The sequence below is a fragment of the Agelaius phoeniceus genome, chromosome 31 (genome assembly GCF_051311805.1).
Source record: "Agelaius phoeniceus isolate bAgePho1 chromosome 31, bAgePho1.hap1, whole genome shotgun sequence".
NCBI lineage: Eukaryota > Metazoa > Chordata > Aves > Passeriformes > Icteridae > Agelaius > Agelaius phoeniceus.
The window spans coordinates 2130484-2252548 of record NC_135295.1 but is presented as its reverse complement, the minus strand read 5'-3'; the positions used below and the strand labels follow the sequence as shown (position 1 = coordinate 2252548).

The window sequence follows — 122065 nt, the reverse complement described above, 5'->3', positions numbered from 1 at the left end:
CTCCCCGCCGTGCTCCAAACCCACCCCAATGGGGACGGGCAGTTCTGTTGGCCAGGAAAGGCGGCTTGCGTTGGCTCCCAAAGCCAGAGCCAGACCCGCAGTGGGGTTTTCCCGATGCCGGGCCCCAGCCAGTCCCTGTGCCTCCACATCTGGGCTTTGCCCGAGTTACGGTGCAGTTCCTGGGGGCTGGGAGCAGCCTCTGCCCGCAGGGAAAGAGCCGCAGCTCTGCCCGGCCGTGGGATGCAGCGAGTTTTGCAAGGACTCAGCTGCGGGGTGCGGTGACTTTCCCAAGGGCTCAGGTACCTGCCCTGAAGCCCACTCATCATTTCTGCTCCGGGACATTGCCTGGCAGCCGCAGCGCTGCAGAACGCCCCCTTGGCGGTGTCGGGGTGGGCAGGAGGACGCGCTGCCCCCCCTGAGCACAGCCCCGCTTCCTCGCCGTGTCCACGCTGCGACACCGGGGGCTATTTTTGTCCCTTCCCTTCTATTTCTTGTGCCGGAGCCGTGTGCGGTTGGAGAAGGCTGTGGTGTTTGCTTTGTGATTGCTTCCTTCCCGCCCATAACCTTTTGCCTTAAAACGGGATTCGCCCTGATCCTGGACCCAAGGCCAGAAAGCCTGGGCAGCGTGCCATGGGCGCTGGCACTGTAAGGCTCTTGGGGGACAGAGATTCCTGGCTCTGACCCTGGGTTTTGATGCAAAGCTGAGAGCAAACACGCTCTGCCCTTCAGCTCCCCGCGGAGCAGCCCTGAATCTCCTCCCCTCGAGCATCCCCAGCCTCCAGCAGCTCCCGGCAGTGCCACGGGCTGTGGAATGCTCAGCTCAGACAGATGGGTGAGTGGGAGCCATCGTGGTGAGCCCTCAAACAGGAGCCACCGCGAGAGAGAGGGGGAAAATTAAAATAACTCGTGTTGCAGAAAGGCACCCTGAGTGAGGGCCACCCCTTGCAGGCAACAGGCAGAGCATCCCCAGGCCAGCAGCACCCTCACTGGGGACCATCCTCATCCTCCCTGGCACACACTCAGGGCACCAAGCCAAGGGGACACTTAGCAGTCCTGAGCTGGGCTGCCTTGGCTGCTGGGTGTGGATAACACCTGATAAATTCAAGGAGGTGGGGCAGGACCCCACTGCCTTGGCCTGGCCACTGGTCAGGATTGTTTATCAACAACCCCAACACACTCATCCACTGCTAATGGTGATCCTTCACCCTGCTGCAGGGTGTGGGATCTGCTCACCAGGGCTGGCACTGTGGGGTAACCACCAGGGCCAAACCCTGCTGGGAAACATCCTAAAGAGAAGGACATGGGGCTGCTGGGGAATGAGAAGCTCGATGTGACCTGGAAATAAAAACTGGCAGCCAACACAAGCAATGCTGTCCCACCTGTGTGGGGCTCATCCCACAGCGTGGGTAGAATCACCCAAAGGGGGGGATTCTGCTCCTCTGCTGGGCTCTAGTGAGACCCCACCTGCAGAGCTGCCTCCAGCTCTGGGGGCCCCAGCACAGGAAGGACATGGAGCTGCTGGAGCGAGTCCAGAGGATGAGATATTAGAAGGAAATTCTTCTCTGTGGAGGTTGATGAGGCACAGGTTACCCAGAGAAGCTGTGGCTGCCCAGCATGGAGGGGCTTGGAGCAACCTGGGACAGTGGGAGGTGTCCCTGCCCATGGCAGAGGGGTCGAACGAGATGAGCTTTAAGGACCCTTCCAGAGCTGTAATTCTGTGATTCTGCAGGCAGCAAACCCAGCTGGGGTTTAGCTCAGCCCAAGCTGGCAGCAGCTTTGCTGGGCTGTGTTGGACCTTCCCAGCTGGGACAGCAGCAGCTCCTGGGGCAGAGCAGGCACAGCAGAACCCCCATCTCTGCTGCTGAGGGTTTATCAGCTAGGTCAGTGTCTTTTAGCACCCCGGAGGCTTAAGCCCAGCACAATGCTTATCAGCTAATGGAGACTTTGAAGCACCTTGCGATTTTAAATTCACTCAATGTCTCCTTTTTCTTCCCAGCATAAAAGCTGCAGCCCCATTCTGGTGCAGGCAGCCAGCGGGTAGAGCTCCAGAAGCTCCCCAAGCAAGTGTATCTCCTCTGTGTGTAGGAGTAGCTGCTGACTGGGAGCAGCACAATTTCCAAGAACTCCCAAAAGTTACAAGCCTTCACATCTTGCTGAATCAGTGCGAGATCCAGAGCAGCTCCACGCTCAGCAGCTCAGAGAAAGCAAAGCTCCGGGTCTCTGCAGCCACAGCCTCGGTGCTGTGCACGAGTATCTCATCCCCTCCTCCTCCAGATGCTCTCTGTGATTCCTGCACGCACACCTGGCCCTAATGAAAGGGCCCGGTGCCTCCCCATTGCCCAGCCAGTTCAACCTGCACAAACTGAGCCCATCGCACACAAAAAGCCTCTCCTGGGTGAGTTCTTATCTCCAGTGAGTCAGGGCAGCCTCTGTGGCTGCTGCGGGTCCGACCCCTCCTTGGCACGGGTGGGACCTGCCTGGGGCTGTGCACAGGGAAGGGAAAGGAGCTTGGATCCCTCCTGGCTGGATCCCTCCTGGCCCCAGGGCTGTGCACAGGGAAGGGAAAGGAGCCTGGATCCCTCCTGGCTGGATCCTCCTGGCTGGATCCCTCCTGGCTGGATCCTCCTGGCTGGATCCTCCTGGCCCCAGGGCTGTGCACAGGGAAGGGAAAGGAGCCTGGATCCCTCCTGGCTGGATCCCTCCTGGCCCTGGGGCTCTGCACAGCACAGGGAAGGGAGGCTGGATCCTCCTGGCTGGATCCTCCTGGCTGGATCCCTCCTGGCCCTGGGGCTCTGCACAGCACAGGGAAGGAAGGTTGGATCCCCCCTGGCTGGATCCCTCCTGGTTGGATCCTCCTGGCCCTGGAGCTCTGCACAGCACAGGGAAGGGAGCCTGGATCCCTCCTGGCTGGATCCCTCCTGGCCCTGGGGCTCTGCACAGCAAAGGGAAGGGAGGTTGGATCCCTCCTGGCTGGATCCTCCTGTCCCCAGGGCTGTGCACATGGAAGGGAAGGGAGCCTGGATCCCTCCTGGTTGGATCCTCCTGGCCCCAGGGCTGTGCACATGGAAGGGAAGGGAGCCTGGATCCCTCCTGGCTGGATCCCCCCTGGCTGGATCCCTCCTGGCTGGATCCCCCCTGTCTGGGTCCCTCCTGTCCCCGGGGCCCTGCAGAGCCCAGGGAAGGGATCCTGGATCCCTCCTGGGCACCGTGACCCTCGCTGAGGCTGCGGCCAGGCTGCCCTCGCTGCTGCTCACTTGATCCCGTCTCCTCCCCGCCTAATCCCGCTCCCCTCCCGGTATCCTCTGCTCCACTTTAATGCCAGAGTTGGCCGGCAGCCACTCGGCTCCGAGGACGAGGACGCCTTTTTTCCTGGTTATGCAACGCACGGCTGAGCTGTTTGCCTTTCTCCGGGAGGAGTTTTGGGAGGCTGGGCTGGCTCCCCTGTCCGGGCAATGGGCAGGTCCTGGGATGCCCGCATGGGGATGGAGGAGCTGCACGCTGGTTCCCCTCCTCTCTCTGCCCCCGGGGCTGTTGTCCCGTTCCTAATGCATTCCCCTTTTCCCAGGTATCCCCCAGGGTTCAGCCCTGCTCCCTTTCCACATGGGCTCTCCATGCTGCAAGAAGAGCTTTCCTCAAGCTCACGGTGTGCCTGGCACAGCATCCCAGTGAGCCCTGGCACAGCATCCCAGTGAATCCTGCATCCCAGTGAGCCCTGCCACAGCATCCCAGTGAATCCTGCATCCCAGTGAGCCCTGCCACAGCATCCCAGTGAATCCTGCATCCCAGTGAATCCTGCATCCCAGTGAATCCTGCATCCCAGTGAGCCCTGCCACAGCATCCCAGTGAGCCCTGGCACAGCATCCCAGTGAATCCTGCATCCCAGTGAGCCCTGCCACAGCATCCCAGTGAACCCTGCAGCAGCATCCTAGTAAACCCTGCCATGGCATCCTGGCTACCCCTGGCACACCATCCTGGCTAATTCTGCCATCCCAGTTGGCCCCTGCCAGTTCCCAGCTGGGATCCTCACCCACCCTCAGTGTGGCAGTGCCATTTCACAGTGTGGCAGTGCCATTTCACAGAGTGACAGTGCCATTTCAGTGTGGCAGTGCCATTCCACAGTGTGGCAGTGCCATTCCAGTGTGGCAGTGCCATTTCAGTGTGGCAGTGCCATTTCACAGAGTGGCAGTGCCATTTCACAGTGTGGCAGTGCCATTCCACAGTGTGGCAGTGCCATGTCACACTGCAGTGCCATTTCACAGAGTGGCAGTGCCATGTCACAGTGTGGCAGTGCCATTTCACAGTGTTGCAGTGCCATGTCACAGTGTGGCAGTGCCATTTCACAGTGTGGCAGTGCCATGTCACAGTGTGGCAGTGCCATTTCAGTGTGGCAGTGCCATTTCACAGAGTGGCAGTGCCATTTCACGGTGTGGCAGTGCCATTTCACAGTGTGGCCATGTCATTTCAGAGTGGCAGTGCCATTCCACAGTGTGGCAGTGCCATTTCACAGAGTGGCAGTGCCATTCCACAGTGTGGCAGTGCCATTTCACAGTGTGGCAGTGCCATTTCAGTGTGGCAGTGCCATTTCAGAGTGTGGCAGTGCCATTTCACAGTGTGGCAGTGCCATTTCAATGTGGCAGTGCCATTCCACAGAGTGGCAGTGCCATTTCACAGAGTGGCAGTGCCATTTCAGAGTGGCAGTGCCATTTCAATGTGGCAGTGCCATTCCACAGTGTGGCAGTGCCATTTCTCAGTGGGGCAGTGCCATTTCAATGTGGCAGTGCCATTTCAGTGTGGCAGTGCCATGTAACACTACAGTGCCATTTCACAGTGTGGCAGTGCCATTTCAGTGTGGCAGTGCCATTCCACAGTATGGCAGTGCCATTTCACAGAGTGGCAGTGCCATTTCACAGTGTGGCAGTGCCATTTCTCAGTGTGGCAGTGCCATTTCACGGTGTGGCAGTGCCATTTCAGTGTGGCAGTGCCATTCCACAGTGTGGCAGTGCCATTTCAGTGTGGCAGTGCCATTTCACAGTGGGGCAGTGCCATGTCACACTGCAGTGACATTCCACAGAGTGGCAGTGCCATTTCAGTGTGGCAGTGCCATTCCACAGAGTGGCAGTGCCATTTCAGAGTGTGGCAGTGCCATTTCACAGTGTGGCAGTGCCATTTCACTCTGCAGTGCCATGGTGCTGCTGGCACTGAGTCTCCTCCTGATTCTCCACGGGATTCAGAGCACTGTGACCCCTCCCAGGACCACGAGGCACAGCCCCAAATTCAGCACCCCCAGGGCAGGGCCTCCCCTCACTGCCCTTCCCTGGAGCCAAGGCTCCAGCAGCCCCCTCCAAGCCAAGGCTTTATCTGCTCCACCACAGCCCCACTCCAGTGCTGGGAGCTTTGGAGATAAGCAAGAGCTCAGGAGAGTGCAGATTTAAGGCTCCAGCTGTCACTTCCAGGGATGCTGTTCCTGGGCTGCCACTCACAATGGCATTTGCACCATGTGCTGGGTGGGAGCAGCCCAATTTCCAAGAACCAGCTGTGCCAGCAGCTTAATTTGGGGTAGATTTAAGGTGCCCAGGATGGGCAAAATGCTTCCAGCCATGGGTGTAAGTGCCAGGCCTTCCTTGCTGCAGCTGCTGTGCCCTTCCAAAACCCAGCATGGCATAAAAAACTGCCAAAAAACTTCTTCCAGGGAATGAACCATCCCCAAATCTGGCTGCTTTGGAAGGAATCATCCCAGCCACCATCCAGCAGCCTCCCTGCAGCCCTCAGAACCCACTGAGCCTGGGCTGGGGGGAAGTTTGGGACACTGAGGACACTTTCTTCCCTGCTCTCCCCTTCAATTATTCTGCCACATATAATAGATATTGGGGCTATTTTTAGGCCTTACTTGTTTAATTATTGAGAAAGGTTTTGAAGGATCTCTTGAAGGCAAGGAAACAAGGCCCTGGAGCACTCACTGGATTTCCCTTCCTGAAGCTTGGGGCAGAGAGCAGGGATGGAGCAGCTGCAGCTCCCCTTGGGCACAGGAGCCTGAGAGCAGCTCCAGCCTGGAGGGATGGAGGCAGGGATGGATGGAAAAATGGATGCAGGGATGGATGGAAAAATGGATACAGGGATGGATGGATGGATGGATGTAGGGATGGATGCAGGGATGGATGGATGGATGCAGGGATGGATGCAGGGATGGATGCAGGGATGGATGCAGGGATGGATGGAGGCAGGGATGGAGGCAGGGATGGATGCAGGGATCGAGGCAGGGATGGATGCAGGGGTGGAGGCAGGGATGGAGGCACGGATGGAGGCAGGGATGGATGCAGGGGTGGATGCAGGGATGGATGCAGGGGTGGATGCAGGGATGGATGCAGGGATGGATGGATGGATGCAGGGATGGATGCAGGGATGGATGCAGGGGTGGATGCAGGGATGGAGGCAGGGATGGATGGATGGATGCAGGGATGGATGCAGGGATGGATGCAGGGGTGGATGCAGGGATGGAGGCAGGGATGGATGGATGGATGCAGGGATGGATGCAGGGATGGATGCAGGGGTGGATGCAGGGATGGATGCAGGGATGGAGGCAGGGATGGATGGATGGATGCAGGGATGGATGCAGGGATGGATGCAGGGGTGGATGCAGGGGTGGAGTCAGGGATGGAGGCAGGGATGGAGGCAGGGATAGGGGCAGGGATGGAGGCAGGGATGGAGGCAGGGATGGATGCAGGGATGGATGGATGGATGTAGGGATGGATGCAGGGATGGATGGATGGATGCAGGGATGGATGCAGGGATGGATGCAGGGATAGAGGCAGGGATGGAGGCAGGGATGGAGGCAGGGATGGATGCAGGGATGGAGGCAGGGATGGAGGCAGGGATGGAGGCAGGGATAGGGGCAGGGATGGATGCAGGGATGGAGGCAGGGATGGAGGCAGGGATGGATGCAGGGATGGAGGCAGGGATGGATGCAGGGATGGATGCAGGGATGGATGCAGGGATGGAGGCAGGGATAGGGGCAGGGATGGAGGCAGGGATGGATGCAGGGATGGATGCAGGGATAGGGGCAGGGATGGAGGCAGGGATGGAGGCAGGGATGGAGGCAGGGATGGAGGCAGGGATGGAGGCAGGGATGGATGCAGGGATGGAGGCAGGGATGAAGGCAGGGATGGATGCAGGGATGGATGCAGGGGTGGATGCAGGGATGGAGGCAGGGATGGAGGCAGGGATAGAGGCAGGGATGGAGGCAGGGATGGAGGCAGGGATGGATGCAGGGATGGATGCAGGGATAGAGGCAGGGATGGAGGCAGGGATGGATGCAGGGATGGATGCAGGGATGGATGCAGGGATGGATGCAGGGATAGAGGCAGCAGGTCTGGGCTTTGGAACCCCTGGGTGATCATGAGGAGAGAGGCTCCAGAGCCGAAACAAGGGGCAAACCCTGCTCCCAAAGCAACACCTGTCTGGCACAAGGGGCTGTGTCAGAGCTGGGTCCCAGCTCCCAAAATCCAGTGAAATGCCAGCACCAGCTTCCATTAGGAATGAATGTGGCCCAGAACTCACCATTTTTATTTTTAACTGAACGGACACTTTTGTTGCTGAAAAATGACCTTATTCTCAGCTTGCCAAGCAGAATTTGCAATGGCAGGATTTTTTATTTTTTTTTTCAACCAGTTCCTTTCGTGTTTCCACTTACAAAAAGCCAGAGAATGGCCTTTATTTGAGATTAAAGGGGTTTGGTCAACTTGAAATCCGCTGAGATTTCAGCAAAATGGTATATAATGAAGCAAGAGCCAAATCCTCAACTGGTGTCCTTTGCCCTGGCTTCAGCAGCTTCAGCTTTCCAATACCTCTTTGTACCTGTCAGCAACCTGGCCCAGGACTTCAAGGGAAACATTGATTTACCTCAGCTGCCAGGCTTAGCCAGCTGGGATTAACTTCCCCCAGCTGGGGATATCCAGGGTATCTGTGATGTGTCCAGGCTTCCTAAGGAATAAATGTGTGTATAGAAAGTGTTTGATCTGTTCATCCTCCCCCCCTCTCAATCCTATCAGGTACAAAGGTAAAGATATTAATTTTAATGGTGCAGATACAGAGGTGCTACATGTTGCACAAAAATTATTCTCCTCCAGGACAGACCCTGGGGTAAATCTGCATCCCAGACATCAGGATGGAGTGGCAGGACATCAGGAATTGCCCAAGAAAAGTGGTTCAAACCCCCCAAAGCCACCTCTGCTACATCCCTCACCTGCATCTGTCCCCTGGGGTGGTCACCAAGCGATGCCACCGCTCCAAGGACTGCCCTGAAGGAATTGCTGCGCTCAGAGGGGATGGGATGGAGGCAGCTCTGGGCTGGGGACCTCGTGGCAGAGCCGGGCTGCTCTGGCAGCACAGGCAAGGGGGGCAAGTTGTCAGCCCCTGCTCCTTAACACCCTGACAAGCTTATAACTATTTCATTTGTTACACTGCGAACCTTTTGAAATTAATGAGCAGAAGGTTGTCACGGTTGCCGTGGCGACGGCACGTTGCTGGGGCAACGGCAGCGATGCAGAGCCCGAGGAGTGGAATCAGGGGTCAGGCTGACGATGGAGCCAGGATGTGTGGGGGCTGTGGGAAGAGGCAGCCAGCCCCAGCCCCCAGAGCAGCCCTGAGAGGTGGCAGAGGCACCACGGCTTCCCTGGCACTGCCCGCAGCCCTGGGAGAGAGCTCCGTGCCAGCCTGGCTCTCACTCAGGGCACAGCTCACAGAGCCCAGCCCGTGGCTCCAGCACTGCCCTCTGCAGCCTTCCCACCCCTCTGGCTCTCTCTGGGTCCTTCTCTCCACCACTGAACACAGAGCCCAGTCCATGGGATGGGTTCATCACTCCCCTCTGCAGCCTTCCCACCCCTCTGGCTCTCTCTGGGTCTCTGGTCCTTCCCTCTGAACACAGAGCCCAGCCCGTGGGCTCAACACTCCCCTCTCCAACTTTCCCATCTCCTCTGGCTCTCTCTGGGTCTCTGGGTCCCTCTCTCTGCCAGTGAACACAGAGCCCAGCCCATGGGTTCATCACTCCCCTCTGCAGCCTTCCCACCCCTCTGGCTCTCTCTGGGTCCCTCTCTCCACCAGTGAACACAGAGCCCAGTCCATGGGTTCATCACTTCCCTCTCCAACTTTCCTACCCCTTCTGGCTCTCTCTGGGTCTCTCCCTCCACCACTGAACATAGGACCCAGTCCGTGGATTCATCACTCCCTTCTCCAACTTTTCCATCCTTCTGGCTCTCTCTGGGTCTCTGGTCTCTCCCTCCATCAGTGAACACAGAACCCAGCCCATGGGTTTAGAAGCCTGAAGGAGGCTCCATGATTCTATGAGTTTATGGCCTCCAGTCCCTGTCACTCCCTTCTCCAACTTTCCCACCCCTTCTGGCTCTCTCTGGTTCTCCCCTCCACCACTGAACACAGAACCCAGCCCATGGGTCCAGCACTCCCTTCTACAACTTTCCCACCCCTTCTGGCTCTCTCTGGGTCTCTGGGTCCCCCTCTCCACCAGTGAACACAGAACCCAGCCCATGGGCTCAACACTCCCCTCTCCAACTTTCCCATCCCCTCTGGCTCTCTCTGGGTCTCTGGTCCCTCCACCACTGAACACAGAACCCAGCCCATGGGTCCAGCACTCCCTTCTACAACTTTCCCACCCCCTCTGGCTCTCTCTGGGTCTCTCCCTCCATCAGTGAACACAGAGCCCAGCCCATGGGTCCAGCAACTATCCCTTCCCCCGTTCAGTTAAAAATAAAAACGGTGAGTTCTGGGCCACATTCACTCCTAATGGAAGCTGGTGCTGGGATTGCACTGGATTTTGGGAGCTGGGACCCAGCTGGCTCTCTCTGGGTCTCTGGTCCTTCCCTCTGAACACAGAACCCAGGCCATGGGTTCATCACTCCCCTCTCCAACTTTCCCATCCCCTCTGTCCCTCTCTGAGTCTCTGGTCCTTCCCCTCACCACCCAAACCAAGGGTGGCTCAGGCAGAACGGACAAAAAGCGTGGGATAAAAACGGCACCTCCCGCATCACCTCTCCCAAAGGCACATCAGGACATGTCCCAGAGGGACACGAGGACACCAAGGTGGTTTTCAGGTGGTTTGAAATCAAGTGCTTTGGAGGCAGCTCACGGCACTGCTGCTGCCCCACTCCAGCATTTCTCCAGCTGTGTGAAATCCAGAGGTTTACAGCCACAAAACTCTTTAAGGTCATTTATTTCCCCTCACAAATGACTTTGCAAGATCTCTGGGCACTGGGGCCTTGAGCTTCCCCAAGCAGAAGGATGGATGGGACAAGGGGGAGCATTTTTAAACTAAAAGAGGTTGATTTAGGATTGATTTAAGGGAGAGGTGTTTGACAGTGAGGGTGGTGCAGCTGCCCTGTCCCTGGAGGTGCCCAAGGCCAGGTTGGACAGGGCTGGGAGCAGCCTGGGACAGTGAATGAGAGGAGCTTTAAGGGCCTTCCAAGGCAAAACCATTCCATGATTCTGTGAGTTTGTGGCCTCCAGTCCCTGTGGGAGAGCTTTTACAGCAACTTCTGAGAGCAGTTCGAGAAGATTTACCCCTGAAAGAATTTTCTACCAAGGTTGTTGACATAGAAACCAAGAAAGGAAGAAGGATAAATAAGAGAAACCTGCAACTGTGAGCACTTTGTTTGTCTTTCCTGACCAATGAGCGAATGTAAACTTCAGAGTTTTGCAAGAATTTATAAAAAGAATTTCTAAAATTTGTTCCCATTTTATTTAAGAGAATAAAACCGGGTTTGAAGCCTTCTGAAAATGGAGAGTGTTGCTCTGTGACCATCTCAACAAGGACAACACATCCAGGGAGCTCCTGCAGTGGGGATCCAGCAGGGAGAGGGGGCTCAGGGACCAGCCTGGGCAGGCACAGCCCTGATGGGAGTGGGTGGGAGGAGGCTCTGAACCCCCTGGAATTGGGCAGAGAATGGGGGAAGCCTGAAGGAGGCTCTGAACCCCTAGAATGGGGCAGAGAATGAGGAGAAGCCTGAAGGAGGCTCTGAACCCTCTGGAATGGGGCAGAGAACAGGGAGAAGCCTAAAGGAGGCTCTGAACCCTCTTAGAATGGAGCAGAGAATGAGGGGAAAGCCTGAAGGAGGCTCTGAACCCCCTGGAATTGAGCAGAGAATGGGGGAAGCCTGAAGGAGGCTCTGAACCTCCTTGGAATGGGGCAGAGCAATGGGGGAAGCCTGAAGGAGGCTCTGAACCCCTCTAGAATGGGGAACCCCCTGCATAACATATTTGTAATATATTTGTATATATTTGTATATATTTGTAATATATATTTGTAACACAAAATACATATTTGTAATCCATTTACTGCTACTTATTTAATGCAAAACTCCTACTGTGGTGAGGTTTGATATGCTATACAGTATATTTTAATGTGGTACATATGTTTTTGTGTACACAAGATTTATGTGTATATGTAGATATCTATCTGTAGATATATAGATATATATAGATAAATATAGATAAATATAGATATATATTAGATAAATATAGATAAATATAGATATATAGAGAGATATATAGGTATATATAGATATATATAGATATATAGAGAGATATATAGATATATATAGATATATATACCTATATATACCTATATATATATATCTACCTATATAGAGAGATATATAGATATACACACATTAAAAACCTCCCCAAAACCAGATATATAGATATATATAGATAAATATAGATAAATATAGATATATATTAGATAAATATAGATAAATATAGGTAAATATAGATAAATATATATATCTACCTATATAGAGAGATATATAGATATATATAGATATATATAGATAAATATAGATATATACAGAGATATATAGGTATATATAGATATATATAGATATATAGAGAGATATATAGAGATATATAGATATATAGAGAGATATATAGATATACACACATTAAAAACCTCCCCAAAACCAGCTCAAACCCCTCTTCTTATGCAGATTTTGAAGGCAGCTTGGTGCTGGGCTGCTGGCAAAGAGGGGTGGGCACTGACCCTTCACCCTGTGGGTCTCCTGCTGTATTCCCCAGGCTGATTCTTTGTGCTGAGCTTTCCACCAGCACACGTGAGCAGTGCTGTGCCACAGCTCTTCCAGCTCTGCTGCCTGTCAGGGAAATGTCTAAATATTTCTATTTTCCCCAAATACATTTTTTTTTTGCATCAGAATTGGAAAGGGGGGAAAAAAAAAATTTTAAAAGCCATGAAAACACTGAAATCCACAATAGGGCTTGAACAAAAGCAGTGTCTGAGCATTGGGAGGAGGATACACCTATGGACCCCAGGGATGGATCCATCTGCCTCTGGGGCTTTGCTGGGCTCTGGTGCCCTGTAAATCCCCTTTTCCATGCTGTGATGGAGCAGGAGAAGCACATGGGGTCCCAGGGGACAGCTGGCTGTGCTATCTCCCGGGGACATCCACAGCAGCCAAGGAGCAGGGACCAAAGTGGAGCCTGGCTCTGCCTGTGTCCCAGATAACGCTGTCAGGCCACAGAAAGCAGGCTCAGCAGAGGCCAGGGGGTGAAGGAGATACGGCAGAGCCACCCTCCTGCTGGGAAAAGCAGGGCTGGGATGCCCAGGAGGGATGAGTGTCCGTGGGAGCTGCCCTGGGTGGCCCCGGCGCTGCTCTCTGTCACTCACCAGCAGCTGTGGAGAAAAGCACTCAGCTAAACATGGAAAGAAATCGTTCAAAGGAGAATTTTAAAATGTGGAAACCCTCCATGGCCTCCACAGGTGCTCGGTTTAAGCTGGGGTTGTTTCCCATTGCCCTTGGCTGCTGCTGAGGTCCCTCAGTGCCTCTCCAGCCACCCCTCAGCAGCGCTGCCACATTTCCTGGGGGGCTGCTGAGCAAGACAGACCCTGCTCCCCTTTCCAAGAGGGTCATTTCCAGAGGCCAAACTGTGCCCTGGCAGCCAAACCACACCTTCCCCTTCCCCCAGGACCAGAGTCAGCATCATGTGCCTCAGTGATGCCGCTCTGCAGGGAGGGAAGGAAGGAGAATGGCAAAGAAGGGAAAAGGAGCCTGACCTCACTGAACCCTGCCACTTCAAGCCAGGGCCAGCCTCAGAGAGGAAAGGAGCAGCAGAATCTGCTCCAGCAGCCGTCAAGGCCAATTAGAGAGCAAATGAAGCCATTCCCAAAGGATCCAGCACTCCCCAGCTGCAGCTGCTGCTGACCCAGGGTGCAACCTTGGGCTGCAGCTGGCCATGGTCGCCCCTCTCAGCCCAAAACCCGGGTAAATGCCCCTGCTGTGGCCACCCCAGGCTCAGGCAGGGGCTCCCGGGTGCCCCAGGGCACGTCCCAGGCGCTGCCAGCCCACGCTCATCCCTGGTCACGCTCCCACCCTGCAGCTTCCTCTGCCCTGAACTCAAAGTCACTCGTGCAGAAAGGCTCTGCTGGCTCTCAACTTTGCTGGGCACGAGGGACTAATCCTGTTTTACAGATTAAGGAAGGATCCTGCCACGTGCTGGGCCTGGAAACAGCGCCCAGCTCCCTTCCCTGCTCTGCTTTGCTCTGGTTCACCCTGGTTTATTCTGTTTGTTAGCTCTGATCCCCAGATTTTGGCCCTCCTGGGGCAGGGCTCAGTTTCTCCTCACTGCCCCTTCCCCAGCCCCAGGCATGTGCTGCACACCCACCTCTGCTCCTTAATCCTCCTCATCCTCACTCCTGCCTCTGCCTCGGGAAGGGGGCCTTATCTAAGGGCCCTTATCTAAGTCAGGGGCAGAGAAAACTCAGCATCTCCCACCCCAATCTCTTTCACAGTCTATTTTCTTCCTGCCCAGAGTTGATTTCCCTCACCTAATTGCCCAGAAAGCTCTTTTCCCTTCCTCTAATCAGTCTGGAGCAGACTTTCTCTAGATAATTGTGCTGAGACCTGATCACCCTTCTCATCTCCATCTCTCCAATACTCCCATTTCTTCACTAAACTCATCTGCTGGAGCTGCATTCCTTGGTCTAATTATTTCTGGGCTCCGTTGAGTTACTTAATTGCTCATTCGTCTGGCACCCGGATCTGGAAACTCCCAGAGCATCTGAGACAGGGCACAGGGCTGAGTTTTCCTGCTCTCACTGCCTTCCCAGTGGATAAAATCGCTCCAGGTGTGTGACAGTGTGAGCACAGAGCAAAACCTGGAAAAAAAAAAAAAAATTTATTTAAAAAAAAATATTTAAAAAAAATAATATTTTTTCCAAATAAAAATAAAAAAACCTGCTGGGAAAAAAAATAAAATTTAAAAAAAATTTTTTTTTTAAATTTTTTTAATTTTTTTTTTAATTGACTTGCTCAGGTTGCCCAGAGCAGCTGTGGCTGCCCCATCCCGGGAGGGTTCCAGGCCAGGTTGGGATAATGGGATCCACTGGGATAGTGGAAGGTGTCCCTGCCCATAGCAGGGCCATTGGGAGTAAATGAGCTCGAAGGTCCCTTCCAAGCCAAAGCACCCCATGATTCTGAGATTCTGTGAAATGCAGAACTCTCTGCTTCCCTCAGCTGCCTGGTGATGCTGCAGTGCAGCCCACGAGCCACCACCAACAACAAACCCATCTTTAGGCCGGGTGTAATTCACTGAGGCCAAACTAAAATACACCAATCTCATCCCGTGGCCCTTGGAGGCTCCAGCTGGGACCATTTCCCCTCTTTCCACCCTTTCCCTGCACCACACTCTGAGCTGTTGGGGTTGTTTGGACTGGCCCCACTTCCCCATTCCCATTATCACTCCTTTTTCCCAGGCTAATTGATGCACTGTTTTGTTTTCTTATCAAATTGCTTCGGCCTCTGATGCTCCTTTAATCAATGCCCAGCCCTATCAGTTCCAGGGACTGCTGGGAGCCCTCCTCTCGCAGCCACCTCTGTGTCTAATCGCCTGGGGACTTTACCTAATTGGTGGAAAACCTGATTTCTTTCTCTAATCGCTCCGAGGCCCTGATTCACTTATCTAATTGCTCCAAAGCCCAGGCCTTGCACACCTCTCCCATCCCGGCTGGTTCCCTCCCCTGCAGCTCTCTTGACTCCCTAATCCCTCCGTTTTTAATCTCTTTAAATAATCCAGCCAAGATTGGGCACCCTGGCTCTGCTCCCCTGACCCAGTGCCTCCAGTCCCGTCTCTCCCTGCCCAGAGCTGATTTTCCCCACCAAAATTGCCCAGAAAGCTCTGAGACCTCCCAGCCCTTTTCCCCACCTTCCACCCACCCCACCAAGCTCGGAGCCACCATGGAGGGGCTTCTTTGGCAAGGGTGGTGTCCCCAGCAGTCAGGGTGTGGTGGCACTCTGGTGACAAAGGCCCCCAGGTCATCCCTGCCGCCACCCCTGCCCTGCAGGAATGTCCCCTTTCTGCTGGGACAGGGTGCACCAGCCCAACCAGTTCCCCCTCTGCTGCACCCACTGGGCTGGGCACAGGGAGGGACAGCCCGGGACAAGGGGAATGTCAGCCCTGAGCCCGGTGCTGGCAGGGAGGGGGCTCAGGATGCTGCTCCCCCGGTGGCTCCTGCAGGGACAGAGCTGTCCCCGAGCCCTCTCCTCCCTCTCCTCCCTCCCTCCCTGTGAGTCACGTCCGCTGATTCAGGAGAGAGAAACTGAGAGGGGAAAACATCCAGCAGTGCCAGCCTGGAAGGAAACCAAGGCTGAGGGCAGGGTGGCAAAGAGCAGAGGGGAGATTTATCTGATTTCATCTGATTTTCCCTGAACTTGCATGGAGAGTGAGTCCCATCCCCGGGTGCTCGCAGACATCGCTCGCCAAACCCTGGAATTTTGGGAGTGCCCAAACCCTGGTTCTTCCTGCAGGGAAGGGGCAGACCCCAGACCGTGGCTCTGGCCCTTTTTGGGCAGCACTTTCAGCCCCAGAGCTCATTCTTTCCCCTGGAGCATCCGGCCTGAGCAAAAGCTTCCCCTTCCCGTGGCTCAGCCCACGCTGGCTCAGCAGCACAAGGTCGCTCCTGCCTTGGCAGCAGCTGCTCGGGGTGACTCACCCTGGCTCCAGCTTCTGTGGAGAGGTTTTTGGGGTGGAAAACGCTGCCCTCCCCTCACCTCCCCACGCTGGGATGTGCATTCAAGCCCCAGCCCTGAGCTCTTCTTTCTTCAGTTTTCCCTTTGCTCCCAAGATCGGGGCTGAAGCTGCACCCAGAGGATGCTGCAAGCGAAGAAATGGGAATTGGGAGGAGAGAGCTGGGCCCTGATTCTTGCCCTTGCCTTTTCAAAGAGGAAACAGCAAATCTCTGCACTTTGGCATTTTCCAGCCCCCATCAGGGTTAAAGTTGGGTTTAACTTTAAACCCCCAGCCCAGACAGCCCCAGGTGCCAGCAGAGCCTGCCCCGAGGGTGGGAGGATGCAGTGGGAGGATGCAGTGGGAGGATGCAGTGGGAGGAAGGCAGCACCAGCCCCTTCCTGGGTCCCTGGCCTGCATGCAGGGCCAGGAGCACGTTCCCAGAAGCCAGCAGTGGGAATCTGTGTTTATTTGCAATATAACAATGACCCCAGGACTTGGAGGAGAATGAGTCAGCTTCCAGTTCAGGGCAGGATTCCTCATCAGGCCTCTCTGTTTAAAAAATCACCACTTGGAGATGCAGCAATCGAACAATTCAATTAAACTGGCACTTCTCACCAGTGAAACCTTTCCATGCCAGGTGGGATGGGAAGCAGCAGAGCCCCCAAACCACTGAAATGTCTCCCCAAACCCCAGGATCTGCAGGCTCTGTGTGGATGGCAATGCCCACAGAGGGGCTTTGGGAGCACCCCCGTCCTCCCCAGAGCTGCCCTGGTGTCCCCAGAGCTGCCCTGGTGTCCCCTCCCCTGCCCTCAGCTGATCCCGGCGTTCCAGGGCCTCAGGAATCCCAAATCTTGGGATTCAGGGTCATGGATGCTTCCCACGAGACACTGAGAGGTCCCAAACTCCCCATTTTCCATGCAAAGCCCAAAATCTTGGGATTTAAGTTCTAGGCTCCTTCCCATGGAATGCAGAGGGATCCCAAACTTCCCATCATGTTTCATCCACAGCGCCAAACCGTGGGATTTGGGATCAGGGATGCTTCCCATGGGACACTGAGAGATCCCAAACTCCTCACGTTGCATCCCAAGCCCCAGGTTTTGGGATTTTAGGCCAAATCCCACTCTGGGATTTCAGCATTCCTATATTCCAATGTTCCTGTATTCCAATATTCCAACAGCCCTGGATTCCCATGTTCAATATTCCAATATTCCTACATCATAACAGTCCTGTATTCCTATACTTCAATATTCCTATATTTCAATAATCCTATGTTTCAATATTCCTGGATTTCAATATGAAACCAGAACCCACCCCAGGGCCTGGGATGGGAACCAGAACCCACCCCAGGGAATGGGATATGAACCAGAACCCACCCCAGGGAATGGGATATGAACCAGAACCCAGATATGAACCAGAACCCACCCCAGGCCCTGGGATATGAACCAGAGCCCACCCCAGGGAGAGGAATGGGAACCAGAACCCACTCCAGGCTCAGGGATGAGAACCAGAACCCACCCCAGGCCCTGGGATGGGAACCAGAACCCACCCCAGGCCCTGGGATATGAACCAGAACCCACCCCAGGGAATGGGATGGGAACCAGAACCCACCCCAGGGAATGGGATATGAACCAGAACCCACCCCAGGGACTGGGATATGAACCAGAACCCACCACAGGCCCTGGGATGGGAACCAGAGCCCACCCCAGACTCTGGGATATGAACCAGAACCCACCCCAGGCTCACCAGGAGGGAACCAGAACCCACCCCAGACCCTGGGATATGAACCAGAACCCACTCCAGGGCCTGGGATGGGAACCAGAACCCACCCCAGGGAACGGGATATGAACCAGAACCCACCCCAGGCTCAGGGATATGAACCAGAACCCACCCCAGGCTCTGGGATATGAACCAGAACCCACCCCAGGCTCTGGGATGGGAACCAGAACCCACCCCAGGGAATGGGATGGGAACCAGAACCCACCCCAGACCCTGGGATATGAACCAGAACCCACCCCAGGCTCACCAGGAGGGAACCAGAACCCACCCCAGACCCTGGGATATGAACCAGAACCCACCCCAGGCCCTGGGATATGAACCAGAACCCACCCCAGGGAATGGGATATGAACCAGAACCCACCCCAGGCTCAGGGATATGAACCAGAACCCACCCCAGGCTCAGGGATATGAACCAGAGCCCACCCCAGGCTCACCAGGAGGGCAGGAGCTGAGCTGGGCCCCAAATGTGACCCCATAAATGCCGTGCCCAGCCTCACCCAGCACTCCATGCCCAGCTCCTCACCATGCTGTGCTGGTACCCACCATGCTGCAGCCTGGCATCCCTTCCCAGCGTTGCCACAGCAACCACAGAAACACAACAAACAGCAACAACACACAGCAGACAGTCGGCAAACATTCCCCTCTTATTTTCTCCCTGCTTTGCTTTGTGCTTTTTCCCCCTCTCCCACAAGGAAGCTGCTGCAATCAGAAGGGAACAGCAGGGTGTGATTCCTGTGCCATCCCAGCAGGAGCTGGGGGGCAGAGCCCCTGGACACCCTGGGGTTTGCAGGGACACCCTGGGGTTTGCAGGGACACCCTGGGGTTTGTAGGGACACTCTGGGGTTTGTAGGACACCCTGAGGCTTGTAGGGACACCCTGAGGTTTGCAGGACACTCTGAGGTTTGCAGGGACACTCTGGGGTTTGTAGGGACACCCTGGGGTTTGCAGGGACACTCTGGGGTTTGCAGGGACACCCTGAGGTTTGTAGGGACACTCTGAGGTTTGTAGGACACCCTGGGGTTTGCAGGGACACCCTGGGGTTTGCAGGGACACCCTGAGGCTTGCAGGGACACTCTGAGGCTTGTAGGGACACCCTGAGGTTTGCAGGGACACTCTGAGGTTTGCAGGGACACTTTGGGGTTTGCAGGACACTCTGAGGTTTGCAGGGACACCCTGAGGCTTGTAGGGACACTCTGGGGTTTGTAGGGACACCCTGGGGTTTGCAGGACACTCTGGGGTTTGCAGGGACACTCTGAGGTTTGTAGGGACACTGGGATTTGGAGGGGCACTGGGGTTTGCAGGGACACTCTGAGGCTTGTAGGGACACTCTGAGGCTTGTAGGGACACCCTGAGGTTTGTAGGGACACTCTGGGGTTTGCAGGACACGCTGGGGTTTGCAGGACACTCTGAGGTTTGCAGGGACACTCTGGGGTTTGCAGGACACTCTGAGGCTTGTAGGGACACTCTGGGGTTTGTAGGGACACTCTGGGGTTTGTAGGGACACTCTGAAGTTTGTAGGGACACCCTGAGGCTTGTAGGGACACTCTGAGGTTTGTAGGGACACTCTGAGGCTTGTAGGGACACCCTGAGGTTTGCAGGGCACTCTGAGGTTTGTAGGGACACCCTGGGGTTTGCAGGGACACTCTGGGGTTTGTAGGGACACTCTGGAGTTTGCAGGGACACTCTGGGGCTGCAGGACTCCAACCAAACCAGCCTGGTGAGATGTGAAGAGCTGAATGCCTCTGCTGTACCCCGGTGCAGGAAATTTCCTCTCCCTCTCGCACATCTCCTCACATGCACCCACTCACACACAGGGGTTTCTTAGCCCTCCCTCTGCCACAGGCATCTTTTATGGAAAATCCTTTCCTTGGGATTTTTCCTCCTGAGAAGCTGAGAGGCCTCAGGAACAAAATGCAAACAATGGTTATCTGCTGCTGTGGAATGCAACAGGTGCATCTGGGATTGGGCTCATGTGGTTGTTTCTAATTAATGGCCAATCACAGTCAGCTGGCTCGGACTCTCTGTCCGAGCCACAAACCTTTGTTATTCATTTTGCCTTTTCTATTCTTAGCCAGCCTTCTGATGAAATCCTTTCTACTATTCTTTTGGTATAGTTTTATTATAATATATATCATAAAATAATAAATCAAGCCTTCTGAAACATGGAGTCAGATCCTCATCTCTCCCCTCATCCTCAGACCCCTGTGAACACGGTCACACTCCCTCATTCCTTTTGTTTTTTTAACTTTATTTTTTTTCCCCAAAGTCCACCCATCTGGCAGCTCCTTTGTGCTCCTGGAGGCAATTCTGGCAGTGAGTGAGGAGGGAGCAGGAGCAAGGCTTGAGTTGCTGAGGGATCTGGGGAGGTGGCACCTTCAGCACAGCCCTGGGGATGCTGTACCACAGCTGGGTGTGCAGGGGGATTGGGGCAAGCACAGGGATGCCCTTTGGGGGGATTGGTGCAAGCACAGGGATGCCCTTTGGGGGCATTAATGCAAGCACAGGGATGCCCTTTGGGGGGATTAATTCAAGCACAGCGATGCCCTTTGCCCTGCAGGGAGTGCTGGTCATGCCTGGGTGCTGGATAGGATGTGCTGGGGCTGGGCAAGGTGAAGCAAAACCTCCCTGTGCCCACAGAGTGACAGAACACGGGGAATGGCTTCCCACTGCCAGAGGGCAGGGGTGGATGGGATATTGGGAGGAAATTCTTCCCTGTGAGGGTGGGGAGGCCCTGGCACAGCTGTGGCATCCTTGGCAGTGCCCAAGGCCAGGTTGGATGGGGTTTGGAGCAGCCTGGGATGGTGGGAGGTGTCCCTGCCCTTGGCAGGGGTGGGACTGGATGGGCTTCAAGGTCCCTTTGAACCAAACCATTGTGGGATTCTCTGGGATGAAATACAAACCCCAGAGGGAGCCAAATTCTCTCCTTTTCTCCCCTTCCCTAATAACAGCCCTCAGATGGTGCCAGCTTGGGGCAGGAGCTGCTTTTCCTCGAGGTCCCTTTGTGCGCAGCAGCCCAGGGCTCAGCAGAGGCTGTGCTGGAGCTCCTGCACCTCCAACCCTCAGCCCTGGGACGTGCTGGGATTGCCCTGGGGGATCCATCCTTGGAGCTGGAGCCACCCCGAGCCTCTGCAGCCACCGAGGAGCCCTGGGCAGGGCTGTGCTTCTCCGCAGCTTGCAATGACACCTAGTGGAGCTCAGCCAGCCAGGCTTCCTCCAGCACTCCCAGGGATTCATTTCCCCCTCCCAGCTCCTCTCCAAAGCGTGTGGGCAGCAGGCAAGAGGTGGCACCCTGATTCTGAGTCACGGCTGGCCACAGCACGACTTCCCAGGAGGCAAAAACAAAGCATAAATCACGTTTTCCACAGCAACCCCGAGTCCCCTGCAGCCCCTGCTGCAACTGTGCTTAGTGAATAGCTGGGACTGGCGTTATTAGGTGGAGTTCTTTACCTCAGGCTTCTCCTCCATCCCCAAAGCACCCCAAAAAAAGGGGTTTCAGCTTGCCAAATGCTGCTGGTGCAGAGCCAGTGGCTGCTTGGCTGCAGCAAAGCACAGCCAGAGACATGCTGGATCCTCCTCTAAAGGCAAGCAGGGAAAAAAATAAACAAATATGGTGAGCAGAAGATAAAAACCCACGTGCTAATGGGTATTGTGCAGCAGCAACTTCCCCAGGATCCTGTCCCTGCAGATGGTGCAGCATCCAACAGGTTAATGGCAGCCTGGTCCTATTTTAAACACAGAAAAGTGCTGCAACTTGATCCCACTTCATTCCTGTAGAGATATAATCATAGTCTTTAGGAGATGTAATCATAGTATTTATTTAAGAATTAAGTGTGTCTGAAAGTGGCCTAAATTCCCCGTGCAGGAGCTGAGCTGGTGCCTCAGCACCTGACTCTGCGCTGCTGAGAGGAGCTGCTCCCTGGCCAGCAGCCTCAAACAGCCTGGGAAACAAAGGGGGAGGCAGGTGAGGAGCACAGGGAAATGATCATCCAGAAAAAATTCTGCATTTTCTGAAACGTCTTTATTTTTATTTCTGATCCGTCTTTATTTTTATTTCTGATCCGTCTTTATTTACATCTTTACAAGCAGAGGCAGCACAGCACAATCCAGCATGGATGGGGGTAGAATAAGCACAGTTTGAGGCATTTCTATGAGAGGAGGGAATGAAAAGCACATAAAAACCTCACAAACAAACATCACTTTCCAAAGACAAGACAGAGCTTGGATGCCAATAGATCAGGGACCCTGAGCTGCCTCAAGGTCCCATGGAAGTTACTGAGTAGGGAGGGAGACCCACAGCATTTTATAAACCAACACTTCACATCTGTAAACCTCTGCATAAAATTAAAATTTTTCTATTGCACCTCAATGTACTCACAGGTGTCTTCACAAGCAGTTATTGCCTCTCTGCTCTGGCCTCTCACTACCCCTCCATCTAAAGACTGATTCTGACATTTCCCAAGCCTTAGTGTGAGGAAGAAATATATTTATATAAGAAATATATATCTATATTTATATATATATATCCATATCTATATACATATAGATATGGATAGATATATATAAATACATATATTCATATTTCAATATATCAATATATATTTATATATATTGAAATATATATATATCAATATATAGATATATATAGATATATTTTATATATATTGATATATATCAATATATATTTTTATATATTGATATTTATATCTATATATAGATATTTATATCAATATATATCTATATATTGATATATATTGATATATTTCAATATATCAATATATATATCTATATATCTATATAGAGAGATATAAAGAGAGATAGATAGATAGATAGATAGATAGATAGATAAATTAGATATATAGATAAATAAGATACCTTTATTATATCAGTAAAAGCTGTGTAGTGTCCAGAAATACAGAGTGGGCAGCTGGCTGTTGGCAACACAGGAATTCAACAGCCAAAACACCCAGATAAAATAGATTTTAAAAGCAACACATGCTGCAAAAGCTTTGGCAGCTGCATCCTCCTGCAGGAAGGTTGGGCACTGGTTTAGTACCAAGCTCAGGGTGCCCAGGGCTGGGCCTGTGTTCCCCAGTCAGGAAAGCTCCGTGGCCAGCAGCAGCTCCCCTGCCCTGGCACCACCAGCCCTGATGGCTCTGGCAGGTTCTTATTGCTCCCCTTCCCTCTGGCCCCACCCCTGACCCTGTCACTTCTTGAAGAACTTCTTGTTGAGGAGGAAGATGAGCAGGTTGACGTTGACCTTGGCCTTGTGGAACATCTTCATGACTGCTACGCCCTCGTACTGCAGCTGCAGCAGGTCCTGTGGGAGAGGGGACTCTCACTGCCACTGTGCCCAGCCAGGGAGCTGGGTTTGGGTCAGAACCCAGGACATTGCTCTGGCTGCCCTGGAGGGCTCCAGCCCCTGCCAGGGGGCTCAGAGACCCTGGCACCGAGTCACAAACACCTGTGCCTTTGATTTGAACCCATGGAGAAAATGACCAACTTTATGTGAAGGCACGAGAGTTTAAGTAGAGTGATAGTTAGTTTGTTATGGGGTGAAAAAGTAAAACTTTGGGGTTTTTAGAATGGGGGTTCAGAAGCCAAGATGGAGGGATTTGGGCGTGCCTTGTCCTTCTTCTTTCTTCGTCTTGGCCTCCATCTTTTGGGTGATGGTGGCACTTTTGGATTGGTTTAGAGTAGAAACACATAGGGTCTAACACAGGTGATAGGTATTGGGAAATGATTGGGAATTACTTGGAAATTATTGTGAGCCAACCACAGCTTCATAGCAATTGTAGTAGAATCCACCCCACTCGCCAACTTTGAAAGCTGATCCTCTCTAATATCATCCTAATCATTAAGGAGCCCTAATCATTAATCATCCATCCTAATCATTAAGGACCCCTAATCATTCAGGAGCTATGAACCAGCATTAGCCCTTTAAGCTAAAGAAGGAAGGCTCCCTCCTCCTTAAGGGTATGCCCCAACTAAACCCTAGCCCCTGATTTTTTATCACGTACACGTAGTTTTAAGTATAAAAAGATAACATCACCTCTGGGGCAGTCAGTGTGCCATGGACTGACTTGCTGGACAGACCTCAGCAGGTCAGAAAAAGAAGGTTACATATAACAGAGAATAAACAACCTGGAAAAGCACAGCCAAAGAATCCCGACTCCTTCTTCAACCTCAGGGCTGGGAAAAAGAGATTTTCTGACACCTTGGGGTCATCTCAAGCACAAACACTCTGAGAGCTGCAGGACAGGCTCCCCACCTGGTAGTGCAGCTGGAAGTCCTCCATGTCGATGCCCATGAATTTGGCTTTCACCTGGAACCTCCCTGATTCCTCACAGGGGATGATGTCAAAAACCACGTTCTTGAGCCTGAGGGAGACAGAGCCACTCACTCCCAAAAGTTTTAACACAGCCAGGGAGCAGCTGACCCACCCAGGGCACCCCCTCAGCACAGCAGCCAGACCCACAGCCCAAACCCCACTGCAAATCCCAACTTTCCTGCATTCTCCTACACAAAACAACTTGCCCCACATGGCAAGACAACAGTGGGTTGTCCACATGCCTCCTCCTCTTCTGTTATTTTCCTCTACCTGCCCAAGTTTTCATAGAATCATGGAATACCCTGGATCAGAGGGACCCACAAGGATCTCTGAGGGCATCGAGTCCAGCTCCTGGCCTTGCACTGGATAACCCCAAGCAGGAGCTCCTCCCCTGGAGCAGGGTCACTCACTGGCTGGGGGGCAGGTCCTGGATCTCCAGCAGCACCCCCTTCTCCCACAGCTGGGCTGCTGTGTAGTGCAGACATGGCAGCTTCTTGCTCTTCCCACCGCCCCTGGAAGAGAAGGGACCACATGCTGAGAGCTCATCTCTGGCCACCTGTGACCTCTTGGATTCCCAACACCTCCAGGACTCACAACAACCAGAGAGCAATGAGAACAAGGAACAGGTTTTTTTTAAAAAAATTACTGATTTTTGGTAAGGAACCGCACTTGTTGCTGGCTGCCAAGTTGTCAAGGCAGGTTTTGATGTACTGATTGTAATAATCAATTTGCTCCTCATAAAACTGAGTCTTGGCATCGAGGCCCTCCAGGGTCTGCCTCAGCTTCAGGAGCTCCCTGCGGCGCTGCTGCCGGTGCCGCCGCTGGTTCCGGATGTCCTGGAGGAAACAGCAGCGCCAGAAAACCAACGTTTGTCATCAGGAGCTTTGCCAGAGCAGGACCTCTGGGGGTTTAGGGGTGATTCCCAACTCAACACCCCCCAACTCACTTTGGCCAGCTCATCAACGAGCTCCTGGTAGTGGTTGGCAGAGCGCACCAGCCCCAGGCTCTCCAAGCGCCGCAGGTTGCGGGTGACCTTGCGCTTCTTCTCCTCCATGGAGAGCTGGCTGTTGGCAGCCAGGGAGGGGTGGCGCTTCAGCTGCTGGGCAGAGGGCTGGGCATCCCACAGAGCTCGCTGGCACACGAGGTGCTCATGGGCAGCTTCCTAGGGATGAGAAGGAGTCAGCCTGGAGCACAGCTGGAATGGGATACAGAGACGGAACAACCGAACTCTGTGGGATTCACATTCTGTGCACCTGAGAGAAGCAGAGAAAAGAATGATCAAAACAATGCTGATCTCATTTGCTGCACCTGTGCTGTGCCAAAGTGGAATGCAATATGGAGATTGTTTACCCAAAGTGATGGTGTTTTGTTTCCTTGACCAACCTCTGCAAACTGTGTCCTGACGGTCGGTCAGCAGACAGACACAACATTTTGTGCAGTTGAGTGCTTGTGCAGTTTCAGCTCAGATGTATTGCAATACAGGATAGAACAATACAGTATAATAAAGTGATTAATTAGCCTTCTGATATCATGGAGTCAGATTAATCATTTCTCCCTGCCACAGGGGTCGCCTTGAATTTACTACAGAACTCCTTCACCCACACTTTGATGTGGCCCAGGACAGGTAATTTTTCTGAAAACCAGAGTCCGGGCACTGCTGGATCACAAGATCAGTGGCCAAACCTCTGAGAGGAGCAGGGCAGCTTTTTGCTGAGAACTTTTTCACCCTTTGCCCACCAAGTTTTTCAGGTCATCCCTAGCAGCAGCCTCACACATCCCACCTCATGCTCTGAGGCTGGTGTCCGCAGGATGTCTGGGAGGGAATCTCCTGCTTGGCACTGGATCAAATCCACCAGCATCTGCTTGGTGCTAGAGACCAGAGGGAGATGTCAGGCATCCGCTCCACACTATCACACTCCACACAATATTCAGTTGCCTCCCAAGGGTTTCTTGCCCTCCTTGAGCATCCCAGCCCCCTCCTGATGCCCACAGAGCCCAGACTCACCTCAGCAGCAGGCTCCTCGTGTCACTCTCCTCGCTGCTGGCCACTGGCACCAGCTTGTTGGTGAGGGTGAGGGAGATCTCTGTTCTGCTGAGCTGGGAGAGCTGCTCAGCACTGCTGTCTCCCAGGCTGGCAACACTCTCCCCTGTGAGGGCACAGAGAGCCCTGCTAGCTCTATTGGGCTCCAGAGAGCTGCCTTTCCATGACCAAAGCAATCCAGCTCAAGCTTTGTGCAAGGAAAGTGTATCCACGTCCACCCTCTTCCCTTCTGGTCCCAGAATCCAACCTACCAAGCAGGGACTGGACTGTAGGAAGCTCATCAAGATCCTCCAGGAGCTCGTGCAGGGGGTCACTGGGGTGTGATGTGATGGAGTCCCGGTGCTCAAGCAGGAGCTGGACAGTGCAAGGGATGAATCAGTGGCAAGGGGGATGCAAATGGAGAGTGAGGGAGGGTCACCCTTCACACCCAAGAGGGAATGGAGAAGATCTGAGGTTTGCAGAAGGACAAACCTGCAGAATTTAGGTTATTTCCTTGCTTAGAAGAGAAAATAAGGGGTCAGGAAGAGGGAAGCTGTGCCAGGGGTGGAATACAGAAGAAACTCAGCAGAAAGCCCAGGGGGTGGGAGCAGAGGAAACAGAGCTTGCCATGAGCTTTATGCCCTGACCTTGTGCGTGTTGATGAGCTCCCCCACGGTGATGTAGATGACTGGTTTGGCCACTGCCACCATCTCTGAGTATTCATCCATGTCAAACCTCTCCTCAGGCTCAGGGACACAGCAGGCAGCAGAGATGAACCTCCTGCAGGGTGTGACCCCTTTGCTCAGCCCCAAACCCCTGCCACGGGCTCCAAGCCACCCTCCCAGCCCACCCCCATCACCTGAACTTGCTGTGGGTGTGCTCCAGGTAGCGGTTGAGGCCGCAGAGGTGGGCACTGTCCCCCTGGAAGGCCTTGTGGGCGGCGGCGTGCTGCAGCACCTTGGCGATGGAGCCCAGGCTGCGGCGCTGCTCGGGCCGCAGGGCCACCCCGGCCGACATGGCCACGATGTCAAAGCCATCGGGGGCCACCACTGCTGGGTTCATGAAGCGGTAGTAGAGCAGGTTCCCCACGATCTAGGGCGTGAGACAGGCTGGGGAGCATTTGGGTTAGGGCCCGAGGAGGTGACACCTCAGCAGGGAAGGATGGTTCATCCTTGCTCTGCATGGTAGGACCCTCCTGGAAGAGATGCAGTGCAGGGGAAAAGCCCACCCTTGGCATTTCCTTAGGGGCTCAAGGAAAATGTTGACTTGGAGGTGTTTTTAATTTAAGAGGACCTTTTGTGGCCCTTCACGTGCAGACACAGCTGAACCCCACCAAACCATGCAGGTGCCCCAGCCCCACAGTACCTTATCAACCTCCTCTGCTGGGGCCTTGGGGAATTTCTCAACCAAGGACATCCTCAGGATTTTGGCCATGTAGCGCATCCCATAGCTGAGGAGAGGTGGGGAGAGGACCATCAGCATGTGAGTCCACCCTGATGACCCAGTCCTACAACCCATCATCCAAGGAGCAGCAAACCCTCAGCCCTGGGGCGATGGAGAAACCCACAGGCAGGATTGGCAGCTACAGCATCCCTCAGCTCCTTCCCCCCTCCCTGCTGCCAACCCAGGCATCTCTGGAGGAGGCCTTCATCCTCTGAGATGACCACAAAGCTGGCATGCATCTCAATGTCAGCAGTAAACTGCCCAGAAACAGAGCAGAAAAACCAGCCAACCCATGAGGTGCTGCTGATATTTGGGGTTCCCCTTGCTGACAGTGCAGTAACTCAGTCCTGCAGCAGCAAAGGGGCCAGGAAGCCCCCCCATAATCCAACCTCCTTTCTAAGGCCTTGCTGGAGACACCTGAGAGCCCAGAGCATTCCTGGGGTGTGCACAGAAACCATGGGGACACTCACGGGATCTTGTCCACAGAAGAGGTGATGGCAGAGACAAACTTGTCTGTTACTGCCAGGAGGTTGCGGATGGAAATGTCCAGCCTCCTTTGGACCTCGGGGTGGCTGAGAGCCTGCTCAGGGCTCACCTCATAGGGCAGCTTGCTGTGAAGGGAGCACAGGACCCCATCACCATCTCAATGCCCAGCACCCTGTGGCCGAGCCAAGCCTCCTTCCCCAGGCTCTGACCTTCTGTGCCCACTCTGTGACTCAGTCTGGTTGATCCAGGCCTTGTAGATGTCCACGGGGTCTGTGTTGATGCTGAGGGTCCTGTCCTGCAGCACCTCCTGCACGGGGCCAGCCAGGATGTGCCTCAGGGCGCTCTGGCCAGGCATGTTGCGGTAGAAGCCGACCAGGAGCCGGATCACCGTGGCATTGCCCGTCAGGATGTCATGAACGTGGTCCACCTTGGACCTGGGGACAGAGATGGGGCAGATGGGATCAGGGCATGGAGCAGTGTTTGTGTGTGCTCCAAGCAGGAGGCAGCAGAGAGGACAGCGTCCAAGCTGATGCAGTTCAGCCTTTCCCTGGGCAGGACACACACCTGATCTCCTCCTGCCTTTCCCTGGGCAGGACACACACCTGATCTCCTCCTGCCTTTCCCTGGGCAGGACACACACCTGATCTCCTCCTGCCTTTCCCTGGGCAGGACACACACCTGATCTCCTCCTGCCTTTCCCTGTTCCCACAGCAGGACACCCACCTGATCTCCTCCTGCCTTTCCCTGCTCCCACAGCAGGACACACACCTGATCTCCTCCTGCCTTTCCCTGCTCCTTGGACATGACACGCACCTGATCTCCTCCTGCCTTTCCCTGGCCAGGACACACACACCTGATCTCCTCCTGCCTTTCCCTGTTCCTTGGACAGGACACCCACCTGATCTCTTCCTACCTTTCCCTGTTCCTTGGGCAGGACACACACCTGATCTCCTCCTGCCTTTCCCTGGACAGGACACCCACCTGATCTCCTCCTGCCTTTCCCTGGACAGGACACACACCTGATCTCCTCCTGCCTTTCCCTGGGCAGGACACCCACCTGATCTCCTCCTGCCTTTCCCTGTTCCTTGGACAGGACACCCACCTGATCTCCTCCTGCCTTTCCCTGGGCAGGACACCCACCTGATCTTCTCCTGCCTTTCCCTGTTCCCACAGCAGGACACACACCTGATCTCCTCCTGCCTTTCCCTGGACAGGACACACACACCTGATCTCCTCCTGCCTTTCCCTGTTCCTTGGACATGACACCCACCTGATCTCCTCCTGCAGTGCCACTTTGAAGAGCTGCAGCAGCAGATAAGCCTCCCGTGGGCTGGAAGCGTAGTTGTAAAGAGTAAAGATCACCGACTCCATGAATTTGGTGGATTTGTTCTGGGGCATCTGGAAGATCAGCCTGGCCAAGTACACTGGCTGTGTCTGCAGGGAGGAGGGACACCAAGGTAGCCCAGGTGGGGTAGCCAGGGGCCAGGTCCCTGCACTGCCCCTCCAGCTGTGGGGGACACAGCAGAGCCCCCCAGTGTAGCCAGGGTATTTTATGGAAAATCCTTTCCTTAGGATTTTTTTCCTGAGAAGCTGAGAGGCCTCAGGAACAACATGGAACCAATGGTTATTTGCTGCTGTGGAATGCAACAGGTGGATCTGTGACTGGTCTCATGTGGTTGTTTCTAATTAATGGCCAATCACAGTCAGCTGGCTCAGAGAGTCCGAGCCACAAACCTTTGTTATCATTCTTTCATTATTTTTTTTTCTATTCTTAGCCAGCCTTCTGATGAAATCCTTTTCTTCTATTCTCTTAGTATAGTTTTAGTATAATATATATCATAAAATAATAAATCAAGCCTTCTGAAACATGGAGTCAGATCCTCCTCCCTCATCCTAAGACCCCTGTGAACACCACCACACCCCATCCCCACCTGCAGCAGGTAGAAGAGGTGCTGATAGGCCTCCAGCTTCTGCCTCTTCTCCTTGCTGAGTGTCTTGAGCCCCTTCTGCTTGTCCATGGACATCATCTCTGAGAGCTGCTCCTTGTTCTTCTTGGTCAGCTTCTTGCAGTGGGACACCACCTCCTGTGGTGGGAGAGAAGCACTGGGGTCTGCCTAAGGCTCTGCAATTCTGACCAATTTCTGGGAGAGCCAGAGGCACCCTAGTGTGGAGGGATAGAATGTAAAAGAATAGTGCAGAAGGCAATCTCACCCCTGAGTGAGAACACAGGAGATTCCTCTGGCTGCCCTGGATGGCTCAAACCCCTGCCAGGGGGCTCAGAGACCTTGGCACAGAGCCCAAGACCCCTGTGCCTTTGATCTTGACCCATGGAAAAAATTACCAACCTTATGTGAAGGATTACAAGTCAAGAGAGTTTAAATAGAATAATAGTTAGTTTATCACAGGGTGAAAAATAGATTTTTGGGGTTTTTAGAATGGGGGCTCAGGGAGCAAGATGGAGGAATCTGGGCATGTCCAGTCTTTTTTCTTCTTGGCCTCCATCTTCTGCTGTGATGTTGGCACTTTTAGATTGGTTTGATGTAGAAACTCACTGTCTAACATGGGTGATAGGTATTGGGAAGTTATTGTAAATAATGTACATGTAGGTTTTAGTATAAAAAGATAACACCAGTGTGCCTCTGTGTGACCTGCTGAACAGACCTCGGCAGGCCAGAGAAAGAATTTTATAGACAAGAACCAATAAACAACTTTGAGAACAAGAACAAAAGAATCCTGACTCCTTCTTCAACAGCTGGGCTGGGAAAAGAGACTTGTACACATCTCAGAGTTACTGTGGCCAGCAGAGATTCTGAGACCTGAGGAGTTGCAGCTGTACTAATCACCAAAGATTAGGAACAGGTCTGCCCTTAATAGGCCACAACTGTGTCCAATAAGAAGAAAAGTGCTACAAAAGAGTGGAGTAGCTGGTTGAGAAGGGAGTTGGTGTTTGTTGGTTGTGATGTGAGGAAGAAGGAGTCAGTGCTGCAAGGAGATGCCCATGAGAAATCACCAGGAAGATGTGGAACTTTAGCAATAAGATGACAACACCCTAGTGCTCCCCAACCCCTCCAACTGCTTAAAAAATTAAGCAGAGACAAGTCCAAGCTGTGATAGCATGGAGAGCAGGATGGCATGAGGCAGCCAAGTCCTCCCCCTCTCTCTCTACCTGCAGAGTGATCCTGTTCTTGACCAGCAGCCCAATCTTGATGTCCATGAGGTCCAGGTCGCTCTCCAGCTGCCGGCTGGCACGGATCCTCTTCACCACCTCCTCCTGCAGCCTCAGCACCTCTGACTCCTCCCAGAAGTCGTGCTGGCTCTGCTCCAGCAGGTGGATGAAGCGCCGGACGATGCCCAGGGGCGGACTCTTGGTGTGGACTGCAGCAATGCACAGTAAGGCCATGAATCATTTCCCCCACTGCAGACCCTCAGGCACCCCTTCCTCCTCTCCAAAAAGCATCTTCTTGATCTTCTTGCAGCACCAGGGCATGGGACAGCACACAGCCACACTGTGCAAAAACCTCCAGGAAGCTTTTGGGGGCACAGGGGCAGCACCAAGGCTGATGACCAAGGACCACCAAGGCTCTGTCACTCCTGTCCTTGCCAAGGGGCCACCAGCAGCCTGCTCATCACTGCTCCCCACTGTGCAGGGCCAGCAAGGGGAGAGGCAGAGTCCCCTTGCTAATTAGCCATCTCACTTCAGAGCAGCAGTGAGCAGGCACTTACTTACCCAGCATCCTGTAATCCCCACGGGCCTTGTTGGCTCGCACAAAAGCCTGGATTTTAATTACAGCTTTAACCTGCCAAGACAAACAAGGGGGTGGGAGATGCTTTTCCATGGTGTCCCTAACACACGTGGGGAGTGAAGGAGTGCTGGACAAGCACATCACTGCCTGGTCCCACTGCCAGGAATGTATTAAGGCCTGGGATGAGGATCTCTACAAAACAGGAGAGATTTTGGGATTCTGCCCTTCTCAGTGGTCATTCCCCTCCACTCACTGTATATCAGAAGCTGCAGCAACTCCGGGGGTGCAACTTCACTTCCCACAGCTGACACCCTCCCCTTTTCTCCCCCAAAAATCCCTTCCCTTTTAATGGACATCTTGAAGTCATTGTTGTTTTTTGATGGAACAGGAGTGGTTTTGCTCTCCTCACACTTCACAAAACCTGAGAGTTTGGCTTCCAGACCCACCAGGTACCTATTCCTTCCCATCTGTCCCCATGCCAGGATGAATCAATTCTTCCAGCTGCACTGTGAGCACTCAGGGACAGGGATCCAACTGCTCCAGATCACCCCCTCTACATCCCCACCAACACATTCCCAGGAGCTGTTTGACTCCCATCCCATCCCATCCCTTACATTCTGCCTGAAGTAGCGCAGCCTCTCCTGGTACTTCCTCTGTGCCTGCCACATCCTCACAGCTGCCTGGATCTGGGAGAGATGTTCAAACATTTGGATTCTGGAAGGACTTGCTTGGCCAAAAGGAATGGGTGGAGGGGAAAAATCATGAGGGCTTCCAGGGGAGGTTTAGGTTGGATATTAAGGAAAATTTCTGCGCGGAAAGGGTCGTCAGGCATTGGCACAGGCTGCCCAGCAATGTGGTGGGGTCACCATCCTGGGAGGGATTTAACACCCATAGGGATGTGGCACTTGGGGACATGGTTAGTGGTGGCCTTGGCAGTGCTGAGATGGACTCGGTGATCTTCAAGGGCTTTTCCAGCCTCATTGAGCCCATGGTAACAATTCTATTCTATGATTTTTTTCTCCCCTGTCCACTCACACACTGCCCTGGCCCAGCTGCCACAATCCCCCCGGCTCCTCTGCACTGGGCAGGAGTAGATGCCACCCTCACAAGCTGAACAAGCAGGTGACAGTGCCCAACATGAGAACAAAGGCTGAAGAAAGAATCCTCCAAACCTTGATTGCAGCCTCTGTGTTGGATTTCAGGTAGTGCAGCCTGTCCAGGTAAGCTCTGCGCTGCCTGTACCCCCTCCAGCAAGCCTGGGCACAAGAAGACACCAGGTAGAGAGACCTGAGTGAGGCCACTGTGACTCCATTGGTTTTTCAGGGTGCACATGAAGAAAGAGAATAACAGAGCATGGGGAAAGGGGAAACCAGCACCCAAAGCAGCCACTGTGAGAGGAACAAGCCCCTCACTGCTCTCTGCAGCATCTCAGGGATCCTGGCAGTAAAAACAGAGAGCAGCAAGCGCTGGCCCCTCTCTACACCACGTAGAGAGACCTGAGTGAGGTCACTGTGACTCCATTGGTTTTTCAGGGTGCACATGAAGAAAGAGAATAACAGAGCATGGGGAAAGAGGAAACCAGCACCCAAAGCAGTCACTGTGAGAGGAACAAGCCCCTCACTGCTCTCTGCAGCATCTCAGGGGTCCTGGCAGTAAAACCAGAGAGCAGCAAGGAAGGAGCTGCCCATGGTTTGTGTGGCTTTGCTCAGAGCAGGGACAGGCCCTGGCTGTGTCACCTGGATCCTGATGGCAGCTGGCCTCTGCTCCTGCAGGACGTGGCGCCGTGCCGCGAGCTGCCGGCGGACGAGGAACCCGCGGAGCCGCGCCTGCAGCTTCACCACCAGGGCCACCCTGGATGCCCACAGGCGCTCCCGCTCGTGGGCCAGCGTCACTCGGGTGATGACAGACTGCAAGGACACCAGGCAGCACCAGCTCAGTGCCAGCCGTGCCCACCTGTAGCCAGGATATTTTCTGAAAAGTCCTTTCCTGAGGATTTTTCGTCCTGAGAAGCTGAGAGGCCTCAGGAACAACATGTAAGCAATGGTTATCTGCTGCTGTGGAATGCAACAGGTGCATCTGGGATTGGGCTCATGTGGTTGTTCCTAATTAATGGCCAATCACAGCCCAGCTGTCTGGACTGTCTCAGTCAGTCACAAGCCTTTGTTATCATTCTTTTTCTATTCTTAGCCAGCCTTCTGATGAAACCCTTTCTTCTATTCTTTTAGTATAATATATATCATAAAATAATAAATCAAGCCTTCTGAAACATAGAGTCAACATTCTCGTCTCTTCCCTCATCCTAAGACCCCTGCAAACACCATCACACCCACCCAGCCCACCCAGCCCATACCTGCATCTCCTCCTGGCTCAGGTGTGTGCTGTTGAAGCTGGCGTGGCGTGGGCACTGCCAGCTGCCCTCCAAGGTCTGCAGGTTCAGGTAGAACTCGGCCCCATCCAGCAGCCTGTGCCTGACCCAGCATGGCTTTGTGCTCCCTGCATGCCAGGATGGATGGGAGCTGCTGCAGGGTGCTGCTCCCCATGAACACCCTGGCCAGGGGGGCACCACAGGCTCCCAGGGCAGGGGAGGTTTTGCAGCCCCCAAGGTTTTACCTGCTGGTCTCTTGGTGGCCATCAGAGCCGCCAGCTGCTCCTGGTAGGTGTCAGCACAGGCATTCACCACCCCATGCAGGGCCACATCAGGGTTGCATAGCACCCTCAGTGTCTGTGATGCCTTCCCTTCCTTGATAGCCTGGTTGATGGCAGCTATGCCCAGAGCCACTGCGGGAGCAGAGGGGCTCACATCAGCCCCTTCTTGTCCCCCAGCCTCCAGCAGCACCCACATGGGGACAGCACTCACTCCTCCTGGCTGCCACTGTGTCCTGGTTGGCCTGGCAGACCCCTTCCTGGATTTCTTCCCAGCAGAGAACAGCTCCATTGTCCTGTGTGGCCTGGGAGATGGGGGAGATGGGCTCTAGTGAGCTGGGCACCTCCTGCTTTGCTAATAATAATAATAACAACGACAATAATAATAAAAATAATAATATAACAATAATAATAAAATAAAATATAATAATGTAATATGATAACTATAATAACTAGTATATAAATATAATAAAATATTATATAAATATATTATGATATAGAAATATAATAATGAAGATATATTAATGAAAGTAAATATAATAATAATAAAATAAAAATAATAATGCAATATAATAATATAACTATAATAACTAATATATAAATATATTCATTAATAATATATAAATATATTATGATATAGAAATCGAATAATATATAATAATGAAAGTAAATATAACAATAATATAACTATAATAATAAAATAAAATATAATAATAAAATAAAATTATGTAATATAATAATATAACTATAATAATAACTAATATATACATATAATAAGAAATAATATACAATATATTGTAATATATAAATATAATAATAAATATATAATAATGAAAGTAAATATATATTTTTTATATATATATAACAATAATATAACAATAATAACAACAACAATAACCCCAGGGAGGGTTATTTCACAGTCTTGTGAGCAAGGCAGGGTACCAGGGGGGATGCCACGCTGCCAGGGAGGGTCTCCACAGCTGATGCCCCCCACCCCACCTGGGCTTTCCGCCTCCGTGCCCGGGCCAGGACGCTGTGGTAGCGCGGGGCCGTGGGAAGGGCGATGTCGGGCAGGGCAGGTGCCAGCAGCAGCAGCGCCGACAGCGTCACCTCAGGGTCCTCCTGCAGCAGCGCCTCGTTCAGCAGCCGGAGCGCACGGGCTCCTGCGGGGAGGGAAGGGAGAACGCGCCCTGCAACCCCTCCGACCTCCGCTTTCAACCCTTCTGATCTCCGCTTTCAACCCCTCCGACCTCCGCTTTCAACCCCTCCGACCTCCGCTCTTCAACCCCTCCGACCTCCGCTCTTCAACCCCTCCGACCTCCGCTTTCAACCCCTCCGACCTCCGCTTTCAACCCCTCCGACCTCCGCTTTCAACCCCTCCGACCTCCGCTTTCAACCCCTCCGACCTCCGCCCTCCAGCCCCTCCGATCTCCGCCCTTCAGCCCCTCCGATCTCCGCCCTTCAGCCCCTCCGATCTCCGCCCTTCAGCCCCTCCGATCTCCGCCCTTCAACCCCTCCGACCTCCGCTCTTCAACCCCTCCGACCTCCGCTCTTCAACCCCTCCGATCTCCACCCCTCCGATCTCCACCCCTCCGATCTCCAGGCACCAAGGGAGTCACAGCCCAGGGCGGTGTGAGATTCTCCCGGTGTCTCATCGGGGCTGGAATCCCTCCCTCCCAGGGTATCTGCGACCCCCCTGCATGCCCAGACTCGTGTGGGCAGGACTCACGGTCGTTTTCATCCTGCACGGATGAGTTGGTGTTGTTGATGCTGTCCTGAATGTCATTCCAGCTCAGGAACTCAGCTCCTGCTTTCCTCGATTGGACTTTCAGCTGCAGCAAGTCATCAAAGTACCTGCAGGAGAGAAACAAGGCAATGACCTGAAGCATTCCAAGCAGAGCTCAGTGCATTCCAAGGAGGGCTTGGTGCATTCTGAGCAGATCCTTCAGAGGGGAGAGGCAAGGCACAGGACAGGGAGGCTGCTGGAACAAGCCCACAAAAAGCCCAGGCCCTGTGACCAGCCCTTTCCACAAGATTTCTTCACCCCAACCCCTAACACAGAGCCCAACTCACCGCTGTGCATTTGCATCTTCAGCTCCTGAGAGGCCCAGGGCAGGGCTGACCAGGCTGCTCCAGAGCCTGCTGGGGTTCCTGGCATCCAGGGCTTGGTTAACCAGTGCCACAGCCGAGAGCATCTCCACAGCCACAAACAACTCCTCCTGTGCCAACTCGCCCTGCACGGAGCAGGCAGAGACACAGAACCCCCATAACCTCCTCCTCCTCCTCCAGGCCCAGCTTCCCCAGGGGAGCAGCAGCAAAGGAAGCACCCCAGACCCAGCAAGGGACCACCCCACCCACTGTCCAGGGCACCCATGGCCCATCCCTGGGGGTCACAGACATCTTTTATGGAAAATCCTTTCCTTAGGATTTTTTCCTCCTGAGAAACTGAGAGGCCTCAGGAACAAAATGTAACCAATGGTTATCTGCTGCTGTGGAATGCAACAGGTGCATCTGGGATTGGGCTCATGTGGTTGTTTCTAATTAATGGCCAATCACAGTGAGCTAGTTCAGACAGAGAGTCTGAGCCACAAGCCTTTGTTATCATTCTTTCTTTTTCTATTCTTAGCCAGCCTCCTTTCTCCTATTCTTTTAGTATAGTTTTAATATAATATATATCATAAAATAATAAATCAAGCCTTCTGAAACATGGAGTCAGATCCTCATCTCTTCCCTCAACCTGAGACCCCTGTGACACCTGGGGTGTCTCACCCGTGGGTGCTGGCTCTGCAGCAGGGCCAGCTGCTGCTGGTACAGGGGGGCAGCAGGGGCATGCACATCAGGCAGTTGGGCTGCAGGGTCCATCAGAGCTTCCAAGGTTTTGGCTGGCACCCCTTGGCGGACAGCGGCGTTGATCCGGCCGACAGCCTGCAGCACTGAGGGACAGACAGGGGCTGGCACAGGGGGGCTGTGCCCTGGCTCAGGGCCAGGCTGCCAGCATGCCCAGCAGCTCCTGGGCAGCAGAAGCTGCAATAAGAGTTCACCCAGGCACTCACTGGCTTGCTCCTTCTCGTCCCTCTGGTTTGCTGTGAGGATCCCTGCCTGCACCTCCTCCTGCTCCAGCAGCTCCAGGTAGCCCAGTTCCTGCCACAGGCACAGAGGGCTGTCAGGTCTCACAGCTCACCATGCTTGTGCTGACAGAGCAGCTGTGCTCAGACAGAGCCCTGGCAGAAAACTGGGGACTCCCCAGCCTGTGGAACCCCCTTTTCCTGGGGACCATGGGCTGCCTGGCAGAAAGCTGGGGACTCCCCAGCCTATGGAACCCCCTCTTCCTGGGGACCATGGGCTGCACCCCAGGCTCCTGCCAGCCCCTACCAGCGCCTTCTCCTCCCGGTCCGTGCTGAGCTGCTCCAAGTAGAGCTCGAGGTTGTCACGCTGGACACAGCGCAGGGCCAGGCTGGGGTCCTGCAGTGCACAGTGCAGTGCCAGCACATCCTGTCTCTCCAGGGCATTGTCCACCTCTTCCAGGGCTCCACGCACTACAAGAGGCCAGTTCACCCCAGAGGTGAGCAGGTAAATCAAAGGTAGCTATGGCTAAAGCCTGCACACCCATCACTTTAATTTCTCCTTGGAAATGCACACCCAGCCCTTCTTCCCACTAGGTCTGAGGCTGGCCTGAGCAGACTTCTTTCTGCTATGCCCACCACTCTCCCCATGTCCAGGGCTACCATGGTCTCACCATAAGCCCTGGAGAACCCCCAGCTTTGCTCACCATTCACTTTGTTGATGTTCCCTTGGATTTCAGCCTGGGTCAGACACCAGTCGTAGACGTCCTCTCCTTCAGGGATCACCTGTGGGCACTGGACAGGGACTCCCCAGCTTGAGCTTTCTGCCCAAGCACACCCCACTATGGACAGCAGGGTCCCCTGCAGATGCCTGGGCTCATTTCCCAGCTCCAACCCCTGGGTGAGCCCCCAAAGAGGAATCATCTCCTGCTGAGATGATTCTGCTCAGCACAAGGGCTCCCATATGGTCTCTGGCCAAGGGACCCCTCCACCTCCCCATCAGCAAAGGAGCTGCTCCTCTCCCATCCACCCCAGAGCACCCCGTGCCCTCCTCACCCTGTTTCTAGCACTGCTGCCCTTCTCCAGCTTGGCCTGGTGCAGCACCTCCTGGTAGGCACCTGCCAGCTCGTGGCGCAGTCCCAGCAGCATGGCGTGGGGGTTCTGCAGGGTCTCCATGGTCTGGGCCACCACTCCTCGCTCCACCGCCTCGTTGATGGCCAGCACGGCGGCGTGGACTGCAGGGGAGGCAGGGAGGGACACAGAGGGGGTGAGGTGGGACACAGAGGGGCAGGATGGACCATCTGCTTTATCCCTGCATGCAGTGGGACGAGACATTCCACGGGCAATGGTGGGAACCTGCCCTGTTCAGGCCTTGCTGCAGTTCCCAGCACCTGGGAAGTCTCACAGCAAGCCAGGGAATCCAGAACCCCAGCTGCTGCTGCTGCTGCTGCTGCCTAGCAATGGCTGTGCCAGCCCCTGCAGCCTTGTGCTGGGATCAAAGAGAACAACCAGGTGCCTCCCACTGCATCCCAGACCACCATCACCTCCCAGGGCACCCCCTCCCAGTTTGCTGGCCCCAAATTTGGCATTCGGCTGTCACTGTTATATTTTCTGGAAAAATCCCCTTGCCCAGGATTCTTCTCCTGGGAAGCTGAGAAGCCTCAGAGAAAAAGGAAAATATTATCTAATTTGCTTCTCCTGTGTTTTGCTGCTTTGGAATGGGATTGGAGATTGTTTATCCAACAAGTGGTTGTTTTATTGGTTTCATGTGAATTGTTTTGAATTAATGACCAATTACTGTCAAGCTGTGTTGAGGCTCTGGAAGGAGTCACGAGTTTTCATTATTATCTTTTTAGCCTTCTGTAAGCATCCTTTCTGTATTCTTTAGTATAGTTTAGTATAGTATTCTTTAATACAATATAGTACCATAAAATACTAAATTAGCCTTCTAAGAACACAGAGCCAGACTCATCATTCCTTCCATCATCTGGGAACCCCCCAAATACAAGACTTGGTAGCTGAGCCAAAATCCTGCTACAGGCTGACACCCAGCCCTGCTCCCCACCAGGCACCCATCACCTGCTGCTTCATCCACTGAGAGCTCGTTGGCCAAAATGCCTCCAATCTTGCTGAAGGCAGGCAGCTGCAGCCCATACTTCTCCAGCTCCCGCTTCATGTTGTTGATCTCCTCCTCTGGAGCAGAGCAGAGGCAGCACTGCTCAGCACCAGCCTCATAGCCCAGTACTGGAGCAGGGGCAGCCAGCAGAGCCCCCACTCCCCTGCCAGACCAAGAGGGGTGCAGAAAACCCCCACACTGGGGGTTTTGCCAAAACCGAGGCCATTTTGGCAAAACACATCCAAAACTTTCACTCCACACATCCCCTCTTGCCACAGGACCCCAGAGCACTGGTGGCAAACCCCCCTTGGCAGGTCCCAGCCCAGGTCTCCCTGCACATACCTGTGAAGTTCACTTTCCCATACAAGTCCTGGATCGGAGGAGCCAGCCCCAGCTTGAAGAGGTAGAAGCTGAAATACAAACCCACATGGGTGACACCCCTCCTGACACTTCTGTGTCACCTGAGGCTGACAGGTGACACCACCAAAGGGCTGATGAGGGTGAACACATCCCATGACAGCCAGGCCAGGGCACCCACCTGAGGGCATGGATGCAGTAGACCACCCGGGGCATGTTCTTCTTGTCATAGATGTCAGTGGTCTCTGGGTGGAAGATCTGCCACCAAGACACAAACACATCAGGGGCAAAGACAAAGCCCCCCTGCCATACCAGCACTCCCCAGCAGTGCCACAAGGCAAAGGGCAGTGTGCCAGTGGCTGGGGAGGGAAGAGGGGAGGTGTTACCGAGGGAAGCCCCACGTGGCTCATGGCATCACGCCAGTAGTTGATGTTATCCGTGTGCCGAAAGTGAAGCCCAGCTGTCTGGAAGAGAGGAGCTGAGGTCAGGCTGAACACCAACTTCTCCAGGCCTGGGGTCCCCCTTTCCCACAGGGCAACCCAGCCAAAGCAGGAGGCCAAAGACAGAGGCAATGCCTGTGATCTCCAGCTCAGGGAACCCATTGCAGCCCCCCTTACAGAGCAGTCCCTCAGTGACTGCTGTCTGTCACAGACATCTTTTATGAAAAATCCTTTCCTTAGGATTTTTTCCTCCTGAGAAACTGAGAGGCCTCAGGAACAACATGTAAACATTGATTATCTGCTGCTGTGGAATGCAACAGGTGCATCTGGGATTGGCCTCATGTGGTTGTTTCTAATTAATGGCCAATCACAGCCCAGCTGGCTCAGACAGAGAGCCCGAGCCACAAACCTTTGTTATCATTCCTTTCTTCTATTCTTTTAGTATAGTTTTAATGTAATATATATTATAAAATAATAAATCAAGCCTTCTGAAACATGGAGTCAGATCCTCATCTCTTCCCTCATCCTGAGACCCCTGTGAACTCTGTCACAGCTGTCAATGAGTCCTTCCTCACTCTGCACTCACCAGCAAAGGAAAGGGCTGGGGCTACACCCTAAGGGGTACTACACCTTCCTCTGGTGCCACAGCCTTACCTTGTACCGTGTCTGTTCAGGGTCGTAGATCTTCTTCAGTGGGACAACAGCAGGGGCAAAGCAGTGGCCCAGCTTGGCCAGGAGGACCCCGTTGCGCAGGGTCTCCTCCAGCTCCGTGGGTGGGGGCAGCCCCTCACCCAGACAGGCTTCCATCCAGCTGGCAGGGCAGGGACAGGGCACATCACAAACCCCAAAGGACGTCCCCCCTCCAGCCACATTCCAATAAATCCTCCCTGGCAGGGGAGCTCAGCCTTCAGGCCCTTGCTGCTGGGTGGTTTTTAGTTTGGGTGGAGGGTTGAGTATCCCCCCACCAAAACACACAACCCTCCCAGCCAGCTTTGAGGAGCCATAAAGTCACAGGATCCAAGCAGCATTCTGCAGGATAAGCCCCAGGACAGGATTCCCGGATTCATTTCCCTGAAAATCCCATCACACCTCACTGAGGTTCATCACCCAAAACCCACTGGGCTCGCTCAGGATCTCAGAACAGCCCTAAAATTCAACATAACCCTAAATCCTGCCTTGAAAAGGAACAACTTCCCTCAGCTGCTCCCTAAAAACTCCCCTAAGAAATCTCTGCTTTTCAAAAGCTAAGCCACTCCCCACCCCTTCCCTCTGTCCTTCCCCTTACCACCCCCTTTCCCCCCAAGATGTGAGCTCGAGGATCTCCCCAAGTGCAGCCCCACCGCTTGGCTTCCTCCAGGTGACACAGGTACTGGTAGGCAACGTTCTGCCTCCTCTGTTCGTCCATCTCATCGGCAGTCAGGCGCTCACCTGGGCACAAAGGAGGTCTCCCATCAGAGCCCCCTGCTCAGGGAGGCTTTTTGAAGCCCCCAAGGCCACTGAAACTAAGATTTGAGAAAGGCAGCCAGGTTTCGGGTGCAGTAGCCTCCCACAGCCGTCGTGGGAGTGGCACCAACGTCACAGTTCGCAGCCCTTGTGGCAGTGGAAGGAAAGTTTCCAATTTCCCTTTTTCCCAAATAACGGCCATCAGAGCTGGCACTGGAGTGGGGGAGGGCACAGAGCAAGCATTCAGGGGAACACAGCTACAGGTTTGGGGTCCTTTTACACTGCTGCTGGTGCTGGAGGCACCCATGACTTCTAGGGGACACCCAGCTGCCTCCCAACAAACCATCCCTCAAAATATGTCCCCCCCAGTTTGTCCCCAAGGGCCTGGCACCTTGCCACTACCATCCCTCTACCCACATGCAGACCTGCCTGTTCCCCCTGCACCCCTAAATCCGACTGCTGCCCCCATCCCTCTGCACAGCTGGAGTCCCTGTCCCCATGTGCACCCCACACCTGTCCCCACACTCCCCTGGGCCCCAGCCTTACCTGTCCCCCCACATTCCCCTGCACCCCAAACCTGTCTGTTCACCCATCCCCTGGCCCCCAGCCTTACCTGTCCCCTCACATTCCCCTGCACCCCAAACCCGTCTGTTCCCCCATCCTCTGCCTCCCCAGCCTTACCTGTCCCCACATTCCCTTGCCCCCCCCAGCCTTACCTGTCCTCCCCCAGCTCGCTGCACCCCAGACTTGTCCCCCTCCCGTCCCCTGCACCCCGGACATTCCTGCTCCCTTCATCCTTGTGCCCCCCGGTGCCGGTGCTGGTCACTCACAGCGCCCCGGCCCCGCTCCCTCCATGGCCGCGGCGGCTCCGGTGGCTCCGCCCGAGGTTTGAATCTCCCGCCGCCCACGTGATTCCGCGCGGGGGCTGCCGGGCGGGACAGCGGAACAAGGGGACAGCGGAACACCGGGACAGGGGGACAGCGGAACAGGGGGACAGCGGAGCACCGGGACACCGGGACAGCGGAACACCGGAACAGAGGGACAGCGGGACAGGGGGACAGCGGGACAGAGGAACACCGGAACAGGGGGACAGCGGAACACCGGTACAGCGGAACACCGGAACAGAGGGACAGGGGGACAGAGGGACAGCGGAACACCGGGACAGAGGGACAGGGGGACAGCGGGACAGCGGGACAGCGGGACAGCGGGACACAGCGGGGAGCGGGACACCGGGTGTTGCCGCCACTTGGGGCGTGGCGTCCCGGGTCGAGGACGGTTCTGTGGCGGCGCCTCTGCCACACGGGCCAAGCACATGCATACACCAATGTGGGGGACAGTAACTGGCCCTTATTAATGGTTGGTCAGGGTCTTTTACAACCGGGGGGTGACGGTCAGTAACAGTAAAAAGGGAGGGGTTCTGCGTGATCTCGCGATATTTCCCCACATTTCCCCCCCTTTTATGACCAGTTAAAAACATAAAGCAAAACTGACAAGTAGGAAACGTGTAACTGGCAAGATGCAACTAACTTGAACAATATAACACAACTGCAATAAACTTGTAACAAACGGAAAGCTAACTATCTCTAACTGGTTTGTTTGGTTTGTTTTTTGGTGTTTTTTTTTGTTTGTTTGTTTGTTTTGTTTTTTGTTGTTTTTTTTTAAATACCGACACAAACTTGTTTAAAATGTAAGGTGACAAGTCATGGTGCTGGGTGCTGACTGAACCCTATCTTTGAATACTTTGAATATCTTTGTAGGACCTCCTCAGTTTGTTTTGTTGGTTTTTTTTTTGTTTGTTTGTTTTAGTTGACCTCCTAGGACCGAATTATTTTTCCCAGAGTCTGCGACCTGTTTGATCTTAAATTAGAGAGGATTTGGAGAGTCCATGTCCGGACTTATGTTCCCTCCAAATCGCCCCTTGATCCTTTGACACAGGGAAGAACTCTGGGTTACCTGGCATTCCATCTAAGTAGAGCTAGAACCTGGCCAGAGCTTGAACTCTACTTGCTGGATACCTCTTTACATTTTTGCTGAGCTGTTTTTTCCCCCCCTGTCCTTCTCTGTGCCAGCTGCTCCTTTAGTTTGGTCATTGAGTTCTTTCACAACCCTGGTATGGTCTGCCATCGGGCTGCTTGATGATTCGTTGCAGCCTTTAGGAAGCGGGGCATACAGGTCGCGGGGGTGTCTGAGGATTCAGTCCTGCAAAACAAACTTCATAAATTTCATTAGTTTTTACCCTGAAGGTCTGGTTTTATCGACTTAAGTGGGCACCATTTGATCTTATTATTTTTCTTAACGGCTGCGTACCCTCGCCCTGTGAGTACCAGTCTCCAACCCTGTTCCCATTCCCCTAGTTCATTTTTAATTATGACCTGTGAGCCTTCCTCAAGTGCTCGGGTGGCCCAGTGTCACGATGTTAAGGTGTCCTTCTGGCCAGAAAGATCTGTTCACTGTATAGTTTGCTAAACAGTAGGCTGCTGCAGCAATTTATGAAGGAAAGTACTCCAGAAGAGGATCAACTTGAAGGAGACTCAGCTCTGCAAGATACCTTGCAAAGTTCTCTGTCCTCATACAGATTCCGCGTCTCTGAATATACTGAAGGAGGAACTGGCTGACGGTTGGGGCTGTTAGGTCAAAACCCAGCACTTTGAGAAGCAAGTGTTCCGTTCTTAGCAGCTGCTTCTTTGTGTAGGTATCATCTGTTATATAGACAAATTCATCCACATCTGGTGGGTAGATTTCTTCATACTTTGCAGCCAGAAGAATTGCTGCTGTTGCCACAAGCTGTAACTTCCCTCTGAGAGCAGACATGCAGGAAAGAAACCTCTCCAGGAAGTTCACTGCCAAGTACAAAGTCTCTGTCCGAAGTTTATCCAGTTCACAGTGGCTTAATTCCAGCTCTTCAGACACTTGGCAGCTGTAGTTTTCTTTATCTTCTGAATCATCTATGTAGACAGCAAAACCTTGCTTGGATGCAGCACTGATGATGCAGTTGGGCACTTCATCTTTTCTACATGAAGTGATGGTGTTTTCAAAGCCAGAGAAGCGCTTGATAACAGCAGCACCCTGGCTGCCGGGCCACTGCTGCTGCTGCCCGTTCTCTCTCAGCACCCCCAGCATGGCCCAGCCGCCGCTGCTGCAGAGGGCGGCGGGGCAGGACTCCTGCCGCCCCGCACGGCTCTTCTCTCCGGTGCGATGCATTGCCCCGATGTCGGTACCGCACTGCCCGGCTCCGCTCGCCACCAGCCCACGGAAGGGTCCGGCCGCCCCGCACCGCCCAGGCTGCCCGCCAGCCCTGTGTAAGCGCGGCCGCTGGAGGCGGCGGCTCTTGGCCGCGGCCAGTTGGGAGCCCGGCAGCTCAACCCCCGGCGTGCCGCCCCGCCAGCCCCACCGGCCACGGGCTGCCATGGTGACCCCCTCCCTCTGGGGCTCATCACCCTGTGGCACATGAGGCGAAGGCCCCGTCCAGGCTCCCTTGGAGTCTGAATCAATGGCAGCACCCCCCGACTCCCAGCTAACGGTGGGGCCCTGCGGCCCCGAGATAACGGCGGGGCTCCGCGCCTCTGAACCAACGGCCATGCTCTGCGCCTCTGAACCAACGGCCGCGCTCTGCGCCTCTGAACCAACGGCCGCACCCTGCGCCTCTGAACCAACGGCCAAGCTCTGCACCTCTGAACCAACGGCCGCGCTCTGCGTCTCTGAACCAACGGCCGCGCTCTGCGCCTCTGAACCAACGGCCGCGTTCCGTGCTTCCTTTAGCAGCCCGTCCCAAAATGACAGCTTTTTCCCCATAGATGGGGTGCCTGGGCTCGGGAGCTGCGAAGAGCGCTCCCACGGCTGCGAATCCCCACACTCAGCGGACCCACGATCATCCGCACCCTGCCGGGGCCCCTCCCACAAGCAGTCCTGGGTGGCCTTCCACTTTCCCTGCTCCCGCTGGACTGGCCGAGCTTTTTTCAGTGCCTGCATGACCCTGCCCCATGATTTTAGACTCTGCCCTGAGCCTGAGGACATAGCCTCCTCCGCTAGGGCCCCAGTACAATTATCCCATACTTCCGGGCGGAAGATATCCTCCGGATGCCTGATTGCCCCAGCGTGCAGGAGCCTCGACACTGCGAGGACAAAATCACCTGGCTCACAATCTATGCCCCAGTCTCTGTGAATTTTAAAAGTGGCCTTAACAAGGGGCTCCATCCTCTCCACTGCTGGCTACCGACACGAGACTTCCTCCTTCACCAGGTCCTGGCACGAGACTTCCTCCTTCGCCGAATCGCGACGCGAGACCTCCTCTTCCGCCAGCTGCGACGCGAGCCCTCCTTCTTTGCCAATTTTCTGGTGCGAGACTTCCTCCTTCGTCGGTCCTGGTGCGAGCCCTCCTCCTTCGCCGAATGCCAGCCGGAGACCCTTCCCTCTTGACGGTCCTCTGGGAGCGTCTTCCCCGCTGGAGACAGTCCTGCTGTTCCGGCCGCCGTCCACTCGCCCAGGCGATTCCCGCTTCCTGGATTGTTCCCGGGTTTTGGCACCACTTGTTGCTGCCACTTGGGGCGTGGCGTCCCGGGTCGAGGACGGTTCTGTGGCGGCGCCTCTGCCACACGGGCCAAGCACATGCATACACCAATGTGGTGGACAGTAACTGGCCCTTATTAATGGTTGGTCAGGGTCTTTTACAACAGGGGGTAACGGTCAGTAACAGTAAAAGGGGAGGGGTTCTGCGTGATCTCACGATAGCTTAAGACCTCGCGATATTTCCCCACAGATGAGTGTTGTTTTCTGTGTGCTTTTGTTGTTTTGGGTTTCCTGTAACAATAAACCAACATGTAATGAAAATAGAACAAGGTTATCGCCTTGTGTTAATGTGTGTGTTGTGTTGTATTGCTCTGTATTGCAGGGTGAGCACAGGCTGAGCAATACAGAGCAATACAGAGCAATACAACACCACACACCCATTAAAGGTGAACTCTCTCCTCCTTGCTGTGACACCTGGGCTGGCAGGGATGACACAGTGACCTCGGCCAGCCCATGCTGCCTGTGCCATCACCTGGCACTGACGTGTTTGATGAAAATCCTTTGGCTGGGATTTTTCTCCTGAGAAGCCTCAGAACAGAAATGGAACCAATAAGGATCTGCTGGCTGTGGAGTGTGGGCTGGAGGTGGTTAAGGCAACAGGGGCATCTTGGATTGGTCTCCTGTGCATTGTTTCTACTTGATGACCAATCATGGTCCAGTGGTGTCGGGGCTGTGAGCAGTCCCAGGTTTTTATTATTCATTCCTTTCCAGCTTTCTGATGTCTCCTTGCTCTTTTAGTATAGTTTCTACTGTCGTTATAGGACACAAAAGAACACACGCTCACACCGTTCTCAAGGTGAAAGAGAAAAAAAAGGCTGTTTATTTTCTGACTCCAACATTTATAGTTTTCCAAAAGTGCCAGTGAATTGGAGGGTGACAGTGGCACCTCTCCAATGCCACTGGTTAAACCAACAATCCATCAACTCTCTCCTCCTCCATAAAGGAATGCAAAACAATGAGTTATTTACAGAAAGTGTGTGAGAAAATTCACTACAAGAATGTCAACATCAGAAGGCTTAGAAAATCTTAAAAACCCAGGGTGACAGTTCTACTATCTAATTTTCTTTCAATATAATAGAGATCATAAAATAATATTTCAGCCTTCTGAAAGGTGGAGTCAAGATTCCCGTCTCTTCCCTCGTCCTGGGGACCCTCAAACACCACCAGAATCACTGGCTTGAGCGGGTCTGGGCAGCACCAAATGCAATAAAATTAAAAGCTTTAAAAATAGAAAAATTAAATAAAAAATTAAATAAAAAATAAAATTTAAGAAATAAAATAAATGCTTTAAAAATAGAAAAATGAAACACAAAAATTAAAAAAAATTAGGAAATAAAATAAATGCTTTAAAAATAGAAAAATGAAAAACAAAAATTAAAAAAAATTTAAGAAATAAAATAAATGCTTTTAAAATAGAAAAATGAAAAACAAAAATTAAATTTAAAAAATGAAAAAATAAAATTAAAAGCTTTAAAAATAGAAAAATAAAAACCAAAATTAATTAAAAAATAAAATTAAAAAAACCCAAAAGCTTTAAGAATAGAAAAATTCAAAAATAAAATTTAAAAATAAAATAAAAAGCTTTAAAAATAGAAAAATTAAAAATAAAAATTAAATAAAATATAAAATAACAAAATTTATTTAAAATAAATGAAAGACAAAATAAAAACTGTAAAGTGCCGTAAAAGTTCCATAAAAGGTAGTGCTGTAATGCAAGACCCTCAAACACCACCACAATCACCAGCTTGAGTTGGTCTGGGCAGCACCAAATGAAAGAAAATAAAAAGCTTTAAAAATAGAAAAATTAAAAATAAAAATAAAAATTAAAAAATTTAAAAAATAAAATAAATGTTTTAAAAAAAGAAAAATAAAAAATAAAAATTAACTGGAAAAAATATTAAAAAAAAGCTTTAAAAATAGAAAAATTAAAAATAAAAATTAAAAAATTTAAAAAATAAAATAAATGCTTTAAAAAAAGAAAAATAAAAAACAAAATTAAATAAAAAATAAAATTAAAAAAAGAAAATAAATGCTTTAAAAATAGAAAAATCAAAAATAAAAATTCATTGAAAAATAAAATTAAAAAACCTAAAAGCGTTAAAAATAGAAAAATTAAAAATAAAAATAAATAAAAAATAAAATTACAAAAATAAAATAAATGCTCTAAAAATAGAAAAATAAAAAACAAAATTAAATAAAAAATAAAATTTAAAAAATAAAATAAATGCTTTAAAAATAGAAAAATTAAAAATAAAAATTCATTAAAAAATAAAATTAAAAAAATAAAAGCTTTAAAACTAGAAAAATTAAAAATAAAAGCTAAATAAAAAATAAAATTAAAAAATAAAATGAAAAGCTTGAAAACTAGAAAAATTAAAAATAAAAATTAATTAAAAAATAAAATTAAAAAAATTAAATAAAAGCTTTAAAAAAAAATTTAAAAATTAAATTGAAAAAATTTTTAAAAAGGCTGTAAAAATAGAAAAATAAGAAATAAAAATAAAAAATAAAATTAAAAAATTAAAAAATAATTAATGAAAAGCAAAATAAACACCGTAAGTGCTGTGAAGTACTGTAACAGTTCCATAAAAGGTACTGCCGAAATGCACGACTGCCGTAAAAGGGGCCGTAAAGCGCCACTGTCGTAAAAGGGGCCGTAAAGCGCGACTGTCGCAAACGGGGCCGTAAAGCGCGGCTGTCGTAAAAGGGGCCGTAAAGCGTGGCTGTCGCAAAAGGGGCCGTAAAGCGCTGCTGTCGTAAAGGGTGCCGTAAAGCGCGACTGTCGCAAAAGGGGCCGTAAAGCGCGACTGTCGCAAAAGGGGCCGTAAAGCGCCACTGTCGTAAAAGGGGCCGTAAAGCGCGGCTGTCGTAAAAGGGGCCGTAAAGCGCGACTGTCGCAAAAGGGGCCGTAAAGCGCGACTGTCGCAAAAGGGGCCGTAAAGCACGACTGTCGTAAAGGGTGCCGTAAAGCGCGACTGCCACAAAAGGGGCTGTAAAGCACGACCGTGGTAAACGGCAGTGCTGTAAGGCTCTGGTCGAGGACGCTGCTTCTGCAGCATCGAGGCTGGTGACACACCCGTGTAATGATGGGACAAACTCACTCTGCCCACGACAGAGACCTCTATAAGCAACTAAAGCCTTTGTAAAGTTCCATGCCAAGTCAGTTACCGAAACAGGAGCCAAAAATCCTCTTAGAATGAACTTTATTGAATTTTTCCAATGCTGACAGTTCAGCTGTGTGTACCAGAGACTTTTGGACACAGTTTGTATAAAGCACTTTAATAGTATCTCCCGCTGGGATTTGGCTGCCCGGGGAGCTGCTCCCAGCTTGCAGGGCGCTGCTTGAGCTGTGTTTGCCGCACGGGGGATGCCCCCCGCAGCTGCCACGCCGAGCTCCGCCCCTCCTGCGACTCCGCCCCTCGCCGCCGCGAGTCTCCAGCCGGACACGCCCCCCATTTCCCCGCCGGACGCCGCCGCTCCGGTACCCGCGGTCCTGCTCGCCCCTGCCGCCCCGCCCCCCGCCCTCGCGGTCCCGACACCCGCCCCCCGGCCCTGGCCAACCCCCGGCCCCTCCCACCGCTGCCGCCATCCCCGCCTTTGCCATCCCGTCGGTCCCGGCTGTCTCGGGCCCCGCCCCTCAATCCCGCCCACCGGCGTCACCGGCCCCGCCCCCTCCTGCCGCCGCCGCTCCCCCCCCCCCCCCCCGTTCCCCGCGAGTGCGGCCGCTCCCGCCCCCCCCACGTCCCCCTCGCCCCCTTTGCCGACACAGCGGGGCCGGTGCTGGCCCAGGTCCCGTCGCTGCTGCTGCGTCTCTGCAGTTCCCTGCGGCTCCCGGATCTGCGGTGCCGAGCGCTCCTGGCGCGGCCGCGCTGCGCCCCCTGCGGACGTTGCCGCGGGAAGCTCTGCCCCCCCCACCCTCGCGTTCCAGTGCACGCCGCACACCCCGAGCTGCCCACGGGCCCCGCGGCAGTGCAAACGCCCCCGGCTGACCCCGTCCCTGCCAGCGTTCCGGCGCAATCCCCCGGCCCCGGCACGGCACCGCTTGCGCTGGGACCGGAGCGCCCCGGCCCGCCCAGCCCCCCCGTGCCGGCGCCGCGGCGTCCGCACCGGTGGCTGCAGCCCGCCCGTGCCTGCCGCCGCTCCAGCGCTGCCTCTGCCGTGCCTGCCGCCGCTCCAGCGCTGCCTCTGCCGTGCCTGCCGCCGCTCCAGCCCCGCCTCTGCCGTGCCTGCCGCCGCTCCAGCCCAGCCTCCCGTCCGCGCCGCCCCTGCCCGCCGGACCAGCAGCCACCCCAGCCCCCAGCGGCTGCACGCCGCGGCCCCCCCGCCGCCTCCACGCCGCTCCTCCCGCCGCCACCCGGGATCATCTCCCGCTGACGAGGCCGCCCCGCCGCCGCCCGTGGTCGCTTTCTCGCTCCTGCCGCCGCCGCTCCATGGCGGGCCGAGCCGCGCCTTCCCCAGCGCAGCCTCCCGCTTCAGAGTTGCTGGATAGCGCGGCTCCGCCGCCTCCTGCAACCACGGACGTCCCGGCGTTCCTTGCCACGGCCGCGGCCGCAGTCGCAGCCCCGGCTCCCGTTTCCGCAGCGCCGCCGCCTCCCGCACACCCCGGCCCGCCCGCCGCCGCCGCCAGCGCCATCAGGGCTGTCCCCCCGCTGCCCTAGTAACGTAATCCACGCATGCGCAGTTGCTACAACCCCCGTACCAGCGATATCACTCCGCGCCGACTCATCCAACCACAGCGCCGCTTCCGGGATCAGCCGCACGCATGCGCAGTTCTATTTGCACGGCGCGCCGCCGCCACCCCCCACTGCTTTGGCCGCCGCTTTGGTACAGCGTGGTCCCGGTTCCGAGCCGCTGCGTGCCGCTGTCCGGACACAGCCGGCATCCCTGTGCGCTGGAACGGGGCTTCCACCGCCACCGGGTCCGTACAGGGCACCAGAGCAGGCGAAAACTGCAGCGCCGTGCGTGTATCCTTCCGCGTCTCTCGCTCTGCCGGACCTCTCTTGGCCGCATCGCCGAGAGATTCCCCCCCCCCCCCCCCCCCCCCCCCCCCCCCCCCGCAGCGCGCGACCCTGCACAACCGACACCTGATATCCCTCCGCGTTTTCGCCTTCCGCTCTCCTAGCACCGAGTGGGACTACTTTGTGTCACGATTCGTCCGCACAGACGCATCCGTGCACACAAACCGGGCAACGAGGAGGGGGAGGCTGGAATATGACAGACCTGAGGGGAAAAACAAGGAATTCCCGAGGAGAAAACATGGAATTCCTGAGGGGGGAAGTGCAGGATTCCTGAGGGGCAAAATGTGGGAATTCCTGAGGGGGAAATGTGGGAATTCCTAAGGGGAAAAATGTTGGAATTCCTGAGGGGGAAATGTGGGAATTCCTAAGGGGGAAAATGTTGGAATTCCTGAGGGGGAAATGAGGGAATTCCTAAGGGGGAAAATGTTGGAATTCCTGAGGGGGAACCCAAACCCTTCCCAGAGCTCCCAGCATAGGCTCAGGACTGACAGCCACAAGACCAACCCCTAAATCCCGACTTTTCACCCCTAAATCCCGAGTTTTCACCCCTAAATCCCGAATTTTCACCCCTAAATCCTCTCTTTGTCCCTGCAGGTGACGGAGATCGGGAAGGACGTGCTGGGGCTGCGCATCAGCCCCCTCCAGTTCTGCTAGGAATTCTCCTGGAGAAGGAAATTCCCAGTCCCCCACCCCAGCTTTCCCCCCACTCCCTCCCCTTGGCCATTCCCATCCTCTCTTCCCGGTTTTTCCCCACTCTGGAATGCCAGATTGGGGTTTTTCCCCCCCACATTTAGCAGGATTTTTTTTTCCTTGTTCCCAGAGCGGTTTTCCTGTGCTTTTATCCCAGTTTTTTTCCAGAGGGGGAAGGGGGGGCCTCTTCCCAAATCCTGGTTGTGACACAACCACCTCTGCTCCCCTTAAAATCCTAAAAAATTGCTCAAAAAAAACTGGGATTGGCTCTGTAAATCCCAAATCCAGGGAAATCCTGCTCCCTCTGGAAGTGTCTCTGTGTTTGTTGATTCCTCCTGTTGTCGCCATGGCAACTCAGTGAGCTTCCCATTGTTAATAAAGTTCATTAATGACCTGGATTTTCCTGATCTGCAGCTCAGGACACACCAAAAAAAAAAAAAAAAATTGGAATTTAATCCCTTTTCCCACCTCTGCTTGGAGAGCTGGGAATTTTCCAGAGGACGGGATCGGCTCTCCTGGGAAGATTCGGAGCTCTGTGTGTTAATTAGTGGGGTGCAATTACCACCCCAATTAACCCTGAGGGCCCTTCCTTCATTTCCAGGTGGAGTTCTCTCCTTTGGCACTCCTGGTTTTGGCCCCAGGGCACGGAAAAGGCTCCGGGATTCCCAAATTTGGGTGGATTCCGATCCTTGCAGGGGAGAGAGGGATGGGAATGACAATCCAGGGATGCGATTCCAGGGATTGTCCTGCTGGGAATGTCCAGGGTGTGGAAGGAGGGGCTGGAAGTGTCCAGGGAATGGGGCTGGAAAAGGGAATGGAGAATCCTGAGGCGGCTCAGCCTGGAGAAAAGGGGGATCCAGGGGGATTTGGGATCTGATCCCAGGGAACTGGGCAGGACAAGAGGGAACAGCCTTGAGCTGTGCCAGGACTGGAAATTTGGGATGGTTTTTCCATGGAAAAAGGGTTGGGAAGCACCGGAAGGGGCTCAGGGAGGTCCCAGCTTGGATCCCCATCCCTGCAGGGAATCCCTGGAATTTTGAGCAGGTGAGGATCACTTTGGGATTCTTCCCCCCCCCCTTCACAGATCCCAGAACCCCTCGGGGTCTTGAACGTTTTCAACCTTTTATTTATCCATAAAAAAGCAGGGGGAGGGGGGTGAAAAAGGGAATGCTCGCATTCCCTCACTTCCAGCATTCCATGGGGAATTCCGGGGGGGATCTGGGCTGGAGCCGGAGCCTCTGGGTTCAGGGTTTGGGGGATTTGAGGATCAGGGAGTCGTGGCAGGCCACGGCGATGCCCCCGATGAGGTTCAGGAACTCCTGGAAGTCCAACTGCCCGTCGCTGTTCATGTCCAGCTTCTTCATCATCCTGTCCACCACGCCCGGGTCCTTCTGGTTCTGGGGAAAAAAACCCCAAAAAAATGGGAATTTGTGCCTGGAATGAGGGGGGGAATTCCCTGCCCAGGAAGGGAGGGGAGCTCAGGGAATCCTGGAGTGGTTTGGGATGGAGAATCCACCTTGAACAGCCACGTTCAGGGACATTCCCACAATCCCATCCTGCTTCCAATCCCATCCTGGCACCGCCCCAGGGCTGGGACCCCCTGGATCATCCCATTGATCCCATCCCATCAATCCCTGTCCCATTCCATTGATCCCATTCTTCCCATGGATCCCATCTCATTGGTCCCATCCCAACCCGCTGATCCCATCCCAATCCCATGGATCCCATCCCATTCCATTGATTCCATTCCATTGATCCTATCCCCACCCCACTCCATGGATCCCATTGATCCCACTCCACCCCATCCCATGGATCCCATCGATCCCATCCCATCAATCCCATCCCAATCCCATGGATTGCATTGATCCTATCCCATCAATCCCCTCCTACCCCACGGATCCCATGGATCACATTGATCCCATGAATCCCACCCCATCAATCCCATCCCAATCCCATGGATCGCACTGATCCCATCCCATCCCATGGATCCCATCCCAATCCCATGGATCCCACCCCATGGATCCCATCCCGTGGATCCCAGGCCCCCCCATTCCCGCACCTTGGTGAAGGCGGCCAGCTCGGTGTCCATGAAGGCGCGGAATTCCCGCTTGGAGAGGGTGCAGGAGTCGCCCTCGCGGCCGGCGTAGCGCTGGAACACGGCCAGCAGCGACTCGATGCAGCGCTCCGTCTCTGTGGGCTGGGCGGCCAAAATCCCGGGATTTGGGGTCAGGGCAGGGCAGGGGAGCCCCCTCTGCCCGTCCCGGGTGTGCCGGGGGCAATCCTGGGGTTTTTGGGAGCAGGGAGAGGCCCCCTCTGCCCATTCCAGGAGCAGTCGTGGTTTTTTGGGGATGAGGGAGGGCCTGGAGGAGCCTCCCGTGCCTATTTCAGGTTTTCCAGGGAGAAATCCCAGTTTTTTTTGGGGAGCAGGGAAAGGCTGGAGGAGCCTCCTGTGCCCATTCCAGGAGCGATTCCAGGATTTTTGGGAGCAGGGAGAGGCCCCCTCTGCCCATTCCAGGAGCAATCGCGACTTTTTTGGGATGAGGGAAGGGCTGGAGGAGCCTCCTCTGCCCATTCCAGGCGTGCCAAGGAGCAATCCCGAGTTTTTTGGGGAGCAGGGAAGCCCCTCCTGTGCCCGCTCCAGCTTTTCCAAGAGCAATCCCGGCTTTTTCGGGCTGCGGGAAGGGCTCAGCCGGACCCGTCCCGCCGCATTTTTCCCTGGATTTCGCTCCCTGGCGCAGCGGGACGGGCCCGGAGCGGGAGCGGCTCCTGGAAAATGCCCTGGGGAGGTGGCGGATCCGTGCCAAGGGCCGGGCTGGATCCACTCTTTCCCCGATTCCCCCCCATTTCTCCCTACCCCACCCCGAGTTTTCCTTGTTTTTCACCCATTTCCCCCGGTTTTTACCCATTTCCCCCGGTTTTTACCCCTTTTTCTGTTTTTCTCTGTTTTTTCCCTGTTTTCCCCCAGTTTTTTCCTGTTTTACTCTACTTTTTCTCATTTTCCTTCCGGTTTCTGCCCTGGTTTTCCCCCCATTTTCCACCCGTTTTTTACCTGTTTCTCCCACCCTGTTTTTCCCCTTTTCCCCCGTTTTCCCCCTATTTCCCCCCCCATTTTTCCGTTTCTTCCCCCTATTCCTTCCTCCCCTTGGGACCACGCCCTATCCCCTCCCACTCCGATTTTGGGGCGTTTTGCCGGAAAATCTCCATTTTCCGCCGCTCGGGATCCATCTGCCCCCCAAATTCCCGGGAATTCCTCACCATGGCTGGGACAGGCGGCGGCTCCGCTCCGGTTTTTGGAGTTGTAGGATCGGGAGAAAAAGCTCGGGGAAAGTTCGGGAGCCCCGCCCGGGCTGAGTCAGCCCCGGACGCGTTGGGCAATTCCCGTTTCCAGCGCAACCGCGGCTCCTCCCGCGCCCCTGGAATGTGCCCGGCCCGGTCCGGGGCTTTGCGGGCATTCCCGAATCCGGCTCCATCCCCGTTTGCTCCTTGGGATATCCCTGGAGTCGTCCTCGGGCATGGGAGCGGGGAGAAAATCCTAAAGATCTTAACGGGGAGGTTGGGGGAAACGGGGGGAAATTTCCTTAAAAATCTTCTGGGAGAGACTGGAAAAGGGAAAATCCCAAAATATTCAGGGGGAGGCTGGAAAAGGAAAAAGGGAAAAATTCCCAAAAATCTTCTGGGAGAGCCTGGAGCAGAGAGGGGTTAAAAACCAGGGATCAGGATGAGTTTTGGGATCCCGGGAATTCTGATCTGGGACTCGGGAGATTTTCCCTTTCCCCTCAATTTCCTGCCCCCGAACTCCCATTTTTTTCCCGAATTTTGGGATTTTCCCCCAATCCGCCTCTCCCAAAGGGAATTTTCCCGAGCTGGGATTTCCCTTTGGGGTTTCCCTCCCGCTCAGAACCCCCCGGTGACATCGCGGGGTGAAGGGGAGGTGACATTTCCCTGTGCCAGGGCCAATCCCGGGCATCTGGCACATTCCGGTCCCGGAGGCTGCGGGAGGGAGACGCCGCCATCTGTGCGGCCACATGGCCCTGCCACTGTCCCTGGCATTGTCACCAAGGGCTGACAGCTGTGGCACTGTCCCTGGCATTGCCACCGAGCTGTGGCACTGTCCCTGGCACTGCCACCAAGGGCTGACAGCTGTGGCACTGTCCCTGGCATTGTCACCGAGCTGTGGCACCGTCCCTGGCATTGTCACCAAGGGCTGACAGCTGTGGCACTGTCCCTGGCATTGCCACCAAGCTGTGTCACTGTCCCTGGCACTGCCACCAAGGGCTGACAGCTGTGGCACTGTCCCTGGCATTGTCACCGAGCTGTGGCACTGTCCCTGGCACTGCCACCAAGGGCTGACAGCTGTGGCACTGTCCCTGGCATTGTCACCGAGCTGTGGCACTGTCCCTGGCACTGCCACCAAGGGTTGACAGCTGTGGCACTGTCCCTGGCACTGCCACCAAGCTGTGTCACTGTCCCTGGTATTGTCACCCAGTCCTGCCACTGTCACTGTCCCTGGCACTGCCACCAAGGGCTGACAGCTGTGTCACTGTCACTGCCATTGCCACCGAGCTGTGTCCCTGTCCCTGTCCCCATCACTGAGCCCTGCCAGTGTCACAGTGCTGTGTTCCTCTTCCTGTTCCTGTTCCTGGCATTGCCACCAAGTGCTGCCAGTGTCACTGTTCCTGTTCCTGTCACTGTTCCTGTCCCTGGCATTGTCACCAAGCTGTGTCCCTGCCCCTGGCATTGTCACCAAGCCCTGCCAGTGTCACTGTTCCTGTTCCTGTCCCTGTCCTGTCCCTGTCCCCATCACTCAGGGTCAGTGCAGGGATGGAGCCTTGGGAGAGCCCCTGGCTCCAGCCTGGAGTGGGAATTGGGAATGGGAATTGGGGATTGGGTGGGATTTGGGGTCAGGAGGAGTTTGGGGACTGAAGTGGGAATGTCTGACCCAAACTGGGAATGCCTGATCCCAACTGGGAATGCCTGATCCCAGCCCTCCCAGCCCTCCCAGCCCTCTGGAAGGTGACGCTCAGAGCCTCTGCAGGAATCAGCCGTTTATTCCCATTTTCCATGCGATAAAAAGGAAGGAAAAGGAAAAGGAGGAGAAGGAGAATCCCCCACCCACCACCAGCACCCTGTGGCTCCAAACCCCTGGGCCTGGAGCTGGAATTCTGCTGGAATCGAGGCTAAAAAGGTGATTTTTTCCCCCCCCCCCAGCCTTTAGGATTTCCAGGCCCCAAAATCAGGAATTTTTTTGGAGTTTAACGGCAGAAGCCAAGAGTAGCCCCAGCCCCAGGGCTGAGGGGAACCTGAAGTGACACCCCAGGGTGCAAAAGAGGACAGAGGCACCCAAGGACTCCAATTAGGGCAGAAAAAGTGATTAAATATCGAGGGACACACCCAGCAGGGAAGCAGAAACTCCAGATCCGGGGGGATCTCACTTCCTGCTGAGGATTCATTCCAGGGAAAAGCCCCCAGACCCCACTGGACACCCCAGGATCCTTTTGAGTCCATCACTGCTGGGCCACCACATCCTGAGGGGCAGAAGTGATCCTCAAAAGGACCTGGAGAGGCTCCGGGGAGAGGCAGATCCCCCTCAGGACGTCTTGGATTCATCCCTGGGGCGGCTCGGGGCCTCCTGCGGGGGCTCCTGGCCCTGCTTGGTGCCACCGTCCCGAGAAACCCGGGAATTTTCGGGTTCCCGGGGGCTCCTCTTGCTGGGTTCCTCCTCAGGAGCCTCCTCCCCCTCCTGGGTTCCCTCCCTGAGGGTCTCTCCGGGCTCTCTCCTCTCCGGATCCCGGCGTTCCGGGGGGATGCAGCTCTTGGCCTCGCCGTCCTCACGCTCTCTCCGGGGGCAGCCGGATCCGGGCTCCCGCGGGGCCTTCTGGGGCCCCTCGCCCTGGGGCTGGCCCTGCTCCACCTCAGGGACCTCGGGGCGCCTCCGGAGCTCCTTGGATTTCACCGGCTCGCCCTTCACAGCCTCCGGCTCGCCGGAATCCCGCGGGGCTCCATCCTTCGCCTCTTTTCCGGATCTTTCCCGGGGCTCATCCAGACCCTCGTCGGGCTTTTCCTGGGGGCATTTGGATGGTGGCACCTCGGGGTGGCCCCTGAGGGGGTCACTCGGTGGCCGCGGGGACACGGGGCAGGTCCGGACGCGCACGGGCCGGCCCCGCTGGCCGGGCTGGTGGCACACGATCTCGTAGGTGGCGGCCTCGGGGTCCTGCAGGTTCTGGATGACGTGCACCAAGTAGGCCACGGTCTGGGGCTCCAGGGGCTCGGGGAGCAGCCGCACCTCGGGCTGGACATCGGGGTCAGCGGGGCGGTACCGGACCCTGAGGTCACTGACGGGCGCCTCCTGTCCCGGGGGGCAGAGATCAACGGTGTCCACGTCCAGGGTCTGGTACCGGCACCGGCCTGGCTCCAGCTCCTCCTCCTCATCTTCTTCCTCCACGACCTCCAGCCTGATCTCCTCCCTCTGGTCAGTGATGGTCACTTCTGCCTCCCTGTCCCGTGCTCGGCGGCTGCGGCGCTCAGACACCTCCAGCTCCCGTTCCTGGTCGATTCTCCTCTCCCTCAGGGCCTCTTCCCTCTCCCTGACCCGGGAGATTCTCCTCTCTGGCTCTGCTTCCTCCTCACGCTCACAGGGACGCTCTCTCCTCCTCAGCCCCTCACCTCGTTCTCGGATCTCACGGCGCACTTTGACATCGGCTTCAGCTGCTGCCACAGAGATCTCTCTGTCCCTTTCGTACCTCACTGATTCTCTCTGTCTCCTTCCATCAGCTTCAATCTCACGGATGTCTCGCTCTCGTCTCTCCTGTGTCTCTCTCTGGCCAACTCTGGTCACTTCTTCCTCCCTTTCTCGTGCCCGGCGCTCAGAGCCCTTCACCTCCAGCTCCCGTTCCTGGTCGATTCTCCTCTCCCTCAGGGTCTCCTCTCTTTCTCTTCTGGGGCAAATTCTTCTGTCTTCTCCACCCTCACAGGGACGCTCTCTCCTCCTCAGCCCCTCACCTCGTTCCCGGATCTCACGGCGCACTTTGACATCGGCTTCAGCTGCTGCCACTGAGATCTCTCTGTCCCTCTCGTACCTCACTGATTCTCTCTGTCTTCTTTCATCAGCCTCAAGTTCACGGATCTCATGAATTTCACGTCTGTCCCGTGTCTCTCTCCGGCTGCCTCTGGCCACTTCTTCACTCCTTTCCCGTGTCCGGCGCTCAGACACCTCCACCTCCACGTCCAGCTCCTGGTCGATTCTCCTCTCCCTCAGGGCCTCTCCCCTCTCCCTGACCCGGGAGATTCTCCTCTCTGGCTCTGCTTCCTCCTCACGCTCACAGGGATGCTCTCTCCTCCTCAGCTCCTCCTGTGGTAGCCCTTCCCGGATCTCACGGCGCACTTTGACATCGGCTTCAGCTGCTGCCACTGAGATCTCTCTGTCCCTCTCGTACCTCAGGGTTTCTCTCTGTCTCCTTCCATCAGCTTCAATCTCACGGATGTCTCGCTCTCGTCTGTCCTGTGTCTCTCTCCGGCCAACTCTGGTCACTTCTTCCTCCCTTTCTTGTGCCCGGCGCTCAGAGCCCTTCACCTCCAGCTCCCGTTCCTGGTCGATTCTCCTCTCCCTCAGGGTCTCCTCTCTTTCTCTTCTGGGGCAAATTCTTCTGTCTTCTCCACCCTCACAGGGACGCTCTCTCCTCCTCAGCCCCTCACCTCGTTCCCGGATCTCACGGCGCACTTTGACATCGGCTTCAGCTGCTGCCACTGAGATCTCTCTGTCCCTCTCGTACCTCACTGATTCTCTCTGTCTTCTTTCATCAGCCTCAAGTTCACGGATCTCATGAATTTCACGTCTGTCCCGTGTCTCTCTCCGGCTGCCTCTGGCCACTTCTTCACTCCTTTCCCGTGTCCGGCGCTCAGACACCTCCACCTCCACGTCCAGCTCCTGGTCGATTCTCCTCTCCCTCAGGGCCTCTCCCCTCTCCCTGACCCGGGAGATTCTCCTCTCTGGCTCTGCTTCCTCCTCACGCTCACAGGGATGCTCTCTCCTCCTCAGCTCCTCCTGTGGTAGCCCTTCCCGGATCTCACGGCGCACTTTGACATCGGCTTCAGCTGCTGCCACTGAGATCTCTCTGTCCCTCTCGTACCTCAGGGTTTCTCTCTGTCTCCTTCCATCAGCTTCAATCTCACGGATGTCTCGCTCTCGTCTGTCCTGTGTCTCTCTCCGGCCAACTCTGGTCACTTCTTCCTCCCTTTCTCGTGCCCGGCGCTCAGAGCCCTTCACCTCCAGCTCCCGTTCCTGGTCGATTCTCCTCTCCCTCAGGGTCTCCTCTCTTTCTCTTCTGGGGCAAATTCTTCTGTCTTCTCCACCCTCACAGGGACGCTCTCTCCTCCTCAGCCCCTCACCTCGTTCCCGGATCTCACGGCGCACTTTGACATCGGCTTCAGCTGCTGCCACTGAGATCTCTCTGTCCCTCTCGTACCTCACTGATTCTCTCTGTCTTCTTTCATCAGCCTCAAGTTCACGGATCTCATGAATTTCACGTCTGTCCCGTGTCTCTCTCCGGCTGCCTCTGGCCACTTCTTCACTCCTTTCCCGTGTCCGGCGCTCAGACACCTCCACCTCCACGTCCAGCTCCTGGTCGATTCTCCTCTCCCTCAGGGCCTCTCCCCTCTCCCTGACCCGGGAGATTCTCCTCTCTGGCTCTGCTTCCTCCTCACGCTCACAGGGATGCTCTCTCCTCCTCAGCTCCTCCTGTGGTAGCCCTTCCCGGATCTCACGGCGCACTTTGACATCGGCTTCAGCTGCTGCCACTGAGATCTCTCTGTCCCTCTCGTACCTCAGGGTTTCTCTCTGTCTCCTTCCATCAGCTTCAATCTCACGGATGTCTCGCTCTCGTCTGTCCTGTGTCTCTCTCCGGCCAACTCTGGTCACTTCTTCCTCCCTTTCTCGTGCCCGGCGCTCAGAGCCCTTCACCTCCAGCTCCCGTTCCTGGTCGATTCTCCTCTCCCTCAGGGTCTCCTCTCTTTCTCTTCTGGGGCAAATTCTTCTGTCTTCTCTACACTCACGGGGACAATCCCTCCTTCTCAGCTCCTCACCTCGTTCCTGGATCTCACGGCGCACTTTGACATCAACTTCAGCTGCTGCCACTGAGATCTCTCTGTCCCTCTCGTACCTCAAGGTTTCTCTCTGTCTCCTCCCATCAGCTTCAATCTCACGAATTTCACGCTCAGGTCTGTCCCGTGTCTCTCTCTGGCCAATGGCAGCCACTTCTTCCCTTTCCCGTGCCCAGCGCTCAGACACCTCCAGCTCCCGTTCCTGGTCGATTCTCCTCTCCCTCAGGGCCTCTTCCCTCTCCCTGACCCGGGAGATTCTCCTCTCTGGCTCTGCTTCCTCCTCAGGCTCACAGGGATGCTCTCTCCTCCTCAGTTCCTCTCGTGGTTCCCGTTCCTGGATCTCACGGCGCACTTTGACATCGGCTTCAGCTGCTGCCACTGAGATCTCTCTGTCCCTTTCAAACCTCGCTGATTCTCTCTGTCTCCTCCCATCAGCTTCAATCTCACAGATGTCTCGCTCTCTTCTGTCCCGTGTCTCTCTCCGGCCAACTCTGGTCACTTCTTCCTCCCTTTCCCTTGCCCGCCACTCAGAGCCCTTCACCTCCAGCTCCCGTTCCTGGTCGATTCTCCTCTCCCTCAGGGCCTCTTCCCTCTCCCTGACCTGGGAGATTCTCCTCTCTGGCTCTGCTTCCTCCTCACGCTCACAGGGACGCTCTCTCCTCCTCAGCCCCTCACCTCGTTCTCGGATCTCACGGCGCACTTTGACATCAGCTTCTGCTGCTGCCACTGAGATCTCTCTGTCCCTTTCAAACCTCGCTGATTCTCTCTGTCTCCTTCCATCAGCTTCAATCTCACGGATGTCTCGCTCTTGTCTGTCCCGTGTCTCTCTCCGGCCAACTCTGGTCACTTCTTCCTCCCTTTCCCTTGCCCGGCGCTCAGAGCCCTTCACCTCCAGCTCCCGTTCCTGGTCGATTCTCCTCTCCCTCAGGGTCTCCTCTCTTTCTCTTCTGGGGCAAATTCTTCTGTCTTCTCCACCCTCACAGGGACAATCCCTCCTTCTCAGCTCCTCACCTCGTTCCTGGATCTCACGGCGCACTTTGACATCAACTTCAGCTGCTGCCACTGAGATCTCTCTGTCCCTCTCGTACCTCAAGGTTTCTCTCTGTCTCCTCCCATCAGCTTCAATCTCACGAATTTCACGCTCATGTCTGTCCCGTGTCTCTCTCTGGCCAATGGCAGCCACTTCTTCCCTTTCTCGTGCCCGGCGCTCAGACACCTCCAGCTCCCGTTCCTGGTCGATTCTCCTCTCCCTCAGGGCCTCTTCCCTCTCTCTGACCCGGGCGATTCTCCTCTCTGGCTCTGCTTCCTCCTCACGCTCACAAGGACGCTCTCTCCTCCTCAGTTCCTCTCGTGGTTCCCCTTCCCGGATCTCACAGCGCACTTTGACATCGGCTTCAGCTGCTGCCACTGAGATCTCTCTGTCCCTCTCGCACCTCACTGATTCTCTCTGTCTTCTTTCATCAGCCTCAAGTTCACGGATCTCATGAATTTCACGTCTGTCCCGTGTCTCTCTCCGGCTGCCTCTGGCCACTTCTTCACTCCTTTCCCGTGTCCGGCGCTCAGACACCTCCACCTCCACGTCCAGCTCCTGGTCGATTCTCCTCTCCCTCAGGGCCTCTCCCCTCTCTCTGACCAGGGAGATTCTCCTCTCTGTCTCTGCTTCCTCCTCACGCTCACAGGGACGCTCTCTCCTCCTCAGCTCCTCCTGTGGTAGCCCTTCCCGGATCTCACGGCGCACTTTGACATCGGCTTCTGCTGCTGCCACTGAGATCTCTCTGTCCCTCTCGTACCTCACTGATTCTCTCTGTCTCCTTCCATCAGCTTCAATCTCACGGATGTCTCGCTCTCGTCTGTCCCGTGTCTCTCTCCGGCCAACTCTGGTCACTTCTTCCTCCCTTTCTCGTGCCCGGCGCTCAGAGCCCTCCAGCTCCAGCTCCCGTTCCTGGTCGATTCTCCTCTCCCTCAGGGTCTCCTCTCTTTCTCTTCTGGGGCAAATTCTTCTGTCTTCTCCACCCTCACGGGGACAATCCCTCCTTCTCAGCTCCTCACCTCGTTCCTGGATCTCACGGCGCACTTTGACATCGGCTTCAGCTGCTGCCACTGAGATCTCTCTGTCCCTCTCGTACCTCAAGGTTTCTCTCTGTCTCCTCCCATCAGCTTCAATCTCACGAATTTCACGCTCACGTCTGTCCCGTGTCTCTCTCTGGCCAATGGCAGCCACTTCTTCCCTTTCTCGTGCCCGGCGCTCAGACACCTCCAGCTCCCGTTCCTGGTCGATTCTCCTCTCCCTCAGGGCCTCTTCCCTCTCTCTGACCCGGGAGATTCTCCTCTCTGGCTCTGCTTCCTCCTCACGCTCACAAGGACGCTCTCTCCTTCTCAGCTCCTCACCTCGTTCCCGGATCTCACGGCGCACTTTGACATCGGCTTCTGCTGCTGCCACTGAGATCTCTCTGTCCCTCTCGTACCTCAGGGTTTCTCTCTGTCTCCTTCCATCATCTTCAATCTCACGGATGTCTCGCTCTCGTCTGTCCCGTGATTCTCTCTGGCCAACTCTGGTCACTTCTTCCCTCCTTTCCCTTGCCTGCTGCTCAGAGCCCTTCAGCTCCAGCTCCCATTCCTGGTCGATTCTCCTCTCCCTCAGGGTCTCCTCTCTTTCTCTTCTGGGGAAAATTCTTCTGTCTTCTCTACACTCACGGGGACAATCCCTCCTTCTCTGCTCCTCTTGTGGTTCCTGGATCTCACGGCGCACTTTGACATCAACTTCAGCTGCTGCCACTGAGATCTCTCTGTCCCTCTCGTACCTCAGGGTTTCTCTCTGTCTCCTCCCATCAGCTTCAATCTCATGAATTTCTCGCCCTTGTCTGTCCCGTGTCTCTCTCTGGCCAATGGCAGCCACTTCTTCCCTTTCCCGTGCCCAGCGCTCAGACACCTCCAGCTCCCGTTCCTGGTCGATTCTCCTCTCCCTCAGGGCCTCTTCCCTCTCCCTGACCCGGGAGATTCTCCTCTCTGGCTCTGCTTCCTCCTCACGCTCACAGGGATGCTCTCTCCTCCTCAGTTCCTCTCGTGGTTCCCCTTCCCGGATCTCACGGCGCACTTTGACATCGGCTTCAGCTGTTGCCACAGAGATCTCTCTGTCCCTTTCGTACCTCACTGATTCTCTCTGTCTCCTCCCATCATCTTCAATCTCACGGATGTCTCGCTCTCGTCTGTCCCGTGTCTCTCTCCGGCCAACTCTGGTCACTTCTTCCTCCCTTTCCCTTGCCCGGCGCTCAGAGCCCTTCACCTCCAGCTCCCGTTCCTGGTCGATTCTCCTCTCCCTCAGGGTCTCCTCTCTTTCTCTTCTGGGGCAAATTCTTCTGTCTTCTCCACCCTCACAGGGACGCTCTCTCCTCCTCAGCCCCTCACCTCGTTCCCGGATCTCACAGCGCACTTTGACATCGGCTTCAGCTGCTGCCACTGAGATCTCTCTGTCCCTCTCGTACCTCAGGGGTTCTCTCTGTCTCCTTCCATCAGCTTCAATCTCACGGATGTCTTGCTCTCGTCTGTCCCGTGTCTCTCTCCGGCCAACTCTGGTCACTTCTTCCTCCCTTTCCCTTGCCCGCTGCTCAGAGCCCTCCAGCTCCAGCTCCTGTTCCTGGTCGATTCTCCTCTCCCTCAGGGTCTCCTCTCTTTCTCTTCTGGGGAAAATTCTTCTGTCTTCTCCACACTCACGGGGACAATCCCTCCTTCTCAGCTCCTCATCTCGTTCCCGGATCTCACGGCGCACTTTGACGTCAACTTCAGCTGCTGCCACTGAGATCTCTCTGTCCCTTTCGTACCTCACTGATTCTCTCTGTCTCCTCCCATCAGCTTCAATCTCAGGGATGTCTCGCTCTCGTCTCTCCCGTTTTTCTCTCAGGTTTCTGGCAGCCACTTCTTCCTCCCTTTCCCATGTTCTGCGCTCAGACACCTCCACCTCCATCTCCTGTTCCTCATCCACCCTTCTCTCTCTCCTTCTCCCTTTTCTTCTGGGATCGTCTCTTTCTTCCCTCTCCTGCTCCTCCCGGATCTCCCTTTCCCTTTCTGCAGATTCCAGTTCCCGTTCCCACTTTGTTCTCTGTCCGTAGCCCCATTCCTCTGGCTCTGCTCTCCCACATTCCCTGAGGTCGATCTCTAACGGTTCCTCCAGGTACGACTGGTGCGGCCGCCTGGACTCCGGACATTCCAGCTCAGCCGCCCGGCAGCTTCTCCCTTCCAGCTCTCTTTGTCCCAGCTCGCTCCAGCGGTGGCGGCTCCTCTCTTCCTGGAGCAATTCGGGTTCCTGTGGCCGATTGTCACCTTCTCCATCTGCTCCTCGTGGCCGCTGGGCTCTTTCATCACGCCCTGGCTCCTGGCGGCTCCACCGGTCCGGCCGTGGTTGGGGTTCTCGGCGTTGCTTGCCCGTCCTCACGTCTGCCACTTCTTCCTCCTGGTCTCTCCTGACTCCCTCTCGTCTGTCCTGCTCCGGGGGCTGCCGCCTTCTCCGGCTCTCCCGCTGCTCGCTCGGCTCCTGGCTCCGTTCCCGGTAATCCTGAGGGATCAGCTCCCCACGTGGTTCCTTCCCACTCCACGTGCAACGTTTCTGCTGATCCCTCCTCGTTTCCTCTGAGATTTCCACCTCCCTGACCCTGAGGTCTCCTTGCAGCTCAGCCTCACGATTCCTCTCCCAGGTTTGTTGTTCCTCCTCCTCCTCCTCCTCCTGGAGCTGCCGGCGGCTCCCTCTGCTCCTGAATTCCGGCTCCCGCAGGGATTTTCCTCCAGTCGGGAGCTTTGTCCTCTGCACCAGGAACGGGGCCCTCGGCTGGAACCAGAAGCAGCACTTGGCCACCCGGAACACCAGGAGGAGGAACTCGTTGAAATCGATGTCCCCGTCCCCATCCCACTCCAGGAACTGCAGGATCTTCTCGATGGTCTGAGGGTCGTGAGGCTTCTGCAGGGAAAAAACACGGGGTGGGGGGAAAAAGGGGAATTTTTGTCTTCCCTCTCCTTGGGGGAGAAATGCAACAATGGGAGGGGAAAAAGGGGAATTTTTGTCTTCCTGCTCCTTGGGGGAGAAATGCAACAATGGGAGGGGAAAAAGGGGAATTTTTGTCTTCCTGCTCCTTGGGGGACATCGATTGCAACAATGGGAAGAGTCACAGGAATTCTCCTTCCATCTCTCATAATTTCACTTTTAGGGCTCAGCACCAGCTGTGGGAATTCATTCCCCAAAATCCCCCCTGGATCCCCCTTTTCTCCAGGCTGAGCCCCCCCAGCTCCCTCAGGAATTCTCCATTCCCTTCCCGGCACAAAGGAACCCAGCCTTTGGTGGAACCCAGCCTTTGGTGGAACCCTCCCCGTTCCCTTTCCAGGGAGGATTTTGCCGTTCCCACATCCCGGCCCTTCCCGCAGCGCTCACCACCAGGGAATCTGCGAACTCCCTCTGGATCAGCTCCCTCATCCTCCTGCGGCTGAGCCCGGAGCCGTCCCCATCTCCCCGGGCGTGCTGCTGGAAGACGCCGACGATGGTGGCGATGCTGTCCAAGAACGGGGACATCCTGCAGATCTGAGCGAGCCTGCGAGGGACAGGAGCGGACCAGGGGCTGGGGGATCCCCTTGGGAAGAGGGAGGAGAATTCCCGGCTCCGTGTTCCCCCCTGGGAACACATTCCGGGGTTTCAGTGGGATGGGGAGTGGCCTCTGGCCTCGCCACGGACACGTTTGGGTGACGTCGGAGCGGGAATGGTGATGGGGATGCGGTGACGGGGAGGGACCAGGCGGGGCTGACTCAGGAGATGCCCCCAGATCCTGCCCCGTGGGGTTATCCTGTGGAATATTTCCTTGGAATGGGCACTAAATGGAACCAGTCCAACCCCTCTGCTGTCCAGGGAGGTCTCCACAGAACTTCTCCTCTCCAGGTGAACACCTCCAGCTCTCCCAACCTTCCCCCAGCCCTTGGAGCATCTCCATGGCCTCATTCCAGGACTTCCTGGTGTTTCCAAGATCCATCCCTGTGATCCTGGTGAGAGCAGCTTTAACCCAACCCAAGACAAGATCTGGGGCAGAGACCTCAAGAGCTGCGTCTGGAAACCTCCAAAGCCTCCTCCTTCCCTCCTTCCTCCCTTGTGGCATCCCCAAGCCGCCCATGGGGAACCTCCGTGCCCGATCTGATCCCGGGGAGCTGCGCCGTGCCCGATTCCCGCCTCCGGAACGTGCCCGGGCACACGAGCACTCCCTGCCCCATGGGAACGCTGGAATTTCCACGGAGAAGGGGCCACTGCTCCAGCCGGGAGCTGACCCCACACCCAAGGAAGCCCCCAGACCTCTCCCCTATTCCCTTCCCTCAGCGACAACCCAACCCAACAACCCCAACAGGGAGAAATCCTTGGATATTCCCAAAAAACGCTGGGAACGACTCTCCCGTCCACCGTGAATCCCGGGGAAACACCAGAATTCCCAACCAAGGGGAAAATTCCCGGCAGAGGGAACATTCCCAAGGGAGCCACTCACCCAAGTCACCGTCAGGAGCGAGTGGGATTCCTGGGAAGCCGTGCGGAGCCAGGCGAGGACGGGGCTGCTTTTATAGGGTCCCCGTTGGGGTTGGAGAGGAGCCACCCTTCGTGGACGTTGTCCTGATTCATCCTGGGCCAAGCCCAGTCCCAAACGGGTTATTTGGCTTTATCAACCCTTCCCTATCATTTTCGCCCCGAAATAGCAGCGGCTCTTCAGGCCGGTTCCGCCTAATCCTGGAAAATCCTGGCTGTAAAATCCTTTTATGGTCGAGTTTCGGATGTTTTTGGGGGGAATCTGGAAGGACTCCAGAGCGTAAATGGAGGAGGGTGGATTTCAGTGTAAATATTTGTGTTATGGGTGGGGGTTTATGTCTTTAACACCTGCAAAACCACATGAAAATAGGGATTAATATTTAAATTAAATTAATTAAATTAATTAAATTAATTAAAAAGAAAATTTAAGTGCTGATGGCAGCAGGGCTCAGGATGAGCAGATCAGGGACAATCAAGATCTTTATGACCCACGTAATTCGTCCCACAATTCCAAAGGGGATTTTTTTGTCTCTTTTTGTGCATTTCCTTTGGAATTTCAAGCCCGAGGTCACTGAGCTTTGGATCAGGCAAAGGGAAGAAGATTTCAGCCCTAAAATCTGGGTGAGATTCCCCAAATCCTCCTGATTTTGGCTCATGGGACACCCCTATAGAGTTTTATTCTTATTTTTACTTCTCATTAATGAGTATTTGGCCACATTATCCAATATAAAAAATAAACCAACGCCAACCATTTTTAAACGATTAAATGAATTTTTAAATGGATTTTTGAACAAGGAAATTGTAATCAATTGATGACTTTTCATTGAGAAAAATCACAATAAAACTTCTAATATTAATTGGACCATCTTAATTTCAACTTGGCTGGATTTTAATTAAAAATAAAAGCAGAAACCTCTGCTGAGAGGTCAATTAATGCTGAATTTCCTCCGGCTGCCCTCGGACCGTAATTACCTCGCAATCTCCCTATTTTTTAAGTTAATCTTCGAATGGCAAATTAATTAACTCTTCCTTTATTCCCCAGGAACTCTTAGAGGAAATCTGGAAAATTCCAGAGCCTGGATTTGGGGTTTGGAGGGGGGACAGGGTGACGGGGACATCACGGGGGCCACCTCAGAGCAGGAACTCGTCCCGCAGCCTCGCCCGTGGCTCACCCTGGGTGTAGGAGCCCAATTAATTAACGCTGGCTAATTAATAACCTCGGGGACACTCAGCCCAGGGATTTGTCCCCAACGTTCATTTTTGGGCTTTTTTTTTTTTTTTGAACCTGGATTAAATTACCCTGGTGCAAATTAGGCCCCGCCTGGGCCATAATGACACCCTTGGGACACTGTAATTTTGGGGTGGAATTTTTGGGTGATTATGCAAATGAGGGGGGGTTTGGTGGCCTGTAACTGTCTGGAATCCCCACCCCAGGGGCTGGGGCCTCAGAAATCCGCCTTGGAAAAGGTCCCTGGCCTCGGGAGCGCTTCCCTGGGATTCGGTGACATTCCCAGGATGAGGCAACGAGGCTCCAGGCACGTCCTGGTGGTGCTGAACCCCTTTTCCTGCTGGGTGTGCCCCAAAAATGCTTCTCCCAAGGCTCCAGGCACGTCCTGGTGGTGCTTATGGAACTGGGGTGGGATTTTTTGGGACTTAAGGTTCCTTTCCATCCCAAACCCTTCCAGCATTCCCTGGGTCGGTTTAGATGGGATTTTAGGGATCAATCCTTTCCTGCCCCAGGTTATTCCATGGATTCCCCATCTCTGGGAGTGCCCAAGGCCAGGCTGGACCCACCTGGGATAGGGGAAGGTCCCTGCCCATGGAACTGGGGTGGGATTGTTTGGGATTTCAGGTTCCTTTCCATCCCAAACCATTCCAGGATCCCCTGGGCCGGTTTAGATGGGATTTTAGGGATCAATCCTTCCCTGGCCCAGGTTATTCCATGGATTCCCCATCTCTGGAAGCGCCCAAGGCCAGGCTGGACCCACCTGGGACGGTGGAATTTGTCCCACCCAGGTGCTGGGATGCTTTTCCAGCCGGGATGTGGACGAGCAGTGGGATGAGGTCAGCGGGGCTCATTCCGGGCTGGGGCACCAGGACTCCTCACCCCACTCATCCTGTTTGTCCCCGGCTGTCACCTGCCCCCAATCTGCGCCATCGGGGCCCGGCCGAGGTCCCCACGCCTCGTCTGAGGTCGGTGACACGCAGGACACGGAGCCCCGGGTGCCACCTCCGACGTCACCCCCGAGACGGCCCCGAATCCCACAGCGGCCTCAGCTCTGAATCAGAAATCCCAGACCAGAAACCGCCCCCCTGCCCACGGGGATGTGGAATCCCAAGATTCCCTCGGAATTCCCTGGATCGGGCACGGATTTGTGGAATTTTGGGATGAATCCTTGGTGGTGGGGGGGGGTTAGCTGTGGACTCTCCGAGGGAGGGTCGGGAATTCCAAATATCCCACCCAGAGCAGCACAGGGCAGGGTTGGGAATTTGGGATATCCCACCCAAATCCAGCTTTTATAGGATTGGGATTGCAGCCTGGGAATTCCAGGGGAGACACCCCTGAAATGCCCCTCACCCAATTCCCCCACCTTTATTTGCTTTTTTCTCATTAATGAGGATTTTCTCCAGAATTAATTGCTGGCCCCTCCCACGGGCACCCCCAGCAGGAACTGGGAAGGAATTGGGAAGGAACTGGGCAGGAACTGGGCAGGAACTGGGAAGGAATTGGGCAGGAACTGGGCAGGAATTGGGAAGGAATTGGGCAGGAATTGGGCAGGAATTGGGAAGGAATTGGGCAGGAACTGGGCAGGAATTGGGAAGGAATTGGGCAGGAACTGGCCAGGAATTGGGCAGGAATTGGGCAGGAACTGGGAAGGAATTGGGCAGGAACTGGGCAGGAATTGGGAAGGAATTGGGAAGGAATTGGGCAGGAATTGGGCAGGAACTGGGCAGGAAAGGTTATTTTGGTTAATTTGGGGATTTTGGTTATTTTTACCCCGCCAGGGTTGGGGTTCAGGTGGTGCCAGAGCCGCGCCCGGGGCTCAGAACGGGTTTGGTGAGAGGGGTGGGGAGGGAGGGGAAACAAAGGGAGAGGAATGAGGATGTTGGGATGGGAACCGGGGCTGGGCCGGGGGCTGGAGCGGGGCCAGGGCTGGGAACGGGGCTGGGAACGGGAACGGAGAATCCTGAGGGAGCTGAGGGGGCGATCCCAGAGAAAAGGGGGATCCAGGGGGGGATCTGGGATCTGATCCCAGAGAAAAGGGAGATCCAGGGGGATTTGGGATCTGCCAGGGGGGATTTGGGATCTGATCCCAGGGAATGGGGCCAGGACAAGAGGGAACAGCCTCGATCTGTGCCAGGGGAGGCTCAGGGTGGGAAATTTGGGAAAATTAATGGAAAATTATTTTATTTTTATTTATTTTATTTTATTTTATTTTATTTTATTTTATTTTTTATTTTATTTTATTTTATTTTATTTTATTTTATTTTTAAATTTTCTTTTCTTTTCTTTTCTTTTCTTACTATTCTATTTTCTTTTCTTTTCTTTTATATATTTTATTTTATTTTAATTATTTTATTTTATTTTATTTTATTATTAATTTTTTATTATTTTTATTTTAATTTTTATTTTTATTTTTATTTTCCTTGGAAGCGGCCCAGGGAGGGTTGGAGTGGCCACCCCTGGAAGTGTCCAGGGAATTCCTGGAGATTCCTCGGGATGACCAAGGGGGGGATCGATCCCAGCTTGGACTCAGTGATCCTGGAGCTCTTTCCCTGGATGTTCCTGGACGATCCTGGAATTCTCCTGGAGCCGGCAGCGAGCGGCGAATTCTTCTCCCACAGTGCCACCAAGTGGCTCCGGGAGCGGGGCTGGGATCCCCTGGAATGTCCCGCGCGCGGACCTGGGACGGGGACACGCGGGGAAACTGAGGCACGCGGAGGGAAAGGGCTGGAACTGCTCGCGCTGCTCCCAGTGCCGGACTGGGAGCCACTGGGAGAACTGGGAACCCCTTAAATGGCTCAGGAAGGTCGACTTTATAGATTTTTACATTTTATATATATATAAAAATTATATATTTATATTATATATATATATAATATATTTTATATAGAATATTTTTATATAATATAAATATATAATATATTGATATATTATATGTATCTTTATATTTTATGTATTTTATATTAAAATATATGTTTTATTTTATTTTATTTTATTCTATTTTATTTCATATTTCATTTATTACTGCAGCTTTTACCCCTCTTTTTGAAGGTTTTATCCATATTATTACTGGCTTTATCCATCTTTTTCCATCTTTTTTCCATGTTATCCCCTTCCCATCATTCCTTTGCCGTTTCTCCCTCCTCCCCTACTGAGAGCTGCGGGAATTCGCCCCAAATTTTGGCCTTTTTTTCTGTTTTTGCCTCGTCCCCGAGCAGATTCTTAAACCTCCCCATTCCACAGGGCTTTCCACCCCCACATCTCCGTGATTAAATAATTGGAATCAAATCCTTCCTTTTTTTCCCGAGCTCTTCCCACTGTCCCTAATCCCCTCTGACGTTCAGAGGTGTCAGAAAATTCCCTAATCCCATTTTTTTTCCCATGTTAATGAGGATATTTCAATATTTCAATATTCCAGGGCCCCCCTCGAATTCTCCATATTTGAATAATCCCACAATTCAAATCAGGGATTCACATCCCGGATCCTTCCCTTGCTTTGAGACGCTTTTAATAAATCCAACCATCATTAATGATAATTAAGGAGGAATTAATTAAACCCTTTCTGTACCTTCCGAGCCCCAAACTCACAAACATTTCGGATTTTCCTGTTCCCTTTCCTGATCCTCCTGGGGAGGGAGGGAGGAATTTTTCCATGCCCCCTTTTGCTCATTTTCCCATTCCTCAGGATATTTTAATCCCATTTTTTTGGGATGTTTTCATCCAATTCCCTGGAATGTTTTAATCCAATTCCTTGGGGTGTTTTCACCCAATTCCTCGGGTTATTTTCATCCCATTCCTTGGAATGTTTTAATCCCATTTTTGGGATGTTTTCACCCAGCTCCTCAGGATGTTTTAATCTCATTCTTCAGGATGTTTTCATCCCATTCCTTGGGATATTTTAATTCCATTTTTGGGATGTTTACACCCAATTCCTTGGCATGTCTTAATCTCATTTTTCAGGATATTTTCATCCCATTCCTTGGGATGTTTCAATCTATTTTTCAAGATGTTTTCACCCAATTCCCCAGCTGGAATTCCTTCCTTTTTTAGCCCGGATCTGCCAAATATTAAGAACCCCACTCTCTTGCTATTAAATCCTGATGATTATTTTTTAATTTGGAAGCGGATGCGTCACAGCGGTTCGGAAAAAGCTGGAACCTCTCCGAATTCCGTGCAAATCGGGATGGGCCTGGACGAAGCTGCCGGGGCAGGGAGGAGGGAGCGGTTCCCCCCTGCTGGACACCGGGGCCGCTGGAATCCCAGCCCAACCAGTTCTCCCAGTGGCCTGCCCGGGTTCCCAGGGCCATTTCTGGCTGGCGACACCGGGGTGGGAGCTGGGACAGGCTCTGGCGCTTCCCAAGCATTCCCAGGAGTTCCTTCTCCGTCCCTTCTGGATTTTGGAGCTCCCAAACGAAGCCTCCAGGCAAAAATCCACCTCCCCTGGGGGTCCTGAGGGGTTCCGAGCCTCCGGCAAACTGGGAGCTGCTGGTTTAACTGGAATTCTCCATGCCTGGAAGAGCCTCTGGGGGTGGGGACTCATCCCAGGAAAATGTGGATTCCAGGCTGGGTTCCAGCTCCTCAAAATAAATCTGGGAGCAGCCCCAGCCCTGGGGGGGGGTGCTGGTGGTACCCAAACTCAGATCCAGCCCAGAATTCCCTAAAAATAATTCTCATCCGTGGGAGAAGGAGCTCCTCGAGTTTTTTTGCAGAGGAAAATTTGCTTTCCTCAATATTCACACAATTTTAATGGGGAAAACCATTAAGGAGGAGGATTAAAAATGCAAAGGCAAAACCATGGATGAATTAAGGCGGACTCTGAACCTCCTCGTTCATCCGTGGGAAGCGAAAAGGCGGCGGGTGACGAAACAGGACCCCGGCTGCAATTCCCACTGGGATCATTTTCCCATTATTTATTGCACTTTTCGTTGGGCAATCAAACTGACGTGGTAATTAAGAGATGATTGAAAAGCAGCTTTTTTTTTTTTTTTTTTTTTTTTTTTTAATCTCGCGTGAAGCAATTTCCTCTCTTTCCTCTCTTTTCGTAACTCGTGGGAAGCTCAGACTCACCCGAGCCGGGCAGGGACCCCTTTCCTTCATCCCACTGATCCCAATCCTATTTCTTGCCCCGGAACAAGCTCTGGCAGCGGGAAAGGCAGCGCTCCACGATGCTGGAAGTGCAGGAGTTGAGGCGGAACGGGCTCCGTGGGGACGTTTGGGATTTGCTGTCCTTAGCATCTCCAGCGTCCCCAAGTCCCTGGGATTGGGACCCGCAGGGATCCGTGGAAATCCCGCTTTGGGACACGCAGGGATCCGTGGAAATCCCACTTTGGGACATGCAGGGATCCGTGGAAATCCCAGTTTGGGACACGCAGGGATCCGTGGAAATCCCGGTTTGGGACACGCAGGGATCCCCCAGGATCGTGCCCTGGGCCTGGCAGGGCTCATCCGTGCCCAGCTCCACCACCTCGAGGGTGCAGGGATCCACGGCCGGGAGCTCCTGCCGGAGCTTCTCCAGGTTGTCCAGGCAGGTCCCGGTGGCTTTGGAGACCCCGAGCTCCTCCTGGGGCAGCGGGAAGATCTCGGCCGAGTCAGGGGGACAGAGCTCCACGGTCAGGATGGATTTCTGCAGCGGGAACCTCATCACGCACATCCCGGGGGTCTCGAAGGTGAAGGGCTCCTCTCCAGAGCTCGGGATCTTCACGGGATCCGCGCAGGGCTCGGAATCCGCGGGGAGGGACGGGGAGGTGACCCCGAGGGGGACCTGAGGGGGGTCGCAGGGACAGGAGGGACAAACGTCCTGGCATGGGCAGGGATCCATGGGGGAATTCTGCTCCGGGGCCACCGTGGCGCAGGGATGGCTCTGGGCAGCCTCTTCCAGGCAGGAACAGGAGCTCATCTCCCTGCGACTGAGAGCTGCAAGAAAAAGGAACAATTTCACACCCAATTCCATGAAAAATGTGGGACAAAAGCCCTCATTTTTTCGCTTTTTCTCTTCAAGCTCCCAAAATCAGCTTTTCTCATTAAAATCTGCTCTCAGCCAAACAGTTCCAACGATTTGCCAGCTTTTTTTTGGGGGGGGGGGATAACAATGGATTTTATTCACATTTTCAGATTTATAATTTTTAAGTGACTTCCTTCCCTTCCTCAGTTTTTTTTTTCCCCTTCTCCAGTTGTTTTTCCTTTCTCCAGTGGTTTTTCCCTTTTCCAGTAGTTTGGAATGGATCCTGGACATCCTGGCAGGATGGGGGTTTAATCCCATTAAATCCAGTGCTGGAACAACAGGAATTTTCCAGAACATCCCTGGGAATTCCAGAATTACAGCCAAGCCAGCGCAAGGGAAGAATTTTACCCTCCTAAACCTTTACCCCCGAGGAAACTGAACACCACAAATCCCCCTTTTCTCAGCTTTCCAGGGAATCTATCCTGGAAAACGACCCCTGGGATCTGCAGGATCCCAAGGAGACTCACCTTGGGTCGGGATCGGCAGGGCAGACACGGCCACGTTATCCCGGGATGTTCCTGGTGTGTTCCCGGCCTCCGGAGCCGCTGAGCCCCAGGCACCTGGAGCTCCCCACGGCCTCGCTCCGCCTCTGCCCTGCCAGGGATGATTTGCCTAATTATTTTTAATGGAAAACGCCTATTTCCGTGGCTGGAGCCGGACCTGGAGCTCGGGAATTCACGTGGCCCCGCAGACGCCAGGGAGGAATTTGGGAAATGAGTGGATTCCCGGCCGGCTGGCCAATAATCACCTGGTGACGGGGCAGGTTTTCGGGATGCTCCAACAGCCTCCAGCCCAACACCTCGTGAGGACCATTAGGGACAGGATGGGATGTGGGATTTGGGGGATTCTTTTATTTTTAGCCACGTCTTCTGACCTTTTTCTGTCCTGTTTTTCCACGGAGCTGCTGGAAACTCTTCGCTCACCACTCGTCCCGTGATGTTTTCCGTCCGCTCCCGAAGTTCTGACTCAAATCCCGTCCCCGTTGTCGTGATGGTGGCGTTGTCCTTGTGTGGCATGAGCAGGCAGGTGACCAGAGGAGTGACCACCACCCTTTTCCCTTCATTTTACCCCAAACCTGCTAAATTCCACCCAGCTGGAAATCCATAAACCCGAAAGTGTGAATCAAATCTGTTCCCTTCCCTCCCAAAAGAACTTTGGGAAATCATCAGAATTGTTCAGCTGAGAACAGATTTGAGCAAGAAAATCTCAAAGGGAGAGTTTGAACAAAAAAAAAAACCAAAAAAAAAGAGGAAATTTTTCCTGCAGTCAGCAGCAAACTCCCAACCCAAGGGGTCACGAATCCCAAATTTATTTTTTTTTCCAGGAAATAACCAAAAACCACCACACTGGACACCCAAATTTGGAGGGAGAAGAGGCAAAACCCCCTTTGGTGTCCTGGTGGAAAACGGCTTCGCCTCTGGTGCGAGTCACTCCTGTCCCTGGCTGTGTCACCGGGTGACTTCGGGCTGGGTGGCAGCGAGCAGAGGAGAATCCCAGAGCCTTTGATGTCTCAGGGGAACTGGTTGGGTCTCTCTTCCTTCTTTTCCAGGCAGGGACGGCTTTTCCGCGGGGAGAAAGCAGCGGCTCCGAGCTGCGACTGCCGCGTGAAGTTTGTCACCTTCCCGGGCTGGGTGTGACCTCCTGGCACCAAAAATGGGCACAAAAAATCAGCCCAAAGGCCACTGAGATCAGGGAGTTCACCCCTCGTGGCCCTGGGTGTCGCCTGGTGGAGCTGGGACACGCGGGAGAGGTCCTGGACGGCCCCGGAGATCCTGGAAATGTGAAGATTTCCCTGGAGGCCGACGGCCAAAATCCCGGCAAATCAAAGAAATTGAATTTGTGTTAAAAAGAAAATCAAAGGATTGTGGCAAAAATGACCAGGGCAGGGATTGTCCACTGGGGAGGGGAATGTCCAGTGTTGTGTCCAGTTCTGGAAAACCATGGAAAGAGGGACAGGGATGGGAATGGAGCTGGAAAATCCTGAGGGAGCTGAGGGGGCTCAGCCTGGAGAAAAGGGGGATCCAGGGGGAATTTCGGGCTCTTCCAGGGGGAATTTGGGTCTGATCCCAGGGAATGGGGCAGGACAAGAGGGAATGGCCTCGAGCTGTGCCAGGGGAGGCTCAGGATGGGAAATTTGGGGAAATCCCTCCTGGAAAAGGGAAAAGGCTTTGGAAGGAGCTCAGGGGGTGTTGGAGTGGCCACCCCTGGAGGTGTCTGAGGAATTCCTGGACCACATCTGGAGCTGTGTCCGATTTGGGTCCCACGGCTCGAGACCAGCCAAGGCCACCCAGATGTTCCAGGGACCTTGAGGAAAAGGTGGGCTGGGAGACACTGAAGATTTGGGGACGATCCTGGGGCCTCTTTGAGCCATCCAAAATATTCATGGAGAGGCTCTTCCAACTGAGGGATCGAGGGAAAGCTGAGCAGATTACCAGGAATAAAATTCCCAGCAGAAGGAATATTGTAAGAGAACCAGGTCCCATCCAGAGTCCCATCCCACCTCCATTCCCCAAATGCTCCAAAACAGCTTTTTTTCCAGAGTTTAATCCTGAGGGGGATTGTTTCCAGGCTGTCTCATCTGCATTTCCCAGTCTGTAGGAAATACTTGGATGGGGAATTCCTGGCAGTCACAAGAGCCTCACATCCCACCCCGGCGACATTAAAAATTATAACGTCGAGCGAAGTAATTGAAGGATTGGAGCAGAGCAGGTCTGGATTATTAAATATTTGATTTCCATACCCCTGAGGTGTCTCACTTCCGGAGCCACGGACACCAAAATCCTATAAAAGGATTCCTATTGTCCTGTTCCTCAAGCCATTTTTGGTTTCATTTGGTGCTCGCTGGTGGAGAATTGGGTAAGTCCGGCTCGGTTTCCTAGGAAGTCACCTCGTGGTTGGGGTTTTTTTTGTTTTCATTTTGGAGCCGTGCAGAAACAAATTAAAAGACTTAAAAGTGTTTCTGCTTGGGCATATTGGGGTTGGGATTCCCCCGGATTTTAATTCTGTCTTCTCTGGGGTTTATTTGCTGTGGGTTTTGCTCTTTTTCCATCAAGGAGGACGAAATTCTCTCTCTGCCCTCACCGACTTTGTGCCGTGTTTCACCCAGGGAATTGTTGGTGCTGGGAGAGATCAAAAGGCCAGGCTGGGACTTCAAAGGGGAGGAGTGGGAGGGGTGATAAGGAGTGGAGACTCTCAGGCTGCCAGGGGAGGCCGCGGTGCCTGGGAGGAAAACTCGGGGTGGGAAGAGCCAGGCAGATTTTGTGGGAAAAGCAGCCACGGCAGAGCCTTTCCTTGGGGAGGTTTTCCAGCTGCCACTGGCGGCCTCTGGATGAGGGCAGGGTCTTCTGAAGCCTTTTTGGGTGAAATCGGGGAAGAAATGGGAAAGATTCATCCCAAAGCAAGGGGAGGCGTGGGCAGGTGGAGGCTTCAGACCTTGCAGAAAACCTAAAGGGGCCCAAACAATTTTTACTTCCTGTTTTGAGAGGAAGCTGCCTGAAAACAGCTCCAAATTTGTCTAAAACACTTTCATGTGGAGTCACTTCCTCGCCTCACGGCTGTTTTCCCAGTTCGGGATTCAATGGGAAAAGGAAGAATTAATCCAGTGTATGGAACAGCCTGGAACGTTTTCACACCTTTTAAATTTTAAATTTTATTCCTCTCCCGCTTCCAGCCTCCCCCCGTTCCCCCCAAGAATGCGTCGCGCCACCGGCTGCCCGCTGAGCCAGATCTGCATCCCCCCTCCCGCCGTGCTGGTGCGGAGCTTCCCGGTGAGACCCAGCCTGGATCCCTGCGGCACCGCCAGCGGCTCCCGGTGCCTCCCTCCCCGCCGGAGCCCCTGCTGCTACCCCGGCACCACCACCTACGTCAGCCTGGGCAGCCTGGGCAGCCTGGCCCAGGCCGCCAAGCCCTGCAGCCTCGTAGCCACCACGTGCGTGCCCCCGAGCTGCCAGGACGTGGCCAGGAGCTCCACGAGGTGCAGGAACCCCTGCTGCTGCTGCTGCTGGGTGACCGAGAGCTGCAGCAGGAGCCAGGACTGCTGCCAGGAGGTGGCCAAGTGCTCCACGGGCACGTGCCAGGACCTGTGCTGCCAGGAGGTCACCAAGTGTGAAACCACGTGTCAGGATCCGTGTTATAAGGAGGTCACCAAGTGTGAAACCACATGTCGAGATCCGTGTTGTCAAGAGGTCACCAAGTGTGTCACAACGTGTCAGGATCCGTGTTATAAGGAGGTCACCAAGTGTGTCACAACGTGCCAGGATCCGTGCCGTCAGGAGGTCACCAAGTGTGTCACAACGTGTCAGGATCCGTGTTATAAGGAGGTCACCAAGTGTGTCACAACGTGCCAGGATCCGTGCCGTCAGGAGGTCACCAAGTGTGTCACAACGTGTCAGGATCCGTGTTATAAGGAGGTCATCACATGCACCACCACATGTCAAGATCCGTGCTGTCAAGAGGTCACCAAGTGCACAACCACGTGTCAGGATCCGTGCTGCCAGGAGGTCACCAAGTGTGTCACCACATGTCAAGATCCCTGTTATAAGGAGGTCACCACGTGCACCACAACGTGCCAGGATCCCTGTTGTAAGGAGGTCACCAAGTGCGTCACCAGGTGTGTGGATCCCTGTTGTCAAGAGGTCACCAAGTGTGTCACCACGTGCCAGGATCCCTGTTGTAAGGAGGTCACCAAGCGTGTCACCACGTGCCAGGATCCCTGCTGCAAGGAGGTGACCACATGCACCACCACATGTAAGGAGGTCACCAAGTGCACCACCACATGTGTGGACCCCTGCTGCCAGGAGGTCACCAAGTGTGTCACCACGTGCCAGGATCCCTGTTGTAAGGAGGTCACCAAGTGTGTCACCACGTGCCAGGATCCCTGTTGTAAGGAGGTCACCAAGTGTGTCACCACGTCCCAGGATCCCTGTTGTAAGGAGGTCACCAAGTGTGTCACCACATGCCAGGATCCCTGCTGCAAGGAGGTGACCACATGCACCACCACATGTGTGGATCCGTGTTGTCAGGAGGTCACCAAGTGTGTCACCACGTGCCAAGATCCCTGTTGCAAGGAAGTGACCACGTGTGTGAACCCATGCTGCCAGGAGGTCACCAAGTGTGAAACCACGTGTCAAGATCCGTGTTATAAGGAGGTCACCAAGTGTGTCACAACATGTCAGGATCCGTGTTATAAGGAGGTCTCCAAGCGTGTCACCACGTGTGTGGACCCGTGCTGCCAGGAGGTCACCAGGTGTGTCACCACGTATGTGGACCCGTGTGGCAAGAAGGCCCCCAGGGGCCTCACGCCGTGTTACGAGCCCTGCTGCAAGAAGGTGACCAAGTGGAGCAGCCCGTGGGTGATTCCGTGGTGCAAGAAAGGTGCCAAGTCCAGCACCAGATGTGGAGATCCCTGTTCCAAGAAGGGGAGCAAGTCCAGCTCCAGATGTGTGGATCCGTGCTACAAGAAGGTGCCCAAGTGCTCCACCCCGTGCCAAGATCCCTGCTGTGTGACCAGGTGTGAGCCCAGGTGTGTGGATCCCTGCTGCCAGGAGGTCACCAAGTGCAGAACCAGGTGTGTGGATCCCTGCTGCCAGGAGGTCACCAAGTGTGTCACCACGTGCCAAGACCCCTGCGGCAAAGAGGTCACCAAGTGTGTCACCACGTGCCAAGATCCCTGTTGTGTGACCAGATGTGCCACCAGGTGTGTCAATCCCTGCTGCCAGGAGGTCACCAAGTGTGTCACCACGTGCCAAGATTCCTGTTGTAAGGAGGTCACCAAGTGCACAACCACCAGATGCGTTGACCCGTGCTGCCAGGAGGTCACCAGATGTGTCTCCAGGTGTGTGGATCCGTGTTGCAAGGAGGTCACCAAGTGCGTCACCACGTGCCAGGATCCCTGCTGTGTCACCACATGTGCCACCAGGTGCGTGGACCCCTGCTGCCAGGGAGTGACCACCTGCACCACCACCTGTCAGGACTCCTGCTGCCAGGGAGTGACCACATGTGCCACCACCTGTCAGGACTCCTGCTGCCAGGGAGTGACCACATGTGCCACCAGGTGCGTGGACCCGTGCTGCCAGGGGGTGGCCAGGTGCCAAGATCCTTGTTGTGTCACCAGATGTGCCACCAGGTGTGTGGACCCCTGCTGCCAGGGAGTGACCTCGTGCCAAAATCCCTGCTGCCAGGGAGTGACCACTGGCCAAGGTTCCTGCTGCCAGGGAGTGACCACCTGCACCACCACCTGTCAGGACCCCTGCTGCCAGGGAGTGACCTCGTGCCAAAATCCCTGCTGCCAGGGAGTGACCACCTGCCGAAGTTCCTATTGCCAGGGAGTGACCACCTGCCAGGACCCCTGCTGCCAGGGAGTGACCACCTGCCAAAATCCCTGCTGCCAGGGAGTGACCACCTGCACCACGACCTGCCAGGACCCTTGCTGCCAGGGAGTGACCACCTGCCAGGACTCCTGCAGCCAGGGAGTGACCTCGTGCCAAAATTCCTGCAGCCAGGGAGTGACCACCTGCACCACGACCTGCCAGGACCCCTGCAGCCAGGGAATGACCACCTGCCAGGACCCCTGCTGCCAGGGAGTGCCCACCTGCCGAAGTTCTTGCAGCCAGGGAGTGCCCACCTGCACCACCACCTGCCAGGACGCCTGCTGCCAGGGAGTGCCCACCACATGCCCAGCCCCGTGCTGTGTCCCCAGTCGTGGAGGTGTCCAGGTTGTCACCAGGTGCGCCGACTCCTGCCCCACCACCTGCGTCACCCAGACCTGCCCCGTGTGCGGCCAGCGCTGCTCCGTCTCGGGCTGCCCGAAATTCCGGGCTCGCTGAGGGGCTCCGGGGTGGGATCCCCACGGGATCTCCAGAGGAAGAGTAAATCCTCATTTTCCTCACGTTCTGCCCCATTCCTGCTGTTTTTCACCCCAAGAAAGCGCCGTTCCTCACAGGACGTCACCGAGTGATTTTGTGCCCCCGGGATGGTTCCCTGGGAGAAAGAATCCGCAGTTCCCCCTCGCACCAGGAGTGTGATGGAGGAATTCCCCTCTTTCTTCTGTCCTTCCTCTTGATCTTTTTCCTTGAAGCAATAAAAGAAACGATCTTGGCATTGGCCTCACGCATTTCCTTCGCCTCCTTTTAATTCCTTTCCTAAAATCCCAAATTTTTGCAATAAAAAATGCTTGGGAAGGTCTCCCTGGGACTGTGGAATGCCCTGAGATGGAAGGGGCGCACAGGGATCATCAAATCCAACTGCTGGCCCGGCCCAGGTAATCTCAAAAGCACATCTCCAGCCCTTCCCTCAGTCCTGACATCCGTGATATCCCAAATCAATGCCTGATATCCCAGATTAATGTCTGAAATCCCAGATCAATGCCTGAAATCCCAGATCAGTGTGTGAAATCCCAGATCAATATCTGATAACCCAGATCAATATCTGATAACCCAGATCAACATCTGATAATCCAGACCAACATCTGAAATCCCAGCTCAGATGGGATTTCCAGCCTGGAAAAACACCTGAAAACCCACCAAAAAAGGTGAAATTTTCCAAGCACTCCTCCATCACTCGATCCCAAACCCCCCAAACGGGGATCCGGGACCATCCCGGGAGGCTCCCCAGGTTGAGCTCGGCTGGGAGCCGGGCCCGGGGAGGGTTTGGGGAGGGTTTGGCGCAGCAAATCCCGCTCGGAATGCGGGCGGGAGGAGCGGGGGCGGCGGCAGACGGGGCGCGACCGTCTGGGAGCCGCCACCGGCTCCTCCAAAGATGCCCCAAGGCCCGGGGTTGGTGACAACCGGCGAGCTCCTCCCCCGGAGCTCCTCCGATCCCGGCGGGCTGGGGCACAAATCCTCCCCGTGGGGTTTCACTGGACCCCAAAACGCCTCTAAAATTCCTTAAAATTCTGCGCAGGCAATGATGTCCTTCGCTCCTGCTCCCAAATCCTTCGGTTTCCTGGGAAATAAAATGTAGGTGGGGGAAAAAAATGGCTTTTGGATTAATTTTTCCCTTCTGGTGTGGTGCTGGTAGGGTACTTAATCACGTGTCCGTAAAATTCAGATTGAAATCATCTCGTAGCCCCCATTTCCAGAAAACCAACCAACCAAACAAACGGGAATTCTTCCTGCATGAACACCTGGATGTTTATTCCATACCTGTGAAATTAAAACAGGCAGAAAATTGCTGCTCACTACAAGGAAATGTTGTAGGAATCCCCCTGGTTCCTCCGCCAGGTGAGCTCTAAAATTTCCATGGAGATCAAAGCAATTTTATCCACCAAAGTAAAAAAAAAAAGTCTGGAGGGAAATCCAGAGATTTTTCCTGAAAAAACGCAGCAAATCAAAGCAGAGAAGGCAAAGAGATAAAAGAGGTGAGGAATTTTTTTCTTTTTTTTTTTTTTCGTAACCACAGCCGGTTCCTCCTTCCCAGGTTCAATTACTCAGGTGCTAATTGTCATTCTTCCCTGCACGCTCACCTTCCGCAGTAAACAGGAAAAGAGGCCGGAATGGTGGGATTTGGGTTCCTGTCATGGCTGGATCCAAACTGTCCCTGGGGCATGGACTGGAGGAGCCGCTCACGCCCGTGTGAGGCTGAGTGTCCTCTCCTCTCATCCTCCTGGCATCCCAAAAATTCCAGGGTTCCCAGAGCCGCCTGGACACTGCCCTGGAGCTGGGTCAGACCCTCCCACCTTGCCCAGGCCCTTGTGGGAATGAGGAGAGGGGAAAGTTGGGTCTGATGAAGGCCCAGGAGGGTTAATTGCAACCGGTTGTGGAGGGTTTGGGCAGGAAAATGGGGAGAATCCCTGATTTCCATGAAAAGTGACCGAAACACACAGAAAAAATTCCTTTTCTTGCTCGGGAAAATGGGAATTTTGGGGTGGAGGGGTTGGACCTCGATTCCGTGTCCAGGTCTGGAAAATCATGGAAAGAGGGACATGGAGGGGCTGGAGCCTGTCCAGGGGTGGGAATGGGGCTGGGGAAGGGTCTGGAAAATCCTGAGGGAGATGGGGGGGGGCTCAGCTGGGAGAAAAGGAGGATCCAGGGGGAATTTGGGATCTGATCTCAGGGAAGGGAACAGGACAAGAGGGAACAACCTCAAGCTGGGCCAGGGGAGGCTCAGGGTGGGAAATTTGTGCAAATCCCTCCTGGAAAGGGTGGGGAGGCCTTGGAAGGGGCTAAGGGAGGTTTGGATTGGCCACCCCTGGAGGTGTCTGAGGAATTCCTGGAGATTCCTCGGGGTGACCAAGGTGGGCTTGGACACATCTTGGACTTGATGTTCTGGGAGATCTTTCCCAATCTCAGGGATTTTGGATCCCTGGAAAATCTTTGGCCCTCCAGCACAAGGCCCTTGGAGCTGGGGGTGCTGCCCTCATGGAATTCCCTCGTGGAATTCCCTCCGGAACACCCGGCCTGCCGCGGGGGAGTCACCGGAGCCACCGAAGGACGTCGCTGCGGGGTCCTGACTCACTGACACCAACGTGACAACCCCAATGACTCCAGCTGTCCATGAACGTAATGGAGATTCCCAAATGAGTGCCAATTAGGGATAACGACCTGGCCCTGTGACGTTCCCGCGTTCCCGCGTGTTGGGATGCGGGTCCCTTTACGTCTCCCGAAACAATCCACTTTTGGAAGGCCCCAGTTTCTTGCTAATCAAGGTTAACTACAGGGTGTGAAACAACTCGGGGTAGAAAGGGAGGTGCAGGACCGGTCCTCAGAGATGGTTTTGAGGTGAGCCTGGTGCCTGAGGAGCTGTTCCAACCGGAATATGGGATATTCCTTGGGAAGATAAGACTTGGAAGCTGCTCTGGGGGAAAATTTCCACACCCGGCAGCTCGAGGAGGAGAAAATGAGGAGGGATTCATCTGCCTAAAAATTCAGCTCCCAGATCCGAGCTCTGCTGGGTGCAGTTTCTCCTCCCGTGGCAAAGGAGATGTTTAGGATGAGCAAACCACACTCTGCCAGTCCCAGTTTATCCCCAGAAAAGCCTTGGGGGCACCGGAGCCTCCGGGGAAGGGGAGAAGCTGCACGTGGGGAGCTGAGTCTGTGGAAAAGCTGAGGTGACAAAAAACCCCGTGGAGATCCGTCAGCTCCGGGTGGAATTCCAGTACAAGCACGGGGAAGGAACCGGCGCTGACGCCTGGAATTCTCCCGGGGACTCCGGGTTTGGGGAGTAAACAGGACGTGCTGCTCATGCTGGGTTGGTTCGTTTTGGGGTGGTTTTTTCTCCCCTATCCAGCATTTTTGTGATGGTCGCCTTCCCATCTCTGTGATTGGAATATCTGAGAGAAATGTTGATTTTCCATTACCGGCAAAACTTTAATAAAAATTATTATTATTAGTAGTATCACCCTGGGCCTAAATCCCATTTAAACTGGAGCCTTTTGTACTTTTCTGTGAGGGAAAATCAATTTTTAAAATGAGGATTATTCTGCCTTGAATGTCTTGAAGTGTTCCTCAAAAAACCTGGAGTTGTGTCCCCACTGGAATTTCCAAGCACACATGGTGTTAATCCATGGAAAAGAATGGGTTGGATGAATGAAATAATTTAATTTATCAGGAAAACGGGGTCCTCAAGGTTTTGTGGGAGCGCTGGAGGACTGGCTGTGCCTTTCCATGAGAATTAGGACAGGCTATTTCTCATAGTAAATCCAATTAATTATCCATCTTCCCTAATAACAGCCATCCCACGTTGGAAAAACTCCAGGTATCAAACCCCAACATTTATGGAAATAAGGCCACGGAAATGTCCCAGCGCATTAAATCCCTTTCTGAAAACCAATTAATTCATCACCCGTTGTTTTGGTTTTTTTTTTTTTTAATGACTCCGCCATTCCCGTTGGGAACCGCATGACCGGGATGGGAGCGCGGCTGCCTCAGCATCACCTGCTTTCCTGGAAGAGGCCTTCCACCAAAAATTAGGATGCAAACAAACATGCAAAGCATGTGGAGGAGGAGCCTGCCGGGGCAGTTTGTGGTCAGCTGTCCATCCCCCTGGGCTCCCGCGTTTCCGGAGCTGACGCCACTCCGGCCGTATAAAAGGTTTGGGTTCCGAGGCTCCCGCCAGTTCCTTTGGCTTCTCCGTCGCTCGCCAGGACCGGTGACCCGGTAAGTCCTCCTTGGCTTTATCAGGGAATTTCTATCAGGATGTCTCGTGGAAAAAGAGAGTTCACTCCTGGTTCCGGGAGAGCTTCGCTCCTGTGCTTCTCTTCTGGGATTTGTCCTGGGAATTGGGGATTTTATTGAGGGTTTGCTCTGCCTGGAGGAGCTTGGAGAAGTCACCTCGTGTAGAACTGTGGCTGTTTCTCCTCCTCCTCCCTCCTGTTCCATCCTGGTTAATTTGTTCCTGCCTCGTTAAGGCTGGGAATTAAATAAATTAATGGATGCTGTGGAGCAGCTCCTGGGACTTCAAACGGGATGGGTGGGAAGAGGCTCTACCTGGAAGGAGGGAGCTGCAGAATTCCTGCAGGCAAAGCCGGGGGAGACCTCTGGGAGAAGCCAAGAGGAGGAAATGAGCTGGAAATTGGAGCTGCAGCCTCCAGGCCAACCCTTCCCTCAAGGAAGGATGAGCCCCATTAATCCACCAAAAAAACTCCAGTGATGTCTCAGGATCTGGAGGATCATCAGGATGGGAGAGCTGGGAATGTTCAGCCTCTGGAGAGCTCAGGTCCGGGATCTGCAGGGGCTCCAGGGAAGCTGGAGAGGGGCTTTTCCTCAGGAGCTGCGGGGACAGGACACAGGGAACGGGTTTACGCTGAAATATGAGAAATTTAGGTTGGATATTGGGAAGAAACCGTGAGGCACTGGCCCAGGTTATCCCATGGATTCCTCATCCCTGGAAGTGTCCAAGGCCAGGTTGGACAGGTCTTGCAGCAACTTGGTCTGGGCTGGAACGAGATGATCTTTGAGATCCCTCCCAACCCAAACCATCCCGCGATTCCATGGGATAATGGTGGGGATTTGTGGCCTCTGGGCTTTGTGGTTGGGAATTCCCAGCCCAGGTGGGCGTGAGGATCTGATAAGGAGAAGACGAGGCCTGGAACGTCTGCTGATGGAACTGGGAACAGGAGGAACTGGAGTATTTTTGTGTTACGGCTTCTACAGAGTTTGCAATCCCATAAAATTCAGGATTTATGGCTCTAGGCTTCCTAGCAGGTTCCCAGTGAAGGAAGGGGTTCTCTGGCAGCGTTAATAAAAACCCTGGGATTTTATTAATCCCAGCGCCAAGCTCACGGATTTGATCCCTGCAGGGGCCATTCCCTGAAAAGTTGGACTTGATGAGATCCTTGAGGGGTCTCTTCCAACTCCAGAACCCGGGAATCCTGGATGCAGGATCTTTTCCCAACATTCCTTTCCTCAGCCCAACACGAACCCACCGCGACCTCTCACCGCCAATCGCGCCTCGATCAGCACGCACCGATATCCTGACCTTTTTTCTTTTTGTCTCTTTCCCAGCTTTTTCCCAGCTCTTTCCTGCTCTCCCAGCACCTCCCCAGGATGTCCTACTACTACGAGCAGTGCAAGCAGCCCTGCCTGCCCCCTCCCTGCCTGCAGAAGTGCGCCAAGTGCCCGGAGCCCTGCGTCACCCAGTGCGTCGAGGTCTGCCAGGCCCCCTGTGCCACCAGCTGCGTCACCCAGTGCGTGGAGCCCTGCGCCACCCAGTGTGCCACCAGCTGTGCCCCGCAGTGCGTGGACGTCTGTGCCACCCAGTGCGCCACCAGCTGTGCCCCGCAGTGCGTGGACGTTTGTGCCACCCAGTGCGCCACCAGCTGTGCCCCGCAGTGCGTGGATGTTTGTGCCACCAGCTGTGCCCCGCAGTGCGTGGATGTCTGCGCCACCCAGTGTGCCACCAGCTGTGCCCCGCAGTGCGTGGATGTCTGCGCCACCCAGTGTGCCACCAGCTGTGCCCCGCAGTGCGTGGATGTTTGTGCCACCCCGTGCCCTGCCCAGTGCCCCGAGCCCTGTGTCACCAAGTGCGTGGAGCAGTGCCAGGCCGAGGTTTGCAGCACCAAGTGCGTGGAGTCGTGCGAGGCCGTGTGCCTGGAGCCCTGCTCCCGCCCCTGCTGACCCTGACGCGGGCCTGGCCCTGCGGGGAGGCTCCGCTCACTGGTGAGGAGCCAAAATCGCGGGCTCTGGATGGAAAACACGGCGCAGACCCGTCGGCAACGCAACGTCCTGCTCTGATCGTCCCACGCTGTCTTTGTCTTGGAAAATGTTTCCTCTCTGAGCGTTCCCCGTGTTTTCACTTCTGCTCCTGCCGTGCTGGCGTTTTTCCGTGGATATTCCCAATATTTTAGCGTTGGGATTCCCGGGAAACGCTGTCAGCAGCTGATGGTGGAAGATGTCGACGCTTTTCCCCTTCCCTTCTCCTCTTGTCTCTTCTCAGTCTTGTGAATTCTCTGTGCAGCAATAAAAAATGACCATCGATGGCACCAGCTGTCTTTTGTCTTTTTTCTCCCCATTTCCATGACTTCAGGCCCCAAAATATCTTCAATTTCAGTTTTCAAAAGTCGTTGGGGAGGGTTTTATGCCTGAAGTAAAAAAACGTTTAATATGGAGAAATTACTTCTAATTCGACAAAGAAATCATCGTCTGGTCAATTCTTTTCTGAGAGATGCCTGAAATTATTGATAGAAATTTCATTTTCAGACAGAGTTTTGGTCTTCACAGCTTGGGATTTTGGAAGTAAATCTTAGAAACCGTTAAAAGGCGAATTTAAGTGGAAGAAAGCCTTAAATTAATAAAGGAATTGGACACCTGGAAGGCACAGTTTTAAATAAATTTAAATGATTGCATTTTAACAATTGAACAAATAAATATTTTAATAAATAAATAAATTCTAAATAATTTTAATAATACTAAATAATTTTAATAAAGGCTCCTCCACCTTTATTCTGGATAAGTTCAAAGCTGAATTTGACCCCGTGACCACCTGGAGGGTGTTAAACCCATAAAAGTTGTTAACTGGAGGGTGTTAAACCCATAAAAAAACCCCCCAAATTTCGGAGATAAAGCTCCCACTGTGTCCCGGGTTGTGCCTGTGGCTTTCTTCACCTCCGGCCCCGTCTGGGAATGCTGAAATCGCTCCCCACCTACCCCCTCATTACGGGAAGGGTGGGGAACATCTAATCTGGAGAAGAAAAGAGAGATATTAATATTCCGGGGGCGTGCCGACGCTGTTTCCAAATCTCCTCTTTAATGTGCGGGTGGGGAGGCGAGGAGCAGGTTCCTCTTTGCGTCCCTCACTGCCAACACCAGGAGGTGACACCAGGAGGTGACACCGGGAGGTGACACCCGCAGGTGGGGATGGTGGCAGGCAAAAAAAAACCACCGCTGGGGAGGGCAAACACCTGAGCACACCTGAGGGGCAAAGCAGGAGCAGAAATTCCCAAAAAAAAAAAAACAAAAAAAAAAGGGTGGGGAAGTGAGGAATCAGCACCTGGAATTCCTCCGTGGAATTTGAGGATCTGCCCTCAGGAGCAACTTGGAGGTGACACTTCTGTGGCACCCTAGGGACATGGAAAAGGTTTTAGGGATGGGGGCGAACAACCCCACACCTGGGCCAGAAATTCCCAGGAAAACAGGTGGGGGAATGAGGGATCTGCACCTCAAATTCCTCCCGAGGAACCCAAATCTTTGAGGATCCAAGCTCTGCCCCTGGAGGTGCCACTTCTGTGACATCTTTGGGGCATGGAAAAGGTTTTAGTCAGGAATCATGGAAAAAAAAAACAACCCCTGCACCTGAACACACCTGGACTGGGCATTGCCAGGAAAACTGATGGGGAAATGAGGAATTTGTGCCTCAAATTCCTCCAAATTTTTGGGGATCCAAGCTCTTGGAGGCCTGGAAAAGGTTTAAACCATGAATCATGGAAAAGGTTTAAATCAGGAATCACGTGGAGTTCCAACCCTGTGAATCACCTGATTTTGGACCATCTCCATCCTGATCCATCACCTGTGCCTGAAAATGGATTTTTTTTTCCATTTTATCTGGGAACAGGGAGCACCTGGAAAATCCTGGAGGGACCTGCTGTGCTCCCCACATTTCCTGTGGCCAAGCCCTGACGCACCAGCTGTGGTCAGTGTCGGGAATTGCTGGAATTCCTGGGATATTTGCAATAAATTAGGGATATTTCATCAGGTGCAGGAGCCTGCAAAACCTTCCTGATTTATTAGGGGGGGGGAAAATAAAAAAAATTTCATTCTTGTTTTTGGGATGGGAAATAGAGGAGGGAAACAGCAAAATCCAGAACCAAACTGGGATCTGGTGCTTTTCCAGGTCCCAAACTGGGATCTGGAGCTTTTCCAGGTCACAAACTGGGATCTGGTGCTTTTCCAGGTTCCAAACTGGGATCTGGTGCTTTTCCAGGTCGCAAACTGGGATCTGGAGCCTTCCCTAGGAGACAGCACAGATTCCCAACCCCACTCAGACTTCTCCAGGTGCTCCCCAGCCAAAATTATCCCTAAAACTCATTCCCAAGTGGACGTGGGTTGTCCCGGCTGCCGGTTCTTTGCTCGGGACGGGGATGTTGTGAATTATTAAGAAACCATTAACGAATTATTAACAAATCACCCCGCGATGAGCAGCCCTGGGCGTGCCCTGGCTGCAGAACACCCAGTCCCCCGCAGCAGCTGGGAGAGGAGGGAATCCCTGCCGGGCTTTGACCGAGGTCCAGGAGGTGGGAGCGGAGCCGGTTCTGGTTGTGAAAGATTCTGGTCACCGAGTTTAATCCGGAGCCATCCTGAGGGATATAAAAGCTGCTCCTCGGGGGAGGCTCCGCACCCGCAGCGGCTCCTCCTGAGCTCCCTCCTCCAGCAGGACGCGCCAGGTGAGTCCCTCCCTGCCCCTCTCGCTGCCCACACGGGGGGTTTGGTGCCCCAGGGTGGGAAAAATGCGATTTTTCGCTGTTTTCTGCCCCAAACTGGGGTTGTGTCTCCCCAAAAATTGGGATTTTTCGCTGTTTTCTGCCCCAAACTGGGGTTGTGTCTCCCCAAAAACTGGGATTTTTTTCGCTGCTTTCTGCCCCAAACTGGGGTTGTGTCTCCCCAAAAATTGGGATTTTTCGCTATTTTCTGCCCCAAACTGGGGTTGCGTCTCCCCAAAAATTGGGATTTTTTTCGCTGTTTTCTGCCCCAAACTGGGGTTGCGTCTCCCCAAAAATTGGGATTTTTCGCTGTTTTCTGCCCCAAACTGGGGTTGTGTCTCCCCAAAAATTGGGATTTTTTTTGCTGCTTTCTGCCCCAAACTGGGGTTGTGTCTCCCCAAAAATTGGGATTTTTTTCACTGTTTTCTGCCCCAAATTGGGGTTGCCTCCCCCCAAAAATTCCGCCTGCAATGGGTGGAAAACCGTGTTATAGAATTTTGGGTGTTTTGAGGCTCCATCCAGTGGTTTGGGACTCTTTGGGTCGGATCTCTGTGATGATTTTTCTGGGATTGATAAGAATCCCGTGGATAACCAAAGGCCGGCATCCATGGGCATGATGGTGGAACAGCTTCCCGGATTTCCGGGGATCCTGGTTCTGTTTTCTTGGATAAAATCCTCAATCCACCTGAATTTCATGGGGCTGGGAAGAGACGTGGTGGTTCCAAAAATTGGTATCAAATATTGGGATTGGTACCAAATACTGGGAATGTTATCAAATACTGGGAATATTAACAAATATTGGGAATATTATCAAATACTGGGAATATTATCAAATACTGGGATTGGTATCCAATACTGGGATTGTTACCAAAGGATTTTTTCCCTGCCAAAACTCCCAATCCTGAGATTTCCCCAGTTTTCATCTCCTCTTTTGCTGCTTTCCTTGGAGCTTCTCCTTGAGTTCAGCTTTCCTCCAAATCCACTTTTTTTCCCCCAAGCTTTTTAAAGTCGTGATTCCCAGAAAAAAATGAGCAGGGGGAAGGAAGGAAAACCCCTGGCGCCATTTGTCTCCTCTCCAGCTCTGCAGCCTTTCCCTGGCTTTGTTAGGCTGGGCTTTGCCTCTGATCCTCGTTTTAGGCACAGCTACTCCCTGATCCCTGAGCGGGGCGACCGATCCTGCAGGGAACGGGACGGGATCCAAAAAAAAACCCCAACAAAGGGCGGGAAGCAACTCCCCAAAATTCAGACGTCAGGGATTCAATCCTGGTTCGGGACTGGGATTGAGTTTAAATCCGCGGGGTCGACCTCAAAGCTGAGGCAGCGCCCGGAACCCCAACACCCCAAAAAGGCGAATTTATTCACCTTTAAAATTACCCAAAAATTCACCTTTAAAATTACCCAAAAAGGCAAATTTAAGCCTAAAATTTGCTCGGTTTTGAATTGCAGGCCCGGCCAGGATGTCCCAGCAGCAGAAGCAGCCGCAGCAGATCCCGGCCCAGTGCCAGCAGAAATGCGGGGCCCTTCCCAAGGGGGTCCAGCAAAGCCAGGCCTCCAAAGGCCAGGCCCAGGCGGCCGTGAAGAGCCTGCCCCAGCAGCAGCAGCAGCAGCAGTGCTCCAAGCAGAAGTAGGAGCCATCCCAAATCCCAAATCCTGCGTTTCCCACCTCTCCTGGCTCCCGGGAACGCCTCCAGACCTGCAGCCACCCGCTCTCCGCTTGCCAGAAATTACCTCATAACGAGATGCGCTTAATTAGGTTTAGAAAAGATGATAAATGAACGGCGGGGGATGGTTTTAATTCCGAGTTTAATTTGGGATGTGGTGCAATAAAATGATGGAATGACCTCACGGTTGCTTCCCGGTGTTTTTGTTGGTGCTTTTCTCCCGTTTTCCCTTGTCCTTCTCTTTTATTTTCCCCTAAAATATCAACTTTAGGCACATACAAACCCAGGCTTTTGCAAGCTGAGCCTCCTCTCCATCTTTTTCAGGAGAAGCCATTGAAAATTCCCAAAACTTGGAATAAAATTCCCTAAAACTTGATTAAAAAAATTCCAGCAATTTGGTACAAAAATTCCCGAAACTAGGCATAAGAATTCCCACAATTTGATTTAAAAAATCCCCAGAACTTGATATAAAGCCCCCCAAAACTTGGTAGAAAACTTCCCAAAATTTGATTAAAAAATCCCCAAAACTTGATATGAACCCCCCCAAAACTCAGTATAAAACTTCCCAAAGCTTGATTAAAAAACCCCCAAAACTTGGTATAAAAACCCCCAAAACTTGGCACAAAAATCCCCAAAATTTGGTATGAAAATCCCCACAATTTCATTAAAAAAAAAAAACAAAAACAAAAAACAAAAAACAAAACAAAAAAAAATACCAAAAAACAAAAAACAAAAAAAAAACACCCCAAAAAACCCACAACCTGGTATAAACCCCCCTCTACGACCAGGAACAAAAATTCCCAAAACTCGGTACTGAAAGTCGCTTTTATTGCGGAGTTTTCACAGTGAAATAAATCCTGGATCCAACAGCAGCCGAAAACAATCGCGAGACCAAGTCCCAAACACCAGACGGGTGGCGAAACATTCCCGGCTGGAATTCCTCCTTTATCCCGGTCCGCGCCACGCCCGGGGTTAATCCCTTCCCAAACATGTCTGGAGTGGAGTTAATTATCCATAAATTTGGGTAATTAGGGAATATTCACGGCCTGACCTGTTCTTTGACACCTCCGAGGAAATTCAAGGGGAGAGCGAGCTCGGATTTATCCTAAAATTCTTCCTTTCCCCCCCTCAATCCCAAAGGATTGTTTTTAATTCCACCAAAGTCGGATCTATCCTAAAAATCTCCTTTTTTCTTCCCTCAGTCCCAAAGGATTATTTTTTATTCAGCGCTAATTCCCGGTTTGGGAAGTTTCGAGCCTTTTGGCAGCAGATCCCGCGCAAAATCTGATTATTTTTAGGGAAAAACTTCCCAAATTCCAGGTGGGAGCTGGAACCCAGGGGGGAAAGGCAGGAAAAGGGGATGAGCTCTTCCCTGGATTTGGGGCTTTTAACTTCACAAACCCCCCCCTTGCTCCATGATTTTTTTTTTTTTTGGCGGGGGGGCTTTTTGGGCATTCCAAAGCCGCGGGATTGGGGAAAAAAAAGGGCAGGAATTTGGGAAGGGGAGCTACAATCCTGCTGGAAAAGCATTCCCGACGGGAATTCCCTGCTGTTAGTAAAGGACAAGGCGTTAGCGGGAGGGGCGGCTGGAAGGAATTCCTGACAAAAAGCTCTGCAGGGGTTAAAAAAAACCAAAAAAACAAAAAAATCAACCAAAAAAAGGCTTGGAAAAACCTCTGGATTCGGGGAGAAAATCCCCGGGATCGGGGTTTTCCCTCTATTTCTGCCACGGGCCGGGCTGCTCCAGCTGCTGCTCCAGGGGAGGGAATTTCTCGGGAAGGGAGCGCTGCTCCGGGATGGGCACCGGGATCTCCTGGAATTCCTGCTTTTCCTGGGAAGAGGGGGTAGGGTCTGAGATCTCCTGGAATCCCTGCTTTTCTTGGGAAGACGGGGCGGGGTCTGGGACTGGGATGGGGACAGGGGTGTCCTTGCATTCCTGCTTTTCTGGGATGGACACCGGGATTTCCTTGCATTCCTGCTTTTCCTGATTTTCTGGGATGGACACCGGGATTTCCTTGCATTCCTGTTTTTCTGGGATTGACACCGGGATTTCCTTGCATTCCTGCTTTTCCTGGGCACACGGGGTGGGTTCAGGGATTGAAACTGGGATGGGGACAGGGGTGTCCTTGCATTCCTGTTTTTCTGGGATGGACACCGGGATTTCCTTGCATTCCTGCTTTTCCTGATTTTCTGGGATGGACACCGGGATTTCCTTGCATTCCTGCTTTTCCTGGGCACACGGGACAGGGTCGGGGATGGACACCGGGATTTCCTTGCATTCCTGCTTTTCCTGGGCACACGGGACAGGGTCAGGGATGGAAACCGGGATTTCTTTGCACTCCTGTTTTTCTGGGATGGACACCGGGATTTCCTTGCACTCCTGTTTTTCTGGGATGGACACCGGGATTTCCTTGCACTCCTGTTTTTCTGGGATGGACACCGGGATTTCCTGGCACTGCTGCTTCTCCTGGGCGCAGGGAACGGGAACGGGAATCGGGATCTCCTTGACCTCCTGCTTCTCCAGCGTCGGTTCCGGGCAGGATTTCTCTTCCAGGCGCGGAGCAGGTCCGGGATTCGGGAATCCCTCCGGGATCTGGGTTTGCTGCTCCTGGGGCAGGGCAGTTTCTCCTTTTCCCGGTTCTGGGATCGCCTTTTCCGGGAATTTCTCCGCTGCCGGGAGCGGCTCGGGCACCGGGATCTGGGGATGCTCCGGGCTCTGTTTTGGGGTGGTTTTACCCAAACCGGGGGGGAGCTGCAGCTCCTGCTTGATTTGCATCTGGTTCAGAGACATCTCTGCGGGAAAACGGGATCACCTGGGAGAAAAAAAAGCGCGGGAATTTCTTGCGTTACCGGGACGAGGGTGACACAGTTCTGAAAAATGTGTTAGAATTTTAAAAAGCCGAATTTTCCTCCTCCGCCCTTGTCCTCCCGAGGCTAAACCCAAACATTTCAGGACGTTTGTCGTGCCAGAAAAAAAAAAAAAAAAAAAAAAAAAAAAAAAAAAAAGAAGAATATAAATGTGGGGCCAAGGGGTGTTTTGGACTGGTAAACCCGAAATAACTCCTGCTTTTCCCCGCCCTCGATTTTCAGCTTTTCCTTGGAATTTGGAGGTTTCTCGAGGCTCCGGCGAGCTGAGGGTTAAATTCCCAGGAGGCAGCTCCTCCTCCCGTTCCGGTCTCACCCAGCGCCGGTGACAGTGCCGAGGGTTTGGGTGACCCTGGAAGGGCCCTGGGAAGGGAATTCTCTGGGATAAAGCGTCCCCGAGCTCCGGGATTGTCACCGCTGTCCCCTCCTGAGTCAGAGCGCGCAGCGCGGATTTCTCCTCCCCGACAATTTGGGGACAATTTGGGGACAATTTTGTGGCCGCTGAAGGCTCGCCCGGACCTCGGGAATTCCTGTGCTGCCGCTTTGTAAAATCCAGGGGAGAGGAAGGTGAGAATTCCAAAAGGGATTTGAACTCCCCAAGGCAGAGAGAGGGGAAATTCCTCCTCCCTTCCCCGGGGTGTTCCCAGCTCCTCTCACAGCCAATTCCCTCCTCTCTTCTCTCTCTTTTTTTTTTTTTTCTTTCTTTTTTTTTTTTTAACATCTGATAAGACCTTGATTAATTAATTGATTAATTAATTAAGATCTTGTTCCTGACATGGATGAGGCGGCGCTTGGGGAACATTTTCACCCCTTGCCCTGCAGCGCCCTCATGCTCCCAAATTTGCCTCTTTCCAAGGAATTCCTGGGTGAAATGGAAGTTTTAAAAGCATTTTGGTTATAAAATCAAATCGGAAAATCAGTTTGGCCGGAGAGGGTTTGGTGTCCTTCCTTGGAGGGAGGAGATTCGCCCTTGAACCAACGGAATTCCATCTGATCCCTGCCTCAGGAAGGGTCTAATTTAGGGCTTAATTACCCTCAGATTTAGGCTCGGTCTTAATTTGCCTTCCAGTGCCATTTCCAGGCTGCCCCAACGCCCACAAACTCCCTCCTTTCCAGGAACCCTCTGCATATCCCAAGGCACAAAATCCAACCTTTTCTGAAAGTCAGAAACCCAGATATCCCCCCCAAAATCGAGACTCTCCATCCCAAACATCACCCCAAAATATTCAGATTCTCAATCCCAAAAATCCCCCTAAAATATTGGGATTCTGAATCCCAAACATCCCCTCCAAAACCTCAGAATTCTAAAAACCCAAACCTCCCCAAAAATCCTGGGATTCTCAATCCCAAATATCCCCCCCAAAACCTCCATATTCTCCATCCCAAAGCTCCCCAAAAATCTCAGAATTCTGAATCCCAAACCTCCTGGAAGAACCTCGGGATCCCCAATCCCAAACCTCCCCAAGGAGGAACCTCGGGATCCCCAATCCCAAACCTCCCCAAGGAGGAACCTCGGGATCCCCAATCCCAAACCTCCCCAAGGAGGAACCTCGGGATTCCGGCACTCACCCAGCCGGTGCCGAGGGAGCAGCGGGAGCGGAGTGGATGCTGGAGAGGGGAGATTTGGGATCTTTTATAGGGTTTGGAAGCCCTGCCTTCTGGGAATGAGTCCTCCTGGCTGATGAGCTCATTCTTTCACAAGAACCTTGCCCGGCCGGGTTTTACACGTAGGCACTTTCCAGAGAGGATTCTGAGTTCGTTCCCCTGACTAATCCCACTCAGCTGTGGGATTTCTCCCTGGGTAAAGGTCAGAGCCTTGGGATGGTGGAGTTGTGGGAGACCCCGTTGAGGTTTGGGGGCTTGGTGGGGTTTGGTGCCACCTCAACCCATCCAGGGGTCATTCCACAGCTAAAAGATCCCTAATATCTGAAATTCCTGGGATTTACTGGGAATTCCCACCTCAACCCATCCAGGGGCCATTCCACAGCTAAAAGACCCCCAATATCTGAAATTCCTGGGATTTTATTGGGAATTCCCACCTCAACCCACCCAGGGGTAATTCCACAGCTAAAGGACACCCAATATCTGAAATTCCTGGGATTTTATTGGGAATTCCCACCTCAACCCATCCAGGGGCCATTCCACAGCTAAAGGACCCCCAATATCTGAAATTCCTGGGATTTTATTGGGAATTCCCACCTCAACCCATCCAGGGGCCATTCCACAGCTAAACCTCCCCTGAATTTTCCTTGGGAAGAACTTCATGGATTTCCCTCAACTTTCATTTCAGTCTGGCATCACCAGGAGGGATTTCCTGGAAATTCCAGGAATTTCCTCCTGGAAAGGGTGGTCAGGGCCTGCCCAGTGAGGTTTGGAGTTGTCACTCCTGGAAGTGTCCAGGGAATTCCTGGAAAGGAGTTGATCCATCTAAAGATGGACTCAATTGCCTTGGAGGGCTTTTCCAACCTCAATAATCCCAGAATTCTCTGGATAAATCTCATTTTCCATGGAGATGCAGCTCTCATCCATCCAAACGTGATGGAGCAGGGAGCTGAGTTCACCTCCGCGGATTTTTAACAACATCCAAGATTTTCCCTACCTGAATGGAATATGGGGAAGAGGCCCCACGGAATTCCAGAGGGGAATTTAAAACGGTGTTTCAGCCTAGGTGTGAAATAAAGGGAATTCCGCATTCCCTGAGGATTAGTCCAGGTGGAATGAAAAACAGACATTTATGGAGTGGGAAAACCCTCTGAAATGCAATCCCAATCCCCCAAATCTCCGGGATCCATCGGGATACGGCTCCTGGAGACGCCGTGTCCCACCCAGACGGGAATTTCGTCACCTTTGGTCATCCCGGGCTCATCTCCGCGGCTTTTCCGGGGCTTTTATCGGATCGAGATCCCGACACGATCACTTCCAACAGGCTGAGCTGGTCCCACCTCACCTCCTGGAATTCCTGGGCAACACCTGGAAGCGGCTGCAGCTTCCTCCCTCAACAACCCTTTGGCAGCACAAGGCCAGAAAATCCTGGAATTTTCTCCCATCCATAAAATTCCCGCTTTCCCCTGGGTCCTGCCTTGCTGTTCCCTCTGGGATAGGCTCGGTTTTAGTCTCCAGCTTTGGGAATACCCCAGCCCAAGCCCAAAGCCTGACTCAGGCCTTGCTGGTGCTGGTGCCGATTCCAGGCTGGAATTAGGGCACTTCCCAGACCTGCCCGGCTGCTTTCGAGGCAGCCTGGCGGCTGGCAGGGCTCGGGACCGAGATAAGCGCCTGGAATTGTGCCCTTCCCATGGGGAGATGCAGGGAAGGAGATCAGAGTCCTCAGAACCTTGGGGTTCGGCACTGCCCCGTTCCTGGAGGTGTCCGAGGAAAGGTTGGATGGGGCTTGGAGAGACCTGGGACAGTTGGAATTGTCCCTGGCCATGGCAGGGGCTTGGAACGGGATGATCCTGAAGGTTCCTTCCCAACCCAAACCATTCCATGGTCCTCTGATTTTCTCAGATTCTCTGACTTTATTTTTCCATTATTTCACGCTTCTGTTATTCCGTGATTCTCTGATTCTCTTACTCCATGATTTTCTGATCCTCTGACTCTATTATTCCATGAATTTGTGATTCTGTGATCCTCTAATTCCACCATTTTGTGATTTTTTGATTCCATGATCCTCTGATTCCATGATTTTATGGTTTCATGATTCCATGATTCTCTGATTCTATTATTCCATTATTCTCTGATTCCATTATTCCCTAACTCCATGGTTTCATGATCCTCTGATACTCCATGATTCCCCAATTCTGTTATTCTGCGATTTCATCATTCCCTGATCCTGGTTTTTGGCCCGCCGAGGCCGGAGCAGCTGAGTTTGAGAGTGGACGGGGAATTTCACCACCTCCAACCTTCCACCCGAATTTTTGTGCAATATTCCCGAGGGAATTCTCCTCCTCAGGTCGGTGCTGTCCATCCCTCAGAGCCCCAGAGAGGGACAGGGCACCTCCACCTGCTCGGGACATTTTTATTTAAGCAATAAATAAAGAATTTCTGGAATATTTCAGTGCCAAATTTAAACTCAGAACGTGCAACGCCCGGGGATTAAAGTCAAACACTTCCCATGGCTGGGAGAGAGAGACCTGAACCCAAACCTAATCTTAAACCTAATCCTAAACCCTGTCTGGAGATCAGGAGATGTGGCCTGACCTTAAACTGGTTTGGATCCAGTCTGGAAATGCTCTGGAGGTCACTGGGCAGCAACCTCAGCACAAAAATTGTGGATATTGCCCAAAGAGGCTCCGGAGTCAGCCCCTGGAAAGGGAGGGAACGTTTTTTCCTGGAGGAGAGGTGGAATTGCTTTTCCCAGCCCCGGGAATTGCACAAAAATCTATTTTTAGCCAAACCTTTGGGAAAATGACGGGAGAAACGTGAGGGAATGGAGGGAACGTGGAGCTCCCAGTCCATCCCAAATATTCCACAAATTCCAGGGATCGTGACACCGCGGGGTTGGGAATTCCCAGCCCGGCATTCCCGGGTGGGATTTGCTCCTCCAGATCCCACAAATCCAGAATTTGCCAGGGACCTCCCAGGTGCTGAGCAGGGAATTCCCAGGAGTTTTTCCAGGAGATCCAAACGGGAGCTGGTGGCTCTGTCTGGGATGTCCCGGAGGCGCCTCAGTGTCCCCAAGGGTCCTGGAGCTCCTTCGTTTCACTCGGTCAAAAAAATGGATCTGAATTTTGGGGAGTGAGGACCCCTCACCCAAGATCCCACGGATGCTCCCTTGACCTTTTTCGCTCCCTCAGATTTGGGGATTTTCATGCAATTCCCAGATGTTTCTGGGAAGTGAGAACCCCTCAGTCAGGACTCTGTGGGTGCTCCTTGACCTTTTTTTCCATCCAGGATTTGGGGAAAGGATCAGGTTTATTTGGGAAGTGAGGACCCTTCCCTCAGGACTCTTTGGAGGCACCCTGACCTTTTTGCCACCCAGGATTTTGGGATTTTTGTGCAGGGATCAGATTTATTGGAAGTGGGGAGCCCTGCAGAGAATCTGGGCTTGGGCTCCTCACGGATGCTCCCTGACCTTTTTGCCACCCGGGATTTTGGGGGTTTTATGCAGGCATCGGAATCTTTTTGGGAAGTGAGGACCCCTCCCTCAGGACTCTGTGGAGGCTCCCTCACCTTTTTTCCACCCAGGATTTGGGGAACGGATCAGATTTTTTTGGGGGGAAGTGAGGAGCTCTCCCTCAAGACTCCACAGACACCCCCTGATTTTTCCCCTGCAGGATTTGGGGGTTTTCATCCAGGGATCAGATTTTTTTGGGAAGCGAGGATCCTTCCCCCGTGGTTTCGTGGATTGCCCCTGATTTTCTCCCGAGGATTCAGGACCTTTGTGCACGGAGGGGAGGATCCTCGGGAACTTTTGCCCCGCCGGATTTCAGCCGTGAGTCAGGAGCTGCCGAACCGGCCCGGCCTGGCCCGGGGCTCCCGCAGGGTTCGGCTCCTCCCATCTCGTTGTTGTGTCCAGCTCCGGGCTGGACATGGCGGTGAACTCATCAAACAAAGGCTTAATTAGCACCTGCTGGATGGCTTAATTAACACCTGCAACATCTCCCGGTATCGGTCTGGAGCCTGGAGCAGCTCCTGTCCCAAACTCCCGGGACTTTTGTGGTTCCCCTGGAAGTGTCCAAGGCCAGGCTGGATGGGCTCGGAGCCACCTGGGAGGGTGGGAATTGCCCTGGGATTTAAGGTCCCAAAAAACCGGGACACCCCCAAGTGCTGCAGGATCCAAGGACTGGATCTGGAGTGTCCGTGGTCCTTTCCTGGCTGTTTTTTTTCTGACAGGTTGGGAATGTTGGGAATGTTCAGCCCATGGAGACCTCCAGGATCCGCAGGGGCTCCAGGGAAGCTGGAGAGGGACTTTTCCTAAGGAACTGCAGAGACAGGACACAGGGAATGGGGTCAGATGGACAGAGGGGGGATTTGGGTGGGATTTTGGGTTGGAATTGTTCCCTGTGAGGGTCCCAGGTTATCTCATGGATTTCCCATCCCTGGAAGTGCCCAATTCCAGCCTGGAGCCACCAGGGACAGCAGAAGGTGTCCCATGGCAGAGGCTGGAATGAGATGATTTTTAAGATCCCTTCCAACACAAACCATTCCACAATTCCATGATTCCTGAACTTCCCAGGATCCAGGCAATTCCCATAAAACCGAGTTTCCCAGCTGAGTCAGGGACTCAAGTCTCCTGTAAAACCTCCCCATAAATCCCCCAAGCCCCAACCCAAAGCTTTTGAGTCCCATTTTTGCATTTCCCAGCCTGTTCCTGAGTCCTCCTGGGCTGCTCCCTGAAAACCTCCGGCTAATTCCCGGCCTACTAAATTCATCCCTAATTTTCTTCTCTTCTTGAAAACCTCCTCTTAATTCCCAGCCTAAATTAATCCCTAATTTCTTCTCTCCTTGAAACCCTGCTGCTAATTCCCAGCCTAAATTAATCCCTAATTTCTTCTCTGCTTGAAACCCTGCTGCTAATTCCCAGCCTAAATTTATCCCTAATTTCCCCTGCAGGGCTCTGATTGCCTCACTGAAACCCCACAACTCTTCCAGCAGCCGTCCCATCAAAGAACCCAAATCCCGATTGCTTCATTCCCCCTCCGGAGCTCGCTGGGGATGAACTCGCTGGAGTTCAGCCTTTCCCAGCTTTTTCCAGGACCTGCTGGAAAGTGGAGCAGCCTTGGGGTCAGCCAAGGAGGAATTGGGATACAGAGCCTGGTTTCAGCCTCCCTGACCTCTTGGAAAAAATAAAATCCCTTTTTTTTTTTTTTTTACTGGAATATCAGCTCTGTGGTGCTCCTGGTGCCACTGGAAAAGGCAATTATTGGCTTTTGAGCCAAAAATCCCAAAAGGATTTATCTTGGATTTTGTCCTTTCCATGGGTTCCATGATCTGGGCTGAGTTAATCACTAAAATAATTGAAATTTCAACCCTGGGCTCGCCATTTGCTCCATCCCAGCACGAGGCAAATCCCAAATCCCAGGGTTTTATTCCCCGTGGAATCCCAGCACGGGATGGAGCCGATGGATGGAGGCGCTGAGGGAAGAAAAACTGGTGCTGAAACCCCAAAAAAGCTGAGCTTTCAGAAGTCACCGGGGTTATTCTGACCCTAAAGCCAGGCTTAACCTCCCCGAAGCCTGGCCCAGAACAAAGAACTCCTAATTAGAGAAACCAAGAGTTAATTAAGTAATAAAACCCTTTTAGGGTGAAGCAAGAGGGACTCAGGTGAGGAGTTTCATTCTCATTTTGCCCTGAGTGCTGTTAAATCGCCCAAATTGGGAATTTACTCATCATGAGAGAAGTTTTCTTGTCTGCAGCTCCTGTGCAGCTCTTTAATTACAAATTAATTAAATTACTCTGAGCACAATCGCTGCTCGTCCCCTCACGTTTCCTTTGCTCCCTGCCCTTCCCTCTCTGCCCCGTGCCTGGAATGGTTTGGAATGGTTTGGAATGGTTTGGAATCATGGAATGGTTTGGAAACATGGAATGGTTTTGGAATGGTTTGGAATGGTGGAATGGTTTGGAATGGTGGAATGGTTTGGAACCCTGGAATGGTTTTGGAATGGTTTTGGAATGGTAGAATGGTTTGAAATCGTGAAATGGTTTTGGAATGGTTTGGAATTGCTTGGAGTAGTGGAATGGTTTGGAATGGTTTGGAATCATGGAATGGTTTTGGAATGATGGAATGGCTTGGAGTGGAGGAATGGTTTGGGTGGGAAGGGACCTTAAATCTCATCCAGTTCCAACCCAGGGGCAGGGACCCAAGCTGCTCCAAGCCCTGTCCAGCCTGGCCTTGGACACTCCCAGGGATGGGAAAACCATGGAATAACCTGGGACCCTCACAGGCAACAATTCCTCCCCAAAATCCCCCCCAAATTCCCCCTGACCCCATTCCCTGTGTCCTGTCCCTGCAGTTCCTGGAGGGGCTCTGGGGTCTCCACATTCCCAACATTCCCAGCATTCCCAGCCTGGATCCACTTCGCGGCCTCCCAGATCCAGCGGCGAGGAGGGGCTGGGCTGAGCCAAACCCGAAATTAAAACTTTTCCTGGAGACACAGAGGGAGGGAGGGAGGATCCCAAGGGATTTTCCAGGAGCCGCCTGCGCGGGCCAATGCTGCGCTCTGGTGGCTGGGGACACTCGGGTGACACTCGGGTGACGCTCGGACCTCTGTCCCCTGGTGGAAAAGGGACATGGGAACGGGGCTGGAGCAGCTGGAGAAGGTTCTGGAAAATCCTGAGGGATCGGGGTGGGCTCAGCCTGGAGAAAAGGGGGGAACCGGGGGGAATTTGGGATCTGCCAGGGGGGATTTGGGATCTGATCCCAGGGAACGGGGCAGGACAAGAGGGAATGGCCTCGAGCTGTGCCAGGGTGGGAAATTTGGGAAAATTCCTCCTGGAAAATGGAAAAGGCTTTGGAAGGGGCTCAGGGAGGTTCGGAGTGGCCATCCCTGAAGGTGTCCGAGGAATTCCTGGACGTTTTTCTGGGTGTCCAGGTGGGGATCGAGCTTGGACTTCACAATCTTGGAGTTCTTTTCAGGGATTTTGGAATTCCGCCCTTTTCAGCCCACCAGGTGAAGGTGGAGGAAAGGAGTTAAAGCAGGGAGGGGTTTGGAGGAGGGAGGAGGAGCCCGGTGGGACCTCGGGGATTCTCCACCCCACCTTTAATAAGTCAGGAACGCGGGTTTGGAGGGTGAGGCTCCAGGAATGCAGAGCTCCCTCCCTGCTCCAGAAATAGAAACTCTGGCAGCAGAACAAAAGGAGAGAGAAGGGAGAGGGAAAAAAAAAGAAAAAAAAAAAAAGGTGAATTTTCGATGCGTTGGGTTGAGACCTCAGGAGATGGAAAATCAGCCCCGCTCCAGGAATTCCCACCTGGGAAGCGCCTTCCAATGCCGGGCCACCTTTTCCAGGTGGAAATTCCTGCTGGTGCCCCACCTGCCGCCGTCCAGACCTGGAGAAATCGATAGAAATTTAAATCAACGGGATCTGTTTATGGTTTATATTTATGTGGATGTGAACTGCTCGCTTTGGTCAAAGGGAGGTTCCAAACTCCGAAAATGGGAGCTGAAAACCGCGGGGGAATTGTGGCTCCAGATCAAAGGAAGGATTCCTGCGGGAGAGAAACCACAACAAAGCCACGTCCTCGTGGTCCAGGTGGAGCCGGACGCCCAGAGCTGACCAGGAAAATCTGGATGCGTTCCTGATGGAGAATTCCTGGAAAAAAAGGGAGGATTTTGCCCTCTCTGCTTCCTCCCCCATGTGGGGCACAATTACCCAAGAGCTCCCAAACTTCCTGATTCATTTTCGTGTCCAAAACATTCGGGGCCCTTTCTCCTGACCACAAAAACCACCTGGGTGGGGCCGTTTCTCCGAGTTCACAAGAAACCCCGATTTTTAATAAAAAAAATTAAAATGTTCAGGCCCTGACGCCTCCCTGTGGGTTTGAGCTCCGTGTTGGTGTCACCAGGGCTGGGCTTTATTGTGTCCTGATCCCTCTGAGCTCTGCTGGAGCCAGCACGGCCAAATTGGCCTTTTTGGGTTTTTTTTTTGTCATTATGAACCCATAAAAGTACTGAGCAGATTTTAATGAGTTTAAAAATCCACCTTCTCTTTTTTTTGGGGTTATTTTGTGCCACTATAAACCCCTAAAAGCGATTAAGCAGATTTTTAATGACTTTAAAAATCCATCTTCTGTTTTTTGTTTTTTTTTTTTTTTTTTTTTTTTGTGCCACAATGAACCTCTAAAAGCACTGAGCAGATTTTTAAAGACTTAAAAAATCCATCGTCTCTCTCTTTTTTTTTTTGTTTTTTTTTTGTATTTTTGTTTGTTTGTTTGTTTTTTTGGGTTTTTTTTGTGTGTGTCACTATGAATCCGTGAAAGTGCTGAGCAGATTTTTAATGACTTTAAAAAAATTAATCTCCCGGTTTTACGAGGATTTTTTTTTTTCGGTCTGTGTGAGGTAAGGAGCCGAACCAGTGAGAAAGTCGCGCGTGATTTTTCGGAGGAAGTTTTCTTTTCGGGTGGCAGCCCGGCCGGTTGTGCAAGGGCTGTGCCTCACCTGCCCCGGTCACCTGAGAGTCACCAGGGCCACATTCCCGCAGCTCTGGGGACAGGTGACAGCCCCGGGACCCGCGCGGGGACACCCGGAGCCAGAGGTGACCAAAAGCTCCAGGAGCTGATAAACTTCCTGCAGCCCCGTGCGCCCTCCCCAGGCATTCACCTCCTTGTCTCTCCCAGAGGCTAAAAAACTCCTAAAGCCAGGAATTCCCTTTTTTTTAGGTCACTAAAGATCTGCTCAGCGCTTTTAGGGGTTCATAGTGACACAAAATACCCCAAAACCCAGAAGAATATTTTTTAAGCGATTAAAGATCTGCTCAGCGCTTTTAGGGGTTCGTAGTGACACAAAATAACCCCAAAAAACAGAAGGTGGATTTTTTTAAGTCATTAAAAATCTGCTCAGTGCTTTTATAGGTTCATAGTGACACAAAAAACCCCAAAACACACAGAATATTTTTAAGTGATTAAAGATCTGCTCAGTGCTTTTAGGGGTTCATAGTGACACAAAATAACCCCAAAAACCAGAAGATTGGTTTTTTAAACTCATTAAAAATCTGCTCAGTGTTTTTAGGGGTTCATTGTGACACAAAAAAAACCCCAAAAAGGCCAATTTGGCCGTGCTGGCTCCAGCAGAGCTCAGAGGGATCAGGACACAATAAAGCCCAGCCCTGGTGACACCAACACGGAGCTCAAACCCACAGGGAGGCGTCAGGGCCTGAACATTTTAATTTTTTTTATTAAAAATCGGGGTTTCTTGTGAACTCGGAGAAACGGCCCCACCCAGGTGGTTTTTGTGGTCAGGAGAAAGGGCCCCGAATGTTTCGGACACGAAAATGAATCAGGAAGTTTGGGAGCTCTTGGGTAATTGTGCCCCACATGGGGGAGGAAGCAGAGAGGGCGAAATCCTCCTTTAATTCTGGAATTTTCCATCGGGAATGAATCCAGGAATGAATCCAGGCCCTTCCTGCTTGGAGCTGAGGGACAATTCCTCCCTGGTGATCCCAAGGAGAGCTGAGAGGGACCAGGACAAAGCCATGCCCAGCCCTGGTGACACCAACACCGAGCCAGGACCACAGGGCGGGGTGAGAACTGGGAGCTTTTAATTAAAAAAAATGAAGGTTCTGATGGATAATGAGCTGCACCCACCACAAGGGGGAATTTGTTTTCCTGTTTTCTCTCAGCGGATCGAAATCCACACCCAAACCTTGGCCAAACAACCCCAAAAATCCGGGCGCTGCGGGGTGGATGAGATGAAACCCCAGAGCTGGAGAATCCCATGGAAAACCTGTCCCAAATGCCATGGAAATCCTGTCCCAAATCCAGGTTTTTAATGGCCGCCCCCGTGAGCCCCCCAGGGATGGGAAACCCCCCCCTGGAAAACCCATTCCTACACATCCAGCGCTTCCATCCCCACAAACAGCCCCGGGGCTGGGGCTGCTGCTCCGCATGCCACGGGAGGATTAATTATCCCCAGGTAATTGCTCTGGGAAGCTGACATGGAACCACTCATTGTCCGGGATGAGTCGGCGGCTCCGACTCACTCCGCGAGGGCCACGGGGCCGGCGGGACCCGGCGGCTCCTCCGGCGGCCCCATAAAAGCTCCGGCGGAGCCGGGACGCTCCGGTCGCCTCTGGAAGCTCTTCCCGCCCCCGGGAGCTGTCGGGTGAGTCCGGTTCCCGAGCCTCTGGAGGAATTCCAGAGGGGGAAATTTGGTGATTGCCAGAGCGGGGTGGGCCGGGTGGGCCGGCTCGGAGAGGATTCCCCATCACAAGAGGTTTCCAAAGCCGGGCTGGGCGGGGTTGGGGATTGGGTTTGGGGAGGTCTGGGGTGGGTTTGGGAAACGCCAGCTCGTTTTGGGGTGGGACTTCCAGATTCCAGGGAGGGATCTGGAGTGGTTTTAGGAAAAATAACACCTCAGTTTGGGGTGGGATTGGTGGATTCCAGGGAAAGGTCTGAGGTGGTTTTAGGAAAAATTCCAGCTCGTTTTGGGGTGGAATTGGTGGATTCCAGGGAAAGGTCTGAGGTGGTTTTAGGAAAAATACCATCTCATTTTGGGGTGGGATTGGTGGATTCCAAGCAGAGATCTGGGGTGGCTTTTGGAAAAAAATACCAGCTCATTTTGGGGTGGGATTTCCAGATTCCTGGGAGAGATCTGGGGTGGTTTTAGGAAAAATAACACCTCAGTTTGGGGTGGGATTGGTGGATTCCAAGGAGTGATCAGGGGTGGCTTTGAAGAAAATACCAGCTTGTTTTGGGGTGGGATTAGTCGATTCCAAGCAGAGATCCAGAGTGGTTTTAGAAAAAATAACACCTCAGTTTGGGGTGGGATTGGTGGATTCCGGGGACAGATCTGGGGTGGTTTTAGGAAAAATACCATCTCGTTTTGGGGTGGGATTCCAGGGAGAGCATCCCCTTCATGAAAAGGTGGTGGGAGGGACTTTCCATCAGGAGCTGGAGCGACAGGAAAAGGGGGAATGGGGTAAAAGTGAAAGTGAAGGAATTTAGGTTGTGTTTGGGAAGGAATTGTTCCCTGTGAGAGTGAGGAGAGCCCGGCACAGGATGTTCCATGGATTTCCCATCCCTGGAAGTGTCCCAGGCCAGGCTGGAGTGACCTGGGATAGTGGAAGGTGTCCCATGGCAGGGGCTGAGTTGATCTTTGTTGTCCTTTCCAACCCAAAGCACTCTGCAATTCTGGGATTACAAAATTCAGATTTATTCCTGATTTTCCCATATGAAAAATGCAATCTGGGAGAGGACTTTAAAATGGATTGGTTGGAATTTCTGTGCTGGAGTGGGAGACGATTCTTGGGGTTCACTGCTGAGTGCCTGAATCCCAGATTTGCCCCTGAAAAAGGGGAGTTTGGGAGTAAGGGAGGTTTTAATTAATGAATTAATTAAATGAATTAACTGGGGGATTTTTTTGCATGACATTCAGTGCTGAGTGTCCACAAATGTCCCCAACTTGGTTTCAGGTTGTGGTTCAGAGTTAAAAACGAGGGGTTGGGTCCCTCAGGTGCTGCTGGGGCCACGATGGGACAGTGGCACAGCTGGGACGTGTCCCCAAGGTGTGGGCACCTCACCTGTCCAGGTGTCCTTGGGTGTCACCAAACGGGTGGGGAGGGACCCTAAAATTCACCTCATTCCAACGCCACCGTGTCCCTCAAGTGTCCCCAAGATGTCCCTGAGGCCTCCAGCAGCTGGGACTGTGACACAGCTGGGACATGTCCCCGAGGTTTGGGGACCAGAGGCTCCCTCAGGTGGGTTGGGGTGGGAGGGACCTCAAACCTCACCTGACTCCAACCCCATCCGTGTCCTTCCAGTCCTGCCACGTGTCCCCAGGATGTCCTGCCACCTGCACCAGCACCTCCCTCCGCTCCACCAGGACCCCGTGGCGCTGTCTCCTGGCGTCCCCTTCCCGCCTCAGCGGTGGCACTCCACCACCTGCGTCCCCCAGGCTGTGCCGGGCCAGGCTGTGCCCCTGCAGCGGGCCGCGTCCTCCAGCGTGTGCCACCAGCAGAGCGTCACCCAGGCCGTGCCATCCCCCTGCGTGCCCCAGCGCCTCCTGCAGCAGCAGATTGTCCCCAGGCGGGTGACAGCGTGTGCGCCACCTCAGCAGCGCGCGACCGGCGGCCTGGGTGTCACCCGCTGCGTGCCACACCAGGCGGGGGTGACCCAGTGCGTGCCACACCAGGCGGGGGTGACCCAGTGCGTGCCACAGCAGCTGCGGGTGCCCCAGCACTGCCTGCCCGTCCCCCAGCAGCAGCAGACTGTCCCCAGGTGTGTCACCACCTGCGTGCCGCAGCAGCACCTGGCGGGCGGCGCGGGCGGCACCGGCGTCACCCAGTGCGTGCCGCAGCAGCTGCGGGTGCCACCGCCCCAGTGCGTCCCCCAGCAGCAGCAGATTGTCCCCAGGTGTGTCACCACCTGCGTGCCGCGGCCGCCGTTTGCCGCCAAGGGCGTCCTGCCGCGGCAGAGTGCCACCAGGTGCGTCCCCCAGCAGTGTGTGACCAGCGTCTGTCCCCAGCAGGGCGTCCCCACGTGTGTCACCACCTGTGTCCCCCAGCAGCGCGCGGCCCGGGGCGTGTCCTACCGGTGGGTGACAGCGCCCGTCCCCCAGCAGTGGCAGAGTGTCACCGCCGGTGTCCCCCAGCAGTGGCACGGCCGGTGTGTCACCAAGTGTGTCCCGCAGCAGTGTGACACCGGCGGGGCCAGCATTTGTGTCCCACAGCAGCAGCAGCAGAGTGGGACAATTTGTGTCCCACAGCAAAGTGCCACCAAATGTGTCCCCCAGCACTATGGGACAATCTGCGTCCCCCAGCAAAGTGCCACTAAATGTGTCCCCCAGCAAAGTGCCACCAAGTGTGTCCCCCAGCACTATGGGACAATCTGTGTCCCCCAGCAGAGTGCCACCAAGTGTGTCCCCCAGCAAAGTGCCACCAAGTGTGTCCCCCAGCAATACGGGACAATCGGTGTCCCCCAGCAATGTGTGACCAAGAGTGCCACTCAACAGAGCGCCACCAAGTGTGTCCCCCAGCAGAGCGTGACCAAATGTGTCCCCCAGCAAGGCATGGCCAAGTGTGTCCCCCAGCAAAGCGCCACCAAAGGTGTCACCCAGAAGTATGGGACAGTCTGTGTCCCCCGGCAAAGTGCCACCAAGTGTGTCCCCCAGCAAAGTGTCAAGTGTGTCCCTCAGCAGTGTGGCACAGTTTGTGTCCCTCAGCAGAGCGTAACCAAGTGTGTCCCCCAGCAAAGTGCCACCAAGTGTGTCCCCCAGCAATACGGGACAATTGGTGTCCCCCAGCAGTGTGTGACCAAGTGTGTCCCCCAGCAAAGTGCCACCAAATGTGTCCCCCAGCAGTGTGTGAGCAAGAGTGTCACTCAACAGAGTGCCACCAAGTGTGTCCCCCAGCAATATGGGACAATTGTTGCCCCCCAGCAGTGTGTGACCAAATGTGTCCCTCAGCAAAGTGCCACCAAATGTGTCCCCCAGCAAAGTGCCACCAAATGTGTCCCCCAGCAACATGGGACAGTTTGTGTCCCCCAGCAGAGTGCCACCAAGTGTGTCCCCCAGCAGTCCGGTGGAGTGAAGATCTCCAGCCACTCCAAGAAATACTGCTCGGCCCCCAAGTGGCCCTGGTGACCCCCAGGGCGTGTGACGAGGACAATCCCTGGGAATGTGGCCACGATTCCCATTTTTTTTTAACCCCATGACTCCCGCTGAGTCCCCCAACAGCAATTCCACAAAATGTCCCTCCTGAAGTTTTTATTCTTTGGTTAAGATAAAAACCACAACTTGAAATGAAACCTCTTCGAAATAATTAAATTTATTGCAAGGTTATTTTATAAATGCTTCATTAAAAAGGTAATTAAATTCCTTATGCTGAAGATGTGCACGGAAAACAAACTTTATTTACAGAAATATATGAATATTTTGCATATATATATATATATATAAACTTAAATAAACGTTGTTGCCTGACCTCGGATTAAAATCTTGGGTTTCTGCCTTTTGGTGTTTTTTTAAATTTAATTAAAGAAATATTTATATAATAATATTATTATTATTTTAAATTAACATTATAAATTTTTAATATTATTATATTTATTTAACATGACATCTTTATTTAATGTGAAATATATATTTCATAGACATATTTATTTAACAGAAAAAATATTTAATGGAAACATTTAATACTAAATATTTGTTTAATATTAAATATTTATTTAATAACAAATATTTGTTCAATATCAAATAATAATTAAATATTAAGTATTTATTAAATATAAGATATTTATTTATTAAAAATCCAGGCTGGGTAAAGCCGTGGCTGAGCCCCATCATCAGGAAAATGAGCAGGAGCTCACGCGGTGGCCGGAGGGGACGGGAGGGTGTGGCCGGGCTGGGGACGCTGTCCCGCATCTTGTCCTGCCCCTCCCTGCCTTGGTGACCTCCCGGTGCCACCTGGAGTTGTCCAAGAGCTCCCGGGAGTGTTGGGAGCTCCCGCTGCCGCCTTTTCCTTGGAGTTTGGGGCTTTTTTTTTTCCAGCAGGGAATGTGGGAAATCTGGTTGGTCCCACAATCCAACCCTCCGGATGCCCCAAACACTAAGGGGCAAAATCCTGGAGTGGTTTGGGTTTCAGGGACCTGTTGGGTCTGATTAAAACTGGGACAAAATCCTGGAATGGTTTGGGTTTCAGGGAGCTGTTTGATCTGATTAAAATCGGGATAAAATCCTGGAATGGTTTGGGTTTCAGGGACCTGTTGGATCTGATTAAAATTGGGACAAAATCCTGGAATGGTTTTGGTTTCAGGGACCTGTTGGATCTGATTAAAATCAGGACAAAATCCTGGAATGGTTTGGGTTGCAGGGACATCAAAATCGTCCCATTTCACGGGCAGGGACATCCCCCATCCCAGATGGCTCTAATCCAGCCCTGGACATTCTCAGGGATGGAGAATCCATGGAATCATCTGAGCCAGGGAAGGATTTATCCCTAAAATCCCATCCAAACTGGCCCAGGGAATCCTGGAACCATTTGGGATGGAAAAGAACCTGAAATCCCAAAAAATCCCACCCCGGTTCCATGGGCAGGGACCTTCCCCTGTCCCAAGTGGTTCCAGGGGAGGGAAATCCATGGAATAACCTGGGACCCTCACAGGAAAAAAAAAATTTCCTTCCCAAAATCCCCCCCAAATTCCCCCCTGACCCCATTCCCTGTGTCCTGTCCCTGCAGATCCTGGAGGGGCTCTGGGGTCTCAACATTCCCAACATTCCCAACATTCCCAGCTCCTCCATGACCTTTGGAAGGAAGGGCTGTCCCATCTCGGGGTGGCCTTGTGGCTTTTCCCACGGAACCTTCCAGAAAATCCTCCTCTGGTGAGTGGATCCCGGATTTTTGGGGCCGCCGGGATTGGGGATGTTTTGGACGGGGTTGGCCCTGACTCAGCCGTGCCTCAGTTTCCCCAGCGTTTAATTGGGAATAATGACACCCCCCCCCATTCCCAAATTCCCAGGAGCCTCTGGGAGATGAAAGGGCCTCACAAATGTTAATTAAGGACATTGGGGTGTTAATTAAGGACATTTTTAATGCCAGGCCGCCACGTTAATGCCCCGCTCCCTGCGCTGGGCACACACACAACCAGGAATTAGGAGCTCTCCTTGATCCCAAGCTTCCCGAGGAATTCCCATAAAACCCGGACTAAGCCATGCTCCGACGCCTGTTTATTCCCAAAATTCCAGGTCAGGGAATCCAGCACTAAAAAGTTCAGTGCTGCTGTTGTTGTTGTTGTTGTTCAGGGCAGGGAGAATCCATAAAAGTGAGAGGAATCCGGGCTGGGGCCGGGATTTGCCTTCGGGTTCCTCCCTTGAGCCCTCGGAATGTTGGGATCCGCCTGGAAAAGCGGCGCCAGCGCCCCTGGGATTTCCTGTGCGGCCGGGAAATTAAAGGGAAATCGCGGGGCTGCCTCCAGGCTCCTGGGAAAGCAGGAAATAAAACGGGAGATTTAGGTCGTGGGTCATCATTTGGAGCTTGATGTTCCAAATGTTCCGAAATTCTGAAATTCCGCTGTTCAAGTACCCCAATATTCAAATAATCTAATATTCAAACAATCTAATATTCAAATACTCCAATATTCAAATGTTTAAATATTCGAATATTCCAATACTCCAACATTCCGAAACTCCCGTACTCAATTATTCCGATATTCAAATAATCCGATATTCCAATATCCAAATGTCCCAATATTCCAAAACTCCAGTATTCAACTATTCCAATATCCAAGTATCCCAATATTCCAAAATGCCAATATTCCAAAATTCCAATATTCCAATATCCAAATATTCCAATATCCCAATATTGCAATACCCATATATTGCTCCAAATACTCCAAATACTCCAATATTTAAATATTCCAATATTCCGGTCATGGTGACATTCCCAGGGCTCCAGGAGCATTTTCCCAGTTTTGGGAACTTTGGGAATTCTGAGCAGGGCCCAGAGTTGGATTTGATCCCTTCCAAGGAGGACTTTCCATGATAATTCCCTTTTTTTTCAGGCACCCCACCTGAATCAATTCAAAAGTGTCGGATTCATATAAAAGGGACCAAAAAAACCCCTCAAAAAACCCCAAAACCCCAAATTCCAGGCCCTTCCCTAGTGCAGAAGTGACTCCCAAAGTTGGCATTCCCAATCCTGCTCATTTTCCCTGTTTGTTTTTTTTTTGTTTTTTTTTTTTTTTTGTGGGACAAACAGGGAACAAAGGAGCAGGAAATGGGAATTTTTTGGGTTTTTTTGGGATGAGGCCTCTCCCTTCCCCCCCCTTTGTGACCGGGAATTTTTGGGAGCCGTCCCGATGATCCCTCCTGGATCCCTGGGAAGGAATCCGAGTGTCCCACTAATTATGGGATGCCCCGAGTCCTTCCTGGATGGATTTTCAAAGGGATTCCTGCCCGCAGCTCCCCTGGGAATGAGGAATTCCTTCTTTTCCCTTGGCTGGGCTCCACTGGGACTTTTTTAATTTTTTTTTTTTTGGGGGGGGGGGGGAGTAGAATGGGCAGTTTTGGCTGGAATTTTGGGAAGATTTGACATCCCCGAGAATCCGAGGTTTTCCAATGTTTTGGGGGTTTTTTTTGGGGAATAGAAAGGGCTGTTTCAGCTGGGATTTAAGGAAGATTTGACATCCTTGAGAATCCTTGGTTTTCCATGTTTTTTTGGGGAATAGAAAGGGCTGTTTTGGCTGGAATTTCGGGAAAATTTGGCACCCCTGAGAATCCTTGGTTTACTGTGGGTTTTTTTTGGGTTTTTGGGTTTTTTGGGGGGATGGAAAGGGCTGTTTTGGCTGGAATTCCAGGAAAACTTGGCACCACTGAGAATCCTTGATTCTTCAGATTTTTTGTTTGTTTTTTGGGGTTTTTTTAGGGTTTTTTTTGGGGGGGGTGAAAAGGGCTGTTATGGCTGGGATTTTGGGAAAATCTGGCACCCGTGAGGATCTCTGATTTTCCAGGTGTTTGTTTTTTTTTTTTTTTTTCCTGTTTTTCCTGGCCCATCCTCTCCGCTCCCGGTGATCCAGGACATCCCTGGGAGCCGGAGCCGCACGTGGCCGGGTTTGGGGTGCAATTAAAGCCAAACCCAACCTCCCAAAAATTCCCTGGGGCATTCCCGGGCTCCATAAAAACCCGGCCGGCCCCGGCCTTTCCCGGGCGCTGCTCTCCGGCTCTTCTTTCCCCTCATGAGCTGGGTAAGTCCTGGAATTCCCAAAATTCTCCTTTTTATCCCCGAATCCTTCTCCACCTTTTTGGGGATGTGTGGCTCTTCCGGCGGGAGCTGCGCTGAGGAAAAATGGGGAAGAAATTCCAGAGGGAATGGGATTTTTTTGGGGGGTGTTTCCTGCTTTTTTTCCCGCGTAGGATTTGGCTCCGTAAATCTGGATCCCAGCAGGAATCGGGTGTGGGATGGGAAGAGCCGAGGCAGCTCCTCCAAAAGAACCAGAGGAATTCCCTGCTGCTTTTACGGAATTTTAAACAAACGAATTTATTTTTTTTTTTTAATTTTTTTTCCCGACCAGAGCAAGGAACTGACGGAATTCCAGACGGGAAAAACCCCCAGTTCCTAAAAATTCCCGGCTAAACCCCCTAAAAACGAGTGGGAGGTGCGAACAATTCCCCCTAATTAAGAGGCGTTTTGTTCTGGTGTTGTGGTAATTGCTGCCTTTGTTTTCCCGGCGTTGTTTTTATTGGACAATGATTGTTTTTGATTGTGATGATAACGAGATTTACGAATGAGCCGGGCACGTGACTCCGTCCTGGTTTAGGATTCGGGAAGGTGAAACCTTAAATCCTGGAATGATGGGAATTTGGGGTGCCAAGAAAATGTCGAATTTAATTTTTTTTTTAACAATTTACAGTGTAGATTTTTTTAATGTTTAACTGTCAAAAAATATTGGAATGAAACCATTTTGGGTCAAAATAATCCTGTTTAAACCCGGGAAAGCTCCCTAAAACTGGAGTTTTTCTGGAGCGGGATGTTTGGGTTTTTTTTCCTGCGATTTCCAAGGAAAAAGGGAAACTTTTCAGAGGAGAAAACTGGCGCAGCAGCGGGGGCTGATTTATTTGGTGTAATTCTCCCAAAAATCAGCGAAGCTGGAGCCATTCCCAGCCCTGCATCACCTGCTCCGTGTCCCTTCCAACCCCAAATCTGGGATATTTAACCCTTTTATCCACCTGGGGGTTTTGCCTTGATGTTTCCCTTTCCTCCACCCCATATTTTGCCGTATTCCCTAAAGAAATGGGATTTGCCCTGAGATGGAGCCAGAGCTGCCCCTGCCCCGTTCCAGACCCCAAATCCCCGTGGGATCGGGGCTCCAGAGAGCCCCAAACCTCTCCCGAGCCTCGGCGTGGCTTTGTGGCCGCACCCGGCTATTACCGAGCGGCCACACCCGGAATTTTGGCTCCTCTTTCATCTCAAGGCCGCTCAACCTGAAAGGGCGAACCCAGGGAGGGCCCCGAGGTGCTCGGGAGTCGCCCAAGAAGCTCGGGAGGGGAAGCGCCGCGGTTTGGAGGGCGGCACGAACCGGCCTGGCTGAAAATCCGGATTTTTTTTCAGGCTTTTGAGAGAGCAGAACCAAGGACGGGATTTTTTTTTTCTTTTTTTCTCTCCCCTCCCAAACACGCCCCGCTTTGAGTCACGGGCCGCGAGCGGGGAGAGCGGGGCGAGTTTTGGTGCTGAATCAGTGTTTTGGGGAGATAACCAAGAGCTCTGCAGCTCTGTGAAAGTTGTAAAGCCGGTGTGTTTATGGCAGCGCTGGACGCGTGTGGGAATCGTTCCACTAAAATGACGTGGGCACTTTTGGGAATTCGGGTCCCTTTTTATGCCCCTCTCAGATACAAATGCGCACAATTTCACGATAGGTTCATACATATTCATTTTTACGAATTTCGCGTGACATTTGCTGCTGGTTCTTCTTTGTCAGAAAGGGTTCCTAGGCCAGGCTGAGCTGCTCTCACAGCAGTGTCTCTGTCTCTCTCTGTGTCCCTCTGTGTCCCCTGCCCCTTTTCTCTGTCCTTCACTGAAGCAGCTTCTCTGAGCCCCGGCTTTCGCAGCCAGGCTAAATAGCTCTGGTTTCTAACCACGGACTCAACTCAAAGATGTACATTTCACCTAAATCGAAATGGATTCCTGCTCTGGAGAATTCTTACTCTGGAGAATTCTTACTCTGGAGAATTCTTACTCTGGAGAATTTCTACTCTAGAGAATTCTTACTCTGGAGAATCTCTGCTCTGGAGAATTCTTACTCTGGAGAATTCCTGCTCTGGAGAATTCCTGCTCTGGAGAATTTCAGCTCTGTCTCGTCGCCCAAAGATTTAAACCAAAATCTCCGTTTTTTCTCTCCCGCAGCTCTGAGCCCCGCTCCACCATGCACTACCCCGGCGAGCGCTGCCTGCCGGGCCCCAAATTCCTCCCCGAATTCCTCCCTCCGTGCCAGGCTCACCCCGAGCCCTTCGCCAACACCTGCCACCCCCTGAGCATCACCAAGGGCCCCGCGCCGCGCTGGGGGCAGAGCTGTCCCCAAGCCGCCGCCGTGTCGCTGCTGCCGTGCCAGCCGCTGGTGCAGAAATGCCTCCTGCTCTACCCCGAGCCCTGCGAGACCACCCGGCTGCTGCCCAGCCCCAGGGGCTGCGCTGTCCCCCAGACCCCCGCGGCGCCGCGGAGCGACCAGAAACGCGCGGCGCGGAGCCTCCCCCCGTGCGCGCCGCGCTGCCCCGAGCCCGGCCGGCTGCGCTTCCCCCCGTGCGGCATCCGCGGCTCCTCCGCCTCCTGCCGCGCCGAGTGCCGCCCGCGCAAGGCGGCCGCGTGTCCCCCGCGCTGCGCCGAGCTCAGCGGCTGCTACTCGCTGCCCCTCCGCGGTGGCACCGAGTGTCCCCCGCAGCAGAGCGTGCCCCGCTCCTTCCTGCGGGAGCAGCTGGCCGGGGTGGCCCCGCACCGCTGCTCCAAGGGGTACCCCACGCAGGAATTCGGCACGGGCTGCTATGCGGAGCAGCAGCTCAGTGTGACCAAGGTCACCGAGGAGCGTCCCCCGCTGCGGACGGTGGCCAAGGGCTCGCCGCAGCTTGAGGGGAGCAAGGGCAGGAGCTGCTCCGCGCAGCACCTGAGCAAGTCCCGCTGCGGTCACCACCACCACCACCACCACCCCCGGGGCACCCCGAGACCCTCCCGGCTGGTCCCGGCCGGGGCCAAGCGCTCCGGGCACTCCAAGAAAAGCCGCAGCGCTTCCAAGTGGCTCTGGTGAGGGAGGGGTGCGGAAAAGCCGGGAATGGAGCCCAGGGGCGGGGGGATCGACATGGGGTGATGCCCCCTCCTTGGAGCCCAAATTTGGGGTGATTTCCCCTCCCTGGAGTCCAAATTTTAGGTGATGCCCATGGGGTGATCCCCCCTCCTTGGAGCCCAGGTTTGGGGTGATTTCCCCTCCTTGGAGCCCAAATTTTGGGTGATGGCCATGGGGTGATACCCCCCTTGGGGTGCAAGGTTGGGTGATTCCCCATGGGGTGATTTCCCCTCCTTGGAGCCCAAATTTGGGGTGATTTCCCCTCCTGGGAGCCCAAATTTGGAGTGATGCCCATGGGGTGATCCCCCCTCCTTGGAGCCCAGGTTTGGGGTGATTTCCCCTCCTTGGAGCCCAAATTTGGGGTAATTTCCCCTCCTGGGAGCCCAAATTTGGAGTGATGCCCATGGGGTGATTTCCCCTCCTTGACGCCCAGGTTTGGGGTGATTCCTCCCTGCCCTTGGAACCCAGGTTTGGGGTAACCCCCTCCATGGACCCCGGTTTGGTTTGGGGTGATCCCCCCTCTCCAGGGAGCCCAGGTTTGGGGTGATCCCCCCTCCATTCCCAGTCCTGCCCCCCAAGCCTGGTGGTCCCCCATATTGTCCCCGTGTTCAGCTCACAGAGCGAATCCCCCATTTTATTCGACCCCAGATTTGGATTTTCCAGCAGCAGGAAGGTGCTGGGGAGAGGCTGAGAAGCTCTGAGCCACTTGGAGCCTCACCCCAACACCTTCGTGACAACGTCTGCACCCTGTTTTTATGTTGTGGGATCAATTCCACTCACAATAAACTCAGGTTACAGCTGATTCCTGCTCTCTGCCTGAATTATTTTCCATCTTTTTAAACAGTTTCTAATTCCTACTGCTGGGAAAAAACCCCTTTCCCTGTTGTTACCCTGCTCCCTTTGTGTAAAATAAGGGAAATAATCACGATTTTAGGGCTGGGTTCGCTACCATGGATTTACTGGGTGGAGGGATGATGTTCCTCAGGAATTCCTTCCCAGTATCCAACCTCAACTTCCTCCCATCGAGCTGAACCCATTCCCTTTTCCTGGCACTCCAGACCCTTGGAAAAAAAAAAAAAAATAAAATCTCTCCCCAATTTCCCTGCAGCCTCTTTAAGGCCGCAGTGGTGTCACCCCAAAGCTTCTCCAGGCTGAATATTCCCAATTCCCTCAGTCTTTCCTCCCAGCAGGAGGGAAAACAAATGGGGAAGAGGGGATGGATCAGCAGGAAAATGAAATTGTAAAAATCTGAGCTCCTGATTCCGTGGATTTGCTGCTGATAACGGCGCCGTGTTGAGGTGACAAAATAAACCCCGGTGTCTCAAAGCAGCGAAATTTTGCCGTAATTCCGACGTTTCCACACGAGGATGGTGCTCGGGCTCTCTCGCTCCCCTGTCCCTCCCTCATCCCGAGGTTTTCCGGGCGGGATTTGCCCTTGGAAAAGTCACGAGACCGGGAAAAGGCGACGGGGACGCAAGAGCGCCGCGGGGCGGTGCTGCCGCCTGGTGGCCACAGAGGCGAACTGCGCCGGGAACTCCATCCCGAGTCCCATAAAATGCCATCCTCATCCCAAAAAATCCCATTCTCTAATTCCAGAAAATCCCATTCCTGACTCCCAAAGGAGTTCTCACTTCCAGAAATCAAAGGGAATCCAAGCTCCCACCCCAGGTTCCTGATGTCGGTTTGCAGGAGGCAAACTGGCATCATATATTCCCAAAAATCTGCAAATTATAATCATAAATAATCCTATTCCAATCTGAAATCATAATCCCGATAAGAAATCTCCCTGGGATCGGCCTCGATTTGGAAGGAGGGATTCAAACCCTGAATTTTTTTTTGAAAACTCTGTGAAAAGAGAGAGGAGAGACTCTGTGGGATTGTCCTTTGAGACGGGATGAGGGAAATAATCCCGACAGCGAGGTTCCCACACAACAAAACACCTCGGGATTGTTCGCGAGTGATTTGCGCATGCAAAGTGTTTTCTCCTTGTGATATAAATAACAAATGATCCCAGGAAAAGCCCTGGGGGCTCGGAGCAGCTCTGGGATATTCCCCCCTGCATGGAATAAATCCCACAAACAAACAGGATGTTGCTCTCCAGCCTAACTCCGGGTGTTTTGCATATTCATGAAGGAAAAGAATCGATTTCTCCTCAAAAAAATCACCTCAAAATTGGCTCCGGCTCAGGCTGGGGGGGATTTCCAGGGGTAGGAATGGATTCCCAGGAATTTCTATTGGAACGAGTTGTCCAGGGGATTTTGGGATCTCCCTCAGTGGGGATATTCCAGAGATAACCTGAAAATCCCGCGCCAGGTTTGAGCAGGATCCCTTCCCGCCTGAAGAATTCCCAAATTACCCAAGGAATTCCATAAAATTCCCAAATAGTTCCATAAAACACCAGTTCTGGAATTCTGGGATTCTCTCAGCTCCAGGGATTCACCCAAATCCTCAGAAAATCAGCAAAACTCCACCAAATTCATCAAATTTTTCCAGCTCCCACAGGATTAAATTTTTTCCCTCATATTTAAGTCTTTAACATTTAATTTCTTAATGGAACGTTTTTATTTATCATAAACTTTTTAAACTTTTAAATTAAAATTTTAAATAAAAAATTTAATTTTTTTTTAAATTTAAAAATGTTTTTTAAGGTTTAATATTTAATGCCTTGAGGCATTTTTAACCCAAGGAAAAATTGGGATGGGGCTTCGAGTGAGGGAGCATCCCTGTCCCTGGAAAAGTGTTGGAACAGGGTGAGATTTAATCCCCTTCCCACCCAAACCATCCCAGGGTTGAAAATCCAGGCAGAAATGTTAAAATCCCCTCCAAAATTCACTTTATTTTGCAAAAAAAAAAAAACCAACCCAATGGGAATATGGGGGATGCAACAAAAATTCCCATTCCCGTTCCACTCCAAAAATCCCCAAGGAAAAAGGGAATCATGCGGGTAAACAGCCCCAAAATAATTACCAGTAATTAAGATTATTACACATGAGGGGAGGGCAATTAAAGCCTCGCGCCCAAAGGCTGCCTCAGCTTCCTGGAAGTTCGGGAGTTCTTATAAAACTCCAGGGATTTGGGGCTCCCCCGGACACTCCCAGCAATTCCTTCCTGGAATATTGGTAAGTGTCTCTCTCCCTTCCATCCCATAATTTGGGGAAAATGGGAATTGAAATTAGTAATTGGGAAATCAAAATAAATGATTGGAAAACGAAATAAATAATTGGGGGTTTCCATGTGGATTTTGTGGCTCCGACAATCCCAAAGGGACATTCCCTGCTGGGAATTATTTTGTTGGGTATTTGGGGCGAGTCAACGCTTAGAAATTCTTGTTAAAATAAAAAATAAAATTCTGCTGGAACGTTGTTATTATCAATTAACTGTCAATAACAATAAAAGTCACTTTAATTTTAATTCTGGTGGGATTTGTCTTAAAATCATGGAGTGTTTTGGGATGGAAAGGGATTTTAAGGCTCAGGATGCTCAGCAATATTTTACCCGTATTTTTCCATTAAAAACCAGAGAAAACCTGGGATTTTCTCTTTTTTATCCCCCAAAATTTTATTATTAATAAATCAAATTTATTTTCTATGGGGTAAAAAGGGAGGAAAATCATTTTTCCTCCTTATTTTCCCACCAGAATGATCCAAACCGAGCCCATTCTCCCTAAAAAGTTGTTTCTCCCAATTTCCAACCAGCCACGGAATTTCTTTGGTGCAAAACCCCCATTTTGTAGCACTCCTGAGAAGAAGAAACTCCAATTCTGTTTTCCCACCCAAAAACTTTGGGAATTTTCTGAAAAAAAACCCCATTTGAACTCCATGGAAATCCCCATCAGATAAATAATGGGAATCCCCTGGACTTTTCCAGAAGAATCTTTGTAGGAAAACCAGGAATTTGATGAATTTGAGGAGTTTAAGCCATCACCTACCTCTGAAGGAGCCTCTGGAAGAGCCCGGATTCCTCCAGGGACAAAAATTCCAAGGATTTTTTTTTTTTTTTTGGGAATCCTCCACATCCCAGAGCTTTGAACCCTGACAGGTAAATCCCGGAAGAAATTCTGGAATTAATTCCATGAGAATGTGGATTCAGGCTCCAGGGGCAGAAATTAAAAAAAAAATTGGGCACCAAAATTCCCCCTGGAGTTATGGGCCCTCTGGAATTGGTGTGGAGGAAGGATTTCTCCAGAATTCCGGGGATTTTGGAGCTGTCAGGGCTCCGGACGTGGATGCGGGAACGATCCCAGGCTCTGGAATCTGCT

The 122065-nt window shown here is 53.1% G+C and overlaps 7 protein-coding genes across 9 annotated transcripts; 3 read left to right on the top strand and 4 right to left on the bottom strand.

Moving 5' to 3' along the window:
• Nucleotides 1–22634: 22634 nt before the first annotated feature.
• IQGAP3 (IQ motif containing GTPase activating protein 3) lies at nucleotides 22635–42857 on the bottom strand. The gene is made up of 38 exons (XM_077192152.1): nucleotides 42711–42857; nucleotides 41778–41865; nucleotides 41092–41248; nucleotides 40384–40461; nucleotides 40179–40255; nucleotides 39983–40050; nucleotides 39604–39717; nucleotides 38581–38759; nucleotides 38232–38319; nucleotides 37835–37998; nucleotides 37516–37603; nucleotides 37232–37395; nucleotides 36536–36696; nucleotides 36192–36316; nucleotides 35462–35625; nucleotides 34677–34767; nucleotides 34430–34597; nucleotides 34170–34312; nucleotides 33556–33726; nucleotides 32992–33075; nucleotides 32434–32505; nucleotides 31804–31873; nucleotides 31243–31451; nucleotides 30008–30160; nucleotides 29347–29510; nucleotides 28286–28510; nucleotides 28061–28201; nucleotides 27513–27597; nucleotides 27007–27239; nucleotides 26795–26927; nucleotides 26420–26522; nucleotides 26133–26274; nucleotides 25909–25996; nucleotides 25074–25289; nucleotides 24797–24963; nucleotides 24538–24639; nucleotides 24068–24176; nucleotides 22635–23116 (listed from the first exon to the last, which is right to left on the bottom strand). Exons 1-38 carry the CDS (start codon nucleotides 42733–42735, stop codon nucleotides 23003–23005), a joined length of 4923 nt encoding a protein of 1640 aa, XP_077048267.1. The 5' UTR covers nucleotides 42736–42857; the 3' UTR covers nucleotides 22635–23002.
• Nucleotides 42858–49442: 6585 nt separating this feature from the next.
• LOC129132102 (uncharacterized) lies at nucleotides 49443–52552 on the top strand. 3 transcript variants are annotated; one of them, XM_077192071.1, is made up of 2 exons: nucleotides 49443–51364; nucleotides 52059–52552. In XM_077192071.1, exon 1 carries the CDS (start codon nucleotides 49814–49816, stop codon nucleotides 50933–50935), a length of 1122 nt encoding a protein of 373 aa, XP_077048186.1. In that variant the 5' UTR covers nucleotides 49443–49813; the 3' UTR covers nucleotides 50936–51364; nucleotides 52059–52552. The 3 variants fall into 3 exon arrangements, with proteins under 3 accessions (XP_077048186.1, XP_077048188.1, XP_077048187.1); XM_077192073.1 differs by having other exon boundaries at nucleotides 49443–51404; XM_077192072.1 differs by having other exon boundaries at nucleotides 49443–51748.
• A 707-nt stretch (nucleotides 52553–53259) lies between these two features.
• Nucleotides 53260–55561, bottom strand: LOC129132280 (protein S100-A11). The gene is made up of 3 exons (XM_054651326.2): nucleotides 55410–55561; nucleotides 54214–54351; nucleotides 53260–53551 (listed from the first exon to the last, which is right to left on the bottom strand). The coding sequence occupies exons 1-3, from the start codon at nucleotides 55410–55412 to the stop codon at nucleotides 53399–53401; spliced, it is 294 nt and encodes a 97-aa protein (XP_054507301.1). The 5' UTR covers nucleotides 55413–55561; the 3' UTR covers nucleotides 53260–53398.
• A 2180-nt stretch (nucleotides 55562–57741) lies between these two features.
• LOC143696204 (uncharacterized) lies at nucleotides 57742–66804 on the bottom strand. The gene is made up of 5 exons (XM_077191902.1): nucleotides 66667–66804; nucleotides 63945–66198; nucleotides 62262–63812; nucleotides 58682–62192; nucleotides 57742–58618 (listed from the first exon to the last, which is right to left on the bottom strand). Exons 1-5 carry the CDS (start codon nucleotides 66802–66804, stop codon nucleotides 57742–57744), a joined length of 8331 nt encoding a protein of 2776 aa, XP_077048017.1.
• A 27441-nt stretch (nucleotides 66805–94245) lies between these two features.
• On the bottom strand, nucleotides 94246–95319 carry LOC129132104 (uncharacterized). The gene is made up of 3 exons (XM_054651104.2): nucleotides 95038–95319; nucleotides 94486–94995; nucleotides 94246–94338 (listed from the first exon to the last, which is right to left on the bottom strand). Exons 1-3 carry the CDS (start codon nucleotides 95317–95319, stop codon nucleotides 94246–94248), a joined length of 885 nt encoding a protein of 294 aa, XP_054507079.2.
• An 11663-nt stretch (nucleotides 95320–106982) lies between these two features.
• LOC129132106 (uncharacterized) lies at nucleotides 106983–110706 on the top strand. The gene is made up of 2 exons (XM_077191901.1): nucleotides 106983–107149; nucleotides 108826–110706. The coding sequence occupies exons 1-2, from the start codon at nucleotides 106983–106985 to the stop codon at nucleotides 110624–110626; spliced, it is 1968 nt and encodes a 655-aa protein (XP_077048016.1). The 3' UTR covers nucleotides 110627–110706.
• A 6192-nt stretch (nucleotides 110707–116898) lies between these two features.
• On the top strand, nucleotides 116899–117771 carry LOC129132107 (uncharacterized). The gene has a single exon (XM_054651106.2). The coding sequence runs from the start codon at nucleotides 116899–116901 to the stop codon at nucleotides 117769–117771; it is 873 nt and encodes a 290-aa protein (XP_054507081.2).
• The last annotated feature ends 4294 nt before the right edge of the window (nucleotides 117772–122065 follow it).

Coding starts and splice junctions, on each gene's coding strand:
- LOC129132106 (XM_077191901.1), top strand. CDS start 106,983: ATGGAACCACTCATTGTCCGGGATGAGTCGGCGGCTCCGACTCACTCC. Junction 107,150..108,825: donor CCGCCCCCGGGAGCTGTCGG/GTGAGTCCGGTT, acceptor ACGTGTCCCCAG/GATGTCCTGCCACCTGCACC.
- LOC129132102 (XM_077192071.1), top strand. CDS start 49,814: ATGCCCCCCGCAGCTGCCACGCCGAGCTCCGCCCCTCCTGCGACTCCG.
- LOC129132280 (XM_054651326.2), bottom strand. Junction 53,552..54,213: donor AGCTGGCCGCCTTCACCAAG/GTGCGGGAATGG, acceptor TTTTTTCCCCAG/AACCAGAAGGACCCGGGCGT.
- LOC143696204 (XM_077191902.1), bottom strand. CDS start 66,804: ATGTCCCCGTTCTTGGACAGCATCGCCACCATCGTCGGCGTCTTCCAG. Junction 66,199..66,666: donor AGTTCGCAGATTCCCTGGTG/GTGAGCGCTGCG, acceptor TTTTCCCTGCAG/AAGCCTCACGACCCTCAGAC. Junction 58,619..58,681: donor CAGGAACGGGAGCTGGAGGT/GTCTGAGCGCCG, acceptor CACTGACCAGAG/GGAGGAGATCAGGCTGGAGG.
- LOC129132107 (XM_054651106.2), top strand. CDS start 116,899: ATGCACTACCCCGGCGAGCGCTGCCTGCCGGGCCCCAAATTCCTCCCC.
- LOC129132104 (XM_054651104.2), bottom strand. CDS start 95,319: ATGTCTCTGAACCAGATGCAAATCAAGCAGGAGCTGCAGCTCCCCCCC. Junction 94,996..95,037: donor CGACGCTGGAGAAGCAGGAG/GTCAAGGAGATC, acceptor CCCTGCGCCCAG/GAGAAGCAGCAGTGCCAGGA. Junction 94,339..94,485: donor AGGAATGCAAGGAAATCCCG/GTGTCCATCCCA, acceptor GAATTCCAGGAG/ATCCCGGTGCCCATCCCGGA.
- IQGAP3 (XM_077192152.1), bottom strand. CDS start 42,735: ATGGAGGGAGCGGGGCCGGGGCGCT. Junction 34,598..34,676: donor CACAGTGGCAGCCAGGAGGA/GTGAGTGCTGTC, acceptor CTGCTCCCGCAG/TGGCTCTGGGCATAGCTGCC. Junction 26,275..26,419: donor TACAGTCCAGTCCCTGCTTG/GTAGGTTGGATT, acceptor GTGCCCTCACAG/GGGAGAGTGTTGCCAGCCTG.